Below are 142,423 nucleotides of genomic sequence, written 5' to 3'. Positions count from 1 at the left end.
AAGGCAAGGTCAGTACAGGTGCATCAAAGCTGGGACCGAGAGACTGAAAAACAGCTTCTATCTCAAGGCCATCAGACTGTTAAACAGCCACCACTAACATTGAGTGGCTGCTGCCAACACACTGACTCAACTCCAGCCACTTTAATAATGGGAAGTGATGGGAAATGTAAAATATATCACTAGCCACTTTAAACAATGCTACCTAATATGTTTTCATACCCTACATTATTCATCTCATATGTATACGTATATACTGTCCTCTAGATCATCTACTGCATCTTTATGTAATACATGTATCACTAGCCACTAACTATGCCACTTTGTTTACATACTCACCTCATGTATATACTGTACTCGACACCATCTACTGTATCTTGCCTATGCCGCTCTGTACCATCACTCATTCATATATCTTTATGTACATATTCTTTATCCCCTTACACTTGTGTGTACAAGACAGTAGTTTTGGAATTGTTAGTTAGATTACTTGTTGGTTATTACTGCATTGTCGGAACTAGAAGTACAAGCATTTCGCTACACTCGCATTAACATCTGCTTACCATGTGTATGTGACAAATAAAATTTGATTTGATTTGAGATCACCCTTGGAGGTACCTTTTTCTATATTTTGTGTCCTTCTCTAGTCCCTTGCCTTCTCATAGTCCCCTAGACACCTCTGTTGATTTCATTTTTCCCTTTGCAAAGAATAGAATATCTGCAAACTGTTGCTGGTTGTCAGACTGTACCTGTTGAAGTGGGCTCAAGATATACTGATGAGGAATGGTCACAGATGCTCCTTTATGGTCAATTAATTCATCGATCGCTATATTGTTAAAGTAAGTACTTCCTCATGAAAAATATTACCCCAAGAATAAGCCAAGGATATATGCTTTTCACTCAATGCCTATTCCCGCTCTCTCTCACATTAGGACGCATCAAGTTTGGGAAATCTTGCTCAGCACCAGCTATTTGATCAGGTTGGTCATTGCCCTGTCCTGTTTTTTTTTTACATAACACATTTGGGTGAGGATGTCAGTGTTGATATATACTGAACAAAAATATAAACACAACATGTAACGCAATGGTTTCATGAGCTGAAATAAAAGATCCCAGAAATGTTTCACATGCACAAAGAACATATTTCTCTCAAATGTTGTGCAGCAATTTGTTTACATCCCTCTTAGTTATACTTTGCCAATATAATCCATCCACTTGACAGATGTGGCATATCAAGAAGCTTATTAAACAGCATAATCATTACTCAGGTGCACCTTGTGCTGGGGACAAAGGGTCACTCTAAAATGTGCAGGTTTGTCACACAACACAATGCCGCCGATGTTTCAAGTTTTGAGGAAACATGCAACTGGCATGCTGAATGCAGGCATGTCCACCAGAGCTGTTGCCAGATAATTTAATGTTCATTTCTGTACCATTAGCCGCCTCCAACGTTGTTTTAGACTTTGTGATACCGGCCACCAGGACGGACAGCTGATGAAACTGAAGACTGTTTCTGTCTGGAATAAAGCCCTTTAGTGGGAAAAACTGGTTAGCTGGGCCTTGCTCCCCACCCATGGATGCGCCCCTGCCAGTCATGTGAAATCCATAGATTTAGGGCCTAATGAATTTTTAAATGTACTGATTTCCTTCCTTATATGATCTGTAACTTAGTGAAATTGTTGCGGTTATTTTTGTTCACTATAGGACTAAAATACAAATGTATATTTTACTGGAAATGTAGGATACAGGCTTCTATAATGCTTGCCTCCATTTTTGTATTGTACAAATGACATTTAAAGCATACAAGTTTTTCAGTTACAAAAACACTTTTGTTCAATGTACTCTTCTCCAAGGTCCCCGAGCTTAAAGATGACATCCGTATCCCTGACTACTGTTGTCTTGGTGATGAAGATGACATCACAATCAATGCTTGGTTTGGGCCAGGAGGTACAGTGTCCCCCCCCCTTCATCAAGATCCTCAACACAACTTCCTGGCTCAGGTGAGTCTATCACATCCAGCGAGTAGGATCAGACTCAAAGCAATTTGGACCCTGCCAGAGATATGTGCGATACTGTATTTTGGCAATCATAATTTGTTGACTGCATGGTCCCCTATTTTGTAACACGTGGTTGGGAGAAAGTGCATTCGACTGTATTCCCCTGACACCGAGAAACTCTACCCTCACCAATTGCAGCTCCTACACAACACTAGGTCAGGTTAAAATTCCATTTGAAATCTCTCCATGCACCAGGTCTATGAGCTTAAACAATCTAGCATATACATGATCTACCTAAATTGTTAGTGCTGCATACTTTGAATGGGAGAAATTAGTCAAGTGTTTGCCATTTAAACACAAAGCTTTCTTTAATGCAGGTGGAGGTGGAAAGTCCAGACGTGGTGCGATTCCCAGAGTTTGTGAAGGCTCCCTACCTAGAGTGTGTGTTGCAGCCTGGGGAGGTCTTATTCATCCCAGTCAAGCACTGGCATTACGTGCGTTCTTTGGAGCTCAGCTTTTCTGTGAGCTTCTGGTGGTCATGACCCATGATGAGGGATCCAGATTCAGGTTGTTTTTAGTCAGAATTTTGGTTATTGCAGTGGTCTTGTAAAATGCAAGTCCTGTGCGCACATATGTTGTGTCTTATGTCTGAATGTTATTTTCTTAAACAATCATTAACATGTCTGTCCTTTCATTGCTTCAGCCCTCTCAGCCTCATCCACCAAATGGCTTTAAAACACCTTATTCTATAAACAAATTCATGGTTAAATGACAATGGTAATTCAAAAAGGAATACGGTTGGAAACAAGTCTCAATTTACATAGTTCACAACGGTGATTCATATTGAAGAATTATGGAAACTTTGCTGAACTCAATTAACTTGAGTAGAGGAAAATAGCCTATCACTATGGCTAAATTACATAATTAAAAGTATCCCACCACGTATCCATGACAAAGGAAAGACAGTTGTGTTCAATCTATCAACACTTGAATGTGATTATGGCACACATTGAATTCCAAGCTACCTGCATGATTGGCGCTTGCTTCTACTCATTACTAAATTAAAAGAAGGAGCAGTTAGTATATGCTCATTTCCTACTGCATATAAAATATGGAGTTGTTACCCATTTAATTTAATAGGGTATGCTTTTTCAAATTAGCATATTTAATTGTTCCCAAATTATTCCTGCAGATACTCAAAGATGAGGTAATGTCCATAATGTATTCAAATAAGGCAGTACTATTCTAATTTAACATCCTAATGAACCACAGGCACAAATTATGTACACACAGCTTTCCATTTAAACTGCCTGAAAGAATGATTGAAGTAGTTGCCACACTTCCCAGAATTGCTCCCCTAGAAAGTAACTTAATAAAATTGAGATAATTAAGTTAAGAGTGGAGCTCACGGGAGACCATTGACAATTCAATGAAAGTTAGATTCTTTCAGGAGAACATCTAACATTTGATATAATAAAAATGTTTTAATCAACATTCAAACTGAAATTGAGTTCTCTTTACATTTGAATGAAGGCAAAACATTGCACTGAAAGTTCTGACAGCTATACATACATCCGTGAGGTTATGACCTCCTGGTCCTCCGGGTCTGAGCTGTAGACCGAGGAGTGGGGGTGGGGGCCGTGTTCTCTTTGGCTGCTGACTGAGTCTCGCTCTGAGAGGACGGAGGTCTATACACATCTATAGAGAAGGGAAAATGAAATGATATGAATGACTAGATAAGATGGGTAAATATGTTTTTTCTTCGTCTGAGTCGAAACAGATGAAAGTGATATGTATACACAGACCATTATACAAACTATGGTAGATTGTATAGACTATCATGGTACCACTTGTGTTGCAATTCTTTGATCAGCGCAACATTATTACCTGGGATCTCATGTGGCCAGAAGTCCTCACAGGCAGGGCATCGTGGATCAGTCCTTCCTTTGAAGTATCTGGCGACACAAGGGGTGTGGATTTTGATGCCACATGTAGGATTTTCACACATCTGGCACTGAGAGGTAAAAAGACCAGATTATTACAAAAATGAAGCATGAAACCAAATGCATTGCCTAGAAAGCCAGGCTATATCAGTGGTGTCAATCCCATTTAAATTCAGGTAACATATTTTGAGTAGCAACTACACCATTCATGAGAAGCATATCCAACAAAACAGACAGACATGCAACATTAGACATGCAACATTAAACATTCTACCTTCTAGCAAGTTTGAACAGAGAAAAGTGAGTTTGGGAATTTGACAAAAAGCAGATGTTACACCAATTTGGATTTGACATGGGGTCCAATTTAGCTAGCAGGAGGAATACATTAGATACAACTTCAATTTAAATTGCAGCAAATAAGTTGCATCACTTTACCTGCAAGGCCACATTGTGACAGATATGGCAGACCTTGACCTGGTCTTGATACAACATCCGAATATATTGCTCCATCTCCATTATACATCGAGTGGAGAGAGAGTAGTCTCCATTTTTCTGAAGAAAAGACAAACACAGATTGCAAGTCAATCAGTGGCTCAAGAAGCAATAACTGCATGCATAGAATGTGTCTTCAGAGACAGCACCTCATTCAGCCACTTATCCTGAACAAGCCTGTTCAGTACATGTTCCGTTTCTCTTTTCTTTAGCTTCTTTGTCTGGAGGCTGTCGGCACAGTTAAGAATGTCCGTGGAAGAGGCGGTTCCATTGTCAGAGTCCACAATTAGGTCCATCTAAAGAACAGATACAAAAATAAGAACATGCCAGTTATTACAGAGATATTCAAATTTTATTTCATTCTTAAGTCTTATAGTCAGTCATTTACAATTGACTAAAAACAGCATACTCACTGTTTTTCGAAATAATTCCAACTCGTTGTCTGCATAATCAGTTGACATCCTAGTCACATCAGTTTCAGCCATGTTCACCTGGACAGGAGAAGATGTCAACAGGGAAAATAAGAGCAGTTCATGATGGTAGTAGTAAAAGAGCTTTGTGAATGAATTTGATTAGTGTCACTGACCAAAGCATGGTACTGAAGACCATCCTCCTCAGACATCCCTTTTCTGATCTGCATGAACATGGGCTGCAGCTGGGCATTGATAACCTCGATGAATTCATCGAGTTTATCATGAGCATAGTGTGCTGTATAAAAAGGGGTACATGTGAGTGGCCCTCAACAAAAACATTTTTGGCCAGTTTCTCAGTCCTAGATTAAGCTTATTCCTGGACTTAAACGCACTTACAATAGAGAATCTCTATTGTGTCTAGAAAACTGGACCTTTGAGTTTAAGGGTTTACCATACAGAAAATTAACAGTAGAGGACTGGGGGCAAAATAGTACGCAGCTATGCTGTTCTTACCACCGTGTGTCTCACAGCAATGCCGGTGGAGAGCCCTTGCCTTGGCACCATCAATGATCCCATTGACCATCATGGTTTGCAGGAACCTTTTATGGCTTTCTCCCAGTGGTCGAGACATGGTGCAAGGAAAGCCCTAGAAAACATTCAACAACGATTTTGGATAAGTAGTATTTGAGGGTGTGAGATTCCATTGGACCCCACACAATGGGGTTGACCAATAATTGCTAGTGCTTGGGCACACATCGACAAGCCAAGTTGCCTCTTTGCATTACAGGCTGACGTTAGCTCACAGATGAAAGTGGTTAGCTACACTGAACAAAAATATAAACGCAACATGCAAAGTGTTGGTCCCATGTTTCATGAGCTGAAATTACATTTCCCAGAAATGTTCCATACGCACAAAGCTTATTTCTCTCAAATGTTGTGCCGAAACTTGTTTACATCCCTGTTAGTGAGCATTTCTCCTTTGCCAAGGCAATCCAACTGACAAGTGTGACATCAAGAAGCGGATTAAACAGCATGATCATTACACAGGTGCACCTTGTGCGGGGGACAATAATATACCGTTCTAAAATATGTTGTTTGTTACAACACAATGCCACAGATGTCTCAAGTTCTGAGGGAGCATGCAATTGGGATCCTGACTGCCGGAATGTCCACCTGAGCTTTTGCCAGAGAATGTAAATGTTAATTTGTGTACCATAAGCCACTTCCAACATCGTTTTAGAGAATTTGGCATTACGGCCAACCGGCCTTACAACTGCAGACCACGTGTACGGCATCGTGTGGGCGAGCTGTCAACGTTATGAACAGAGTGCTCCATTGTGGGTTATGGTATGCAAGGGCATAAGCTACTGACAACAAACACAATTGCATTTTTATCAATGGCAATTTGAATGCACAGAGATACAGTGATGAAATCCTTAGGCCCATTATCATGCCATTCATCCATTGCCTCATGTTTCATCGTGATAACACACAGCCACATGTCGCAAGAATCTGTATTTCTGGAAGCTGGAAATGTCCCAGTTCATCCATGGCCTGCATACTCACCAGACATGTCACCTGTTGAGCATGTTTGGGATGCTCAGGATCGACATCTACAACAGCGTGTTCCAGTTCCCGCCAATATCCAACAACTTCGCACAGCCATTGAAGAGTGGGACAACTTTCAAATCAAATCAAATTTTATTTGTCACATACACATGGTTAGCAGATGTTAATGCGAGTGTAGCGAAATGCTTGTGCTTCTAGTTCCGACAATGCAGTAATAACGAACAAGTAATCGAACTAACAATTCCAAAAAACTACTGTCTTATACACAGTGTAAGGGGATAAAGAGTATGTACATAAGGATATATGAATGAGTGATGGTACAGAGCAGCATAGGCAAGATACAGTAGATGGTATCGAGTACAGTATATACATATGAGATGAGTATGTAAACAAAGTGGCATAGTTAAAGTGGCTAGTGATACATGTATTACATAAGGATGCAGTCGATGATATAGAGTACAGTATATACGTATGCATATGAGATGAATAATGTAGGGTAAGGTAGCATTGTTTAAAGTGGCTAGTGATACATTTACATAATTTCCCATCAATTCCCATTATTAAAGTGGCTGGAGTTGAGTCAGTGTCAGTGTGTTGGCAGCAGCCACTCAATGTTAGTGGTGGCTGTTTAACAGTCTGATGGCCTTGAGATAGAAGCTGTTTTTCAGTCTCTCGGTCCCCTCTGATGCACCTGTACTGACCTCCCTTCTGGATGATAGCGGGGTGAGAACAGACAGTGGCTCGGGTGGTTGATGTCCTTGATGATCTTTATGGCCTTCCTGTAACATCGGGTGGTGTAGGTGTCCTGGAGGGCAGGTAGTTTGCCCCCGGTGATGCGTTGTGCAGACCTCACTACCCTCTGGAGAGCCTTATGGTTGTGGGCGGAGCAGTTGCCGTACCAGGCGGTGATACAGCCCGCCAGGATGCTCTCGATTGTGCATCTGTAGAAGTTTGTGAGTGCTTTTGGTGACAAGCCGAATTTCTTCAGCCTCCTGAGGTTGAAGAGGCGCTGCTGCGCCTTCTTCACGATGCTGTCTGTGTGAGTGGACCAATTCAGTTAGTCTGTGATGTGTATGCCGAGGAACTTAAAACTTGCTACCCTCTCCACTACTGTTCCATCGATGTGGATAGGGGGGTGTTCCCTCTGCTGTTTCCTGAAGTCCACAATCATCTCCTTAGTTTTGTTGACGTTGAGTGTGAGGTTATTTTCCTGACACCACACTCAGAGGGCCCTCACCTCCTCCCTGTAGGCCGTCTCGTCGTTGTTGGTAATCAAGCCTACCACTGTTGTGTCGTCCGCAAACTTGATGATTGAGTTGGAGGCGTGCGTGGCCACGCAGTCGTGGGTGAACAGGGAGTACAGGAGAGGGCTCAGAACGCACCCTTGTGGGGCCCCAGTGTTGAGGATCAGCGGGGTGGAGATGTTGTTGCCTACCCTCACCACCTGGGGGCGGCCCGTCAGGAAGTCCAGTACCCAGTTGCACAGGGCGGGGTCGAGACCCAGGGTCTCGAGCTTGATGACGAGCTTGGAGGGTACTATGGTGTTGAATGCCGAGCTGTAGTCGATGAACAGCATTCTCACATAGGTATTCCTCTTGTCCAGATGGGTTAGGGCAGTGTGCAGTGTGGTTGAGATTGCATCGTCTGTGGACCTATTTGGGCGGTAAGCAAATTGGAGTGGGTCTAGGGTGTCAGGTAGGGTGGAGGTTATATGATCCTTGACTAGTCTCTCAAAGCACTACGGGGCAGTAGTTGTTTAGCTCAGTTACCTTAGCTTTCTTGGGAACAGGAACAATGGTGGCCCTCTTGAAGCATGTGGGAACAGCAGACTGGTTTAGGGATTGATTGAATATGTCCGTAAACACACCGGCCAGCTGGTCTGCGCATGCTCTGAGGGCGCGGCTGGGGATGCCGTCTGGGCCTGCAGCCTTGCGAGGGTTAACACGTTTAAATGTCTTACTCACCTCGGCTGCAGTGAAGGAGAGTCCACATGTTTTCGTTGCAGGCCGTGTCAAGTGGCACTGTATTGTCCTCAAAGCGGGCAAAAAAGTTATTTAGTCTGCCTGGGAGCAAGACATCCTGGTCCGTGACTGGGCTGGATTTCTTCTTGTAGTCCGTGATTGACTGTAGACCCTGCCACATACCTCGTGTCTGAGCCGTTGAATTGAGATTCTACTTTGTCTCTGTACTGACGCTTAGCTTGTTTGATAGCCTTGCGGAGGGAATAGCTGCACTGTTTGTGTTCGGTCATGTTACCAGTCACCTTGCCCTGATTAAAAGCAGTGGTTCGCGCTTTCAGTTTCACGCGAATGCTGCCATCAATCCACAGTTTCTGGTTAGGGAATGTTTTAATCGTTGCTATGGGAACGACATCTTCAACGCACGTTCTAATGAACTCGCACACCGAATCAGCGTATTCGTCAATATTGTTATCTGACGCAATACGAAACATATCCCAGTCCACGTGATGGAAGCAGTCTTGGAGTGTGGAGTCAGCTTGGTCGGACCAGCGTTGGACAGACCTCAGCGTGGGAGCCTCTTGTTTTAGTTTCTGTCTGTAGGCAGGGATCAACAAAATGATGATGGTGTACTGTTGCTTCATGGGTTGTATGTGTGTGCTTACTGTGACTATCACCCTGATATTGGCTACTAGGTAGCTACTTCCCATGCCGTTGCCAGACAGTAGTGCTTGTTAAGCAGGAGCGAAGGGCACTGTGTCCCGGTGTTGTTGCCGTTCATGCCCTTCCTATTGAGTAGTAGACTATGTATGTATCAAGGTGACATCTAGATGGTTATCAATATTAGTTATTTCTTATGTAGGCTGCTATCAAATATGTGTAACTAAAACAAAATATTTCATCTGTGTTGTTTACAGTGGGAGGAAATTAAGAATAGTGGGCAGAACAAGCAAGGAGGTGGGCAAAGCCAAGTACAAGCTAGTGAGATCCTATTGGCTTGTTGTAGCATGTATTAGCATATTTCTGTTAGGGAATGCATCCTCTGGGAAGGGTCTTTGTGCACAAACTCAATTCGACCTTGCACGCCTAAAAACACACTTATCTTTTACTTTGGCAAAGCGCCAACTCTATACAACTTAATGCACTGTATTCGTAACAGATTTTTGTTTTGGGAACAGGAAAATGTATTGAGATCAAATGTATCATCGATGAGAACATTTGCAGAATGTCGGAACAGTTTCACCTTGTTCCATCCTCTCCCACTACCTGCGTTTGGACTTCCTCACTACCATATGTGGTGGTGAGAAAACATTCTAAATGGATGCTTCAGCTTTATAGCCACTGTAACATGTCTGGGTTGCTATCTTACATGAAATAAAAAATGCCCACGTTATCTACCGCCGGCGACAAAACCGTGATACCCAGTAGGAAGCAGGCACGCCTATACAACGCCACGCAAAGCGGTCTTGAATGGCAACAAATCTGCCCAATTAGCCCATTCACGTTCCATAAACCCACTCCGTTTGACACACCCACTCGCCCAGTTGTCATATTGGGCGGCAGCTACCCATACTTGAGCAGGAAACACTCTTTTCATGCCACTTCAATAACAATGTGACTTTTTTTTTAGCAGGTTAGGAGACTGAGGTTAAGGTTAGGAAAAGAGTTCGGAAAAATGCTCTCCTAATCTGCTATGAAAATCACTTTGTATCAAAGTGGGCAGAAAAGATTGTGTCCCACACTTGAACGATGCTGTCCGATGTATAGTTGAAGTCGGAAGTTTACATACACTTAGGTTGGAGTCATTAAAACTCATTTTTCAACCACTCCACACATTTCTTGTTAAACAAACTATAGTTTTGGCATGACAAGTAATTTTTCCAACAATTGCTTACAGACATATTATTTCAGTTAAAATTCACTGTATCACAATTCCAGTGGGTCAGAAGTTTACATACACTAAGTTGACTGTGCCTTTAAACAGCTTGGAAAATTCCAGAAAATGATGTCATGACTTTAAAAGCTTCTGATAGGCTAATTGACATAATTTGAGTCAATTGGAGGTGTGTGTACCTGTGGATGTATTTCAAGGGCTACCTACAAACACAGTGCCTCTTTACTTGACATCATGGGAAAATTAAAAGAAATCAGCCAAGTACTCAAAAAAAAATGTAGAACTCCACAAGTCTGGCTCATTCTTGGGAGCAATTTCCAAATGCCTGAAGGTACCACGTTCATCTGTACAAACAATAGTACGCAAGTATAAACACCATGGGATCACACAGCCGTCATACCGCTCAGGAAGGAGATGCGTTCTGTCTCCTAGAGGTGAACGTACTTTGGTCTGAAAAGTACAAATCAATCCCAGAACAACAGCAAAGGACCTTGTGAAGATGCTGGAGGAAACAGATACAAAAGTATCTATATCCACAGTAAAACATGTCCTATATCGACATAACCTGAAAGGTCACTCAGCAAGGAAGAATCCACTGCTCCAAAACTGCCACAAATAAGCCAGACTACATTTTGCAATTGCACATGGGGACAAAGATCGTACTTCTTGCAGAAATGTCCTCTGGTCTGATGAAACAAAAATAGAACTGTTTGGCCATAATGACCATTGTTATGTTTGGGTGAAAAGGGGAGAGGCTTGCAACCAGAAGAACACCATCCCAACTGTGAAGCACGGGGGTGGCAGCATCATGTTGTGGGGATGCTTTGCTGCAGGAGGGACTGGTGCACGTCACAAAATAGATGGCATCATGAGGCAAGAAAAATGTGGATATATTGAAATAACATCTCAGGACATCATCAGAATGTTAAAGCTTGGTCGCAAATGGGTCTTCCAAATGGACAATGACCCCAAGCATACTTCCAAAGTTGTGGCAAAATGGCTTAAGGACAACAAAGTCAAGCTATTGGAGTGGCCATCACAAAGCCCTGACCCCAATCCAATAGAAAATGTGTGGGCAGAACTGGAAAAGCGTGTGCGAGCAAGGAGGCCTACAAACCTGACTCAGTTGTACCAGCTCTGTCAGGTGGAATGGGCCAAAATTCACCCAACTTATTGTGGGAAGCTTGTGAAAGGCTACCTGAAACGTTTGACCCAAGTTAAACAATTTAAAGGCAATGCTACTGGATACTAATTGAGTGTATGTAAACTTATGACCCACTGGGAATGTGATGAAAGAAATAAAAGCTGAAATAAATCATTCTCTACTACTACGCTGACATTTCACATTCTTAAAATAAAGTGGTGATCCTAACTGACCTAAGACAGGACATTTTACTAGGATTAAATGTCAGGAATTGCAAAAAAAAATAGTTTAAATGTATTTGGCCAAGGTGTATGTAAACTTCCGACATCAACTGTATACAAAGACATTAAACCCTGGGCCGTTTCTTTACCGTATTTCACACTGCGTATTCATATACTGCATTCTTCACATTGCTCATTCTAATATTTTTTAGATTAACTAGGCAAGTCAGTTAAGAACAAATTCTTATTTACAATGATGGCCTAACCCGGCCAAACACTAACACGGACGACGCTAGGCCAATTGTGCGCCACCCTATGGGACTTCCAATCACGGCCGGATGTGATACAGCCTGGAATCGAACCAGTAGTGACGCATCTAGCACAGATGCAGTGCCTTAGACTGCTGTGCCACTCGGGAGCCCATAATATACTGTATCTACAACTGTACATTGCATTTTGTTTGCGACACTGGATTCTCGACATAGCTCACTGTAATATATCTAATGCTGTACGTTACATATCATTATTTAGATATATATTTGGGGTTTATATACAGTGCCTTCAGAAAGTATTCAGACCCCTTGACTTTTTCCACTTTGTTAGGTTACAGCCTTATTACAAAAATAGATTAAATAGTCCCCCCCCAAATCTACACACAATACCCCATAATGACAAAGCATAAACAGGTTTAGAAATTTTGGCTAATTTATTTTTAAAAATAAAACTGAAATCACATTTACATAAGTATTCAGACCCTTTTCTCAGTACTTTGTTGAAACAACTTTGGCAGCGATTACAGCATCAAATCAAATTGTATTTGTCACATGCACCGAATACAACATGTATGACGCTTGGCATTCAGGCCAAAGAGTTCAATCTTGGTTTCATCAGCCCAGGGAATCTTGTTTCTCATGGTCTGAGTGTCTTTAGGTGCCTTTTGGCGAACTCCAAGCAGGCTGTGGTGTGCCTTTTACTGAGGAGTGGCTTCCATCTGGCCATACGATAAGGCCTGATTGGTGAAGTGCTGCAGAGATTGTTGTCCTTCTGGAAGGTTCTCCCATCTCCACAGAGGAACTCTAGCGCTCTCGCAGAGTGGCCATCGGTTTCTTGGTCACCTCCCTGACCAAGGCCCTTCTCCCCCGATTGCTCAAAAACATCTCAAGGATGATCAAAGGAAACAGGATGCACCTACGCTCAATTTCACATCTCATAGCAAAGGGTCTGAATATTTGTTTTTTTATTTTTAATACATTTGCTCAAATTCCTAAAAACCTGTTTTTGATTTGTATTTATTGTCGATTGCTGAGGATTTGTATTTATTTAATCCATTTTAGAATAAGGCTGTAAAGTAACAAAATGTGGAAAAAGTCAAGGGGTCTGAATACTTTCCGAAGGCACTGAATGCATAGATTGCATATTGATTACGAAGACCACAATAACATGCGCACCTATATCCATGACAAACCCTGGATAAGATGCTTGGGATAAGCTGATTTTAGATGGGATACTATGGCATGTAAACATCTTATCCCGTTTACTGTTGTTTTTTGCAGCTCAGTTTTGCATATCATGGGTGTTGTGTATGGGGTCAATTTCACGCCATATGTATTGAATTCAAAATAAAATAAATTGTGAACATGAAAAATAAAGTTGAGAATATAAACATATTTTTGAGGACGGGTGAAATAATGGATGTTGAAATCAAAAACCAAACAATTGAAAGCAAAATGTATAGAATTGTAGAGCCAGTGACACATCAAATCATTGATTGGGTTAAGACGAACCGTCACTCCAAAGCTAGCGGACCAACTAGCGCCCTTCATGGAAAAATAATGCCAAAACTCGCAATTGAAAAGACTGGCAGTGAAAGCAAAGAAACAGACATTGAAAGCAAAGGTACGAGTAGCTTAACAAAAAGGTAGTACATGCAGGCAAGAGTGTAGGCAAAATGTTTTCAATAGGATTGGTTGCTGGGAAATTTTAAAAGATTTTTGCATTCGTTTTCAAATTTAAAAAAATATCATTTGTCAGAGTTTTGCTCTCGCGTTAAAATTATTTGCTTACAAGTTTTGGGGTTTTGCGTTTGACATCTTATTTTTGTTTAGAATTCTATACATTTTGCTTTCAAATTGTTTGGTTTTTGATTTCAACATCCATTATTTCACCCATCCTCAAAAACATATTTACATTCTCTACTTTATTTTTCATGTTCATGATTTATTTCATTTTGAATTCAATACATATGGCGTGAAATTGACCCCATAGTTTTGTGACGTTTTCATCTGATTGTCAAACAAATCACTTCAAAAAGCACCCTACCTGCACAGTTCCATCCACCATAATAATTCCATTTAGCTGACACATTGAAATACTGTCTGCTTGCATAACAATGTCAAAGAAATCACATTACACATGCATTGCTATTTTCTCAAGAGATGCTTCAAGAAATAAATAATTTGTCCACTCCTGTTCCCTAGACAAAATAAAAATGTTTTTCCATCTTAAGAAATTCATAATTCTACCTGAGTTATATTATATTAAGCTCTAGTACATGTGAGAGGTTGTAGGCATACAGTCAGTCTCCATATCAGTTACAATTCCATTTAATCCTTATGAATTTAAAGGAGGAATATTCATGGTTACAGGGATACTCTTGAGCGGGAGATCAAAGGTGCATGTAAAGAGCTTATCCAGAATAATACTGGGATATGAGCTACTATCCGGAATAGTGTGTGCATATAAACGTGGTTATATTGGGGTTGTTAGTAGGCATGCGCGATATATCGGTGAACATATTTCGGAATCGGCCGATATTAGCTAAAAATGCCAACATAGGTATCGGCCCGATGTCTTGTTCAACACCGATGTTAAAAAACGATGTCAAAGCTACCGTGCATACCTACAGTGCCTTGCGAAAGTATTCGGCCCCCTTGAACTTTGCGACCTTTTGCCACATTTCAGGCTTCAAACATAAAGATATAAAACTGTATTTTTTTGTGAAGAATCAACAACAAGTGGGACACAATCATGAAGTGGAACGACATTTATTGGATATTTCAAACTTTTTTAACAAATCAAAAACTGAAAAATTGGGCGTGCAAAATGATTCAGCCCCTTTACTTTCAGTGCAGCAAACTCTCTCCAGAAGTTCAGTGAGGATCTCTGAATGATCCAATGTTGACCTAAATGACTAATGATGATAAATGCAATCCACCTAATCAAGTCTCCGTATAAATGCACCTGCACTGTGATAGTCTCAGAGGTCCGTTAAAAGCGCAGAGAGCATCATGAAGAACAAGGAACACACCAGGCAGGTCCGAGATACTGTTGTGAAGAAGTTTAAAGCCGGATTTGGATACAAAAAGATTTCCCAAGCTTTAAACATCCCAAGGAGCACTGTGCAAGCGATAATATTGAAATGGAAGGAGTATCAGACCACTGCAAATCTACCAAGACCTGGCCGTCCCTCTAAACTTTCAGCTCATACAAGGAGAAGACTGATCAGAGATGCAGCCAAGAGGCCCATGATCACTCTGGATGAACTGCAGAGATCTACAGCTGAGGTGGGAGACTCTGTCCATAGGACAACAATCAGTCGTATATTGCACAAATCTGGCCTTTATGGAAGAGTGGCAAGAAGAAACCATTTCTTAAAGATATCCATAAAAAGTGTTGTTTAAAGTTTGCCACAAGCCACCTGGGAGACACACCAAACATGTGGAAGAAGGTGCTCTGGTCAGATGAAACCAAAATTGAACTTTTTGGCAACAATGCAAAACGTTATGTTTGGAGTAAAAGCAACACAGCGCATCACCCTGAACACACCATCCCCACTGTCAAACATGGTGGCAGCATCATGGTTTGGGCCTGCTTTTCTTCAGCAGGGACAGGGAAGATGGTTAAAATTGATGGGAAGATGGATGGAGCCAAATACAGGACCATTCTGGAAGAAATTGCGTCGAATTGACGCAATTCTAACAGTACATGACGTAATGACGCCAACTAAAATTTTGCACTACACGTACAACACAGCATTCCTAACCTAGCCCACAATGTCTGTTGTGTGGATCAAGCAGTCAGTTGAAATAGTAAAAACATTGCAGCGAGACGACTCAAAGGCGAAATCCATTAATTCCAAGATAATGGAATTCATTGCCCTTGACAATCAATCGCTCTCTGTCGTGGGTGATGTTGACATTTGCGACTGGTCGAGCACCAGTACACACTACCAAGTGCGCTATTTTTCAGATGTTGCCCTCCCGGAGTTACACAATAATAGTATCACTGCTATTAGCTTCACAACATACAGACTATGGAATGTCGTTTGGGTCTTTGCGTGTCAAAGAAAAGACACAGTAGCACTGTCAAAGCTGTACAAAAAAGTCTGCAATCAAGCAAACACCGGCCACGAACGATGTGTTTACAATACCGCGTTGGTAATAAAGCATAATTTGTTTGACCGAAACCTCTGGTGTAGCTAGCTTTAGCTTGGTACTTAGCTAGCACCAATACAACCAGCCTGAAAACAATGACCAGTAGAAACTGCAGTCATTTTCATTATTCTTAGCAATGATTTGGGAATCCTTTTAAGTAATAGCTAGGTTACCACTTGTTGTTTGCCTATTGAAATTGAACCTCAGTTCATGAAAATAAATAGCTAGCCAGCTTCTTAACACTGTTGCCCATAGCTAACGTTATAAGCAGCCAGCTAGCTTCATCTGGCTAGTGAGGCTCCACCGGACCAGGTTGTGTGTTGTGAAGCTATCCATAATAAGGATTGGGCACAATAGTGGAATTTGAAGTATGACTTCAAAATAAAAGTATGTCAATGACAGTGATGCAAAATAATAAAAAGTATAATTATGCCATACTTTTATTTTGAAAGCCAACCGCAAAATCCACTATTGTGGCTAATCCTTATTGTGGTCGGAACTAGAAGCACAAGCATTTCGCTACACTCGCATTAACATCTGCTAACCATGTGTATGTGACAAATACATTCGATTTGGATCATTAGTTGTTAGCCAACTGTCTGGAGATGTTCTGAAATTAGTGATTTCTTGTTTTTCATTATTTGTGTAAAGTTAGTGGTTTGACATTTTTGCTTGATGGTTAGGCGCTAGTAACACAAGCATTTCGCTGCATCCACGATAACATCTGCTACTGTGTAAGGCAACGCGACCAATAAACTTTGATTTGGCTAGTCAGTTATTGTTAGGCAACCAACAGTAACAACATGTCAGCAAATGTTCCGGACAAAATAGACCAGCACAGCGTATAGCAAAAACAATATATGTAATACAAGACATATATTAAACTTCAAACAACAGCATCCCCACTCACCAGGCAAGTCAGTCGTTGCTCTGTTTTGTTAATGATGGTTCCTTTTACTTCTGTCAAAAGTTAGCTAGCTAGCCTTTGTTTACGCGGGTTGTACCTGAGACATGCACGGGTCTACCTCTTCCCTTTTAGTTACGTTTACGGTGTTTCTGGAAAACCTTCTTGAAGCCAAAGGTGCTACCGCCCCCTAGCAGACTGGTAGACCAAAAGCGTCTCGAGCAAAAAGGCAAACATAGTACAGTAGCTATGGTTTAGATTGGAAACTATATGGCTCGGTGTACCATGTCTTAATCTGAAACCGGACTTCCCGGCAATAGATCAAGTTGCAAACAGATTGCAATATTATTAAGATGTCATTGATGGAATTCGAAGTTGGTAATCAACCATAAAACAACAATAAAGCGTACGTGCGTGCGACATGGTCATACAAGGAAGGGGGCGAACTTCCCATGAAAGGTGTGTCCTATTGGATTTGTAATTTCCAGTAAGCAATTCGTAGTTGTCAAAACAGCAGTTCTTTCTGTTTGTGTAAAGTGACAAATGACTGTTACCACTGTAGATCGTATGAAGACTAGATACTGTTTTATAGATTCATTGTTTTTTCTTTGTTCTTTTAAAGGAATGAGTACTTCCTCAAAATTATAATATATCATTGTGTAGGTGAGTGACTTTCGATTTGCTATATCTCTATGTAATCAAGGGAATCTAGTGGGAAAGTTGGGTCTATAAACAAAAGCAACAACTGCAGACCCACAAAAACCGTATTACTGAATTAATAGTCACTTCTTCACATTTAGCCTACATGTAGCCTATTTTAATGTGCAGGAATTTAAACACTAATATGAAACATTTTCTCTTTCTGATTTCAGATTTAATTATACTGTGTGGTTTACTCTAAAGTATTCAGCAAAAATGTTTCTATTGATTATTATATTCACAAACTTTGGGACTTTGATAGCTGATGATGGTAAGCAGTCTTTTGTATATAGCCTATAAACATGTAAGTAGATTTAACCACAGTATTTTTGCCTGATCGTGGTTAACATTTGACAAGCTTTTTGTTTGTTAATTACTTGTAGCAATGAGTGACGGAAATCTTCAATGCTTCAACGATTATGACAAAAGTATGGTTTGTCATTTTACGACTGACAAGTCTAAGTGTGCTGAATACAACATGACATTGAAATTATTGGGCGCACAAAATATGTAAGTTTATGATTGTAAGTTTTTCTATTGTCGATGTTAATCTCACCAAGAAGTCCTATTTAATTTAAAATCTGCATTAATATTCAACTTATTTCTCAGAGGCCAGAATGATTGTACTTTCAAGGAAAAGGAGAGGTCCAATGATGTTTTCAAATGTGGATGCTCTATTGATCCAATGGTCCTTATTATTGGGGAGGAGTTTAATGCAACACTTTGGAATTCTGGGAAGCGTCTAAATTCCAAAATCCTCTGTATCAAATGCAGCAGTGAGTTGCATCTACATATGCAGATTGCTATTTAAAAATGAATTACTGTTATAAAGAATATTGCATGAAATGAAACCATTCTTTAATTGATTGATATGTCAAACCATCCCTGTCATTGCCCTATACAGTAAAACCCAAAACCCCCACCGTCCAAAAGGTGAAACCAACAGAAAATGGGAATTTCCTGGTCAAATGGAAGACAAACTACCCTGATGATGCACCGTTTTCTAAGGACTTGATTGCCGAATTGAGCTACAGAAAGAAAGGAGAAACAGATGAGGTAAAGGAGGGTGATATACAGCATTCCCCCGTTCGCTGTCACATCACAATGACAACATTCCCTCTAGCCCTTTCCTTTGTTCCGACAGGTGTCCAAAAATTACTCAACAACTTCCCATGAATTACTTGGCAGAGACTTGGAGCCAAACACCATTTATGCTCTGAAGGTCAGAACCTATACTGACAGGAGCGGCCATTTCAGTGACTGGAGTGAAGAGTTGGAATTCACCAACCGTAAGTGACTGAATTAGATTTATCATAAATGGGTTTTCAAACCTTAATTTCACTTTCACCTTGTAGCTCATTGTATATTCTTCTCTGCTCCACAGCTGCATCATCTCGGAAAGTACTCCAGATTGTCATTGTTTTCAGTTGCATTGCTGTTATCATCATCACAAGTGCTTTATTTTGGTGCAGTGTTAGGTAAGTTGTCCTGACATGTCTGTAGGTGACAGTATGTCTGTTTCCACAAACATTTGTTATCATACAGCTTCATATTGGCCCTATAGGCTTTCAAATCGTTCTATTTCCCCCCTCTGCAGACTCAAAACCAAGTGGTGGGATAATATTCCTAAATGTTCAAACCCAGACCTTTTGTACATGGTTCCAGGAGTGCCTAAGGTGAGGCTCTATCTCCAATTATAAACTGTGTGGTTTGAGCCCTGAATGCTGATTGTCTGAAAGCCATAGTATGTCAGACCGTATACCATGGATATGACACATTTTTAAAAAACTATTTTAGAATAGTTAGATTCGTAACTAGTTTAGAATAGCAATAAAGCACCTCAGCGGTTTGTGCTATATGGCCAATATACCACAGCTAGGGGCTTTGTCCAGGCACTCTGCATTGCGTTGTGCAGAAGAACAGCCCTTAGCCGTGGTATATTGGCCGTTTATTTATTTATTAAGCCTTGGCAATTTATTTATTTATTAAGCCTTATTGCTTAAATAGTCTATGTTTAAATAAACTGTAAGCCTTCATTACTTTCATACTGTAATTCCTTCCATTTGTGTATTTGCATTTAGTGATGTTTGTTCTCCACCACAGGTATTGTCTCCTCCCAAAATACCTTTATCCTCCATCTATGTTGATTCTTCAAAAATGGACACTGAAGGAAAAACATGGTGAGCTTATAGATGCACTATAAACATAGCAAACTGAAAAGGTGTCTTCGGGTTCAGTCCTATTCGCGTGGGCAGTCAAGTCCTTGCAATGAAAATAAGCTTTAATTCACTGAAAGTTGCCCGCTTGTCTTTTCTCTACAGGACAAACCCCTTGATAGTAGATGGGAGCAGTGGAAGAGGTAGTGGCTCAGAGCTTGACTCATCATCTTCCCTGGGTTATGCCCACACATGTTCCATGAGCCCGGAGCCTAGTAATGTGCAGATCATTAGCCATCTTCAAGAGGCCCTGAGCAAAGTCTTTCCCAGCCTTGTTCCTTTGGACGGGAATCCTCAGTCATTGCTTTTAGCCCCTCCTATGACAGATGATGGTACACAAATGAACTGCCCTGAGCCAAATAGAGACATTGGTGTGTGTTCATCTGACTACAATCCTCTTCATTTCATGAGTGAGTCTGGAGGCTCCTGTGGGTCGTCTCGTTACAACAATATTACCTACTCCCCCTCAGTGCCCCTCAACTCCATTCAAGAGTTAACAACAAGCAAGACATCCTCATTTCCTAAGCAGCCTCTGCTCTTTTGTAACTCCTCCTACCATTCTGGTGAGGCTGAAGTGTTGAAAAATGCCCATTCACAGCTGTTTCTTGGTACTGATCAACAAGACCTTAACTTGTCCACTAACTGTGCACCCCTCTTGCAAACCGAGTTTTCATATCACCCGTGTGATGGCGCCAGTGATGATTCAGAGACTACCACTTCAGCAGAGGACACCAGTCTGATCTATGGCTCTAATGACAGCAATGTGTCCGAACCTCACAATGTTATCAGTGTCGTTGATGGATATCAGAGCTTCAGTGAGGCGGTCGGTAAGGACAATAAGAGAGGAACTGATGCCTTCATGGATGTGCCACTGCCACTTAAGGGTTTCCAGGATGTGGACAGTAGCGAGCCACTGATTTACGATGTGAATCCATGTTACCACAGCCTGCCTGACCCTGGATGCTGCCTTCCCCCGAGTGACGTCGATTATCAGACTTTACAGAGCCTGGGACAAAATAGCCCAGATCAGTGGGTTTCAGACAAAATGCTGAACAAGTGTTTGGAGACTGAGATCCCTCAAAGCTCCATGAGGAACATGCCTCTAAATGTCATATCCAACTCACAGGAAGGACAATGTCCGATACCTGGAAATCCCTTTCTTACTGCTTTCTGTTCAGACCAAGCCATGCAAATAGACAATGACAGCTCCTATCATTGTGTGTGATTCTACGGTAGACACTTTTGCACTTTACAATTTCTTTTATTTTGGGGACTTGAGCTCATATATATGTTTTTTTCTATATTATACAAACAGTTTGAATACCATTCGGCCATGAAAATGCTGTAGCCTCAAGTCCAGAAATGTTCCACATTTTGGATGTACAGCTTCTGTAAATAAACATGTGTGTGTGGGGAAACTGCAACAGTTAATTGTTGAAGAGATATAACATGTCTTGTCTTTGCCTCATCTGTCTGAAGCATGTTGTTCATCATCTGGGATGTAAAAAAATAAGGATGTGTACTTCAGTTGAAATACTGAGCAATAACATCTTGATTAAACATCAAGGTCGTCAAACTAGTCTCCAGCCTCTGAAAGTGACTTCTCTTCGAATGGCTTCCCAAAATAGTCAAATATTCAGACAGTTTCATTGCATCTGATGTTTGATAGGCTAAATAGTGTTACCAGTACAAGCCTCATGCAAACATTGAGGTTGAATTTCTGATGAAAAAAGTGGTAGGCCTACTTCCTTATTCTGCGCTGTTCCTTTAAACAGGCACATTGCAGCTTCCTTGGAAATACACGTCCAGAAAGTAGAGCCAGCCTCTGATGTCATAGATGTGTTGGGAATCAGGTTAATCAACAAAAAAATATTTGTTTAGGGTTATTTTCTGAGGATGAAGTTCATGTTTGAAGTGTTTATTGTAGAAAACATAAACACTTTTTTCCCTTCAAAGCTCTTCGCTTAACTGGTGAAGCTTGAATAAAGATTACCTGACTAGTGACACAGATAGCGATGGTTTATCATGCAGACTATTGAGAGGCGTTTGCCACAGTTTAACCATCAATAATAGTATATGATTGGAATGACTGAGGCATTCAGCATAATTTCTTTCATGGTATTGTGGCAATTTTGTGACAGGCTGTTTTTGAACAAAGGCCAAGATAGAAGTGTGGAGACACCTGAGGGGATGGTGAAAGGCCATTTTCACAGAGCCACAGGTCTGCTATGCCAACTTGTCATGCTTATATTTAGCAAGCATGCAGGAATGCATGGTGGCATTCACAGCTATGTCATACTTCGAATGCTTTGGACAGGCAATGCAAGTGATGGAAATTCATTTTCGCGGACTTCATTGCAAAATTGAATTTTGTTGAGGACTAAAAGGCAGCTCAAAGGTTGTCTTGAAAATGTGAATTTATTGAGTTATTCTGTCATTGGCACCACTTTCTGTCATTGCCATTTAATACCACAAATACCTATGTACTTCTCTGTGTTGCAGGCAAGTTAAGCTTCGGTCCAGTTAGTGTTAGAAATACCAGGGAGGTGCTTGTAGATTCCAATAGGTGAGGTACATTTCAGGACTTATACCACACATTCTTCTTAATGTTTGTATGCAAAGCATCAAGTTGCACAATTGACTAGAAAATAGCACAAAGGAAGATCACTTTAGGATTCTGATTATAATGCAATCAATACTCAATTACCTGTGAAGTACTGTGGGATCTATGGTGCCCTCACTGGTCCAGTGCTTCTCTAAGGTCGTCATCCACCTCTATGATTTATGGGCCCTGCTCTTGAACCTTGCTTGGAAAACAAATGAACTGCAGTGATGTCACATCTTCCTGCCAGTGATCAACATTAAAATGTCCTTTTTAGAGGGAGAAAATATACATCACTTTTATGGAGTACTAACAATGAAATAACTTTTATCCGGTTCTTTTTAGCTTTCTATCTAAATTGTTGCAAGTGTAATAAAATGTTGGACATAGATGCATTTGAAGGTGAGCATTTGTAATGGAAAATATTTTAGGTTGAAAGTCTGCATCACCTTTAATATGTACCCAGTGGTGTAAAGTACTTAAGTAAAAATACTTTAAAGTACTACTTATGTTGTTTTTTGAGGTATCAGTAGTTTACTATTTATATTTTTGTCCAACTTTTACTCCACTACATTCCTAAAGAAAATATTGTATTTTCTACTCCATACATTTTCCATGACACCCAAAAGTACTCATTACATTTTGAATGCTTAGCAGGACAGGAAAATTGTCACGCGCTTGAAGAGAAAATCCCTGGTCATCCCTACTGCATCTGATCTGGCGGACTCACTAAACACAAATGCTTTGTTTGTAAATGATGTCTGAGTGTTGGAGTGTGCCCCTGGCTAACCGTACATTTAAAAAGCAAGAAAATCGTGCTGTCTGGTTTGCCTAATATAACGAATTTGAAATGGTTATACTTTTATTTTTGATACCTAAATACATTTTAGAAATTGCATTTACTTTTGATACTTAAGTATATTTAAAACCAAAATACTTTCTACTTTTACTCAAGTAGGATTTTACTGGGTGACTCACTTGAGTCATTTTATATTAAGGAATCTTTACTTTTACTCAAGTATGACAATTCGGTACTTTTTCCCACCAATGTATGTATCACACATTTTATATAACGTGCAGTACCAGAAAGAACTTGCAATCGAAAACAGCACACGCAATCTATTGCCATGGTGGGAAAAAAGAGAAGTGCATTGTCATGAGGATGCAAATATCTCTGCTTGGACTGAGTTAACATATCCGTTTCCTGTATATAAGAAAAGGAGAACCGCAACAGTATAGGTGCAACCTGACAGTCTTTAGAAAGGAATAGTTGAAATAGGAGTTTAATTAGAGTGCTTTTTATTGTATGATCAACGTTAATGTTTCCTTCATTCTGATCTAAATTGATGCCTACAGTTGTATTTTAGCACCATCTCCTGAGCATAATGTGTATTGCATGTTTGTTGTCCCACACAATAACCTCTGATTTTGAATGTGCAATCTAGAACTTCAATTCCCAGTTAAAATGAGTGTTGCACTTGCCCAGTGACGTCTACCAACACTTTGGGAGACACTAACCGAAGAAGCACAAGTTAGCGCACCTGTTGGTTTAAATGTTTAAAAATCAGATTGTGTTTGTACCTTCTCGTTGCCACAGAGGACACATACAGCAAATAAGTTACTTTAACCATTTTTTTTAAAATAGAAATTTAGAAAAATAGAAATTTGCTTAATTTAACAGATACAAGCAACCAAAACATTAACAGGCTTTAGTATGCATGGCTGACAAGATTTTGAAGTGTAAAATGTCGAATATAAAAACAATTGAAGTAAAAGGATACCATAAATGTTAATGCATATAGATGCATTTTTTTAACTACTCTACTACATGCTATGGGCACTGAAAATAAGTTGTACAATAATTGTATTATTACAAGGCAATATTTTTTTTTTTTTAAATCACTGGATAAGCTCTTGTAAGCTTTGGCATGGTGGATGTTGAGAATTGTCATAGACAAAATTGTTCAAATTTAGTCTATCTATACACATTTCAACACAGCATAAAATTTTCCGGTATACATCAATACCGTTAGTTATAATTAGTGTGTTGTGCAAGATAAGTTAAAGCTAAGACATTGAAGGTGCAAAGTATCTTTCCTGTTAAAAAACCTAGAAATGTAAGTCTGAAATACATGACTGTGCCAGTGTTGAAATGATGGGTCCTAATACTCTTGTTGTAGGTCTACAGAGAAGTTCTGTATTCTTTCCACCATGAAGAAGCAGAGTGTTCCAGTGAAACCCAGGATGACCATAATGAGCAGTTGCCATGAATAATGTGTCCCTGAAAAAAGGTGGGGTCAAATTCAAAAGTAACAGTCAGTATCTGGTGTGGCCACCAGCTGCATTAAGTTATGAAAATCAAATCAAATGTATTTGTCACATACACATGGTTAGCAGATGTTAATGCGAGTGTAGCGAAATGCTTGTGCTTCTAGTTCCGACCATGCAGTAATATCTAACAAGTAATATAACCTAACAATTTCACAACAACTACCTTATACACACAAGTGTAAAGGAATGAATACGAATATGTACATAAAAATACATGAATGAGTGATGCCCGAACGGCATAGGCAAGATGCAGGTTTTGGTCGCGGGCCGTGTCAGTGGCACTGTGTTGTCCTCAAAGCGAGCAAAAAAGTTGCTTAGTCTGTCTAGGAGCAAGGCATCGTGGTCCACGACGGGGCTGTTTTTTTGTTGTTTTTTTACCTCCTTCTCTCCCCAATTTCGTGGTATCCAATTGTTAGTAATTACTATCTTGTCTTATTGCTACAACTCCCGTACGGGCTCGGGAGAGACGAAGATCGAAAGCCATGCGTCCTCCAAAACACAACCCAACCAAGCCGCACTGCTTCTTAACACAGCATGCCTCCAACCCGGAAGCCAGCCGCACCAATGTGTTGGAGGAAACACCTGGCTACCTTGGTTAGCGCGCACTGCGCCACCTGGGACGCCTGGTTTTTATTTTGTAGTCCGTGATTGACTGTAGACCCTGCCACATACCTCTCCTGTCTGAGCCGTTGAATTGCGACTCCACTTTGGAGTCTGCTTTAGTTTCTGTTTATAGGCTGGGAGCAACAGAATGGAGTCGTGGTCAGCTTTTCCAAAGAGAGGGTGGGGGAGGGCCTTATATGCGTCACGGAAGTTGGAATAACAGTGATCTAGTGTTTTGGCAGCCCTAGTCAGCACAATCGATATGCTGATAAAATTTGGGAGCCTTGTTTTCTGATTAGCCTTGTTAAAATCCCCAGCTACAATAAATGCAGCCTCAGGATATGTCATTTCCAGTTTACAAAGAGTCCAATGAAGTTCTTTCAGGGCCGTCGATGTGTCTGCTTGAGGGGGATATATACAACTGTGATTATGATCGAAGAGAAATCTCTTGGTAGATAATGCGGTCGGCATTTGATTGTGTGGAATTCTTAGTCAAGTGAAAAAAAGGACTTGAGTTCCTGTATGTCGTTATGATCACACCACGTCTCGTTAATCATAAGGCATACACTCCTGCCCTTCTTCTTACCAGAGAGATGCTTGTTTCTGTCGGCGCGATGCGTGAAGAAACCAGGTGGCTGTACCGACTCAGATAGAGTGTCTTGAGTGAGCCATGTTTCCGTGAAACAAAGAACATTCCAGTCTCTCTCTGGAATGCTACCCTTGCTCGGATTTCGTCTACCTTGTTGTCAAGAGACTGGACATTGGCGAGTAGTATGCTCGGGAGCGGTGCGTGATGTGCCCGTCTACGGAGGCTGACCAGAAGACCGCTCCATCTGCCCCTTCTACGGTGCCGTTATTTTGGGTTGCCGGCTGGGATCCGATCCAATGTCCTGGGTGGTAGGCCAAACACAAGGATCCGCTTCGGGAAAGTCGTATTCCTGTTCGTAATGTTGCTGAGTTAACTTTGCTATTATATCCAATAGTTCCTCCCGACTGTATTTAATAAAACCTACGATTTTCTGGGGTAACATCATAAGAAATAACACATAAAAAAACAAAATTCTGCATAGTTTCCTAGGAACGCGAAGCGAGGCGGCCATCTCCTCCTCATGGACTGCACCAGATTTGCCAGTTCTTGCTGTGAGATGATACCCCACTCTTCCACCACGGCACCTGCAAGGTCCCGGACATTTCTGTGAGCAATGGCTCTAGCCCTCACCCTCCGATCCAACAGGTCACAGACATGCTCAATGGGATTGAGATCCGGGCTCTTCACTGGCCATAGCAGAAACTGGCATTTCTGTCTTGCAGGTAATCACACACAGAATAAGCAGTATGGCTGGTGGCATTGTCATGCTGGAGGGTCATGTCAGGATGAGCCTGCAGGAAGGATACCACATGAGGGAGGAGAATGTCTTCCCTGTAACGCACAGCGTTGCGATTGCCTGCAATGACAACAAGCTCAGTCCGATGATGCTGTGACACACCGCCCCAGACCATGACAGACCCTCCATCTCCAAATCGATCCCGCTCCAGAGTACAGGCCTCGGTGTAACGCTCATTCCTTCGACGATAAACGCGAATCCAACCATCATCCATGGGTAGACAAAACCGCGACTCGTCAGTGAAGAGCACTTTTTACCATTCTTGTCTGGTCCAGCGACGGTGGGTTTGTGCCCATAGGCAACGTTGTTGCTGGTGATGTATGGTGAGGACCTGCCTTACAACAGGCCTACAAGCCCTCAGTCCGGCCTCTCTCAGCCTATTGCGGACAGTCTGAGCACTGATGGAGGGATTATGCGTTCCTGGTGTAACTCGGGCAGTTGTTGTTGTCATCCTGTGCCTTTCCCGCAGGTGTGATGTTCGGATGTACCGATCCTGTGCAGCTATTGTTACACGTGGTCTGCCACTGCGAAGATGATCAGCTGTCCATCCTGTCTCCCTGTAGCGCTGTCTTAGGCATCTCACAGTACGGACATTGCAATTTATTTACCTGGCCACATCTGCAGTCCTCATGCCTCCTTGCAGCATGTCTAAAGCACGTTCACGCAGATGAGCAGGGACCATGGGCATCTTTCTTTTGGTGTTTTTGACAGTCAGTAGAAAGACCTCTTTAGTGTCCTAAGTTTTCATAACTGTGACCTTAATTACCTACCGTCTGACGGCTGTTAGTGTCTTAACAACTGCTCCACAGGTGCATGTTCATTAATTCAAATCAAATCAAATCACATTTATTTGTCACATACACATGGTTAGCAGAGGTTAATGCGAGTGTAGCGAAATGCTTGTGCTTCTAGTTCCGACAATGCAGTAATAACCAACGAGTAATCTAACCTAACAATTCCACAACTACTACCTTATACACACAAGTGTAAAGGGATAAAGAATATTAACATAAAGATATATGAATGAGTGATGGTACAGAACGGCATAGGCAAGATGCAGTAGATGGTATCGAGTACAGTATATACGTATGAGATGAGTAATGTAGGGTATGTAAACAAAGTGGCATAGTTTAAAGTGGCTAGTGATACATATATTACATAAATATGCAGTAGATGATATAGAGTACAGTATATACATATACATATGAGATGAGTAATGTAAACATTATATTAAGTAGCATTGTTTAAAGTGGCTAGTGATATATTTTATATCAATTTCCATCAATTCCCATTATTAATGTGGCTGGAGTTGAGTCAGTGTGTTGGCAGCAGCCACTCAATGTTAGTGGTGGCTGTTTAACAGTCTGATGGCCTTGAGATAGAAGCTGTTTTTCAGTCTCCAGGTCCCTGCTTTGATGCACCTGTACTGACCTTGCCTTCTGGATGATAGCGGGGTGAACAGGCAGTGGCTCAGGTGGTTGTTGTCCTTGATGATCTTTATGGCCTTCCTGTGACATCGGGTGGTGTAGGTGTCCTGGAGGGCAGGTAGTTTGCCCCCGGTGATGCATTGTGCAGACCTCACTACCCTCTGGAGAGCCTTACGGTTGTGAGCGGAGCAGTTGCCGTACCAGGCGGTGATACAACCCGACAGGATGCTCTCGATTGTGCATCTGTAGAAGTTTGTGAGTGCTTTTGGTGACAAGCCAAATTTCTTCAGCCTCCTGAGGTTGAAGAGGCGCTGCTGCGCCTTCTTCACAACGCTGTCTGTGTGGGTGGACCAATTCAGTTTGTCCGTGATGTGTACGCAGAGGAACTTAAAACTTAATACCCTCTCCACTACGGTCCCATCGATGTGGATAGGGGGGGTCCTTCCTCTGCTCTTTCCTGAAGTCCACAATCATCTCTTTTGTTTTGTTGACGTTGAGTGTGAGGTTATATTCCTGACACCACACTCCGAGGGCCCTCACCTCCTCCCTGTAGGCCGTCTCATCATTGTTGGTAATCAAGCCTACCACTGTAGTGTCGTCTGCAAACTTGATGATTGAGTTGGAGGCGTGCATGGCCATGCAGTCGTGGGTGAACAGGGAATACAGGAGAGGGCTCAGAACGCACCCTTGTGGAGCCCCAGTGTTGAGGATCAGCGAGGTGGAGATGTTGTTACCTATCCTCACCACCTGGGGGCAGCCCGTTAGGAAGTCCAGTACCCAGTTGCACAGGGCAAAGTCGAGACCCAGGGTCTCGAGCTTGATGACGAGTTTGAAGGGTACTATGGTGTTAAATGCTGAGCTGTAGTCGATGAACAGCATTCTCACATAGGTATTCCTCTTGTCCAGATGGGTTAGGGCAGTGTGCAGTGTGGATGAGATTGCATCGTCTGTGGACCTATTTGGGCGGTAAGCAAATTGGAGTGGGTCTAGGGTGTCAGGTAGGGTGGAGGTTATATGATCCTTGACTAGTCTCTCAAAGCACTACGGGGCGGTAGTCGTTTAGCTCAGTTACCTTAGCTTTCTTGGGAACAGGGACAATGGTGACCCTCTTGAAGCATGTGGGAACAGCAGACTGGGATAAGGATTGATTGAATATGTCCGTAAACACACCAGCCAGCTGGTATGCGTATGCTCTGAGGACGCGGCTGGGGATGCTGTCTGGGCCTGCAGCCTTGCGAGGGTTAACACGTTTAAATGTTTTACTCACATCGGCTGCAGTGAAGGAGAGTCCGCAGGTTTTGGTTGCGGGCCATGTCAGTGGCACTGTATTGTCCTCAAAGCGGCCAAAAAAGTTATTTATTCTGCCTGGGAGCAAGACATCCTGGTCCGTGACGGGGCTGGTTTTCTTTTTGTAATCCGTGATTGACTGTAGACCCTGCCACATACCTCTTGTGTCTGAGCCGTTGAATTGTGACTCTACTTTGTCTCTATACTGACGCTTAGCTTGTTTGATTGCCTTGCGGAGGGAATAGCTACACTGTTTGTATTCGGTCATGTTTCCGGTCACCTTGCCCTGGTTAAAAGCAGTTGTTCGAGCTTCATGCGAATGCTGCCATCAATCCATGGTTTCTGGTTTGGGAATGTTTTAATCGTTGCTATGGGAACGACATTGTCAATGCACTTTCTAATGAACTCGCTCACCAAATCAGCATATTCGTCAATGTTGTTGTTGGAAGCAATGCAGAACATATCCCAGTCCACGTGATCGAAGCAGTCTTGAGCGTGGAATCAGATTAGTCGAACCAGCGTTGAACAGACCTGAGCGCGGGAGCTTCTTGTTTTAGTTTCTGTCTGTAGGCAGGGAGCAACAAAATGGAGTTGTGGTCAGCTTTGTTTATGGTTCCGTGAACAAGCAAGGGAAACATTGTTTAAACCCTTTACAATGAAGATCTGTGAAGTTATTTGCATTTTTACAAATTATCTTTGAAAGATAAGGTCCTGAAAAAGGGAAGTTTCTTTTTTACATGATTCCATGTTTATTTCATAGTTGTGATGCCTTCACTATTATTCTACAATGTCGAAAATAGTCTAAATTTAAAAAATGTAAATCTTGAATGAGTAGGTGTTCTAAACCTTTTCAACGGTAGTGTACGACCATCCCCAGGAAGACGACCATCCCCAGGAAGACCACAGATGTCCGTCTGAAGCGGTTATTCTTACATACTAGTCCAAAGACTCCTCCACCTGACAAATCACATCAGATTACTGTCAAACTAGTTCCTTGTTGGATTGTAACAGCAACATAAGAGTGATGGGTACAAGTTACACTGGGCAACACAAACCTACCAACTATCTCTCCAATCCCCAACACGATTCCAGAGATCCCAATCAAGCCTTTAGCTGCCGCTCCAAACTCTGTTGTTGCCCCGATACATGTCCCATATACACCACTGTAGAAAGATAGCTCCAGACCTATGATGACAACACACTGGTAAAAACACTATTCCTCTGAGGGAAATGTCTGGACTTTTGGTTGTGCAGTACAATCTACTTACCACTGTATGCCATGCAACAGCTCAGAAGCAATATGGTTTTGGTTTTGAGCAGTTGTAGGATTGTCTCTGAAGAGAAGGAAACACACAAGGAATTGCTTTAGATGACTAACAGGATAGTAAAACAGTGAAACAACATAAGCAAGGTAACCGATGTGCCCTTTAACCCAAAGGAATAGATCAATGATTGATTGTATAATAACAAATGTGCCTGTGAAGCTACATTAACTTACTCAATTCTAACTTTGCATCTTGTACTGCCGCTCTTTGCTTATACCTGCCAAACATTAGGATGGAAAATTATCGAATTAGCAAGACAAACAATATTTATTTTCAATACTGTGATATTCGAATTCATAGCAGAATGAATAACCATCATTTAAAACAGAGACACCAAACGCAGTGCCATAGATTCCCATTGAAATAAGGGTACAGTGAGAGAGTACTGTCAGTCAATTAGGAAACTAACTTCATGCGAGATGAGAGCAAAGGCTGGCCTTCCTCCTCATTGAGCATCTCCTCCTCTGGTGGAAGAGTCTTTCTCAGAGCCAGGAAGCTGAGTGTTCCCAGCACTGAGGTAACCAGCAGACTTTTAGAATTATTATGAATAAATGAATAAACAATATCCCCATTTCAAATAGAACTGTAACTAAGTAAACTTATACTCTGTTTTATTATATCTGATTAACAATATGAGTTCATAAAATGGGATTGTGTGACACAGACTCAGAGTAATTAAAGTTAATGAACACCATTCCAACTAGGAAGAAAGAAGTGGACTGTGTAAACAGATAAGGTCGTTAACCTATGGTTGAACCGACGAAACTGAGCTCTGGGGTTTTTAGATAAGACAGTGAGTGCATTCCTAGGTTTTCTGTTAATTAGAACTGTCAGCTAAGTGGTGATCGATAATGTTGAGGGGTCAAAAGTTACCTGGGAGTGTGTTAGTAAGTTAGAATGAACTTTTCACCTCACTTTGTCCCTGTCGAGAGGAGGGGTTTCTGTTAAGCAATGAAATGATGTCACGTTTTGTGTATAAACTGTTGCTCGTGGTGAAGTGGCAGCGCGCTCCGAGAATCAATTCTGTTACCTATTATTGAAATGGCTGGTCTCCGTCTATTTTATGCAAACAAGAATCTTACAAATTCTCAAAAAATAGATTAAGGGTTTTCAATTAATGAAAACACATTGGCATAATTAAATTACAGTAACACAGACCTATAAAGATAGTCTTTCTGCTCCTATCTGAGAGGGACATCAAGAACAAAGGAAACAGTGTCAAACAGAGAACACACACCATTACTAAGTAGGGCAACAATATTGGAAGGACGTATGAGTCATATCCTTAATGAAAACAAAGATGCAATTGCAAGTTTTCATTAATGTTAGCTCTATTTTCCCATTGGATGATCTTCACATGCACATACCTGATATTTCTATCCTTCCATTCCACTCAAAATATATGTAAAGATTGTGTCATGCCCAGACCTAAAAGAGCCTTTTTTTGTCTCTATTTTGGTTTGGTCAGGGTGTGATTTGGGTGCGCATTCTATGTTCTGTATTCTATGTTCTTTAGTTCTTTGTTTTGGTATGGTTCTCAATCAGGGACAGCTGTCTTTAGTTGTCTCTGATTGGGAATCATACTTAGGCGGCCCCTTTGTTATTTTTGGGAAGTTGACTTTGTCAGTGGCACTATAGCCCTCTTAAGCCTCACGATTGTGTTGTTGGCGACATTAGAAATAAAGTAATGTACTCTGCGCTTTAGTCCACTTATTCCTTCCAGGAAGATGGCCTTGACAGATTGCCAAATAACATGCTGAAAATGAAAACAATGTGTTACAATTACACCTTCTGCTCTAGGTCACCAAATAATGGAAATTACTGCCATTATTATGTAGCCTACCATTAATATATACTATTAATATACCTGCACTGTAAAAGGGCCCAAAACATCCCTGTGTTCCTATTGATGGTAGAAGCATCGGAGTTCTCCACAAGGAAGTGTCCTTGAGCTGTCCAAAGCACTGATGAAAGGGATACAAAGAGTAAGTGAGAGAGGCTGATTAGGAACTGCAGATGTAATGAATAGAGATGGTTGCAATTTGATGACATTTGAATAGATCAAAATGCATTTTCGGGGGAACTATTCAGGGAAAATGTGTCTATTTTATTTGGCACAAACTAACATTATCAAACAATTTGGTTCATCTGCTCTAAGAATTCTCATTTAGCTCTCCCGTTTGTAAAATGTTTGCTTTGCTTGCGATCAGAGATAATGAACATAACCCCGGCATTTCCCTTTTATGTAAATCATTAACAAGCTCCATTTCAGACATCATAACCATGGTAACCTTTGTCCAAAGCTCAGCAACTGACAAGACAGACTCTATACTCTTTACCATGCATGCAGGTCATTTACAAATCATTATTCCGACAACAAAAAAATGGGTACAACTCAAATTACAAATGTGTTAGGAATGAATGGCATGCATAAGAGAATAGCAGACTCCAGATGCATGTAGAGAATTTTGGATTGGATTAGGCATATGCACAAAGAGGTGAAATATACACTACGTGATCAGAAGGACTACTCGTCGAACATTTCATTCTAAAATCATGGGCATTAATATGGAGTCGGTCCTTCCTTTGCTGCTATAACAGCCTCCACTCTTCTGGGAAGGCTCTCCACTAGATGTTGGGACATTGCTGCGGGGACTTGCTTCCATTCAGCCACAAGAGTGAGGTTGGGTGCAGTTAGGCCTGGCTCACAGTCAGCATTCCAATTCATCCCAAAGGTGTTCATTGCGGTTGAGGGCTCTGTGCAGGCCAGTCAAGTTCCTCCACACCGATCTCAACAAACCATTTCTGTATGGACCTCGCTTTGTGCACCGGGGCATTGTCATGCTGAAATAGGAAAGTGCTTTCCCCAAACTGCTGCCACAAAATTGGAGGCACAGAATTGTCTAGAATGTCATTGTATGATGTAGCGTTAAGATTTCTCTTCAAGTAAAGGGTCTAGCCAGAAACATGAAAAACAGCCCCAGACCATTATTCCTCCTCCAACAAACTTTACACTATGCATTTGGGCAGGTAGTGTTCTCCCGGGATCCGCCAAATCCAGATTAGTCCGTCAGACTGCCAGATGGTGGCGTGTGATTAATCACTCCAGAGAACTCGTTTCCACTGCTCCAGAGTCCAATGGCAGCGAGCTTTACACCACTCCAGCCGACACTTGGCATTGCATATGGTGATCTTAGGCTTGTGTGCAGCTGCTTGGCCATGGAAACCCATTTCATGAAGCTCCCAAATCTCAGTTCTTGTGCTGATTTTGCTACCAGAGTTTGGAACTCGGTAGTGAGTGTTGCAAGCAAGGACAGAATATTTTTTATGGACTATGTGCTTCAGCACTCGGCGGTCACGTACTGTGAGCTTGTGTGTCCTACCACTTCACGGCTCAGCAGTTGTTTCTCCTCAGCAGTTGCCGGGATAGAGCCTACAGCTACAGGCCCCATAGAGTTACCGGGATAGAGCTAACAGCTACAGGCTCCATAGAGTTTCCAGGATAGAGCCTACAGCTACAGGCCCCATAGAGTTGCCGGGATAGAGCTAACAGCTACAGGCCCCATAGAGTTTCCAGGATAGAGCCTACAGCTACAGGCCCCATAGAGTTGCCAGGATAGAGCTTACAGCTACAGGCCCCATAGAGTTGCCAGGATAGAGCTGTATGTTCTGTTTGCCAGTGTGTCCAAAATCCTTGATGGAGTGTCTTGTCCTTTCAATATTGTTAACATGTTTATCATTATGATTGACTCAATCGCTGTGCTTTTGAAACAACAGGACTTTGGCACATATATAGATCAAGGTCGTCTCAGCAGGTGTGTTGAAGTTCAGCTTGAGGATACAGGGGGAGGGGGAGGCTCTCTAACACACTTCTTTTCTACAATCTAATCTTTTCTACATCACTACATTAGAGCTTTTACTCTACTAATATTAGATTGTTTGATTTTCTTGTCATCTGGTGCCCTTTCCACCATAATGAGACCCCCCTCTCATTTAGCATGTCTATTCAATAGACCTATGAAACTATCCTCCTGGCCTCCTCACACACACACACAATCCTTCACAGATCATCTAACTGCATTCCCATCGCCAGTCTCAGGCAGCTGGCCCATTTCCATCTAATAGTCAGACTAATCGCCAAGGGAGGAATTACCACTAAATTAAGGACTAAACAAATGTTCTAGTTTATTGAAGGCTGTAAATGGATGAGCCAAGCTGAGGCTATCCTCCCTATTGTGTTGTCAATATTTGTTGAATTTTGTGCTGCTCCATACCACTTAAAATAGACTTTATGGGCATTGATCGAGGGAGTTTGATGAAATAGCATATTCTGTAGCATGTCCTCTCTTGCTTCCCTACTGGTCCTTAAGGAAGGGGTGAGGCCGACGACATCACATCTGACCATCAAACCAACTCTTTGAATGCCCTGCTCCCTGAAGTTTGTCTAAAAAAACATTGGTTTTCTCATTGTTTTTACCCTTTAGTGTGTGTACTTTACTGTATACTATCTCACTTTTCAACAGAAAAAGTTCAAAATTCGCTGGAGGACATCTTTAAGCATGGGTCTGTTGACTACACTCTCTGATGTTAATTGGAAAATAATAGCAGTGGGGTAGAGGGGAATTGATCTAATCTGCATCATATTTTTCTGTGTTGTCTTATCATGTACTTTGTACTTGAAGCATTTATGCACATCATTAGATCAAAACAATATTGTGTATTTGTCTCACACTTCCCTTGTGAATAGAGTATGACATCAACATGTATCTAATCTGCAGATCTTTAGCCATCACAAACAATGAAGACATGAACCACACAAAGTTCTATTCATTTCACTTTTTGAAATTGTATAGTAATTTCCGGGTGCAGTAAAGTAAAGCATGTATTGAATAAACACTGACAATGGTTCTATTTTAGTAGTCATATAACCTGGGCACAGGAGGTTGGTGGCAACTCAATTGGGGAGGACATGGTCGTGGTAATGGCTGGAGCGGAAGAGGTGTAATGGTATCAAATACATGGTTTCCATGTGTCTGATGCCATTTCATTCGCTCCATTCCAGACATTATTATGGCTTGGGCAATGCCATGACTGGCGTTTCCCCTAAACCAGTCACCAATGCAATGTTGGGCTATTCATTTCCTAAACAGTCTGGTAAAACCAGACAATGTATAATCAATTATCTAACAAAAATGTTTACAGTGTTAAACTATTTTCAATTTGCTTCAGTCCACTGAGCATGCTACAGTTTGTGCAGGTTATCCAGCCAAATCAAGCCTGGCTGCAACAGTCCAAATAAAATCATTGATAGATTGATCTTGTGAGGCTAGAGCTCTGGGAGGTCGTGAGCAGGTGTGACTGGGTAAGAAAGCGACGGGTTGCCTGGGTTTACACAGTGTGGGTGTTACGGATACAAGTATCCTGTGTGTGTATCCTGTGTGTGTTTCTTTTCTCTCCTTCTCCCCTCACAGGTGAAAATCATCACTCCCCAATCAGTCACCAATCATCAATCAGAAGACACACCTCCTCCTGTTTCCTACCCAATCACCATTCCTTTCCCTTTGTTTAAAAACCCTGTCAGTTGTTTGCTGTAGAGCTCAATCTCTCTGAAAATGCCATGTCTGTTTCACTCTCTCTGTTTCACTCTCTCTGTTTCACTCTCTCTGTTTCACTCTCTCTGTTTCACTCTCTCTGTTTCACTCTCTCTGTTTCACTCTCTCTGTTTCACTCTCTCTGTTTCACTCTCTCTGTTTCACTCTCTCTGTTTCACTCTCTCTGTTTCACTCTCTCTGTTTCACTCTCTCTGTTTCACTCTCTCTGTTTCACTCTCTCTGTTTCGTGTATTGACCTCTCTTTTGTTTGAGCACCTCCATAGCACTTTGTCATCACCTGTGAGTATTGTTTTTGGTTATGGTGTTTGTTTGCTGGTGGGAAAAGGGGGAACCAAGACAAGTCGCCCATGGGCATACACTACCCATAGGTAAACTTAGTTAAATACACTAGTTAGAACTGGGTGGACCACCCACTGTATTTTTGGTTAGCTGTTGTTAAAGTAGGCTAGTCTAGCTTAGGGGTGTTTTTGAATACTTATTGTTTCTTTCCTTGGGTCCAGCTCAGCCCCTTTTCCTGCTCCCCCATTACCGTGTGTTTATTAATAAACCCTGAGTTTGACGGTTGATTTCAGTTGCCCTAGTTATTTCGTTCTCACTTTTACTTTGTCACTATTAGAATTTGTATGAGTTATGTTACGGGTCTCATTATCATCCCCCCCCTAGACTGTTGGGCCAAAAGGTATTTGTAACCGTGGGTGTACTGTGGCAAGATGTCACCAACAGGACATTTCTTTCATGAAGTTCAGTTTTTGTAAAGGGAAAACCTTCAATTTTTCACTGTCATCCATGCTATTATTTGCAAACTATGACACTTGAAATTAAGGATTATTCATTTACAATTATATTACTATTGCATGGAATTAAATGGCATGTCAAATAATTCCATATGAAATCCCATGCATGGATGCTCCTTGTCTTCAGAAATGACTTTGTCAAAAAAGCAACCAAATAACTAGGGCTTTACAATGATGGTGAAAGTTTGATTAAGTGCGTTAAAACCTTCCTAGAAGTAATGGGTTGAAGGAGGGACGTGTCAGAATGCTGCATTTTGGCACTTTAGCAAGCCTTTATTCATATTAAATGTAATTTAACATGCTTTTAAAATGATGTATTGGTCCATGATTTCTACTTAAAATATCGAAGGGACACAGAAGGCACTCTTTTTGTTGAATGACCCTACTTTTTAAAAACGTAATTTTCGTTCCTATGTAGAATATAAGGCTTCCACAAGAGCTTATCTGCCTTTTATGGGGATGGTTTTCCATGACATTCCAGTCTTTCATCTCCTTCTCCACAGGTCAGTGTCGGGTATCTTTTGCTTCAGAATAAGAATGATTTCAACCTACAGTTGAATTCAGAAGTTTACATACACCTTAGCCAAATACATTTAAACTCAGTTTGTCAAGACTTCCACCAAAGGTGGTTCCTCTCCCTGTTCTGGCGGTGCTCAGCAGTCGGGGTCGCCGGCCTACTAGCAATCACCATCCATGTTTCCTTTTCCGTTGGTTTTGTCTTCGGTTCATTCACACCAGGTTTTCATTCGCTTTCATTTCTGTGTGTGTATTTACCCCTGTTTCCCCGCTTAGGTTTGTGCGGGATTATTTTCTTGTTGCTTGTGGAGGCTTTCCTCAGTGTATTTCGCGTGTGGTTCTTATAGTAAGGTGCGTGTGTTTTTACGCCTTAAGGGAGTACTGTTAGTTCCCATTGTCTTGGGGGTTTTGGACTTGCCCTTATTAAAATATACGCTACTGACATCTCTGCTCTCCTGCTTTTGACTCCTTACCTACATTCAGTGCGTAATGCAACACAGATTTTCACAATTCCTGACATTGAATCCCAGTAAAAATCCCTGTCTTAGGTCAGTTAGGATCACCACTTTATTTTAAGAATGTGAAATGTCAGAATAATAGTAGAGTGATTTCTTTCAGATTTTATTTATTTCATCACATTCCCAGTGGGTCAGAAGTTATCATGTATTCAATTAGTGTTTGGTAGCATTGCCTTGGGTCAAATGTTTCCGGTAGCCTTCCACAAGCTTCCCACAATACATTTTTAGCCCATTCCTCCTGACAAAGCTGGTGTAACAGTCAGGTTTGTAGGCCTCCTTGTCCGCACACGCTTTTTCAACTCTGCCCACAAATGTTCTATATGATTGAGGTCAGGGCTTTGTGATGGCCACTCCAATGTCTTGACTTTGATGTCCTTAAGCCATTTTGCCACAACTTTGGAAGTATGCTTGGGGTCATTGTCCATTTGGAAGACTCATTTGAAACCAAGCTATAACTTCCTGATGTCTTTAGATGTTGCTTCAATATAGCCACATAATTTTCTTTCTTCAGATGCCAAGTATTTTGTGAAGTGCACCAGTCCCTCCTGTAGCAAAGCACCCACACAACGTGATGCTGCCACCCCTGTGCTTCACGGTTGGGATGGTGTTATTTGCTTGCAAACCTCCCCCTTTTTCCTCCTAACAAAATGATGGTTGTTATGGCCAAACAGTTCTATTTTTGTTTCATCAGACCAGAGGACATTTCTCGAAAAAGTACAATCTTTGTCCCCATCTGCAGTTGCAATCCGTAGTCTGGCTTTTTTATGGCGGTTTTGGTGGTGGCTTCTTCCTTGCTGAGTGGCCTTTCAGGTTATGTCTATAGGGCTCATTTTACTGTGGATATAGACTTTTGTACCTGTTCCTCCATCTTCACAAGGTCCTTTGCTGTTATTCTGGCATTGATTTCCACTTTTCGGCACCAAAGTACGTTCATTTTTAGGAGACAGAACATGTCTCCTTCCTGGGCGGTATGACGGCTGCGTGGTCCTATGGTGTTAATACTTGCGCACTATTGTTTGTACAGATGAACGTGGTACCTTCAGGCGTTTGGAAAATGCTCCCAAGGATGAACCAGACCTGTGGAGGTCTACAATTTCTATTCTGAGGTCTTGGCTGATTTATTTAGATTTTCCCATGATATCAAGCAAAGAGGCGCAGAGTTTGAAGGTAGGCCTTGAAATACATCCACAGGTACACCTCCTAACCGACTTGCCGAAACTATAGTTTGTTAACAAGAAATTCGTGCAGCGGTTGAAACACTTAGGTTGGAGTCAATAAAACTAGTGTATGTAAACTTCCAACTTTAACTGTACATCATATAGTAATCAATGAAATTGCCTAAATATTCAGTTTTAATACTCATTAAATAGTCAGATATGCTGATGCTGTTGGATGGGGTGACACGATAAAGAATCAAGATTACTTCTGACCTGTCACTAGTCCTGCTGCTGCCAAACGGTGCTATTATTCCTTGCGTCTTTTGGCATTTACCTACGGCCACTCTCCGATGGGCGTAAAAATGTTTCCGCGATTAGTGATGTACAGATCATCTGTTTGTTCACCCGCAATTGCTAATAACACACCTGCAACTGCCTGACTATGTGATAAAGTGAATCTGACGCCTGCACCCGAACCCAACACGCAAATATCGAAAATGCTTTGAAGCTTAGTTAGATTTTAGAACGATTTTTTTTTTGACAAGGGGGTGTGTGGGTAAACAGTGGTGTAAAGTGCTACTTCGTTTTTTACAGTATCTATACTTTACTTTGCAGTTTACTTATCCACTATATTCCTAAAGAAATGTACTTTTTACTCCATACATTTTCCCTTACACCCAAAAATACTTGTTACATTTTGACAGGAAAATGGTCCAATTCACGCACTTTTCAAGAGAACATCCCTACTGCCTGGCGGATTCACCAAACACAAATGCTTTGTAAATTAATGTCTGAGTGTTGGAATGTGCCCCTGGCTCTCTGTAAATAAAAAAAATATTCTTACTTTTGCAATTCCATGTACTTTTGATAATAGAGAATATTTAAAACCAAACACTTAGACTTGAACTAGTATTTTACTGGATGACTTTCACTTGAGTCATTCTCTATTGAATCTTTACTTTTATTCAAGTATGACATATTACTACCTTTTTCACCACTGGGGATAAATATATATACACAGTTCCAGTCAACATTTTGGACACCTACTCATTCAAGGGGTTTTCTTTATTTTGACTCTTTTCTACATTGTAGAATAATAGACATCAACTATGAAATAACACATGGACTCATGTAGTAACCAAAAAACCTTGTCACAACTGATTGGCTCAAATGCATTAAGAAGGAAAGAAATTCCACAAATGTTTAACAAGGCGAATCTGTTAATTGAAAAGATCTTATGTAGCTGGTTGAGAGAATGCCAAGTGTGCAAAACTGTCAAGGCAAAGGGTGGCTACTTTGAATCTCAAATAAAATATATATTTTGATTAGTTTAACACTCAGTCACTAGATGTGTTTCATAGTTTGTCTTCACTGTTCAATGTAGAAAATAGTAAAAAATAAAGGCATTAAATGAGAATCCCTTGACTGTCAACTTTTGACTGGTACTGTATTTTTAGGTAGTTTATACTGAAAAAAAAACATATGCAACATGTAAAGTAATGGTGGTATGTTACATGAGCTGAAATAAAAGATCCCAGAAATTGTCCATATATACAAAATACTTTTTGTGCGCAAATGTGTTTACATCCCTGTTAGTGAGCAATTCTCCTTTGCCAAGATAATCCATCCACCTGGCGGGTGTGGCATATAAAGAAGCTGATTAAATGGCATGATCATTACACAGGTGCACTTTGTGCTGGGGACAGTAAAATGCTATTCTAATGTGTAGTTTTGTCACACAACACAATGTTACAGATGTCTGAAGTTGAGGGAGCATGCAATTGCCATGCTGACTGCAGGAATTTCCCCTGGAGCTGTTGCCAGAGAATTGTGTTAATTTCTCCATAAAATGCCTCCAACGTCAAATTAGATACGTTGTTTTAGAAGATTTGGCGGTACATCCAGTTGGCCTCACAACCGCAGACCACAACATTTTGGTAGGCCATTTGTTAATAAACTTGTCTCTAATTAAATGCAGCTTCTCTTCTGTCATTACTTGTTGCCCTAGAAGACAAAATAAACCCTCGATAGAATGAAAAAGGGGGCATCTTATAAGAACATCTAGCAACCCAAAGGCATTGAATTAGAATTTCATCAACGCGAACATCTAGCAACCCAATGGTTTAGAGTTTCAATCTCATCACAGACAACTTTGCAACTACTTACTACTTTTTAGCTACTTTGCAATTACTTAGCATGTTAGCTAACCCTTCCCCTAATGCAAACATCCAGAAACTCAAAGGTTGCGAGTTCGAATCTCATCACTGACAACTTTAGCATTTTAGCAACTTTGCAACAAATTACTACTTTTTAGCTACTTTCAAATTTGTAACATAATTGTAATTCTTAAGAGGAAAACATATCATACGAAATGGATAACAGACTTCCACAAAATTATACATACAATACAAAACGTTACATGTCATACTAATTGGAGAATTGTCAGATTTACGTACAGAATGATATGACATCTGAGACAAGGTTGCTTGTGACTGGAATTTGTATAGTGCCTCACAATCATCACACAACATTGTTCTGGCACGCCCTTCTCTTTATTTTCAACTCCATTTTGTAGCATTTCTCTTATTGAATTAAACTCCGACATTTTCCTTTTTGCCTCATTGGATGGACGTTAACTATTTGTGCCCAAGTTCCCAAAAGCATTTGGCAATTGCTGTGTATTTGGCGATTGCCTGCAGTTACGCCCTAAAACTTGAGCTTAAGCACTAATGCCAGATAAAATAAAGGAGAAAAAAATGAAGGCCCTAGACATGAATTGCACAAGAATGATGCATAAAAATATCCATAAATGTGTTTTTTTTTCTCTATTCAACGCGCATCACCACCAGGGATACGGTCAAATATATTTAAGCAATAAGGCACGAGGTCGTATATGGCCAATATACCATGACTAAGGGCTGTTCTTAAGCACGTTCTTAGCCGTGGTATATTGACCAAATACCACGAAACCCAGAGGTGCCTTATTGCTATTATAAACTGGTTACCAACGTAATTGAAGCAGTAAAAATAAATGTTTTGTCATACCCGTGGTATACGATCTGATATAGCACAGTTGTCAGCCACTCAGCATTCAGGGCTCGAACCACCCAGTTTATAATTATTACTATTATTATTATTATTATTATATTATTACTATTAATAATTATAACTAACCAGTGTTCTATCGGTAATGCGAGAATCTGAGGTAAATTACAGTATAGTATTTTCAACCTAAATTTTGTTTCCCCGTAAAAACGAATGAGGGGACACCTCGCTCAGTCTTTTTTTTAGATATTTTCTAAACCTGCTAAATTTGGTTAGCCAATAGAAAATTACACAATACATAAAGAATAACAGCGCCATTTTTGCGGCTGCAAGGCTACTATGTCACAAGCCGCTCCTGGAGCTAGACGTCAGCACAGCTGGAGGCTAGATCAAACTGTCCACTCTTCAGACTGGAGAAAGGGGAGCTGGCAGGATAGATGCATTTCGCATAATAACGTTGTTTTTTTTACGAAAACTGTGCTACGTGCAAAATAATGTGATATTACTGTTTGCATGATCGAACCCTATCATCACGTCGACAAGGAACATAAATAATGTATTCGTTTTCTACACGGAGCTATTTTATTGCAACACCAGCGTCTACATATGTCAATAACGGTAGCTAAACGTGTTTCGTGAATTATCTAAATTATTAGAGCGTTTACTATTTATTTGTCCACATGTTATAATATCATTGTCGGGGTATTAAATATAACACGTGCCCAGTGATGATACGTTTGTTTGTGGAAGAGCCATACAGTATTTCATTAGATATCTGATCCACTCCAACAATATTTGGGGATAGGGGTCTTTGTTTCTTGCTCTTACCGGACTCGAGGTTCAGGGGTCTCGCTCCCTGAATCTCTGTCTCTTCATATTTAACTCATTTACATCATGTCACACGTGAGGAAGGATATGGAAAATGGTGGTTTTAATAGAAGTCTTGTGTATTCATTAGAGTTAACAGGTAGCAAAGGTTTTGCAGGTAGACAGCCCCCAGCTAGCTAAGTGTATGGTTATAATATTAGTGGTTTTCAGACCAGATTGATTGTGCACTGTACCTTTTTGATTGGGTCTAACAATTGTCTCTATTCCACAGCACTAGCCTATGGCAGAACTGTGGTCAGCTATCTCTGCTGCTTTGCCTGTGAATTTCCACTTGACTTCAGTGAAAAAGTTGAGCACAGTGTGGTGGATGTGCTGAAACGTTGCAGGCAGCAGCTGTACACCGGGAGCGGTCAATGGAGGCAAAACGCTCAGATCATCTTGGCCTTTTCCTGGGAGAAGCTCAACACAGGAACATGGCGTGATGTGGACAAGGAATGGAGGTGTTTGTATTCATATGGCTGCCTGTTCAAAGTAGCTGCCTTATGCCGTGATGATGCCTCATCAGCTACAGTGCAGGAGGCCATACGGACATGTGACTTGGGCCTGCTCATGGGGGCAGCAATCATGGACAATATTTTACAAAGCTTTGTAAGGATCCTGCAAAATGATATCGGGAAAAGGCACTCCAATGAGGAGAATCCCAGTGAAGGAGTTAGTGCCCAGGTGGATTTCATATCTTATACTGTGTATGTTGTGGCCTGTTGCTTTCTAACCAGTCAATGTGAGCCTGTGTCATATCCCTTTTGTTCTTTCTCATAATTTTCTTAAAGGCTAGTAGGCTATTTTATTTTGCTTTGCATATTGCTTGTTCTTCAAGTCAAATTGTTAGCACAAACTATGTTAAATTCTCTTCTCAACAGAAAATGAAGGTTGACTGTGTGTCAGTGCCCGTTGTCAAGCAGGCTCTGGCAGTACCAAGGATACACTGTCCATCATTGGAGAGTTTCAAGAAAGATTACTTGGATCCCCAAAAGCCAGTCATATTAGAGGGTATCATAGATCACTGGCCAGCCTTCAAAAATCACCCTTGGAGGTACCTTTTTTCTTTATTTTGTGTCCTTCTCTAGTCCCTTGCCCTTGCCTTCTCATAGTCCCCTAGACACCTCTGTTGATTTTGTTTTTTTCCCTTTGCAAAGCATAGAATACCTGCAAACTGTTGCTGGTTGTCGGACTGTACCTGTTGAAGTGGGCTCAAGATATACCGATGAGGAATGGTCACAGACGCTGCTTACGGTCAATGAATTCATCGATCGCTATATTGTTGTGAAAGTAAGTACTTCCTCATGAGAAATATTACTCCAAGAATTAGCCAAGGATAGATGCTCTTCACTCAATGCCTATTCCCGCTCTCTCTCACACTTTAGGACGCATCAAGTTTGGGATATCTTGCTCAGCACCAGCTATTTGATCAGGTTGGTCATTGCACTGTCCTGTTTTTTTACATAACACATTTGGGTGAGGATGTCAGGGTTGATATATACTGAACAAAAATATAAACACAACACGTAAAGCGATGGTTTCATGAGCTGAAATGCAATATCCCAGAAATGTTTCACATGCACAAAGAACAAATTTCTCTCAAATGTTGTGCAGCAATTTGTTTACATCCCTCTTAGTGATGATTATTTATACTTTGCCAAGATAATCCATCCACCTGACAGATGTGGCATATCAAGAAGCTGATTAACAGCATAATCATTACACAGGTGCACCTTGTGCTGGGGACAAAGGGTCACTCTAAAATGTGCAGTTTTGTCACACAGCACAATGCCACAGATGTCTCAAGTTTTAAGGGAACATGCATTTCGCATGCCTGAATGCAGGTATGTCCACCAGAGCTGTTACCAGAGGATTTAATGTTAATTTCTGTACCATTAGCCGCCTCCAACGTTGTTTTAGGCTTTGTGATACCGGCCACCAGGACAGCTGATGAAAACTCATTCTGGTTAGCTGGGCCTTGCTCCCCACCCATGGATGCGCCCCTGCCAGTCATGTGAAATCCATAGATTAGGGCCGAATGAATTTTTCAATTGACTGATTTCCTTATATGATCTGTAACTTAGTAAAATCGTTGAAATTGTTGCGGTTATTTTTGTTCACTATAAGACTAAAATACAACAAATGTATATTTTACTGGAAATGTAGGATACAGGCTTCTATAATGCTTGCCTCCATTTTTGTATTGTACAAATGACATTTAAAGCATCCAAGTTTTTCATTTACAAAAACACTATTTTGTTCAATGTACTCTTCTCCAAGGTCCCCGAGCTTAAAGACGACATCTGTATCCCTGACTACTGTTGTCTTGGTGAGGGAGATGAAGATGACATCACAATCAATGCTTGGTTTGGGCCAGGAGGTACAGTGTCCCCCCCCTGCATCAAGATCCTCAACAGAACTTCCTGGCTCAGGTGAGTCTATCACATCCAGTGAGTAGGATCAGACTCACAGCAATTTGGACCCTGCCAGAGATGTGATCCTGTATTTTGGCAATCATAATTTGGTGACTGCATGGTCCCATATTTTGTAACAGGTGGTTGGGAGAAAGTACATTCGTCTGTATTCCCCTGAGGACACCGAGAAACTCTACCCTCACCAATTACAGCTCCTACACAACACTAGTCAGGTTAAAATTCAATTTTAAATCTCTTCATGCACCAGGTCTATGATCTTAAAAACAATCTAGCATATAAATGATCTACCTAAATTGTTAGTGCTGCATACTTTGAATGGGAGATATTAGTCAAGTGTTTGCCATTTAAACACAAAGCTTTCTTTAATGCAGGTGGAGGTGGAAAGTCCAGACGTGGTGCGATTCCCAGAGTTTGTGAAGGCTCCCTACCTAGAGTGTGTGTTGCAGCCTGGGGAGGTCTTGTTCATCCCAGTCAAGCACTGGCATTACGTGCGTTCTTTGGAGCTCAGCTTTTCTGTGAGCTTCTGGTGGTCATGACCCACGATGAGGGATCCAGATTCAGGTTGTTTTTAGTCAGAATTTTGGTTATTGCAGTGGTCTTGTAAAATGCAAGTCCTGTGCGCACATATGTTGTGTCTTATGTCTGAATGTTATTTTCTTAAACAATCATTAACATGTCTGTCCTTTCATTGCTTCAGCCCTCTCAGCCTCACCCACCAAATGGCTTTAAAAACACCTTATTCTATAAACAAATTCATGGTTAAATGACAATGGTAATTCAAAAAGGAATAAGGTTGGAAACAAGTCTCAATTTACATAGTTCACAACTTACAACAGTGATTCATGTTGAAGAATTATGGAAACTTTGCTGAACTCAATTAACTTGAGTAGAGGAAAATAGCCTATCACTATGGCTAAATTACATAATTAAAAGTATCCCACCACGTATCCATGACAAAGGAAAGACAGTTGTGTTCGATCTATCAACACTTGAATGTGATTATGGCACACATTGAATTCCAAGCTACCTGCATGATTGGCGCTTGCTTCTACTCATTACTAAATTAAAAGAAGGAGCAGTTAGTATATGCTCATTTCCTACTGCATATAAAATATGGAGTTGTTACCCATTTAATTTAATAGGGTATGCTTTTTCAAATTAGCATATGTAATTGTTCCCAAATTATTCCTGCAGATACTCAAAGATGTGGTAATGTCCATAATTTATTCAAATAAGGCAGTACTATTCTAATTTAACAACCTAATGAACCACAGGCACAAATTATGGACAAACAGCTTTCCATTTAAACTGCCTGAAAGAATGATTGAAGTAGTTGCCACACTTCCCAGAATTGCTCCCCTAGAAAGTAACTTAATAAAATCAAGATAATCAAGTTAAGAGTGGAGCTCACGGGAGACCATTGACGATTCAATGAAAGTTATTTGAGCGTGTGAGATTCCATTGGACCCCACATAATGTGGTTGACCAATAATTGCTAGTGCTTGGGCACACACATCGACAAGCCAATTTGCCTCTTTGCATTATAAGCTGACGTTAGCTCATAGATGAAAGTGGTTAGCTACACTGAACAAAAATATAAACGCAACATGCAAAGGGTTTGTACCATGTTTCATGAGCTGAAATTACATTTCCCAGAAATGTTCCATACGCACAAAGCTTATTTCTCTCAAATGTTGTGCTGAAACTTGTTTACATCCCTGTTAGTGAGCATTTCTCCTTTGCCAAGGCAATCCAACTGACAAGTGTGACATATCAAGAAGCGGATTAAACAGCATGATCATTACACAGGTGCACCTTGTGCGGGGGACAATAAAATACCATTCTAAAATATGTTGCTTTGTCACAACACAATGCCACAGATGTCTCAAGTTCTGAGGGAGTGTGCAATTGGGATCCTGACTGCCAGAATATCCATCTGAGCTTTTGCCAGAGAATGTAAATGTTAATTTATGTACCATAAGACACTTCCAATGTCGTTTTGGAGAACTTGGCAGTGCGTCCAAACGGCCTGACAACTGCAGACCACGTGTACGGCATCGTGTGGGCGAGCTGTCAACGTTGTGAACAGAGTGCTCCACGGTGGGTTATGGTATGCGCAGGCATAAGCTACTGACAACAAACACAATTGCATTTTATCGATGGCAATTTGAATGCACAGAGATACAGTGATGAGATCCTGAGGACCATTGCTGTGCCATTCATCCATTGCCTAATGTTTCAGCATGATAATGCACGGCCCCATGTCGCAAGGATCTGTACACAGTTCCTGGAAGCTGGAAATGTCCCAGTTCTTCCATGGGCTGCATACTCACCAGACATGTCACCTGTTGAACTTGTTTTGGACGCTCTGCATCGACATCTACAACAGTGTGTTCCAGTTCCCGCCAATATCCAACAACTTCGCACAGCCATTGAAGAGTGGGACAACATTCCACAGGCCACAATCAACAGCCCTTGCTTTCAATTGTTTAGTTTTTGATTTCAACATCCATTATTTCACCCATCCTTGAAAATATGTTTACATTCTCTACTTTATTTTTCATGTTCATGATTTATTTAATTTTGAATTGAATACATATGGCGTGAAATTGACCCCATAGTTTGGTGACGTCTGATTGTCAAACAAATCACTTCAAAAAGCACACTACCTGCGCAGTTCCATCCACCATAATAATTAATTTAGCTGACACATTGAAATACTGTCTGCTTGCATAACAATGTAAAATATATCACATTACACATGCATTGCTATTTTCTCACGAGATGCTTAAAGAAATAAATCATTTCTCCACACCTGTTCCCGAGACAATAAAAATGTGTTTTACAATTTTAAGAAATTCATAATTCTGCCTGAGTTATATTATATTTCCAATAAAGATTGGAAAGCAGCTGCGGTCATCCCCCTCTTCAAAGGGGGGGGACACTTTTGACCCAAACTGCTACAGACTTATATCTATCCTACCATGCCTTTCTAAGGTCTTCGAAAGCCAAGTCAACACACAGATTACCGACCATTTCGAATCTCACCATACCGTCTCTGCTATGCAATCTGGTTTCAGAGCTGGTCATGGGTGCACATCAGCCACGCTCAAGGTCCTAAACGATATCTTAACCGCCATCGATAAGAAACATTACTGTGCAGCCGTATTCATTGATCTGGCCAAGGCTTTCGACTCTGTCAATCACCACATCCTCATCGGCAGACTCGACAGCCTTGGTTTCTCAAATGATTGCGTCGCCTGGTTCACCAACTACTTCTCTGATAGAGTTCAGTGTGTCAAATCGGAGGGTCTGCTGTCCGGACCTCTGGCAGTCTCTATGGGGGTGCCACAGGGTTCAATTCTTGGACCGACTCTCTTCTCTGTATACATCAATGAGGTCGCTCTTGCTGCTGGTGAGTCTCTGATCCACCTCTACGCAGACGACACCATTCTGTATACTTCCGGCCCTTCTTTGGACACTGTGTTAACAACCCTCCAGGCAAGCTTCAATGCCATACAACTCTCCTTCCGTGGCCTCCAATTGCTCTTAAATACAAGTAAAACTAAATGCATGCTCTTCAACCGATCGCTACCTGCACCTACCCGCCTGTCCAACATCACTACTCTGGACGGCTCTGACTTAGAATATGTGGACAACTACAAATACTTAGGTGTCTGGTTAGACTGTAAACTCTCCTTCCAGACCCATATCAAACATCTCCAATCCAAAGTTAAATCTAGAATTGGCTTCCTATTTCGCAACAAAGCATCCTTCACTCATGCTGCCAAACATACCCTTGTAAAACTGACCATCCTACCAATCCTCGACTTTGGCGATGTCATTTACAAAATAGCCTCCAATACCCTACTCAACAAATTGGATGCAGTCTATCACAGTGCAATCCGTTTTGTCACCAAAGCCCCATATACTACCCACCATTGCGACCTGTACGCTCTCGTTGGCTGGCCCTCGCTTCATACTCGTCGCCAAACCCACTGGCTCCATGTCATCTACAAGACCCTGCTAGGTAAAGTCCCCCCTTATCTCAGCTCGCTGGTCACCATAGCATCTCCCACCTGTAGCACACGCTCCAGCAGGTATATCTCTCTAGTCACCCCCAAAACCAATTCTTTCTTTGGCCGCCTCTCCTTCCAGTTCTCTGCTGCCAATGACTGGAACGAACTACAAAAATCTCTGAAACTGGAAACACTTATCTCCCTCACTAGCTTTAAGCACCAATTATCAGAGCAGCTCACAGATTACTGCACCTGTACATAGCCCACCTATAATTTAGCCCAAACAACTACCTCTTTCCCAACTGTATTTAATTTATTTATTTATTTTGCTCCTTTGCACCCCATTATTTTTATTTCTACTTTGCACATTCTTCCATTGCAAAACTACCATTCCAGTGTTTTACTTGCTATATTGTATTTACTTTGCCACCATGGCCTTTTTTTGCCTTTACCTCCCTTCTCACCTCATTTGCTCACATTGTATATAGACTTGTTTATACTGTATTATTGACTGTATGTTTGTTTTACTCCATGTGTAACTCTGTGTCGTTGTATCTGTCGAACTGCTTTGCTTTATCTTGGCCAGGTCGCACTTGTAAATGAGAACTTGTTCTCAACTTGCCTACCTGGTTAAATAAAGGTAAAATAAATAAAATAAAATAAAAATATTAAGCTATAGTACATGTGAGAGGTTGTAGGCATACAGTCAGTGTCCATATCAGTTACTATTCCATTTAATCCTTATGAATTTAAAGGAGGAATATTCATGGTTACACGGATACTTTTGATCGGGATATCAAAGGTGCATGTAAAGAGCTTATAAACATGTGCGCATATAAACATGGTTATATTGGGGTTGTTAGTAGGCATGCACAATATATCAGTGAACATATCGGAATCGGCCGATATTAGCTAAAAATGCCAACATAGGTATCGGCCCGAAGTCTTGTTCAACGCCGATGTTAAAAAACGATGTCAAAGCTACCGTGCCTACCTATATAACGTAGGTACATGACATAATGATGCCACCTAAAATTTTGCGCTACACGTTCAACACAACATTCCTAACCTAGCCCACAATGTCTGCTGTGTGGATCAAGCAGTCATTTGAAAGAGTAAAAACATTGCAGCGTGACGACTCAAAGGCGAAATCCATTAAATTCAAGATAATGGAATTCATTGCCCTTGACAATCAACCGTTCTCTGTCGTGGGTGATGTTGGCTTTTGCCGACTGGTCGAGCACCGGTACACACTACCACGTGCGCTATTTTTCAGATGTTGCCCTCCCGGAGTTACACAATAATAGTATCACTGCTATTAGCTTCACAACATACAGACTATGGAATGCCGTTTGGGTCTTTGCGTGTCAAAAAAGGCACAGTAGCACTGTCAAATCTGTACAAAAAAGTCTGCAAACAAGCAAACACCGGCCACAAACGATGTGTTTACAATACCGTGTTGGTAATAAAGCATTGTTTGTTCGACCGAAACTTCTGGGGTAGCTAGCTTTACCTTGGTACCTAGCTAGCACCAATACAACCAGCCTGAAAACAATGACCAGTAGAAACTGCAGTCATTTTCATTATTCTTTGCAATGTTTTGGGAATCCTTGTAAGTTATAGCTAGGTTACCACTTGTTGTTCGCCTATTGAAATTGAACTTCAGTTCATGAAAATAAATAGCTAGCCAGCTACTTAATTAACCCTGTTGCCCAAAGGTAACGTTGTAAGCAGCCAGCTAGTTTCAATTCTGGCTAGTGAGGCTTGACTGGACCGGGTTATGTGTTGTGAAGCTATCCATAATAAGGATTAGGCACAATAGTGGAATTTGAAGTTTGCCATCAAAATAAATGTTGTTTTTTTCACAGAAAATGCAGATATCATCACTAGCCACAAATGTGGATATCATAGAATTACATACAATTTTGAAGTACACTTCCTTAACTTTGTTTGGTATACAATATTTGTAAGGCCTTAACCATGCATTTTTCCAGACAATGTCAGGAATAAGCATGTTCCAGAAAAACTTTCCTCTCTGTAAGTTGGTTTTGTGAATAAAGAATTTGTCTTATATATTTATTACAACAAGATCTCTGAAGTAAGCCCACGCCTTCCAATCTGAGTTCTGGATACACTTTGTGATCATTACCAAAGCTATGATGAGTTTTCATTAGTGTAGTTAGACAACCGGGAACGGCTTTGATCACAGAAATAAACTCTCTGAAAGGTATTGGAAACTCTTTCAATGTTATAAATTGTTCATATGTGAGAATATTACCCTTGTTGTTGAAAACATCAAGAACAAAGTCAATATTCCTTTCATGCTAGCTGAGGTAGAACAATTACTTATTCCTTACAGTTATGTCTGAATTATTCCACAAAAGAGCTTTATGTGGGGAAACTTTCAGCTCATACAAGGAGAAGACTGATCAGAGATGCAGCCAAGAGGCCCATGATCACTCTGGATGAACTGCAGAGATCTACAGCTGAGGTGGGAGACTCTGTCCATAGGACAACAATCAGTCGTATATTGCACAAATCTGGCCTTTATGGAAGAGTGGCAAGAAGAAAGCCATTTCTTAAAGATATCCATAAAAAGTGTCGTTTAAAGTTTGCCACAAGCCACCTGGGAGACACACCAAACATGTGGAAGAAGGTGCTCTGGTCAGATGAAACCAAAATTGAACTTTTTGGCAACAATGCAAAATGTTATGTTTGGCGTAAAAGCAACACAGCTCATCACCCTGAACACACCACCCCCACTGTCAAACATGGTGGTGGCAGCATCATGGTTTGGGCCTGCTTTTCTTCAGCAGGGACAAGGAAGATGGTTAAAATTGATGGGAAGATGGATGGAGCCAAATACAGGACCATTCTGGAAGAAAACCTGATGGAGTCTGCAAAAGACCTGAGACTGGGACGGAGATTTGTCTTCCAACAAGACAATGATCCAAAACATAAAGCTAAATCTACAATGGAATGGTTCAAAAATAAACATATCCAGGTGTTAGAATGGCCAAGTCAAAGTCCAGACCTGAATCCAATCGAGAATCTGTGGAAAGAACTGAAAACTGCTGTTCACAAATGCTCTCCATCCAACCTCACTGAGCTCGAGCTGTTTTGCAAGGAGGAATGGGAAAAAATGTCAGTCTCTCGATGTGCAGAACTGATAGAGACATACCCCAAGCGACTTACAGCTGTAATCGCAGCAAAAGGTGGCGCTACAAAGTATTAACTTAAGGGGGCTGAATAATTTTGCACGCCCAATTTTTCAGTTTTTGATTTGTTAAAAAAGTTTGAAATATCCAATAAATGTCGTTCCACTTCATGATTGTGTCCCACTTGTTGTTGATTCTTCACAAAAAAATATAGTTTTATATCTTTGTTTGAAGCCTGAAATGTGGCAAAAGGTCGCAAAGTTCAAGGGGGCCGAATACTTTCGCAAGGCACTGTATATACATATACATATGAGATGAATAATGTAGGGTATGTAAACATTATATTAGGTAGCATTGTTTAAAGTTGCTAGTGATATATTTTACATCATTTCCCATCAATTCCCATTATTAAAGTGGATGGAGTTGAGTCAGTGTGTTGGCAGCAGCCACTCAATGTTAGTGGTGGCTGTTTAACAGTCTGATGGCCTTGAGATAGAAGCTGTTTTTCAGTCTCTCGGTCCCAGCTTTGATGCACCTGTACTGACCTCGCCTTCTGGATGATAGCGGGGTGAACAGGCAGTGGCTCGGGTGGTTGTTGTCCTTGATGATCTTTATGGCCTTCCTGTGACATCGGGTGGTGTAGGTGTCCTGGAGAGCAGGTAGTTTGCCCCCGGTGATGCATTGTGCAGACCTCACTACCCTCTGGAGAGCCTTACGGTTGTGGGCGGAGCAGTTGCCGTACCAGGCGGTGATACAGCCCGACAGGATGCTCTCGATTGTGCATCTGTTGAAGTTTGTGAGTGCTTTTGGTGACAAGCCGAATTTCTTCAGCCTCCTGAGGTTGAAGAGGCGCTGCTGCGCCTTCTTCACGATGCTGTCTGTGTGGGTGGACCAATTCAGTTTGTCTGTGATGTGTACGCCGAGGAACTTAAAACTTACTACCCTCTCCACTACTGTTCCATCAATGTGGATAGGGGGGTGTTCCCTCTGCTGTTTCCTGAAGTCCACAATCATCTCCTTAGTTTTGTTGACGTTGAGTGTGAGGTTATTTTCCTGACACCACACTCCGAGGGCCCTCACCTCCCTGTAGGCCGTCTCGTCGTTGTTGGTAATCAAGCCTACCACTGTTGTGTCGTCCGCAAACTTGATGATTGAGTTGGAGGCGTGCGTGGCCACGCAGTCGTGGGTGAACAGGGAGTACAGGAGAGGGCTCAGAATGCACCCTTGTGGGGCCCCAGTGTTGAGGTTCAGCGGGGTGGAAATGTTGTTGCCTACCCTCACCACCTGGGGGCGGCCCGTCAGGAAGTCCAGTACCCAGTTGCACAGGGCGGGGTCGAGACCCAGGGTCTCGAGCTTGATGACGAGCTTGGAGGGCACTATGGTGTTAAATGCCGAGCTGTAGTCGATGAACAGCATTCTCACATAGGTATTCCTCTTGTCCAGATGGGTTAGGGCAGTGTGCAGTGTGGTTGAGATTGCATCGTCTGTGGACCTATTTGGGCGGTAAGCAAATTGGAGTGGGTCTAGGGTGTCAGGTAGGGTGGAGGTGATATGGTCCTTGACTAGTCTCTCAAAGCAGAATATTTAATATTTCTTTATCATCAGAGTCAAATAAAGATGAGATTTCACATTTAGAAACATTCCGTTTTAATCCTGATGCAATAGAAAATGCAGTTATAGCATTAAGGGCATGGGCGACCTGGTCTTTGTCTCTTAAGAAAGGATAGTATCATCAGCCAGTTGGCAAATTTTTATTTCTTTGTTTAAAAAAAAAGTTAAGCCATACAAATTTGCATTATTCAGAACATCTAGAGATAGAAGTTCCAACACCAAAATTAATAAAAATTGTGAAATTGGGCATCCCTGTCGTACACTTCTGTTGATACTGAATCTTTTTGAAGTATTAAGTTTTATAACTATTTATATATTTTGTAAAACATGCTAATTACTTTGATAAAATGTTCACCAAATCCAAAAAGTTTGAGACCTCAAGAGAAATTAATGTTCATTTGTGTCAAAGGCTTTACAGAAGTCAGAAAATAAGACAAGAGTCAATTGCATCTGAATAATCTATAAGGTCCAAGACTAAATGAATGTTAGAGCTTATGTGACTGTCCTTCATAAATCCTGTCTGAGTCTCATTTATAATGGTATCTATTCCTTTCTTTAATCTTTTGGCATAAACCAAAAATATATAATAAAGTAATTGGTCTCCAATTGTCAATGAGAAAAGGGTCTTTATCGGGCTTTGGAATCAATGCAATAAGGCCCTGTTTCAAAGTGGAGACCATTTCCCCACTTTTAATGCAATCTTGAAACATAAAAAAATGGGTCTTCTAGTAACTCCCAAAACTGTCTATAGAATTCAACTAACAGGCCGTCAGGACCAGGTGATTTCCCTTTCTTCATTGAATTCAGAGCCTCTCTAATTCTTCAATTGACACAGGTGAATTGCAAACTGAGTGGAAATCATCCTCAATTACAGGGACATAATTCTGAATGTGGAAAATGTAGCTTTCACAGCCATCTTCCTGAAATTGAGAGCTGTAAAGGTTTTCAGAAAAGGAATTGACAAATTATGATATTGTAATGGGATCTTTGCATAAAACATCGTTAATTTTGAGTGCAGTTATACATTTCCTTTTGTAGTTTCTCTTTTCAAGTGCAAAAAAGTAACTAGTGTTTCTTTCCCCCTCTTCAATCCATTTTGCTCTTGACCTTACAAAGGAACCCTTTGCCAGATCTGTGTAAAGCTGTTCTAATTCTAGTTGTAAAGACTTGAATACAGACTCCTCTTCTTCAGATATATTATCTTTCTTTAGAAAACTGTCAAGCTTGCTCATCATCTCTTTTTCTCTAAGGTTCTTTAATTGCATCAGCTCTTGCTGGCCTGCTGTTGCATGTGCACGAGCTGAGCGCCTGCTGCTGACTCACTCACAACGCACTTTTGCAGCCAGGCACATGTGTTGTGACAGAGAAAATCGTTTTTGTGTCATTTAGAGAGCAAATGCGTGCATTTTAGCATTTTAGTCACTTTTTCAAAAGTTGCTAAAAGTTCAAAATACATTTTTGAAAGTAGCTAAATTTGTTGCCAGGGTAGTCTGAAAAGTTGCTAAATCTAGCAACAAAATTGCTAAATTAGCATCACGGCTTCTAATTCTGTCAAAAGTGTAGAAGATAAATAGAACGCAGTTTAGTTTTACCTTATTTGCCCTATTACCACAAGCTGAGCTGTTATAACACGTTACACCCTCCTTCACACATACTCAAGGTCAACACACACAGCCACTGGAATATCCTGTTCTCTACATAACAGTGAGCGGCCTAACCGCTGAGTCTGATACACTATCTCGTGACAAACACCAGCTGCAGAGGCACCCCCAACCCTGAGAAAGAGGAACACACACGCACACACCTAATCTCCTTTTTAGCTGAACATTGTGGGACCAAGAACACGCACGACGAGACTCTATGATGACGGATGGTCCAACTGAGCCAATACAAGAAGACTACACTCCAGCCTGAACCAATCCGAAGACCCGATCTTCTAGAATCAACCTACTTTCTGTTCTGTATATAATACATGTGCACACTGTTAGCGGGGCTTCTTTCTGGAGGTTCCTTATGAGCTGAAGGAACGGGCCCGTATACGTTGTACCAGATATCTTTACTCTGAATAAACTGTTGCTTGTCATACAATTTACCACCTTGTCTGAATCGATCCTTGACCGACTCACCCGTCTACATATCCCATTATCAACAAAAGTTAGGCGGGTTGTACGTGAGACTTGCACGCAGTGTTGCCAACTAATTTTCAAGGGAAGTTGCTAGAGGCAGATCGATTTGTTGCTAAAAGTTGCTAAATGACGTTGTGATGATATTGCGTGATGACGTCATTGCGTAATAACGTAACATACACAATAACGTTACTGAAATTAACTGGCCGTCTCGGCGAAAAATATGATTTGACATTAATTTTGTTAATTTAGATTTGTTTGTTTATTATCATATATTTTTATTTATAAAAGTAATATAAACACAACACATTTTATATGACATCACATATTTTTATTTTTAAACACAACACATTGAATTATTGAACAATTACACATTATTGAACAATTACATTTGATTTATTTTCTTTTTAACAAGTAAACCTACACATTCTGAACAAATATAGTTTTAAGCAGTGTATTGGTAGTTAGTTAACATGCTACCTAACTGATCAACAATTATAGGTACAAGCTAATAACATGGTATATATGCTATCTTAATGAACAAGCGACTTAACTCAAATAATGATTTGTGCGCTAGGCATCTCTCTCCAGGTTGCTGTGCTGCTTGGCTGGCTAGCTGCTCAATGGTTTCCTCCAGATATTGCCACTGTTCTCACACACCCTGCAGTACACACTGCCACCATCAGCTGTGTGCCTTCGCCAGTTCCAGAAAGTCCACTCCTTGCATACGTAGTGTAAATATGATGAATCATAGATTGGCAAGCAAACCCTCTTCATTTTCACTATCCAACTGCATTGTCACAGAGCTGGAACCAGCAGTAGAAGATGGAGTGGCCTTAAAGCTGTACGCTGCTGTGGTGCCAAACTGTTGCAGAACTTCACTTGGTAGTTTATGCTGGTAACAGGTATCACCAGCCAGCTTCAGTCCATACCGCACCAGGAGTATGGAGTTGAGAGTGTGCAGTGACATTCTATTTCTTAACTTTGACTTGACCACACTCATTTGGCTGAACAGCCGTTCAACCTCCGCATTTGAGTGTAGCAAGGAGAGGGCAGCGAGTGTAGCTTTGCACAGTTCTTCAAATGGATTTGACCCGGGAGAGTCCGTGTAGTTATTGACTTCACTCCAAAACTCAACTGTATTTTCAGTTGAGTCCCACCAAAACAGATGGATGTTTCTCCATTGGGAAACAATTTTATAAATTCTTTGGGGCTGGTATCCCAGTAGCTCAGCTACTTTAATCATTTCAATGGTGCCTTTATTGTGCTTTAGCATTTCCTTAACACTGAACAAGGCCATGTTTCACAAGGCTTCAAGGTTGTCTGGGAGCCTTGCTTGCAGCTCCTTGCTTAAAGCAACAATGTAGTTGATGCACTGTCTCCGAATGACCTTTTTGTCCTCTGGCGCAAGACTTAGTTGGTACACCGTGCTCTCGAAAAGGTACCCAAGGTATGGTGATGGACTGAGATGTCCATCAATGGCATCCTTCAGGACATCAATTTTTACCATAGGGTTGACTACTCTGCAGCAAATTGATGTTAAGAGGTGTACCAGATTGTCCAAAAGCTTGACGGGATCTGTTTGCTCTCCCTCAAATGACTTCACTGCAACTTGTACGTCATTAATTACAAGAATGTCAGGTAGACAGACATAATTGGTCTTGTCCATGTACATGGAGTGGAGCACATCCGCCATGTAGCAATGTTCACTGGCCTTGGTCAACTCAAAGTGGAGTTTCAGTTCTTCCCACTGGCTCAATATACAAGTTACCAGAGGCTCAATCGATAGCCAACATGTGGCACACACTGCTTTGTACGATTTCTGGCCACAATTAATGGTGGCATACACTGCTTTGTACGCCTTGCACCGTTTTGGGGAAATCGAAAAGCAGTTGTAGGTTTCCCTGATTATGTACTCAACATTCCTAGGGATGGTTTCTTTGGATGCTGCACTGACAGCCAATTGTAAAGAATGGCACACACAGAGGATGAATACCAAATTGGGCAATGCACATTCTTCCTTTAAAATCTTGCGCACCCTGTTGTGCACCTCAGTCATCACAGACGCATTATCAGTGCCGATACCCTGAAGATTCTCTTTTTTAAGGTTACACTTATCAAGAAACTAAACTACCGCCTTTGCTATTGATCTGGCATCGCCAGATCTTTTTTAGCATTGAAATACAGAATCACCACACCCAGGTATTTCGAGACACTGACATCAGTGGACTGAACTTCTCATCCCCCACATCTGATGTTACTCTTTTGAGAAAATAAGGAGCCAGTACTCCCCTAATCATTTCTGTGCACTTGGTGCAGTGCATTTGGAAGTTTGTTGCTGCCACAGAATCTTAAAAGGCAGCTTTGCAAGCCATACCTAAATGGAACAATGCTCCGCAATGGCCATTGCCATAGTAGCTTCTGCGCTTTTGCAGTTATCCACTTTCTTAACCAACTGTGGTAATGTAGACTGCGTTGTGGGGTTGTACGGTTTTGATTTATTTATATGCTTTGCTGTAAAAACAACATTTTTTTGATGTCATACATTTTTGCAAGCATATCTCATTTGCAGTATGCACAGTATGCCCAAAAATCATCCCCAATTACTGGCTTCAGCCACCCTTTAAATTCAGGTACAGACTCCCACTCTTTTCTGTACTTCTGGCTGTACAATTTTGATTGAGACATGTTGATTGATGTAAGTTCTGTTCAACGCAAACTACTGCTGCTGCAGTCAGCCAAAAATGATTTGCAATTTACTGAAATTGCTGCTGTCCTGCTGTTGTGCACGAGCTGAGCGCCTGCTGCTGACGTTACTCACAATGCACTTTTGGCACGTGTGTTGTGACAGAGAAAAATGTTTTTTTGTGTGTCATTTAGAGGGAAAATGCATTTTAGCGTTTGAGGCACGTTTCAAAAGTTTCTAAAAGTTCAAAATACATTTTTAAAAGTAGCTAAATTTGTTGCTAGGTGCTGTTTGAAAACAAAGTTGCCAGGGTACTCTGAAAACTTTCTAAATTGGCATCACTGCTTGCACGGGTCTACCTCTTCCCTTGTAGTTACGTTTACGATGTTTCTGGAAAACCATCTTGAAGCCAAGGTGCTACCGCCCCCAAGCGGACTGGTAGACCAAAAGCGTCTCAAGCAAAAAGGCAAACATAGTACAGTAGCTATGGTTTAGCTTGGAAACTATGTGGCTCGGTGTTCCATGTCTTTATCTGAAACCGGACTTCCCGGCAATAGATCAAGTTGCAAACAGATTGCAATATTATTAAGATGTCATTGATGGAATTCGAAGTTGGTAATCAACCATAAAACAAAAATAAAGCGTACGTGCGTGCGACATGGTCATACAAGGAATGGGGGCGAACTTCCCATGAAAGGTGTGTCCTATTGGATTTGTAATTTCCAGTAAGCAATTCGTCGTTGTCAAAACAGCAGTTCTTTCTATTTGTGTAAAGTGACAAATGACTGTTACCACTGTAGATCGTATGAAGACTATATACTGTTTTATAGATTCATTGTTTTTTCTTTGTTCTTTTAAAGGAATGAGTACTTCCTCAAAATTATAATATATCATTGTGTGGGTGAGTGACTTTCGTTTTGCTATATCTCTATGTAATCAAGGGAATCTAGTGGGAAAGTTGGGTCTATAAACAAAAGCAACAACTGCAGACCCACAAAAACCGTATTACTGACTTAATAGTCACTTACTTCTTCACATGTAGTCTATTTTAATGTGCAGGAATTTAAACACTAACATGAAACATTTTCTCTTTCCGATTTCAGATTGAATTATACTGTGTGGTTTACTCTAAAGTATTCAGCAACAATGTTTCTATTGATTATTATATTCACAAACTTTGGGACTTTGATAGCTGATGATGGTAAGCAGTCTTTTGTATATAGCCTATAAACATGTAAGTAGATTTAACCTCAGTATTTTTGCCTGATCATGATTAACATTTGACAAGCTTTTTGTTTGTTAATTACTTGTAGCAATGAGTGACAGAAATCTTCAATGCTTCAACGATTATGACAAAAGTATGGTTTGTCATTTTACAACTGACAAGTCTAAGTGTGCTGAATACAACATGACATTGGAATTATTGGGCTCGCAAAATATGTAAGTTTATGATTGTTTAAGTTTTTCTATTGTCAATGTTAATCTCACCAAGAAGTCCTATTTAATTTAAAATCTGCATTATTATTCAATTTATTTCTCAGAGGCCAGAATGATTGTACTTTCAAGGAAAAGGAGAGGTCCAATGATGTTTTCAAATGTGGATGCTCTATTGATCCAATGGTCCTTATTATTGGGGAGGAGTTTAATGCAACACTTTGGAATTCTGGGAAGCGTCTAAATTCCAAAATCCTCTGTATCAAATGCAGCAGTGAGTTGCATCTACATATGCAGATTGCTATTTGAAAATTAATTACTGTTATAAAGAATATTGCATGAAATTAAACCATTCTTTAATTGATTGATATGCCAAACCATCCCTGTCATTGTCCTATACAGTAAAACCCAAAACCCCCACCATCCAAAAGGTGAAACCAACAGAAAATGGGAATTTCCTGGTCAAATGGAAGACAAACTACTCTGATGATGCACCGTTTTCTAAGGACTTGATTGCCGAATTGAGCTACAGAAAGAAAGGAGAAACAGATGAGGTAAAGGAGGGTGATATACAGCATTCCCCCGTTCGCTGTCACATCACAATGACAACATTCCCTCTAGCCCTTTCCTTTGTTCCGACAGGTGTCCAAAAATGACTCAACATCTCCCCATGAATTACTTGGCAGAGACTTGGAGCCAAACACCATTTATGCTCTGAAGGTCAGAACCTATACTGACATGAGCGGCCGTTTCAGTGACTGGAGTGAAGAGTTGGAATTCACCAACCGTAAGTGAATAAATTAGATTTATCATCCATGGGTTTTCAAACCTTAATTTCACTTTCACCTTGTAGCTCATTGTATATTCTTCTCTGCTCCACAGCTGCATCATCTCAGAAAGTACTCCAGATTGTCATTGTTTTCAGTTGCATTGCTGTTATCATCATCACAAGTGCTTTATTTTGGTGCAGTGTTAGGTAAGTTGTCCTGACATGTCTGTAGGTGACAGTATGTCTGTTTCCACAAACATTTGTTATCATACAGCTTCATATTGGCCCTATAGGCTTTCAAATCGTTCTATTTCCCCCCTCTGCAGACTCAAAACCAAGTTGTGGGATAATATTCCTAAATGTTCAAACCCAGACCTTTTGTATATGGTTCCAGGAGTGCCTAAGGTGAGGCTCCATCTCCAATTATAAACTGTGTGGTTTGAGCCCTGAATTCTGATTGTCTGAATGCCGTGGTATATCAGACCGTATACCATGGGTATGACAATAAATAAATAAACTATTTTAGAATAGTTACATTCGTAACTAGTTTAGAATAGCAATAAGGCATGCACCTCAGTGGTTTGAGCTATATTGCCAATATACCACAGCTACGGGCTTTGTCCAGGCACTCCGCGTTGCGTTGTGCAGAACAGAACAGCCCTTAGCCGTGGTATATTGGCCATTTACCAAACCTCCTCAGGCCTTATTGCTTAAATATTCTACGTTTAAATAAACTGTAAACCTTCATTACTTTCATACTGTAATTCCTTCCATTTGTGTATTTGCATTTAGTGATGTTTGTTCTCCACCACAGGTATTGTCTCCTCCCAAAATACCTTTATCCTCCATCTATGTTGATTCTTCAAAAATGGACACTGAAGGAAAAACATGGTGAGCTTATAGATGCACTATAAACATAGCAAACTGAAAAGGTGTCTTCGGGTTCAGTCCTATTCGCGTGGGCAGTCAAGTCCTTGCAATGAAAATAAGCTTTAATCCACTGAAAGTTGCCCGCTTGTCTTTTCCCTACAGGACAAACCCCTCGATAGTAGATGGGAGCAGTGGAAGAGGTAGTGGCTCAGAGCTTGACTCATCATCTTCCCTGGGTTATGCCCACACATGTTCCATGAGCCCGGAGCCTAGTAATGTGCAGATCATTAGCCATCTTCAAGAGGCCCTGAGCAAAGTCTTTCCCAGCCTTGTTCCTTTGGACGGGAATCCTCAATCATTGCTTTTAGCCCCTCCTATGACAGATGATGGTACACAAATGAATTGCCCTGAGCCAAATACAGACATTGGTGTGTGTTCATCTGACTACAATCCTCTTCATTTCATGAGTGAGTCTAGAGGCTCTTGTGGGTCGTCTTGTTACAACAATATTACCTACTCCCCCTCAGTGCCCCTCAACTCCATTCAAGAGTTAACAACAAGCAAGACATCCTCATTTCCTAAGCAGCCTCTGCTCTTTTGTAACTCCTCCTACCATTCTGGTGAGGCTGAAGTGTTGAAAAATGCCCATTCACAGCTGTTTCTTGGTAGTGGTCAACAAGACCTTAACTTGTCCACTAACTGTGCACCCCTCTTGCAAACCGACTTTTCATATCACCTGTGTGATGGCACCAGTGATGATTCAGAGACTACCACTTCAGCAGAGGACACCAGTCTGATCTATGGCTCTAATGACAGCAATGTGTCCGAACCTCACAATGTTATCAGTGTCGTTGATGGATATCAGAGCTTCAGTGAGGCGGTCGGTAAGGACAATAAGAGAGGAACTGATGCCTTCATGGATGTGCCACTGCCACTTAAGGGTTTCCAGGATGTGGACAGTAGCGAGCCACTGATTTACGATGTGAATCCATGTTACCACAGCCTGCCTGACCCTGGATGCTGCCTTCCCCGAGTGACGTCGATTATCAGACTTTACAGAGCCTGGGACAAAATAGCCCAGATCAGTGGGTTTCAGACAAACTGCTGAACAAGTGTTTGGAGACTGAGATCCCTCAAAGCTCCATGAGGAACATGCCTCTAAATGTCATATCCAACTCACAGGAAGGACAATGTCCGATACCTGGAAATCCCTTTCTTACTGCTTTCTGTTCAGACCAAGCCATGCAAATAGACAATGACAGCTCCTATCATTGTGTGTGATTCTACGGTAGACACTTTTGCACTTCTCTTTACAATTTCTTTTATTTTGGGGACTTGAGCTCATATATATATGTTTTTTATATATTATACAAACAGTTTGAATACCATTCGGCCATGAAAATGCTGTAGCCTCAAGTCCAGAAATGTTCCACATTTTGGATGTACAGCTTCTGTAAATAAACATGTGTGTGTGGGGAAACTGCAACAGTTAATTGTTGAAGAGATATAACATGTCTTGTCTTTCCCTCATCTGTCTGAAGCATGTTGTTCATCATCTGGGATGTAAAGTAAATAAGGATGTGTACTTCAGTTGAAATACTGAGCAATAACATCTTGATTAAACATCAAGGTCGTCAAACTAGTCTCCAGCCTCTGAAAGTGACTTCTCTTCGAATGGCTTCCCAAAATAGTCAAATATTCAGACAGTTTCATTGCATCTGATGTTTGATAGGCTAAATAGTGTTACCAGTACAAGCCTCATGCAAACATTGAGGTTGAATTTCTGATGAAAAAAGTGGTAGGCCTACGTCCTTATCCTGCGCTGTTCCTTTAAACAGGCACATTGCAGCTTCCGTGGAAATACACGCCCAGAAAGTAGAGCCAGCCTCTGATGTCATAGATGTGTTGCGAATCAGGTTCAACAAAAAAATTGTCTTTGTTTAGGGTTATTTTCTGAGGATGAAGTTCATGTTTTGTAGTGTTTATTGTAGAAAACAGACTTTTCCCTTCAAAGCACTTTCAAATCAAATTTTATTGGTCACATACATGGTTAGCAGATGTTAATGCGAGTGTAGCGAAATGCTTGTGCTTCTAGTTCCGACCATGCAGTAATATCTAACAAGTAATATAACAATTTCACAACAACAAAGGAATGAATAAGAATATGTACATGTAAATATATGGAAGAGCGATGGCCGAACGGCATAGGCAAGATGCAGTAGATGGTATAGAGTACCGTATATACATATGAGATGAGTAATGTAGGGTATGTAAACATTATATAAAGTGGCATTGTTTAAAGTGACTAGTGATACATTTATTACATCCCATTTTTTATTATTAAAGTGGCTAGAGATTTCAGTCAGTATGTTGGCAGCAGCTACTCAATGTTAGTAATGGCTGTTTTACAGTCTGATGGCCTTGAGATAGAAGCTGTTTTTCAGTTCGGTCCCAGCTTTGATGCACCTGTACTGACCTCACCTTCTGGATGATAGCGGGGTGAACAGGCAGTGGCTCGGGTGGTTGTTGATGCGTTGTGCAGACCTCACTACCCTCTGGAGAGCCTTACTGTTGTGGGCGGAGCAGTTGCCGTACCAGGCGATAATACAGCCTGACGGGATGCTCTTGATTGTGCATCTGTAAAAGTTTGAGTGTTTTTGGTGACAAGCCAAATTTCTTCAGCCTCCCGAGGTTGAAGAGGTGCTGTTGCGCCTTCTTCACCATGCTGTCTGTGTGGGTGGACCATTTCAGTTTGTCCGTGATGTGTACGCCGAGGAACTTCGAACCTTCTACCTTCCAGACTCATATCAAACATCTCCAATCAAAAATCAAATCTAGAATCGGCTTTCTATTTCGCAACAAAGCCTCCTTCACTCACGCCGCCAAACTTACCCTCGTAAAACTGACTGTCCTACCGATCCTTGACTTCGGCGATGTCATCTACAAAATAGCTTCCAATACTCTACTCAGCAAACTGGATGCAGTTTATCACAGTGCCATCCGTTTTGTTACTAAAGCACCTTATACCACCCACCACTGCGACCTGTAAGCTCTAGTCGGCTGGCCCTCGCTACATATTCGTCGCCAGACCCACTGGCTCCAGCCCATCTACAAGTCCATGCTAGGCAAAGCTCTGCCTTATCTCAGTTCACTGGTCACGATGGCAACACCCACCCGTAGCACGCGCTCCAGCAGGTGTATCTCACTGATCATCCCTAAAGCCAACACCGCATTTGGCCGCCTTTCCTTCCAGTTCTCTGCTGCCTGTGACTGGAACAAATTGCAAAAATCGTTGAAGTTGGAGACTTTTATCTCCCTCACCAACTTTAAACATCTGCTATCTGAGCAGCTAACCGATCGCTGCAGCTGTACATAGTCCATCGGTAAATAGCCCACCCAATTTACCCTACCTCATCCCCATACTGTTTTTATTTATTTAGTTTTCTGCTCTTTTGCACACCAGTATCTCTACCTGCACATGACCATCTGATCATTTATCACTCCAGTGTTAATCTGCTAAATTGTAATTATTCGCCTACCTCCTCATGCCTTTTGCACATAATGTAAATAGACTCTTTTTTAATGTATTTTTTTCCTACTGCGTTATTGACTTATTGTTTACTCCATGTGTAACTCTGTGTTGTTGTCTGTTCACACTGCTATGCTTTATCTTGGCCAGGTCGCAGTTGTAAATGATAACTTGTTCTCAACTAGCCTACCTGGTTAAATAAAGGTGAAATTTAAACAGAAAAAAATAAAAATACTGTCCCGTTGATGTGGATAGGGGATGCTCCCTCTGCTGTTTCCTGAAGTCCACGATCATCTCCTTTGTTTTGTTGACGTTGAGTGTGAGGTTATTTTCCTGACACTACACTCCGAGGGCCCTCACCTCCTCCCTGTAGGCCGTCTCGTTGTTGTTGGTAATAAACCTACTACTGTAGTGTCGTCTACAAACTTGATGATTGAGTTGGAGGCGTGCATGGCCACGCAGTCATGGGTGAACAGGGAGTACAGGAGAGGGCTGAGAACATACCCTTGTGGGGCCCCAGTGTTGAGGATCAAATCAAATTTATTTATATAGCCCTTCGTACATCAGCTGATATCTCAAAGTGCTGTACAGAAACCCAGCCTAAAACCCCAAACAGCAAGTAATGCAGGTGTAGAAGCACGGTGGCTAGGAAAAACTCCCTAGAAAGGCCAAAACCTAGGATGAAACCTAGAGAGGAACCAGGCTGTGAGGGGTGGCCAGTCCTCTTCTGGCTGTGCCGGGTGGAGATTATAACAGAACATGTCCAAGATGTTCAAATGTTCATAAATGAACCGGCCAGGCAGAGACAGCAAGGGCGGTTCGTTGCTCCAGAGCCTTTCCGTTCACCTTCACACTCCTGGGCCAGACTACACTCAATCATATGACCCACTGAAGAGATGAGTCTTCAGTAAAGACTTAAAGGTTGAGACCGAGTTTGCGTCTCTCACATGGATAGGCAGACCATTCCATAAAAATGGAGCTCTATAGGAGAAAGCCCTGCCTCCAGCTGTTTGCTTAGAAATTCTAGGGACAATTAGGAGGCCTGCGTCTTGTGACCGTAGCATACGTGTAGATATGTACGGCAGGACCAAATCAGAGAGATAGGTAGGAGCAAGTCCATGTAATGCTTTGTAGGTTAGCAGTAAAACCTTGAAATCAGCCCTCGCCTTGACAGGAAGCCAGCGTAGGGAGGCTGGCACTGGAGTAATATGATTTTTTTTTTTTTTTTAAATGTGGTTCTAGTCAGGATTCTAGCAGCCGTATTTAGAATTTAGATTGGAAAGCAGCTGCGGTCATCCCCTTCTTCAAAGGGGGACACTCTTGACCCAAACTGCTACAGACCTATATCTATCCTAAGGTCTTCGAAAGCCAAGTCAACAAACAGATTACCAACCATTTTGAATCTCAACATACCCTTTCTGCTATGCAATCTGGTTTAAGAGCTGGTCATGGGTGCACCTCAGCCACGCTCAAGGTCCTAAACGATATCTTAACCGCCATCGATAAGAAACATTACTGTGCAGCCGTATTCATTGATCTGGCCAAGGCTTTCGACTCTGTCAATCACCACATCCTCAATGGCAGACTCGATAGCCTTGGTTTCTCAAATGATTGCCTCGCCTGGTTCACCAACTAGTTCTCTGATAGAGTTCAGTGTGTCAAATCGGAGGGTCTGTTGTCCGGACCTCTGGCAGTCTCTATGGGGTGCCACAGGGTTAAATTATTGGACCAACTCTCTTCTCTGTATACATCAATGATGTCGCTCTTGCTGCTGGTGAGTCTCTGATCCACCTCTACGCAGACGACACCATTTTATATACTTCTGGCTCTTCTTTGGACACTGTGTTAACAACCCTCCAGGCAAGCTTCAATGCCTGTCACGCCCTGACCTGAGTATTCTTTGTTTTCTTTATACATTTTGGTTAGGTCAGGGTGTGACGAGGGTGGTATGTGTGTTTTTGTCTCATCTAGGGTTTTTGTATGTCTAGGTGTGTGCCTAGTCTAGGCATATTGTAGGTCTATGGTGGCCTGGATTGGTTCCCAATCAGAGGCAGCTGTTTATCGTTGTCTCTGATTGGGGAACCCATTTAGGTTGCTATTTTCCAGTTTGGGTTCGTGGGTTACTGTCTATGTGATGTTGCATGTTAGCACTCAGTTTCAATAGCGGTCACGTTCGTTTTGTTATTTTGTTTAGTGTACTTCGTGTTTTTCGTCATTCATTAAAAGTATGTATTCACACCACGCTGCTTTGGTCTCCTCACTACGACGATCGTGACAATGCCATACAACTCTCCTTCCGTGGCCTCCAATTGCTCTTAATTACAAGTAAAACTAAATGCATGCCCTTCAACCGATCGCTGCCTGCACCTGCCCGCCTGTCCAACATCACTACTCTGGACGGCTCTGACTTAGAATACGTGGACAACTACAAATACCTAGATGTCTGGTTAGACTGTAAACTCTCCTTCCAGACACACATCAAACATTTCCAACCAAAGTTAAATCTAGAATTGGCTTCCTATTTCGCAACAAAGCATCCTTCACTCATGCTGCCAAACATACCCTTTTAAAACTGACCATCCTACCAATCCTCGACTTCGGCGATGTCATTTACAAAATTGCCTCCAATACCCTACTCAACAAATTGGATGCAGTCTATCACAGTGCCATCCGTTTTGTCACCAAAGCCCCATATACTACCCACCATTGCGACCTGTACGCTCTCGTTGGCTGGCCCTCGCTTCATACTCGTCGCCAAACCCACTGGCTCCATGTCATCTACAAGACCCTGCTAGGTAAAGTCCCCCCTTATCTCAGCTCGCTGGTCACCATAGCATCACCCACCTGTAGCACACGCTCCAGCAGGTATATCTCTCTGGTCACCCCCAAAACCAATTCTTTCTTTGGCCGCCTCTCCTTCCAGTTCTCTGCTGCCAATGACTGGAAAGAACTACAAAAATCTCTGAAACTGGAAACACTTATCTCCCTCACTAGCTTTAAGCACCAGCTGTCAGAGCAGCTCACAGATTACTGCACCTGTACATTGCCCATCTATAATTTAGCCCAAACAACTACCTCTTTCCCTACTGTATTTATTTTATTTATTTAGCTCCTTTGCACCCCCTTATTTTATTTCTACTTTGCACATTCTTCCACTGCAAATCTACCATTCCAGTGTTTTACTTGCTATATTGTATTTACTTTGCCACCATGCCCATTTTTTGCCTTTACCTCCCTTATCTCACCTCATTTGCTCACATACAGTGCCTTGCGAAAGTATTCGGCCCCCTTGAACTTTGCGACCTTTTGCCACATTTCAGGCTTCAAACATAAAGATATAAAACTGTATTTATTTGTGAAGAATCAACAACAAGTGGGACACAATCATGAAGTGGAACAACATTTATTGGATATTTCAAACTTTTTAACAAATCAAAAACTGAAAAATTGGGCGTGCAAAATTATTCAGCCCCCTTAAGTTAATACTTTGTAGCGCTACCTTTTGCTGCGATTACAGCTGTAAGTCGCTTGGGGTATGTCTCTATCAGTTTTGCACATCGAGAGACTGAAATGTTTTCCCATTCCTCCTTGCAAAACAGCTCGAGCTCAGTGAGGTTGGATGGAGAGCATTTGTGAACAGCAGTTTTCAGTTCTTTCCACAGATTCTCAATTGGATTCAGGTCTGGACTTTGACTTGGCCATTCTAACACCTGAATATGTTTATTTTTGAACCATTCCATTGTAGATTTTGCTTTATGTTTTGGATCATTGTCTTGTTGGAAGACAAATCTCCGTCCCAGTCTCAGGTCTTTTGCAGACTCCATCAGGTTTTCTTCCAGAATGGTCCTGTATTTGGCTCCATCCATCTTCCCATCAATTTTAACCATCTTCCCTGTCCCTGCTGAAGAAAAGCAGGCCCAAACCATGATGCTGCCACCACCATGTTTGACAGTGGGGATGGTGTGTTCAGGGTGATGCGCTGTGTTGCTTTTACGCCAAACATAACGTTTTGCATTGTTGCCAAAAAGTTCAATTTTGGTTTCATCTGACCAGAGCACCTTCTTCCACATGTTTGGTGTGTCTCCCAGGTGGCTTGTGGCAAACTTTAAACAACACTTTTTATGGATATCTTTAAGAAATGGCTTTCTTCTTGCCACTCTTCCATAAAGGCCAGATTTGTGCAATATACGACTGATTGTTGTCCTATGGACAGAGTCTCCCACCTCAGCTGTAGATCTCTGCAGTTCATCCAGAGTGATCATGGGCCTCTTGGCTGCATCTCTGATCAGTCTTCTCCTTGTATGAGCTGAAAGTTTAGAGGGACGGCCAGGTCTTGGTAGATTTGCAGTGGTCTGATACTCCTTCCATTTCAATATTATCGCTTGCACAGTGCTCCTTGGGATGTTTAAAGCTTGGGAAATCTTTTTGTATCCAAATCCGGCTTTAAACTTCTTCACAACAGTATCTCGGACCTGCCTGATGTGTTCCTTGTTCTTCATGATGCTCTCTGCGCTTTTAACGGACCTCTGAGACTATCACAGTGCAGGTGCATTTATACGGAGACTTGATTACACACAGGTGGATTGTATTTATCATCATTAGTCATTTAGGTCAACATTGGATCATTCAGAGATCCTCACTGAACTTCTGGAGAGAGTTTGCTGCACTGAAAGTAAAGGGGCTGAATAATTTTGCACGCCCAATTTTTCAGTTTTTGATTTGTTAAAAAAGTTTTAAATATCCAATAAATGTCGTTCCACTTCATGATTGTGTCCCACTTGTTGTTGATTCTTCACAAAAAAATACAGTTTTATATCTTTATGTTTGAAGCCTGAAATGTGGCAAAAGTTCGCAAAGTTCAAGGGGGCCGAATACTTTCGCAAGGCACTGTATATAGACTTGTTTCTACTGTATTATTGACTGTATGTTTGTTTTACTCCATGTGTAACTCTGTGTTGTTGTATGTGTCGAACTGCTTTGCTTTATCTTGGCCAGGTCGCAATTGTAAATGAGAACTTGTTCTCAACTTGCCTACATGGTTAAATAAAGGTGAAATAAATAAAATAAATAAATAAAATTGAGCACTAACTGAAGTTAATTTAGTGCCTTATCCAGGCAGCCAGAAAGTAGAGCATTGCAGTAGTTTAACCTAGAAATAACAAAAGCATGGATACATTTTTCTGCATCATTTTTGGACAGAAAGTTTCTGATTTTTGCAATGTTACGTAGATGGAAAAAAGCTGTCCTTGAAACAGTCTTGATATGTTCTTCAAAAGAGAGATCAGAGTCCAGAGTAACGCCGAGGTCCTTCACAGTTTTATTTGAGACGACTGTACAACCATTAAGATTAATTGTCAGATTCAACAGAAGATCTCTGGATCAGCGGGGTGGAGATGTTGGAGATGTTGTTTCCTCAGTCATTTAGCTCAGTTACCTTAGCTGTCTTGGGAACAGGAACAATGGTGGCCCTCTTGAAGCATGTGGGAACAGCAGACTGGGATAGGGATTGATTGAATATGTCCTAAACACACCAGCCAGCTGGTCTGCGCATGCTCTGAGGACGCGGCTAGGGATGCCGTCTGGGCAGCCTTGCAAGGGTTAACACGTTTAAATGTTTCTCCTCACGTTGGCTGCGGTTAAAGAGAGCCCGCAGGTTTTGGTAGCGGGCCCTGTCAGTGGCACTGTGTTGTCCTCAAAGCGAGCAAAGAAGTTGTTTAGTTCGTCTGGGAGTAAGACGTCGATTTCTGCGACGGGGATGGTTTTCTTTTTGTAATCCGTGATTGACTGTAGACCCTGCCACATACATCTCGTGTCTGAGCCGTTGAATTGCGACTCTACTTTTTCTCTATACTGATGCTTAGCTTGTTTGATTGCCTTGCGGAGGGAATATCTACACTGTATTTATTCGGTCATGTTTCCGGTCGCCTTGCCCTGATTAAAAGCAGTGGTTCGCGCTTTCAGTTTTGAGCTAATGCTGCCATCAATCGATGGTTTCTGGTTGGGGAAGGATTTAATATTCGGCGTGGGTACAACATCCCAGATGCACTTGCTAATAAACTCGCTCACCGAATCAGCGTATACATCAATGTTGTTGTTCGACGCTATCCGGAACATATCCCAGTCCATGTGATCGAAGCAAATCTTGAAGCGTGGAATCAGATTGGTTGGACCAGCGTTGAACAGACCTGAGCACGGGCGTATGACAGTAGTTTTTTTTGGAATTGTTAGTTAGATTACTTGCTCGTTATTACTGCATTGTCGGAACTAGAAGCACAAGCATTTCGCTACACTCGCATTAACATCTGCTAACCATGTGTATGTGACAAATAAAATTTGATTTGATTTGATTTGATTCCTGTTTTAGTTTCTTTCTATAGGCTGGGAGCAACACAATGGAGTGGTGGTCAGATTGGCCGAAAGGAGGGTGAGGGAGGGCTTTGTATGCGTTGCGGAAATTAGAGTAACAATGATCCAGGATTTTGCTGGCCCGGGTCGCACATTCGATATGCTGGTACAATTTAGGGAGCCTTGTTTTCAGATTAGCCTTGTTAAAATCCCCAGCTACAATAAATGCAGCCTCAGGATATATGTGGTTTCCAGTTTACATAGAGTCCAATGAAGTTCTTTCAGGGCCATTGAGGTGTCTGCTTGGGGGGTATATACACGACTGTGATTATTGTCGAAGAGAATTCTCTTGGTAGATAATGCGGTCGGCATTTGATTGTGAAGAATTCCAGGTCAGGTGAATAAAAGGACTTGAGTTCCTGTATGTTGTTATGATCACACCACGTCTCGTTAATCATAAGGCATACACCCCCTTCTTCTTCTTACCAGAGAGATGTTTGTTTCTGTTGGTGCAATGCGTGAAGAAACCAGGTGGCTGTACTGACTCTGATAACGTATCCCGAGTGAGCCATGTTTCGTGAAACAAAGAATGTTACAGTCTCTGATGTCTCTCTGGTAGGCAACCCGTGCTCGGATTTCGTCTACCTTGTTGTCAAGTGACTGGACATTGGCAAGTAGTACACTCGGGAGCGGTGGGCGATGTGCCCGTCTACGGATCCTGGCTCCGTCTGCCCCTTCTGCGGCGCCTTTGTTTTGGGTCGCCTGTTGGGATCCAATCCAGTGTCCTGGGTGGTGGACCAAACAGAGGATATGCTTCGGAAAAGTAGTATTTCTGGTCATAATGTTGGTAAGTTGACGTTGCTCTTATATCCAATAGTATCTCCCAGCTGTATGTAATAAGACTTAAGATTTCCTGGGGTAACAGTGTAAGAAATAATACATAAAAAAACAAAATACTGCATAGTTTCCTAAGAACATGGCCGCCTCGCTTCATCACTGTGGGCGCTGGTGAAGCTTGAATAAAGATTTACCTGACTAGTGACACACAGAGCGATGGTTTACCATGCAGAAAATTGTGAGGCGTGTGCCACACTTTAACTATCAATAATAGCATACCGTTGGAATGACTGAGGCATTCAGCATAATTTCTTTCACGGTATTGTGGTGGTTTTATGACTGGCTGGTTTTGAACAAATGCCAAGATAGAAGTGTGGAGACACCGGAGGGGATTGTGAAAGGCCATTTTCACAGCTACGTCATACTTCGAATGCTTTGGACAGGAAATGCAAGTGATGGAAATGACTTTTCACAGGCTTGAAAAATTGAATTTTGTTGAGGATTAAAAGGCAGCTCAAAGGTTGTCTTGAAAATGTGAATTTATTGAGTTATTCTGTCATTGGCACCACTTTCTGTTATTGCCATTTAATACCACAAATACCTATGTACTTCTCTGTGTTGCAGGCACGTTAAGCTTAGGTCCAGTTAGTGTTAGAAATACCAGGGAGGTGCTTGTAGATTCCAATAGGTAATGTACATTTCAGGACTTATACCACACATTCTTCTTTATGTTTGTATGCAAAGGATCAAGTTGCACAATTGACAAAATAATAGCACAAAGAATGAACACTTTAGGATTCTGATTATAATGCAATCAATACTCAATTACCTGTGAAGTACTGTGGGATCTATGGTGCCCTCACTGGTCCAGTGCTTCTCTAAGGTCGTCATCCACCTCTATGATTTATGGGCCCTGCTCTTGAACCTTGCTTGGAAAACAAATTAACTGCAGTGATGTCACATCTTCCTGCCAGTGATCAACATTAAAATGTCATTTTTAGAGGGAGAAAATATACATGACTTTTATGGAGTACTAACAATGAAATAACTTTTATCCGGTTCTTTTTAGCTTTCTATCTAAATTGTTGCAAGTGTAATAAAATGTTGGACATCGATGCATTTGAAGGTGAGCATTTGTAATGGAAAATATTTTAGGCTGAAAGTCTGCATCACCTTTAATATGTACCCAGTGGTGTAAAGTTCTTAAGTAAAAATACTTTAAAGTACTACTTAAGTAGTTTTTTGAGGTATCTGTAGTTTACTATTTATATTTTTGTCAACTTTTACTCCACTACATTCCTAAAGAAAATATTGTATTTTCTACTCCATACATTTTCCCTGACACCCAAAAGTTACATTTTGAATGCTTAGCAGGACAGGAACATTGTCTAATTCACGCGCTTAAAGAGAAAATACCTGGTCATCCCTACTGCATCTGATCTGGCGGACTCACTAAACACAAATACTTTGTTTGTAAATGATGTCTGAGTTGTGGAGTGTGCCCCTGGCTAACTGTAAATGTAAAAAGCAAGAAAATCGTGCCGTCTGGTTTGCATAATATAAGGAATTTGAAATGGTTATACTTATTTTATTTTTTTGATACCTAAATACATTTTACAAATTACAATTTACTTTTGATACTTAAGTATATTTAAAACCAAAATTCCATTTTCCACTTTTACTCAAGTAGGATTTTACTGGGTGACTTTCACTTGAGTCATTTTATATTAAGGAATCTTTACTTTTACTCAATTATTTGACTCAATTCGGTACTTTTTCCACCAATGTATGTATCACACATTTTATATAACGTGCAGTACCAGAAAGAACTTGCAATCGAAAACAGCACACGCAATTTATTGCCATGGTGGGAAAAAAGAGAAGGGCATTATCATGAGGATGCAAATATCTCTGCTTGGACTGAGTTAACATATAATTTTCCTGCATATAAGAAAAGGAGAACCGCAACAGTATAGGTGCAACCTGGCAGTCTTTAGAAAGGAATAGTTGAAATAGGAGTTTAATTAGAGTGCTTTTTATTGTATGATCAACGTTAATGTTTCCTTCATTCTGATCTAAATTGATGCCTACAGTTGTATTTTAGCACCATCTCCTGAGCATAATGTGTATTGCACGTTGTTGTCCCACACAATAACCTCTGATAATGATTGTGCAATGTAGAACTTCAATTCCCAGTAAAAATGAAAGTGTTGCACTTGCCCAGTGACGTCTACCAACACTTTGGGAGACACAAACCGAAGAAGCACAAGTAAGCGCAGCTGTTGGTTTAAATGTTTAAACATCAGATTGTGTTTGTACCTTCTCGTTGACTCATACAAATAGGTTAATTTAACCAATTTTGTTTTTTCAAAGTCTTTATAAACAGATACAAGCAACCAAAACATTAACAGGCACTTAGTATGCATGACTGACAACATTTTGAAGTGTAAAATGTAAAATATAATAAAATGGAAGTAAAAGGATACCATAAATGTTAATGCATATAGATGTATTTTTTTTAAACTACTCTACTACATGCTATGGGCACTGAAAATATGTTGTACAGTAATTGTATTATTACAAGGCACTATATATATATATATGTTTTTTTAATCACTGGATAAGCTCTTGTAAGCTTTGGCATGGTGGATGTTGAGAATTGTCATTGACTAAATTTGAACAATTTTGTCTATCTATACACATTTCAACACAGCATTAAATTTAGAGGTATACATCAATATCGTTTCCCATACATACTATAGCTAGCGTGTTTTCGTCACTAATAACATATTTTCTGAAACAGTAAGTTCATTATATAAGCCTCAATATTAACATTTCTTCTAAAAATAATTCCATCACGTTATGAAATGTATGATGTATTATAACACTACCATAGAATTTGCAACAATGAGACTATCTTAAATAACAACCCTGAGAGCAATGCATAAAGACAGCCAATACATCAGGTGAGTGGTTACGTCTTATATTACACATACACAATCCTATTGGAAAAGTTTTTTTTTTTAAATTACATTTACTCATGTTATAATTAGTGTATTATGCAAGATAAGTTAAAGCTAAGATATTGAAGGTGCAAAGTATCTTTCCTGTTAAAAAAACAAGAAATGTAAGTCATTTGACTGTGCCCGTGTTGAAATGATGGGTCCTAATACTCTTGTTGTAGGTCTACAGAGAAGTTCTGTATTCTTTCCACCATGAAGAAGCAGAGTGTTCCAGTGAAACCCAGGATGACCATAATGAGCAGTTGCCATGTCAACAGCAAGTAGCCACTGTAGAAGAAGGCAACTGCTGCAAAAATGGACTGGCAAAGGAAAGAAGAAAACAAAAACTTGTTGAAAGTAATACAAAAGAGTTGACTTTGTGTTACTACTCTGTCATAGTAATGTATGAATTGTGTCTTAGATTGTGAATTCTTACAGAATACTAATGTAATAAACTAATTGGTACCTACAGCTATAAAATAACAATAACGCATGTTTGAGTGGCTAAATAGACCGACACAAGAAGGCCTTCAATCGTCCTTCACTCTAGTTATTCTTACAGTATAACAACACGAGGGATACACTACCGGTCAAACATTTTAGAACACCTACTCATGCAAAAGGGGTTTTCTTTATTTGTACTATTTTCTACATTGTAGAATAATAGTGAAGACATCAAAACTATGAAATAACACATATGGAATGTGTGTAACCAAAAAAGTGTTAAACAAATCAAAATATATTTTATATTTGACATTCTTCATTCTTCAAATAGCCACCCTTTCCCTGGTGACAGCTTGGCACACTCTTGGCATTCTCTCAACCAGCTGGAATGCTTTTCCAACAGTCTTGAAGGGGTTCTCACATATGCTGAGCACTTGTTGGCTGCTTTTCCTTCACTCTGCGGGTTGACTCATCCCAAACCATCTCAATTGGGTTGAGGTCGGGGGATTGTGCAGGTCAGGTCATCTGATGTGGCACTTTATCACTCTCCTTCTTGGTAGAATAGCACTTACACAGCCTGGAGGTGTGTTGGGTCATTGTCCTGTTGAAAAACCAATGATAGTTGGACTAAGCGCAAACCAGATGGAATGGTGTACCGCTGCAGAATGCTGTGGTAGGCATGCTGGTTAAATAATAAATCACAGACAGTGTAACCAGCAAAGCACCCCCACACCATAACACCTCCACCTCCATGCTTTACGATGGGAAACACTCATGCGGAGATCATCTGTTCACCCACACCGCGTCTCACAAAGACACGGCTGTTGGAACCAAAAATCTCCAATTTGGACCAGACCAAAGGACAAATTCTCACTGGTCTAATGTCCATTGCTCATGTTTCTTGGCCCAAGCAAGTCTCTTCTTATTCTTGGTGTCCTTTAGTGTCCTTTCTTCGCAGTAATTCGACCATGAAGGCCTGATTCACAGTCTCCTCCGAACTGTTGATGTTGAGGTGTCTGTTACTTGAACTCAGAAGCATTTATTTGAGCTGCAATTTCTGAGGCTGGTAACTCTAATGAACTTATCCTCTGCAGCAGAGGTAACTCTGGCTCTTAAGTTCCTGTGGCGGTCCTCATGAGAGCCAGTTTCATCATAGTGCTTGATGGTTGTTGCAACTGCAGTTGAAGCAACTTTCAAAGTTCTTGAAATGTTCCATAATGACTGACCTTCATGTCTTAAAGTAATGATGGACAGTAGTTTCTCTTTTGAGCTGTTCCTGCCATAATATGGACATGGTCTTTTACCTAATAGAGCTATCTTCTGTATACCCCCCTACCTTGTGTTGTGACAACTGATTGGCTCAAACACATTAAGAAGGAAAGAAATTCCACAAATTAACATTTAAGAAGGCAAACCTGTTATTTGAAATGCATTCCAGGTGACTACCTCATGAAGCTAGTTGAGAGAATGCCAAGTGTGTGCAAAGCTGTCATCAATGCAAAGGGTGGCTATTTGAATATATGTTGATTTGTTTCACACTTTTTTGGTTACTAAAAAAGTTACTAAACTCTCACTGTCAACTGTGTTAATTTTCAGCAAACTTAACATGTGTAAGAACATAACAAAATTCAACAACTGAGACATAAACTTAACAAGTTCCACAGACATGTGACTAACAGAAATGGAATAATGTGTCCCTGAACAAAGGTGGGGTCAAAATCAAAAGTAACAGTCAGTATCTGGTGTGGCAACCAGCTGCATTAGGCACTGTAATGCATCTCATCCTCATGGACTGCACCAGATTTGCCAGTTCTTGCTGTGAGATGTTACCCCACTCTTCCACCAAGGCACCTGTAAGTTCCCTGGACATTTCTGGGGGGAATGGCCCTAGCCTTCAACCTCCGATCTAACAGGTCCCAGACATGCTCAATAGGATTGAGATCCGGGCTCTTCACTGGCCATGGCAGAAACTGACATTCCTGTCTTGCAGGAAATCACGCATAGAATGAGCAGTATGGTTGGTGGCATTGTCATGCTGGAGGGTCATGTCAGGAGGAGCCTGCAGGAAGGGTACCAGATGAGGGAGGAGGATGTCTTCCCTGTAACACACAGCGTTGAGATTGCCTGCAATGACAACAGGCTCAGTCCGATGATGCTGTGACACACCGCCCCAGACCATGATGGACCCTCCATCTCCAAATTGATCTCGCTCCAGAGTACAGGCCTCAGTGTAACGCTTATTCCTTCGACGATAAACACGAATCCGACCCCTGGTGAGACAAAACCGCGACTCGTCAGTTAAGAGCACTTTTTGCCAGTCTTGTCTGGTCCAGCGATGGTGGGTTTGTGCCCTTAGGCGACGTTGTTGCTGGTGATGTCTGGTGAGGACCTGCCTTACAACAGGCCTACAAGCCCTCAGTCCGGCCTCTTTCAGCCTATTGCGAACAGTCTGAGCACTGATGGAGGGATTATGCGTTCCTGGTGTAACTCGGGCAGTTGTTGTCATCCTGTGCCTGTCCCGCAGGTGTGATGTTCGGATGTACCTATCCTGTGCAGGTGTTGTTACACGTGGTCTGCCACTGCGAGGATGATCAGCTGTCCATTCTGTCTCCCTGTAGTGCTGTCTTAGGCATCTCACAGTACGGACATTGCAATTTATTTACCCGGCCACATTTGCAGTCCTCATGCCTCCTTGCAACATGCCTAAAGCACGTTCACGCAGATGAGCAGGGACCATGGGCATCTTTCTTTTTGTGTTTTTCAGAGTTAGTAGAAAGGCCTCTTTAGTGTCCTAAGTTTTCATAAGTGTGACCTTAATTACCTACCGTCTGACGGCTGTTAGTGTCTTAACAACTGCTCCACGGGTGCATGTTCATTAATTGTTTATAGTTCATTGAACAAGCATGGGAAACAGTGTTTAAACCCTTTACAATGAAGATCTGTGAAGTATTTGCATTTTTACGAATTATCTTTGAAAGATAGGGTCCTGAAAAAGGGATGTTTCTTTTTTGCTGAGTTTACATGATTCCATATGTATTATTTCATAGTTGAGATTCCTTCTCTATTATTCTACTAATAGAAAATAGTCTCTATTATTCTAATGTAGAAGATAGTCACACAAAAAAAAAACTTGAATGAGTAGGTGTTCTAAAACTTTTGACCGGTAGTGTACATCGGCCTACGCATACCTAAACAGCCATAATCAACTATACAGCAATGAACTACACCCAGCGCACCACAGTATCAGTTGCTGGTACATATGTTTTAGTAAACGATCAGCTGTATCATGCTCTCTCGGGGGTTACCTGGATGAATTTGAAGATGGCAAAAGCAGGCGCGCTTTGCTCAGCATAAACACGCCCCAAGATGCTGTACAGTTGAGTGTTGAAACAGCTGTCACCGAGTCCAAGCAGGAAACTACAGAGCAATGCGATAGAGATACTAGGAAAGATAGGAGATAGGAGACGCTCAACTGTGAGGGGGTTACAACAGGTCATTTTCAACTGACATGATTTCTGATTAATATAAAAACAATATACAGCCCTGCTTTTATTGTTTTGTTTATATTAAAGAAATACCTTGGTGTCAGATATGGCTTGTTCAGTGTGCTAGTTTTTAAAACCACAGGGGCATCATCTGGGATGTTGAGGTAGATCAAGTAGAAGGCGACAAAATGGACGACCATCCCCAGGAAGACCACAGATGTCCGTCTGAAGCGGTTATTCTTACATACTAGTCCAAAGACTCCTCCACCTGACAAATCACATCAGATTACTGTCAAACTAGTTCCTTGTTGGATTGTAACAGCAACATAAGAGTGATGGGTAAAAGTTACACTGGGCAACACAAACCTACCAACTATCTCTCCAATCCCCAACACGATTCCAGAGATCCCAATCAAGCCTTTAGCTGCCGCTCCAAACTCTGTTGTTGCCCCGATACATGTCCCATATACACCACTGTAGAAAGATAGCTCCAGACCTATGATGACAACACACTGGTAAAAACACTATTCCTCTGAAGGAAATGTCTGGACTTTTGGTTGTGCAGTACAATCTACTTACCACTGTATGCCATGCAACAGCTCAGAAGCAATATGGTTTTGGTTTTGAGCAGTTGTAGGATTGTCTCTGAAGAGAAGGAAACACACAAGGAATTGCTTTAGATGACTAACAGGATAGTAAAACAGTGAAACAACATAAGCAAGGTAACCGATGTGCCCTTTAACCCAAAGGAATACATCAATGATTGATTGTATAATAACAAATGTGCCTGTGAAGCTACATTGACTTACTGAATTCTGACTTTGCATCTTGTACTGCAGAGTTGGCTCTTTGCTTATACCTGCCAAACATTAAGATGGAAAATGATCAAATTAGCAAGACAAATACATTATTTATTTTCAATACTGTGATATTCAAATTCATAGCAGAATGAATAACCATCATTTAAAACAGAGACACCAAACGCAGTGCCATAGATTCCCATTGAAATAAGGGTACAGTGAGAGAGTACTGTCAATTAATTAGGAAACTAACATCATGCGAGATGAGAGCAAAGGCTGGCCTTCTTCCTCATTGAGCATCTCCTCCTCTGGTGGAAGAGTCTTTCTCAGAGCCAGGAAGCTGAGTGTTCCCAGCACTGAGGTAACCAGCAGACCAATAAAGATAGTCTTTCTGCTCCTATCTGAGAGGGACATCAAGAACAAACGAAACAGTGTCAAACAGAGAACACACATTATTACTAAGTAGGGCAACAATATTGGAAGGACGTATGAGTCATATCCTTAATGAAAACAAAGATGCAATTGCAAGTTTTCATTAATGTTAGCTCTCTTTTCTCCATATTTTCCCATTGGATGATCTTCACATGCACATACCTGATATTTCCATCCTTCCATTCCAATCAAAATAAATGTAAAGATTGCCAAATAACATGCTGAAAAAGAAAACAATGTGTTACAATTACACCTTCTGCTCTAGGTCACCAAATAATGGAAATTACTGCCATTATTATGTAGCCTACCATTAATATATACTATTAATATACCTGCACTGTAAAAGGGCCCAAAACATCCCTGTGTTCCTATTGATGGTGGAAGCATCGGAGTTCTCCACAAGGAAGTGTCCTTGAGCTGTCCAAAGCACTGATGAAAGGGATACAAAGAGTAAGTGAGAGAGGCTGATTGGGAACTGCAGATGTAATGAATAGAGATGGTTGCTATTTGATGACATTTGAATTGATCAAAATGCATTAGCGGGGAACTATTCAGGAAAAATGTGTCTATTTTATTTGGCACAAACTAACATTATCAAACAATTTGGTTCATCTGCTCTAAGAATTCTCATTTAGCTCTCCCGTTTGTAAAATGTTTGCTTTGCTTGCGATCAGAGATAATGAACATAACCCCGGCATTTCCCTTTTATGTAAATCATTAACAAGCTCCATTTCAGACATCATAACCATGGTAACCTTTGTCCAAAGCTCAGCAACTGACAAGACAGACTCTATACTCTTTACCATGCATGCAGGTCATGTCTCCTTGTTGATTTGATCTGCCGTACCCATATTGATAACAGTTTATAATACTGTGTATTTACTATGGCATTTGATCTACTTACAAATCATTATTCCGACAGCAAAAAAATGGGTACAACTCAGTTTACAAATGTGTTAGGAATGAATGGCATGCATAAGAGAATAGCAGACTCCAGATGCATGTAGAGAATTTTGGATTGGATTAGGCATATGCACAGAGGTGAAATATACACTACATGACCAAATGTATGTGGACACCTACTCGTTGAACATTTCATTCCAAAATCACGGGCATTAAAAGGGAGTTGGTTCTTCCTTTGCTGCTATAACAGCCTCCACTCTTCTGGGAAGGCTCTCCACTAGATGTTGGGACATTGCTGCGGGGACTTGCTTCCATTCAGCCACAAGAGTGAGGTTTGGCGCAATTAGGCCTGGCTCACAGTCAGCATTCCAATTCATCCCAAAGGTGTTCATTGCAGTTTAGGTCAGGGCTCTGTGCAGGCCAGTCAAGTTCTTCCACACCGATCTCAACAAACCATTTCTGTATGGACCTCGCTTTGTGCACTGGGGAATTGTCATGCTGAAATAGGAAAGTGCCTTCCCCAAACTGTTGCCACAAAGTTGGAGGCACAGAAATGTAATTGTATGATGTAGCGTCAAGATTTCTCTTCAAGTAAAGGGTCTATAGTCAGAAACATGAAAAACAGCCCCAGACCATTATTCCTCCTCCACCAAACTGCCGGTAGTGCATCCGCCAAACCCAGATTCGTCCGTCAGACTGTCATATGGTGACGTATGATTAATCACTCCAGAGAACTTGTTTCCACTGCTCCAGAGTCCAATGGCAGCCAGCTTTACACCACTCCAGCCGACACTTGGCATTGCACATGGTGATCTTAGGCTTGTGTGCAGCTGCTCGGCCATGGAAACCCATTTCATGAAGCTCCCGACGAACAGTTATTGTGCTGATGTTGCTACCAGGTAGTGAGTGTTGCAAGCAAGGACAGATTATTTTTATGCACTACGTGCTTCATCACTTGGCAGCCACGTTCTGTGAGCTTGTGTGTCCTACCACTTCACGGCTCAGCAGTTGTTTCTCCTAGACGTTTCCACTTCACAATAACAACACTTACAGTTGACCGGGGCAGCTTTAGCAGGGCAGAAATTTGACAAACTAACTTGTTGGAAAAGTGGAATCCTATGACGGTGCCATGTTGAAAGTCACTGAGCTCTTCAGTAAGATGATTCTATTGCCAATGTTTCGCTATGGAGACTGCATGGCTGTGTGCTCGATTTTATACACCTGTCAGCAACGGGTGTGGCTGAAATAGATAGATCTACTAATTTGAAGGGGTGTCCACATACAGTCCTTTGTAATATAGTGTATATGACTTTATACCAAACTGTCATGTAAATCATGACAGTTCAATGTAATTTGTGCTAACATGAAATGATGTGAAGGATTCTGTAGATTCTGTAGTAATGTTAACCAGATAGCAGAGGGAACAAAGGAGAGATCCCATGAAACCGGACTTACTGGCTGCTCCTATGCCGATTAGTACTGAGGTGAAGTAAAAGGACCATGTTGATGGGGTGATGAATACAGCTACGTAACCACTATGGAAAAGAATGGAACCATAACAAACAACAGCACGTGACCTTGTTATAACTAGACAACTACTTCAGACAGAAATATCAACCAACTACTGACCTGCAAATAGAAAATGAATGTGTGTGTGTGTGGGGGGGGATTCTTGATACTCACCTGTAAAGAATTCCACTGAAAAACATTGTAAACTGTGGTCCAATTATTGCAACAACAGTTGGAGCTAACAAATTTGAAAATGAAAAAATTCCATAGATGATTCCAAGGCTGTTGTACAAGGACAGAAAGAAAACAGCACAGAGAAAAAAGTTTAGTGTCTGGTATAAGGGTCAATGATTCTGAAAGATGCACATTATCTCCCCCACTCATTTTGCTGAGATAATGTGGTTTTCCAATGTGTTGCCTATGGTAACACCATCCAACTCACCTGTGATAACCACTTCCAGTGAAGGTATCATTGTCCAGGCTTTTAACTATGGTTTGCTTTAAAATAGAGGAGAAATGGGATATTAATGTGAATCATATGAACATAGAAAATATGTTCTCAAATATTGCTGCCACCACTACCTATGTGCCCTGTGGAGATTGATGTTTACATGTATTCATTTGAGTAATTCCTTTGGCATGACAATCTATTGACTGATGAAGAAATTGGAAACACAAGATGCGCCTGACCCAGGACTCCTCCAACAATGCACCACTGACAAGGCTGCTGAGGACATCATGTGAGCTGGAAGATGCACAAGAAAATAAACTGATGCAATTTATCATGGGGTAAAAGTTCTTAAACGTGAGAGTCAAAGTCAATGGACTTGAAAAAAGCAAAGCATCACTGCAAAATGACAACAATTTAAATCAATTTTTATTGGTCGCATTCACATATTTAGCAGATGTTATTGTGGGTGTTGCGAAATGCTTGCGTTAATAACTCCAGCAGTGAAGTAATACCTAACATTTCACACAGATCTAAAAGTAACAGAATGGAATTAAGAAATATATAAATATTGATGTACCATGAATGATAAACAATTATAACATGTCTAATGTAACCACTTAAGATATAAAACAGCTACCAAATTTAGATAGCAGTTATCAATGGGTAACTGTCCATTGTCTCAAGTGAAATGGACTATTTAGCAAACAAAACAACTGATCAGTCAATATATTACAAACATGTCAAATGACAACATATATTATATTTCTGATTAATTCGAGTATGTAGCCTACATGACAGGTAATTTGAAGGGGAGAGGTCAAACAGCTGTCAATTTCAGATAAATTAGCTAGTTAGGAAGTTGCTGGTATCTGAAATATCATTGGGTAGGTGTGAATTTTCTCCAGTGATATTGACTCAAGCAAACAAAACAAATTACCAGTCAATATAGTTTGCCTAGGCAACGACTTCAGTTTAGGTCACACAGGTGAAAGTGTGTTCTTTGACTTACTTCAATGTTTCCACAGGTGGTGAAAGCAGTGAAAATGAACAGAAATCCTAGTCCCAGAATGACAACGTTGTAAATCCTGAGATCTGCCATGATTATATTATTCTTGCACCACCTTTTAGTAGATGTCCCAGATCGCTACACAGCACTCAATGCAATGAGATAAGATTATTCCAACAGTTACACTTCTTGCGTCGACCAGACATTTCTGAGATGGCTAAGCAAATACAAAAAGCCTAGAATCTAACTAGAGACACCCACGCCGTTGTTGGACAAACACTTTTCGGCTACTCTTCTTCAAAAATCCATATGGTAACTTTTCTTCTTCACGCTCTCTCTGTCAATAAATTATCAGCACGAGCCAATTCAGCATAACCCTACCATTAGCACATTTGGTAGATTGTTGTAGTTAGTAGGCTATGTATCTAATAGCTAGCTAGCGAAGTTTCTCGTGATCGCAACCAAGCATTGTGTCGTTGTTGTGGGGGGGACAACTGCTAAATGACTTTCATTAGAAACCAAGCAAACAGTTGAGATTTATGAAACGCTTTTACAGACAATGGAAGCCCCGTAGGACCAATACACTTCAGCGCGTCCGTTTCCCAGCAGTCTCACTTCATATTGTACACAATCATCATGGCGACCCAGGATGGTAGGTATTGAAAAAAATATAATGCTATGCTTGCCACAAATCTATGCGGTGCAATTTATCAAATTTCAAATCATTAATTTAGGCATTTAATCGTATTTATGGTGTTGGTGCAAATTGAACATGTCAATTGGATTTGAAATCCTATTTTCTTCATAATCCAAGGTTCGCCCGGTTATCCTGGTCACCGGCTAGCTGCTAGCCAACCATATTTAGCTAAATATCGTTCGCTCTTTCGATTTTGTTACATAGCCAAAATAACTAGAGCTACTGTTACATAAGTTGTAATTTGATTCTAGGAACCTAGGACAAGTGTAATAGTTGTAGCTATAGCTACAAAATAACATAGCGATCAGCCTTAGCTTATAAATGCCTAATATAGCTATGTTAACTAGCTAGCCAACTCTATCTGACTGCAAATGTAGCTTGGATGTATCAGCTAACTTAGCTAGCATGACTAGGTAGTTAGCAAGTTAGCGCTATTTGCAAATAAGCTACAGTAATTCGCTAACAGCCACGTGAGATGTCAGATTTAGCTAACGTAGCTAAACGACCCACAGAATACCAAATAGGTCAACCAGCCAGTTGCTTGCTGCTGCTTTGTCATAACAAACGAGCTGCATGAAGCCATACTTGCTAGTTATTACTTGGCTGAGAAGACCTAATGTGACAAACTATTCCCAAACATTGAGTGTTGACATAGCTGTGCCTGGCTGATAATTCTTGTGGAGTTGAGAATTCTCAGCTAAACGATGCCTTTCACAATCCTTTCATAGGAAATGAAGAAGTCGTCATGGAAACTGAAGCCACGTTGAAAGAGCCACAACCACTGTGTGAAAATGTTGGCGAAGGAAATGCTGAAGTATCGGAAACTGTGTCTCGGACAGATAATGCTGGGGAAAGCTCTTCAACTCAGGACCCCACTGTCAGCAATGGAGATGACAGTGATGAAGGAAAGGAGATGGTGGATCTAAAGATTATTTGGAACAAGAATAAGTATGATCTCAAGATTCCTTTAGATGGAACTGGAGCTAAACTGAAAGAGCGAATCCATTCACTCACTGGTAAGTAGTTGTTTAGACTTGCGTACTAACTACTTGGATATGTATAACAGTCACAGTGTTGATTAATGTCTCTCAACCACTCTCTATTTTTCTCTCTCTCTCTATGTTAATAGGTCTTCCACCTGCTATGCAGAAAGTGATGTACAAGGGACTCCTACCAGAAGATAAGACGCTACGTGAAATTAAAGTTACAAATGGTGCAAAAATAATGGTGGTTGGATCTACAATAAATGATGTACTAGCTGTAAATACTCCAAAAGAGGTTATTCAGCAGGAAGTTAAAGCTGAAGAAAACAAAAAGGAACCTTTGTGTCGGCAAAAAGTAGGACTTTTCAACGTCTTTTGAGTTCCATATTTGTAAATAAACAACTTCTTTGCCCAAGGTATGGTCACAGGTTAGGATGTTTTTTATTCAACTGTGAACTTATAATAATGTATTGAATTTCAGCAACACAGAAAGGTGTTGGACAAAGGCAAACCAGAGGACATAATGCCATCTGTTAAAGGAACAAAGGTGAGTATTTTCAACAAAACCCGAATGATGGTTGGGAAATTATGCTTTTAATGGTTGTTTTACACTGAGTATACCAAGCATTAGGAACACCTTCTTAATATTGTTGCAGCCCCCCATCCCTTGCCCCCAGAACAGCCTCAATTCTTTGGGGCATGGACTCTACAAGGTGTCTGGCCCATGTTGACTCCAATGATTCCCACAGTTGTGTCAAGTTGGCTAGATGTCCTTTGGGTAGTGGAATATTCTTGATACACATGGGAAACTGAGTGAAAAACCCAGCAGCGTTGCAGTTCTTTACACAAACCGGTGTGCCTGGCACCTACTACCATACCCCATTCAAAGGCACTTAAATATTTTGTCTTCCCTATTCACCCTCTGAATGGCACACATACACAATCCATTTCTCAATTGTCTCAAGGCATAAAAATCCCTCTAACCTGTCTCCTCCCTTTCATCTACACTGAATGAAGTGGATTTAACAAGTGACATCATTAAGGGATCATAGCTTTCACATGGATTCACCTGGTCAGTCTGTGTCGTGGGAAAAAGCAGGTATTCCTAATGTTTTGTATACTCTGTGTATATTACCCTGTTTTATATATTTTTCTCACAGATATTTCCACTGGAACACTGTATCAATTCAGGAGCTTGGAGATGGGTCGTTGTGAATTGCTTTCTTGTTCTTCCACTAATGACCAGCAAGTGATCTCTCATTTGTTACACAGGAACGCTTACCAACAGTGCCTTTAGCCGGAATGTACAACAAATCTGGTGGAAAAGTTCGTCTCACCTTCAAACTGGAACAAGATCAACTGTGGATTGGAACTAAGGGTGAGATGACACCCTGGTTTAGTTGGAATGTGTATAAGGAAAAAGTGTTATGGCACTCACCCTTATCTGTGTACATTCTCCTACAGAGAGGACAGAGAAAATCCCAATGGGCTCCATCAAACATGTGGTGACTGAACCCATTGAAGGCCATGAGGATTATCACATGATGGTAACACGTTTCCTTACTACCAACTGCACAAGCCAGATTGACAGTTGATGTAATGTATGTTTTTTTCCATAAACACATACATTACTTTGTATTTTGTCAAAAGTAGCTATCTTACTGTCATTTATGGTGCAATTCATTTTCTCTCATTCACTTTCCTAGGCGTTTCAGTTGGGTCCAACAGAAGCCTCTCAGTATTGGGTCTACTGGGTGCCAATTCAGTTTGTTGATGCAATCAAAGACACAGTCCTTGGAAAGTGGCAGTATTTCTAATGTGCCTCTATTACTGACAGTGGAAAAACTGTGATCTAGAACAGAAACATATGAAAATGGGGATCCGGAGACAACAAGGAGTCCTAAGGAACTTAACATTGAAGCATATTAGAGAAGCAAACTGAAGGATGCCAATGGACTAATCATATTATTTGGGTTTTCAAGTGCACTATGAGGCATCATCATATTCCTCAGCCCAGTTCATCATAAAAAATTGAGCAAACCCAAAGGAAAACAATAAAACTAAATGTACAGAGATTGCTGATGCATTTTTCAGTTATTCTTAAAGTAATAAAATGTATTTAAGGAAAAAAGAAAAAAGCTGGACTAGTATGTGGTAGCCTATGTTTATTTATTCTATGGATCAACACAAGCAAACTTGCCAAAGTTGAATACAGTTTCTAAAGGTCTCAAGATATTGGTTTACTTGTAGTCATGATAAATGTTCATGTTAACATAAATGATTTAAACATCTAATGGAACTTAAGAAGATTCCCTCAGCAGAAGTAGATCACTATATAACTTAAAGTAGTAAGAAACTTACTCATGTAAGTTTTGCAATTTACAATCATCATTTATAGTTGAGGGGGAATTTCTGTTGATTATTTAAAAAGAAGAGTGGGTGTTGTGGAATAATCTCACAGATGATTCAGAATATGTTTCTATTCAGCATCAGGCCAGACATTGAGCATTACTGCAATTCAGTGTCATGCTATCATGAGACCTCTGTCACATGCAAAGGGAATTAGTATAATCACATGGTTTAGATCAGGGATGGGCAACTGATGGGGGCCACAAAAAATCTGAACTCATCATGAGGGGCCGCAGTTGCTCGTGATTCCCCTCCCCCATCACCACATTAGCAGCCTCCCTCTTGACAGCAGATATTACACATTTTGCCATGGGGTATAGAGAAAATGTTGCTGTTTTAAAGCAAGTTTGCTGCAATTCTACACATTCTGTCATATTTCAGAGACAAGATCTTGCAATTATATAACACATTTTAATATAATTCTACAAATTTTGCAATGGGGCAAAGAGGAAAACTTGCTGTTTTACAGCTAATTTCCTGTAATTCTACACATTTTGCCATAGGGTGGACAGAGAAATGTTTTTAAAATTATAACTGAGTGAGACTGACTAACAAAATCAATGGGGTCCTCCCGGACAGTAAATCGACCATGATTACTACGTTCAGATAATGTAGCTGGCCACTAGACTAATTTACCAATCTAAACATTTTTAGAAATGGGCTATGTGAGGGACTATCAGTGACTGACATAGCAAGAGAAAAACTGCTAATGCTCAACCAAATTTTGAAATTGCACCTTAAGTGTATTCTACCATTCTAGCTTGCAACAGCAACTTGAGACACCTACTGAGTTAAAAATAAATACATTTGATCCGAGGGCCCATCCCTGGTTTAGATGCACTATGCTGTTCCTACAGGAGAGGGCCACAATGTCACACTTTTACATTTCTTGTTGATAGCAATATCATCTGCCTTGGGTATAATTTTTCAGAAATGCAAAGGCCTTAATGTATTTATATACAGATAAGAACCAGTAACTGCAACATTCAAATACATCATTTAATTTAAAGTATTTCATAAATATACAAACACTGAAAAGCATATGAAGTCCAAGTTTCCTTTGCATTTGCCAATGTCCATTCAAATTTCCAAAGCCTAAAAATGTATTTTTTTTTTAAATCTGCAAAAAATATATAGACACTTTAAAAGCAAATAACGGAAATAGGTTGTTTGGGACTGACGTTGTAGTGATATTAACTGGTTATACCTTTGCCAGTAATAAGGTCATCAACTGAGCAGATACTGAACTAAATGTAAATTAAGCAACCAGCTTATAAGAGCATATCAGTGTTGTCTGGCAATAAAAAACCATATCATATTGCAACCATCTCTTGGAGTTGTCAGAGAACCATCAATTTAAACATTGTAATTGACATACTTACAATTGTGAATGTTATAATGATAATATTACAATGGTTACAGTGGTTATAATAATACTTCTGTTTCCAGACTATGAATAATAAGTCATTTTTATTGACATCGACATGGCTAGAGAAAGACCTTTAACCCTGGTGGCTCCAAGTTTCCAGTAAAGATCATCACCCTTTGGTATACTCTAGTAATTTTAGTGACGTTTTGCTGGCCTCTCAATGGGTTATTATTCAAATCAAAATCACATTTATTTATATAGCCCTTTTTACATCAGCTGATAGCTCAAAGTGCTGTACTGAAACCCAGCCTAAAACCTCAAACAGCATGTAATGCAGGAGTAGAAGTACGGTGGCTAGGAAAAACACCCGCAAGTGGTTCCTGAGGACCCCCCAACCCTTCCTCCTGCAAGCCTCCAGAGAGTTCCTGTCCTGTCTTAGCACCAAGAACTTCACTTGTGGGACCTACCAGATTTTGTATGTGAAAACATACGTTTTATTTCCATGTGGTTGACTATTTGCCCTCACTTGATCTAGTACTTCAATGTGGTGTCTTTGCCTTCGCAGAGTGGAAGCTCTAGGTCATCAACCAGCTAACACTAACCCTGCTAACTCAGCTATGGACAGACAAAGACAGCTTTTGATCTACACTGATTTCATTGAGCTTAATGACACTAAAGGTACATTTAAATAATTCTGTAATATCAAGGATACCTGAAAATGTAATTTTACTAAGCATGGCGAAGACAAAGGAATTTTAATCAGTTAGTATAGAAAGACTACTATATTTCTCCAACCTTTGAAAATATTTTTTATTATTTCAGACCCCAACTGTGTCAATCACTCAAACAACAGCGCTGACTGGCTTAAAAAGTACTTTGGGCTGTTTGTTGGTTTTGCGCCCCTAGAAGAACTCAAACGACTGCATGGAAACTTCTCAGTGGTTGGTACTAGTTCATGATTTTGACCTTTTGAACTTACGGATTCATCCAATAGTCATTTGTAACCAGTTTGAATCCATTTTCTTATTCCACTGTGTAGATGGATGTCCTGCCTATGCTGAGCCCCAGGCAGCTGGGGGAGGTGGCCTCTACCCCTGGTCAGCTCAGAAACCTTGGAGATGTCCACATGATACTGATTCATGTGATCCCAGAGATCTGGACGAGTTCTTTGACATCGTTTCTCCAGCTGTTGAGGTATGGATGATTGATGTCCATGGTCAATTCTTATACCACTGCCTTATTTCCTATATACCTTTGCTTAGTACAATCACCACATGTGTTTCTGTCCTTCAGGGTCTTCACCTTCCGGTGGATGTGCGTCAGGTGCTGCTCCAGCAGGTGTTTGACAATGCCAACCTATCAGATCCCTCCATCAAAGACCCTGAGGTGCTGGTGTGGTTGGGCCAGAGACTCCGCCCACTTTTACCAAATCTAACAGAGGAGCATGTGGCCCCCCTCTTCAACATCATCAGACACAGACACTGCAACACCAGCCAAGAAACGTAAGATCAGCCCAGTGTATTATAGAAACACTAATCATTTCTAATAATGTGATGCATGTTTACAACTGACCTTCGTGTACAGTACATTACTGCTCTTAGTTGTGCTTGACAATGCATATCAATGGGTGCTCTTTCTGGTTTCTGTCATCTACAGAGTGGCATTGCTGAACTCTATCCTACCATCACTGTCCAACGGCACACAGGCTGCTGTCCAGCATCAAATAATCATCCCTCTCAGAGGTATTCACCTAGTCATCATCTCCAGTGGTGTGAAGTACTAAGTAAAAATACTTGAAAGTACTACTTAAGTTGTTTTTTTGGGGTAACTGTACTCTACTTTTACTTCACTATATTTCTAAGGAAAATTATGTACTTTTTTATGTCATCATATCATGCAAAACTCATCATACCAGCTGTATGTTTGCCTGCTTGAACGGCAATAGCTCAGATGCACATGAAACATGAAATGACCCCAGGAATGAATAAACAAAGTTCAAGAGATGCAGAAAAATGATCTAACATTTAAAATGGGTGAATCTTTCCAGACAGCTGGGTGATATAACAACATATTACAATCGTAGCAAGTAGATCTTTCCTCAACAAAGTACGAGTTACCAGTAACAGTAGTAGTATCTCACTTTACTTCTCATGATCCTTCTCTCTATAATTCTCCCTAAATACATGATAATATAGAATAATGGGTTTTATATACCATGGTCTGAGGGCTGCAGTTTTGGGCTTAATGCTGGACCAAATGAGGAACAAATGAATTTACCTTATCTCATTGTTCGCAGAATCAACTCCACTACGTTGCTATAGGAACAACAGCTTCTTCGTGTTCCTGAGACAATCTTTCCCCAACTTTACATTCCCAAAGTTGACCAACTTCCTCTCCCTTATTCCACCACAGCGGGAATCTGAGGTACAGTACATTGAACTTGTTTCAGCTGCACTTCAACTTTTGGAAAGTGTGTTCTGGCCTCGAGTCACTGTGTATCCTATGCTATCTGTTTTTCCAGCTGCTCAACACCATGCATCCCTCAGAGCTCAGCACCATCCTCAGGAAGATTGTGCAGACTAATCTCTGCACAATCTTCCGAAACTACAAAAAACAAAATAACTCCAGAGTTCTGGAAACCATAAGGACACACACACTGCTGATTGTGGTCACCATTTTCATTTGATTTGATTTGATTTGACCATTTTCAAGCACTCACTGAGTATCCCTTTCTTAGGATTTACTGAAAGAAAAAACTCTGACTGTAAGCTACCACACTGGAAATACCTTACATTTGCTGATGCTATTACACAGATATATCTACATCATTTAAAGAGAATAAAAGGAAGAAAAGGTTGATGACTGTCTGCTGTGGTTTGGTTTTGACAGTGTGTATCTACTGGGATCCAAGCTCACTTTCAATGGCTCAGCCATAACTCAAGATGATGCGTACAGCACCATAAAGACCTACCTCAACACAGGAAGTGAGTGTTTTAGTACTAACTACTGATTACTCCAGTTTACATTATACATATATTTATCATTGCACTTTACACATTGCATGAATGGATATTTTTCAACATAAGGTCTGTTACCAAAGAATATGCATAAATTCTGCTTTATGGCAGATATTCCTCAAGGATGTATGCCTTTTATTAAAGCGGCATACAACGGCATCATATATGATTTCTCACATCAAACACATATTTATTGATTTCTGACTTGTAGGTTCAGCAGCACCCAAGTGTTATAGTCCCTCTGACCCAAATCTCAACTCCACCGCCTGGTTCCTTAACTACATTGGTGTGTTCATCACCTTTGTGACCATTGAAGACTTCAACACATTTGGCTCAGAGTCAACGGTAAGCCCATCCACATGCCTGTTTGATGAAGGGGCATCATATACTACCAAAAATGTATAACCAAAGGTTTATCTTTTTGTTTGTTTTTTTACAGCTAAAACTATTTGCCGTGAACCCAGTCAACATTGAGTTGTTCAATTTCGCTGGAGCTCCTCAAAATCTGACTAAACGCTTTACTGAGCTTATCTTCCTGCAGAACTCCAACTTCCTCCCACTGCAGTGAGTTTTGAACAGTAACCACTAAAATAATTAGTTTTATGTTACTAACTTACTTTATTTCTTGCATTTATGTCAAGGGTATGATAACAGACAACAGTCTACATTGAATCTGAATGACGCTATGGGGAAGTTGGGCATGGCATTCTAATCCAAGATAGTGTTACTCTGTGTTTTATTTCATATTTTTGTTTTATTCCCATATCTTTAGGCTTCCACCACACTTACAATGTTTTGTCACAGCTTCAGCTTACTCTAAGCTCAATGAGTCAGCGAGTGTGGTTGTCCGGGGCAACCTGAACCAATCCTGTACTAACGTGGACTCAGGGGTGAGCACCATCAGGATCAGTATGAGCCATTATTTCCATGTGATCATAATCCATTGATTGGTTAAGTGATACTGTTACCTAATCTTCGCTGATGTCATTTACTTCCAGATTACTTCCGCACTGGCATTCGTCTGGGATCCAAGTCCGGGATCAATCACGGCCCTGGGCCCGCAGGTCACAAGTCTGACCACTAGACAGATCACTAAAGCCCCGCCCAGTGTGATTTTACAATCCCTGAGTACTCTGAGCAGTGTTTTTGGATGGAACTTGGGACAGTCCTTGTCCATCATACAGATTCTCATCACCCAAAACTTCCAGTTGATTCACTTCTTAATAGGTTTATTGCTTGTGGCCTATAGGTTGTGAGCATCATTCACAACCATGCTTCATGCTTTAAACCATTCCATCCTCTCTACTGCCAATGTAGAGGATATTTCATAATTTAATGTTCTCTTTCTTCAGATAAACAATACTGACAGTCTAATAAACCTGGGCTCTTTAGTGGGAGGTCTTCCAACCCAAACACTCACCACAATACCCGAGCAGCAGGTTCTGACAACATCTGCCTACCCAACATTTGTTACCAACATGCTGACTGCTCCAACAATTGTGCAGCAGATCTATGTTAATAAGGTATGTACTTACAGTAGCTAGACTAACTGATGTGAAGTAGGCGTTATGAATTTCCCTCCCAATATTTCTACATGCCTCATTTAAATGTGTTCTGAAAAAATCTAGGGTAATCAATCATAATAACAGTATTAATTTTAAAATGCTGACATGTTTTTGTATGACTTATTCAGATCATCACAGTCAACATGAAACCAACGGAACTGATAGTCAATGTCCCAGATGAAATGGCAACTGACATTCCCAGCAATCTACTGAATTTCCCAACAACGGGAAATCAAACTCACTGCTCTGAACATCAACAAGAAAAAATGGAAACCTCAGCAGGTATTGAGGGGATTGTAGTATTCAAAAGCTGTGTAGACCTTCAAAATGTACACGATTATACAGTGGTGAACATGTGTATTATACATCTATAAATGTGTCTGCACCTCTGTTTCTCTCTGTTTCATTTATTGGCTGTGCTGTTCTTTGATACAGTAGCAAATGGATTGGATGAGCCTCATGAGTAAGTGTAACAGTGTTTAGAGAATTTTGGTCCTGACCAATAGCTGAGCAGAAATCATACATGTATCATTTTCACATGGGGATACATTTTTATTATGTACTTGAACAAAAATTGGTTATGATAACATTTATAGTTCCTGTATTAACTCGAATGAATGTACTGCATTGATTTCTTTGTAGCCTTTCTGAGTACGTGCTTCAAGGATTCATTTGCTCTCTTGTCCAGACTTTCACCAAAACAAGAATTAAACCTCTCATCAGAGCTTGCAGACGTAGGGCCGGTCGAAGAAAGGTGGTTCTCAAGGAGACACCGGTGAATATTAAAAATACAACTTTTTCTACATAAACTAAAGGGCCCTACTCAATCAAAACCGGTAGCCAGGCCTCCAGAGTACATTGTTAATGTGCCTGTACGAAGTATAACTGTTTTAATTATTTTTCATGGCTACATGAATCCAAGCATGTATTCTCTCAGCACAAGAATGACAATAGTTATATATACATATTGAATATGTTTCTCTGTTTTCAAGGAGCTTATTTTACAGACATATGAGAAAGTAACATTTTGTTTTAAAACTAACTTGCATGTGGAACAACATCAAAGGTGAAAGTCCTCAAGATTTTGACAACTATCCATCAGATATGTTGCTGTATTACAGGTAAGTTGGTCATGTCACTGACATTGTAAAATACATTGTAAATGAAGGTAACTAATGTTAGATGAACTATTTACTGTTATTTTTTTACGCTGACATAACCAAATGAAAATGCCTTATAAATGAACCATAAAGACAATGTAAACTGTTTGTATCTTTCTCCAGCTACACCAACATGCAACAGACCGACTGCAGATCCTACTTCATTGAAACAGGACGAGCAGACTTCTCCGCCCTGTCCAGCACGTTGGATGGAAGAAAGGTTGATCTACTGAACAATGCCAAAAAGTGCCTGGTGAGTTATGTATTCAAGATGAAAGACACAAGTTTCTGGCTGAATGTTTAAAAGCAGTGATAATGACGACATTTGATTTATTCCAGAACATCAAAGGGACACAGCTCAGTCGAGATAATGTCGAGGTCCTGGGCAACATGGCATGTGCTCTGGATGAGGACTACATTCAGAGCGCTGACTCTTACATCCTGGAGAAACTAAAGAACTGCAATGACTTCTCCGATCAGCAGATTACAGCTATGGAGACTGTTATCTGCAGTGGCAACACCACATATGGGTATGTCACATTGCTGATATCGGAGCTGTGCTGATTTGTATTCGTGTAGATACACAAAAAAAATAAAAAATGAATGCATTTTTTCTTAATCAGTCTGTCGTTATTCTTATCTGTTCAGAAACCCAAGCACATGGACTGAAAAAACTAGAGCAGCTTGACATTCTTCCACTGTACTTGACAGAGAACTTCTGGAAACACATAAGCACGGTATACTATACATGAAAATTGCATAGCACTTTGACACTATGTTGTATTCAAATCAAATTGTATTTGTAACATGCGTCGAATATCAAATCAATTAATCACATTTATTTGTATGTTTTTATTTTCGGCTGATGTCACAAGGTGCTGTACAGAAACCCAGCCTAAAACCCCAAACAGCAAGCAATGCAGGTGTAGAAGCATGGTGGCTAGGAAAAACTCTCTAGAATACAACAGGTGTAGACCTTACCGTGAAATGCTTACTTACTTAGTAAATGCATGTCCAGACTCCCTTGGCAACATTACTCAAGTGACCATAAGAAATAACGCATTCCCCTTTTGGGTATGACACTACCATGTTCAACCACTGTCTGAGCGCCCAAGTATTAATGGACAATCTGGCCAGCCTGACTGAGAAGGTAGATGACGATGACATGCAAAAGTTAATTTTGGAGAAGCTACGCCAGGTATAGAACTTTACTGACACAAAACAGGAAATCACAACAGATTTCAAACTCACAGGTTGCCAAGAGGTGGTCATTCAGTAACAGCTCTTTATGGTGTGGTCTTGTCCACTAGGCGTACCCCAAAGGCCTCTCAGACCAGCCGGTTCAGGTGCTTGGGTCAGTGTCTCGCGTGGCTTCCATGGAGCAGATTAACAAGTGGAACATCACTACAGTGGACACACTAGCAGCACTGATGGACAATGGCAATGGAGAATGGGACTCCGACAAATTAGGGATATTTATCTTTACACCAACAATGTCTTTAAATGGTGTTAAAAAAACAACATGATGAACATTTTGCTTCTAAAAGGTGTGCATTTGGTAGATTTGAATGAGTTGGCTTTTTGATTTAAATGTATATTTCATCTTCCTTTCTCAATTTCAGGCCAAAGTTATTGTCACCAAGTTCTTAAGTGCTGGCAATTCGCTTGGAGCCTCTGAATTGAATTCAATTGGAGGGCCTAACCTGTGCGCACTGGACCTCAGTGTGTTGCAAGGCATCAGAAATGACAGTCTCTGGTAAGATCATCGACAGATCTTGCTGTGTGAGAGAGACACCTTGTGGTCGAGTCACTCCAGTTCACATTTATCTTTGTTGTGCTCTTGCAGTGGTTAACCTCAACAGAGTATCCAGGCCTAAACGCCCCTTAAAATGTTGGACCATTTTCATATGCTTTTTTTGTTTGAGTGTTCATAGTTAGTGTTTTTCTTGTGCCTTCTGAACACAACAGAGATGCAGATGCTCTGGAAATCACTAGCTGTTCCTCAGCACATAAGAAGGTCTTCTTTGCAGTAGCTGAGATCGCCTTTCCTATCAACTTCATCCAAACCTGCGCCACTGCAGATCAGCTAACATCCTACCAGACATACCTGGGTAAGATTTCCCTTTTCTGCATACATACAGAAAGACGATGGTTTGTTTCTTGGATATCCTGTAATAAATGTGATTTAAAAGATTTAGTTCACTCGGTTGTGACATTAGAGAACACTTGTGCCACCCCCGTCCTCATTCTCACCATGTTCGTAACCCTTTTTTAGGAGGTGCCATTATCACCTACATACGGAGTCTGTCTAGGGTGAATATTAGCATGGACATCAACACTTTTATTTGTTTGGATTCAGCTGCTGTCCAGGTATGTGCACATTCCCGTAACCATACCATTCATCAATAACCTGTGATGGCAGTGACTTATATTCATTCTCATCTATTTTCTGTAATTCTCTGCCTCTAAATAGGCTCGTAGTGTGAGTGAAGTGTCTGGACTCCTCGGCTCCAACCTAAATTTACTGAAAACCTTTGAGAATACCACTGTAATGCAGAACTGGGTGTCAAAGCAGTTACAGTTTGAGCTTGACAAGCTGGGTATCAGTCTGACCGGAGGAAGGGTGGAATCAAACACCACCCCCATGACAACAAATACTGCCACCACCATCAAAAATACAACTTCCAGTAAGGTGTCAAATGTTACATTCATGGTTAGCATGCTTCGCATGCGCTAAATCCATTTTAAAATGTGATTCCATTAGAAAGTTTACAAATCATTTGGTTTCAAAGAGGGACATTAGTTATCTGTGATGTACCATAAACATAATTATATTTATAATGTATAGGAATGTGTTTGGGAACAGAAAGTAACAGTAATGACAGAAGACATGCAAATCTTAACCTTGTTATTCTGTTCTCTCTCTCCTTATCTTTTAGGCCAGAGCAGAGGCACATATCCAGCTCCTCTGCTTTTCCTGTTTGGTCTCTTGTTCATTGCAGTGCAAATGTAGATTCTAATATTGCAAGAGAAGCATTATAATTTAGACCAGGTTGCATAATTATCATATCACGTCTTAATATTACATCTATTTTTGTAATCTATTTTTAAAGAAGACATTAAAGCTGACATTATATTTGACAGCCAAATGAGTGCAGTATGCAATAAATATCCCATATAATATATAGTGTTTTATGAACTCCATTGCTCCAATTGTATTTTCTATTGGTTAATCATTCATATTAATGTAACTACTGTAGGTTATTTATCAACTACTACATTTAAATATATATATAATTTTTTGTTTATTTAATTTTGTATGTTGGGAATGGGAAAGAAATACAGATTAATATGAGGGTGTTCTGTTGTGGGTTTTACTAAGAAGGGCCACTTTAATCTGCCAGAAATGCTTTTCTCAAAGAAAGGGGGAAAGATGTGACTTTTCAATTAAAATGAAAAAGCGTCCAATTTGATTTTCTAGTTTTATATTTGCTCGTCAATGTTATTATTATTTACGGAACATGGTTTTACTTTGTTCAGTTGAAGGTTCACAATAGTGATAGGCCTAAGAAACTGCATGGGTCAATCAGGATCAAAGAAATCAAATGGGTACGACAAAAACGTGTGTTCCCTATGCCCATCATCAGCAAATGAAAATACCAGAGAAAAAGAGGCCCAACTCGGCGGAAAATCTTTCTCCCTGCAGCAGGTGGCGTTTTTTCGTTGTTTCGCCCACCATGCAAGGAGGTTTGTATGGAGGCCAATGAGATGGTCGAATTTGTTCAACAACAAAAAATAATGGCTTGTTTTCTACGTGAGGTTTATTTGGTCGAATATAACTTTCTTAAATTATTAGGAGTGTACTGATATAAGTAGGACAGGTGACATCCCGTCAACTTTGAGAAGAAAAAAAAAACACTTTATATAGGAGTTATCTCGAGATAGCTATGCTTATTCCTTGTATGAGGCTAGTAGCAGTCTCTCCAATGAATACAGGAGGTTTACGTCAACAATCCTCGTGGAAATGTATCCACCAATCCAAAGAAAGGATAGGCGGGAGCTAGACAGCCCTCTGTGTCGCTTCGTGAAAAACGACTCCCATTGTCATGTATAATTAAGCAATCATGCACGAATATGTGTGGTATAATTAGAGCAGTAGAACTAAATGTTTTGTCATATCAGTGGTATACATTCTGCTATACCATGGCTTTCAGCCAATCAGAATTCATGGCTCAAACCACCCAGTTTATAATCTTTGATAATACCCAGTGTTAGCACCACGTGTGCTTTTATTTTGAAATGTTCAAATATTTTATTGTATTTTTATTATTAACGACAAATCGATTTAACAAGTACATGGGGGAACACAAGTCTATATATAAACAATACCCAAAAGACAAATGTTGAAATCAACATCCCGGAAATTGGTCACAATTACGTCAAAGGTCACACGAAATATTTTTTTGAACTAATTCGTTTGAAAGGTTTCACTCGCATATGGCATGGACTCAGGACAAATTTCAGGCGAAAAGAAGAAAAGTCCTCCTATCAAAGTTCTTTCCAGCCAACTCCGAGAGGGAAAAGATAGCCGATTGAATGGCAAGCTCGAATTTAATATAAAAAGACTGGGGCAATTGAAAAATACTGCACTTGTAGTCTCTGTGGTTTGGATGCAAGGGACAATACTGGAAGTTAGGTCCGATCACAACACGGTTCTTCTTTTGGATGAGACAGGGACATTCGTTGTCAATGGCGTCAACAACATTCCCAAGGGCAACCCATGCCTACTTCAGGGTGAGATACACTTTTATTTTCCTTCTAGCTGCAGCTAAAATATGTACAACATTTGACAAAAGCTTTGATTTGTTACCCCCTGATTTTACACAGGTAACTATGTCATGGTGATGGGGATGATCCAGGCCCTCTCTCCAGAACCTGTCCTTCGCGCGGTAAAGATGGCAGACCTTTCTGAACGTGCTGCGATTCACAGAAAAATGTGGAAGTTGGAGGTGGAAGACCTTCAGCAAACACTCACGTAGAAAGAAGCATAAGCAGTATGTTGATATCAATGCCTGTTTGTTTTCATTTATTTTTATCAAAATGTAAATATTGCTACTGGTTTTGAGCGGTTTCTGGCCTGCCAGATATTTCATTGCCAAAGGTAATGGATCATAGCCTAGAAGTACGTGCCCGTTTATGATAGAAAGTGCATTATATGCATATATTATAGCCTAACACTGTTTATGATAGGCTATAATTAAGCAATAAGGCACGAGGGGGTCTGGTATATGGTCAATATACCATGGCTAAGGACTGTTTTGTCATACGCTTAGTATACTGTCAGCCAATCAGCATTCAGTGCTCGAACCACCCAGTTTATAATATATGCATATAATACACTAAACATGTCAGAAGTGCTGGAGGAGGGTTATGATTGGAAAAAAACTAGTCCGGGCAAGAAAGCACAAACTCAAACAAAAGACAAAGAATTTAAATTAAAGAATGAACAATGATCTCATTTGGTGGTAAAAGTATCTATTTTATGTGTGCTTATGTCATGCACAAACATTGAAAAAGTGCCATTAAGTGAATTCTACAGAAGCACACAATTGTATGTGATGAATGAAAATAAATGGGGCCTATACAATCAATGACACCCTTGTAAAACCATGGACTTGGGAATGCTCCAAGGTGCCTGGATTTCAATCAAAACATCCTGAAATAAGACTTCTTCCGCAGCATAACCACTCATTCATTCAACCTAAAGGCATTTAGGCCTAAGACAACAGATCTATATATATCTCTCTCTTGAAAAAAAAAAAGCAATTACGCACCATAAAAGTATTTAACAATTGAAAATGAATCTTGATATGTAATAACCCTCCCTGTCTGTTAGGTTTATGTACTCTTGTTTGTATATTTCTGGGTTGTTTTTGTATTTGTTGTGTTCATAATAAAAATACTTTTACAGTAGCTCGAGCCATCTTCCATGAAGAAGCAGCCTGTATGTATCACGTGATATTTTGGCGTCTGGAGCATCTACCAGTATTTGCATGACACATAACATTGAGCTAGGACTGATATGAGACCAAGGTAACACAGCAAATCTATGAGCTATAACTATTTCACTTTTCAACATTGTGTCCATAGACAAACATTAAGTGATATATATATATTTTAGATGTACATGTTGTCAATGAATATAATATAGCTACTACTGTTGCTTTAAAATAGAGATTGACAGCATAAATAACATTTGTTTCGATTTTTATATTGTGCATCACATGGTCTCATTTCCTGCACTGAAACAGGGGCCTTGAAGTTCAGTTCTTTCGTGAGTAGCTACTAGTGTATTTAATACACTGCATTAGCATTTTTTTAGAATGAAATCGGTTCCTTTAGGAAGGGCCATGGCTTTTATATGTTGATACAGGCAGGGATGTTGCTGCATAGCACATTGATGAAGACACACGATCACGTCGTCTGTCTTAATGGAATTGTAAGGAATCTCACCTAGTGCGTCTTAATTCTCCTTCCGACCCGATGTATCATGCATGTACATACATAAATGTGTATTACTGAGCAATGATTCGACGTGCACAGTTGAAACATGCGTTAGCATTGATGGCATAAAAGCGTTCCGTTCATAGTTCATTATTGCATACGCTGTTATGCAGAATATGGCGTATAGATAATATATGATTACCTACCACAGGGTGCTAGGCTATCAACTAAATTTTGTATCAATACATTATTTCAAGCCGTTTGCTTCTTTGGTGGATTTGGAGGTTAGATTCTGTGTTGAGTCCTATTACATAGGTCTATGGTTGAGTCAGCAGATATCTGCCCGAAAATTAATTAAACAGATTCAGGATGTGCAGATACAAGCACTGACCACGGGGTTTATTTGGTTCTTTTTTGTTAGTTAAATATTCAACATTATTTGCTTTTTGTGACCCCCAGGTCTCCCAAGCCGTACCATAAGACACCAAAATCAGCAAGGGATCACACCACGCTGTCCTTGTCAAGTACCCTGTTCTGTCACAATGCTCTGAGTCACCTTCCCGTTGCAACATGTACATCACAGACCACAGCCCAACTACTGGGGTGGTGACAATCGTAGTGATCCTCATTGCTGTTGCTGCCCTCAGTGTTCTCATCTGCGGATGTTGGTGCTACCTGCTCCTGCAGCGGATTGGCCAGTCTGAAGATGAGGAGAGTATTGTAGGAGAGGGCGAGACCAAGGAGCCCTTCCTGATGGTACAGTACTCCACCAGGGGCCCTCACGCCGAGCACAAAACCAAGCTCGCCCACAACGGCACTGAGAATCACACTTAACTGAGTCATTAAGAAACTGTGTCATCACCTAATATTAACCAAGAGGATCACCTCATTCACATTTCCTGCTGATCATCATCTTTCATCGTGCCATTGAAGGATGATAAACAGACTGCAGCTCAATGTCTTATGAGGAAATGTGATATTTTTGTTTCTCATTCCATTGTGTGGATCTCAGGATGTGAGGTTGAGAACAGTTCATTGTTAGGTTTCTTAAGTATACATATTTTGAACTCAAAAATGTACATCTGATCGATGTTGATAGTTTTTGTTAACTCAGCAATCCACTACTGAATTGTGACGGTAGACAGCGCTCTGAACAAATGAGTGGGCAAAACCTTCTTCAGAGCTTGTTGGAAGAATGTATGACAAATTGATGACAAAACAATTTACTTAATTTCAAGTTGCTCAAATTATTTTAAATTTGCTTAATTTGTTTGTTTGTTTTGCATAGTTGAACTTGGTTTTATTTACCTTCAGTATTCAAATGTGAGTTAATAGCCATTTTAATAATTTGCTAAATGCCAGATTTGCCCGAAGATAAAAAGTGTGATTCACTCCCTAGTTTATGTCTGTTTGTCACTGCTACTTACTAAATCATCTATTTTCTCCTGTGGTTGCACAGATAACCACTGAAATAAAACCAGTCATTGAAAGGGCAATTCTTCTTTGATAAACCATCACATTTCACAAGCACAAGGTCCCGGGTCTGAGTTTTAGTGAGGTTCGCACTCTAAAATACTATTTGGAGAACAGCAAAAATTTGGCCATGATTACTACACATTTAGATAGCTGGCTAGATTAATTTAACAATCTAAAAAATGTTTTTGCCATGGGCTAATTGAGTGACAGTCAGAGAGCGACTTAAAAGAAGAGGGAAACTGCTGATTCACAACCAAGTTCGAAATTGCACCTTGTGTATTTTACTATTCTAACTCTCAACAGTAAGTTGAAACCCCAACTGTTCCTAAAAAAATGATAGATTATTATATATTTTTTTTAATGTTGGCAAGGTCCGTACCTAGGTGTCCTCATTTGTAGCTACAACACTGAGTAGCTGCTACAACTGACATGGGTTGAGGAGTCCTGCCAAGAAGCTACCAAGAGCCAATTACATATTTTCTATATTCAGTTGCAACATAGGAAATCCTGATGGCCAGATTCTATGGTAGCTGAGTAGGTTGATATTTGATGAAACAATGTTATATAAAGTATTATGAAATGTAAATAACATTGTGAAGACTATTGTTCTCTTTGTCATTTGATGTACCATTGTATCATTTCTTGACTTGCTAAATAAAGGTTCAATTAAAAAAATACAAATCCACTTTAAATGTTATATCAGTCCATAGGCCTTGTGATTCCTTTAGATTCATTCCTTACAGGTGTATGTATTATATTGGTCCATAGGCCTTGTGATTCCTTTAGATCCATTCCTTACAGGTGTATGTATTGTTGATAGTTGTTCTTATTGCTGTTTAAACAATGGTGAAATATCATAATAATGTGACAATTTGTAGATTTTTATAGGATTACACAAATGGTAATAGTATTGGTTCCAATAAGTTTTGCTGACAAAATTGAGATGACCCCACTTCTGTCTTGAGAGTTCAGCAGCTTGTGAAATACAGTATACATTTAAAAGTACTACTAAAAGTATGACCACCTGCATAAGTAATATGCAGTATGCATAGACTTAATTGGAAGGCTCAATGCCTACAGTGTCATACCAGTGCAGAGAGATGATTCATCATCTCCCATATAGCCTGAAGGCAGTTAGAGTTAGGACCTACCCAAAACACAGGGCGCATTCCTCAGCCCAGGCATTGCTGACATGCCAGATCCTACAACGCCTGAATAGGTATTTTACATTTCAGCTAACAACATCATATGTTACAGCAATCTGTCAGTCGACGACACAGTCAATGAAGTGGCACGAAACCTTTGGTTGATGCATGCAACGTCTGAGCAGGGGACCTGCCTACTACAGTGCCTATAGAAAGTCTACACTCCATTGAACTTTTTTCAAATGTTGATTTAATTGTAATTTGTCATTAATCTACATGAAGTAATCCATAATGCCAGTGAAAATACAATTCTACACATTTTTTACTAAATTAAATAACTAAAATATAGTAATTGCATAAGTATTCACCCCCTTTGTTTAGGCAAGCCTAAATTAGTTCAAAGTAAAATGTGGCTTAACAAATCACATAACTTGTGTGTGAAATTACAGGGTTTGACATGATTTCTGAATGACTACCCCTTCCTCTGTCCCCGATACAAACATCTGTAAGGTCCCTCAGACAAGTATTGAATTTCAAGCACAGATTCAAGGACAAAGACCAGGGAGCAAAAAAAGCCTCATAAAGAAGGGCAGTGATTGGTAGATGGGTAACAATAACAAATCAGACATTTAGTACATATCTTTAAGCATGATCAAGTTAACAATTATACTGTGGATGATGTACTAAACCACCCAGACACATCGAATATGCAGTTGTCCTTCTGAACTGAGCTGCAGGACAGGAATGAAACTGCTTAAGGATGTCACCATGAGGCCATTGGTGATTTTAAAAAAGCTACAGCATTCTGGTCTCAGACTAGACGTTACATAGTAAATGTAAATCTAGGACACTCAAATTAGTATGATATGTTATGTTTGGCATAGTTACATAAGATAGGTTACTTAAGGCGAACACGAAAGGAGTGTGGTTGTGTACTGCGAACGTCTAGCAACGAAAATGTTGCGTGTTCGAATCTCATAACGGACCATTTTAACTAATTAGCATCTTTGCAACTACCTATTACTTTGCAATTACTTAGTATGTTATCTAACCCTTCCCCTGACCTTAACTCTTTTAGCTAACCTTAACCCTTTAACCTAACCCCTAGTTAGTTTTGCAAATTCGTAACATATTATGCATTTTGCAAATTCATAAAATATATTGACAATTTGCAAATGGTAAAATATCATATCAATTGTAAATCGTAACATGTCATACTAAATTATTTTTCAGGATGAAAAAAAAACAGGGTGGAGCTAAGCACAGGCAAAATCCTAGAAGGAAACCTGCTTTAGTCTGCTTTACACCAGACACTGGGAGAGGAATTCACCTTTCAGCAGGACAATAACCTACAACACAAACCCAGATCTACACTGGAGTTGCTTACCAAGAAGACAGTGAATGTACCCGAGTGGCCAAGTTACAGTTGTGACTAAAATCTGCTGAATAATCAATGGCAAGACTTGAAAATGTCTGTCTGGCCATGATCCCCAACACCTTGACAGAGCTTGAAGAACTTTAAAAAGAATAATGGGCAAATATTGCACAATACAGATGTGCAAAGCTCTTATGAGACTTTACCAAGAAGACTCGAAGCTGTAATTGCTGCCGAAGGTGTTTGTAAAAATGTATTGACTAAGGGTGGTGAATACTTATCTAATAAAGGTGTTTTTTATTTTTCATTCATCTTAAAAAAATATATATATATATATATATATATGTTTTGCAAATTCACAACCTATTGTATGAATTGAAATTTGTAACATATCATATGAAATTAAGTTTTTCAGAATGAAACGAAAGTGATGGAGCTAAGGACAGGTAAAAACCTAAGAGTGAAACTTGCTTCAGTCTGCTTTACACCAGACACTGGGAGGGGAATTCAAAGAATTCAAGAATAATAAAAAGAATAATGGGCAAATATTGCACAATACAGGTGTGCAAAGCTCTTATTAGACTTCACCAAGAATACACAAAGCTGTAATCGCTGCCAAAGGTGTTGGTAAAATGTATTGACTAAGGGTGGTGAATATTTACAGTGAATTTGGAAAGTATTCAGTCCCTTTGACTTTTTCCATTTTGTTACGTTACAGCCTTATTCTAAAATGTATTAAATAAAACATTTCTCATCAATACCCCATGATGACACAGTGAAAACAGGTTTGTAGAAATGTTTAACCAATTTATTACAAATAAAAAACAGAAATACCTTATTTACATAAGTATTCAGACACTTTGCTGTGAGACTTGAAATTGAGCTCAGGTGCATTCTGTTTCTATTGATCATCCTTGAGATGTTTCCACAACTTGATTGGAGTCTACCTGTGCTAAATTCAATTGATTGGACATGATTTGGGAAGGCACACACCTGTCTATTTAAGGTCCCACAGTTGAAAGTGCATGTCAGATATTTTCTGTCTGTATTGAATAGTTTATCATCTGGTAAATCTAATAGGAGTGACTTACTATTGGAGGTGTTAATGTTATTATGGAGAATTGAGAGAATTGGTGTATTTGTGAGATTCTACTGGGTCCCAGCACATTCCCATTCAGGTGTGGAAGGGGATGAAATTGTAGACCAATTAGCTAAAAGAGCTTTGAAACGAGATATAATTGATATTAATGTGCCACTGGGTAGAGAGGCCAAATGTAAGATCAGAGCCATTTTGATAGATGTGTGTCAGAAGAGATGGGACTCTGAGCACAAGGGCCAGCATTTATATGCCCTCCAAAGAAAGGTCGGTGGACCAAGATTCAAAGGTCAGATTAGGAAGGAAGGTGGTGTTTGCTCAATTGCGCTCGTCATTACATCTGGTTGGCAAACATGTGAATGGTTGGTATCTGGAGTGTATGGTCGATGAAACAGTGGCGGTTAAATTGTTGTTCAATTGTTGTAAGTATGTTGAAGAGAGGGAAAGATTGAAGTGTAGGGTCATTGAGGTTGAACAGGGTTGGAAGAGATTATGGGGATAGGGGAGGGTCTATTAGAAGTTAGTAGGTCTATTTTTTATTTTTTGAAAGTACTGAGTTAAACATTTTTTTATTATTTCACCTTTATTTAACCAGGTAGGCCAATAGAGAACAAGTTCTCATTTACAACTGCGACCTGGTCCAGATAAAGCAAAGCAGTGCGACACAAACAACAACACAGAGTTACACATGGAATAAACAAACGTACAGTCAATAACACAATAGAAAAGTCTATTTACAGTGTGTGCAAATGAGGTAATATTAGGGAGGTAAGGCAATAAACAGGTTGTAGTGGCGAAGTAATTACAGTTGAGCAATTAAACACTGGAGTGATAGATGTGCAGAAGATGAACGTGCAAGTAGAGATACTGGGGTGCAAAAATGTAATTAAAATAAATAACAATATGGGCATGAGGTAGTTGGGTGGCCTATTTACAGATGGGCTATGTACAGGTGCAATGATCTGTAAGCTGCTCTGACAACTGATGCTTAAAGTTAGTGAGGGAGATATGAGTCTCCAGCTTCAGTGATTTTTGCAATTCATTCCAGTCATTAGCAGCAGAGAACTGGAAGAATGCGGATTTGGCTTTGGGGGTGACCAGTGAAATATACCTTCTGGAGCACGTGCTACGGGTGGGTGCTGCTATGGTGACCAGTGAGCTGAGATAAGGCGGGGCATTACCTAGCAAAGACTTATAGATGACCTGGAGCCAGTGGGTTTGGCGACGAATATGAAGCGAGGACCAGCCAACAAGAGCATACAGGTCGCAGTGGCGGGTAGTATATGGGGCTTTGGTGACAAAACGGATGGCACCGTGATAGACTGCATCCAATTTGCTGAGTAGAGTGTTGGAGGCTGTTTTGTAAATGACATCACCGAAGTCAAGGATCGGTAGGATAGTCAGTATTACGAGGGTATGTTTGGCAACATAAGTGAAGGATGCTTTGTTTTTCGAAGTAGGAAACCGATTCTAGATTTAATTTTGGATTGAAGATGCTTAATGTAAGTCTGGAAGGAGAGTTTACAGTCTACCAATTGTTATTTATCACATGCGCCGAATACGACAGTGACCTTACAGTGAAATGCTTACTTACAAGCCCTTAACCAACAATGCAGTTTTAAGAAAATACCTAAAAAAAAAAGTAAGAGATAATAATAACAAATGATTAAAGAGCAGCAGTAAATAACAATAGCAGTGCTATATACAGGTGGTACCGGTACAGAGTCAATGTGCGGGGGCACCGGTGTTGAGGTAATATGTACATAAGGGTAGAGTTATTAAAGTGACTATACATAGATAATAACAGAGAGTAGCAGCAGCGTTCCAGAGGGGAAGCAAGGTAGGACGATTTAGAAATGTTGCAAATGGTGATTGACCACACTCCAGCACAGAAGGTGGGGCATGCACCTTTAACATTGTTTTACTGACTGCCATTATATCATTAGAAGAAGAAGTGCATATCAGATCAAAAAACAAAAATATTTCTGCAGCATTGAAGGTCCCCAAGAACATAGTGGCTGCCATCATTCTTAAATGGAAGAAATTTGGAACCACATAGACACTTCCTATAGCTGGCCGCCTGGCCAAACTGAGCAGTCAGGAGAGAAGGGTCTTGGTCAGGGAGGTGACCAAGAACTCGATGGTCACTCTGACAGAGCTCCAGAGTTCCTCTGTGGAAATGGGAGAACCTTCCAGAAGGACAACCATCTTTGCAGCACTCCACCAATCAGGCCTTTATGGTAGAGTGGCCAGACAGAAGCTATTCCTCAGTAAAAGGCACGACAGCCCGCTTGGCGCAAAGTACAAAGAGATCCTCAATGAAAACCTACTCCAGAGCGCTCAGGACCTCAGACTGGGGCGAAGGTTCACCTTCCAACAGAACATCGACCTTAAGCACACAGACAAGACAACACAGGAGTGGCTTCGGGACAAGTCTCTGAATGTCCTTCAGTGGCCCAGCCAGAGCCCGGACTCCAACCCGATCGAACATCTCTGGAGACCTGAAAATTGCTGTCCAGTGACACTCCCCATCCAACCTGACAGAGAAGAATGGGAGAAACTTCCCAAATACAGGTGTGCCAAGCTTGTAGCGTCATACCCAAGAAGACTCGAGGCTGTAATCGCTGCCAAAGGTGCTTCAACAAAGTACTGAGTAAAGGGTCTGAATTCTTATGTAAATGTGATATTTCTAATTTTTTTTTAAATAAAATATTTAATACTTTTTAGAATAAGGCTGAAACGTTAAAAAATTTGGAAATAGTCAAGGGGTCTGAATACCTTCCGAATGCACTGTATCTAAAATGTGCACTACCGTTCAAAAGTTTGGGGACACTTAAAAATGTCCTTGTTTGATCAGAAAAACAGTGTAGACATTGTTATTGTTGTAAATGACTATTGTAGCTGGAAACGGAAGATTTTTTATAGAATATCTACATAGGCGTACAGAGGCCCATTATCAGCAACCATCGCTCCTGTGTTCCAATGGCACATTGTATTAGCTAATCCAAGTTTATCATTTTAAAAGGCTAGTTATCACTAGAAAACCCTTTTGCAATTATGTTAGCACAGCTTAAAACTGTTGTCCTGATTAAAGAAGCAATAAAACTGGCCTTCTTTAGACTAGTTGAGTACCTGGAGCATCAGCATTTGTGGGTTTGATTACAGGCTGAAAATGGCCAGAAACAAAGTCCTTTCTTCTGAAACTCGTCAGTCTATTCTTGTTCTGAGAAATTAAAGGTTATTCCATGCGAGAAATTGCCAAGAAACTGAAGATCTCGTACAACGCTGTGTACCACTCCCTTCACAGAACTGCGCAAACTGGCTCTAACCAGAATAGAAAGAGTGGGAGGCACCGGTGCACAACTGAGAGAGGACAAGTACATTAGAGTGTCTAGTTTGAGAAACAGATGCCTCACATGTCCTCAACTGGCAGCTTAATTAAATAGTACCCGCAAAACACCTGTCTCAACTTCAACAGTGAAGAGGCGACTCTGGGATGCTGGCCTTCTAGACCTGTTGGATCGGAGGTAGAGGGCTAGGGCCATTCCCCCTAGAAATGTTTGGGAACTTGCAGGTGCCTTGGTGGAAGAGTGGGGTAACATCTCACAGCAAGAACTGGCAAATTTGGTGCAGTCCATGAGGAGGAGATGCACTGCAGTACTTAATGCAGCTGGTGGCCACACCAGATACTGACTGTTACTTTTGATTTGCCCCCCCCCCCCCTTTGTTCAGACTAACATTATTCCATTTCTGTTAGTCACATGTCTGTAGAACTTGTTCAGTTTATGTCTCAGTTGTTTAATCTTTTTATGTTCATACATGTTAAGTTTGCTGAAAATATACACAGTTAGCATGGAGAGGAGGTTTCTTTTTTTTGAGTTCATATCCTACCAACGGGACATTAAAAACGGTAATATCTTATGTTGCACCGAGTCGTGGCTGAACGACGACATTAAGAACATACAACTGGTGGGTTAAACAATATCGGCAAGACAGAACAGCAACCTCTGGTAAGACACAGGGTGGGTGCCTATGCATTTATGTAAACAACAGCTGGAGCACAATATCTAAGGAAGTCTCAAAGTTTTCCCTCCCGAGGTAGAGTATCTCATGATAAACTGTAGACCACAATATCTACTTAGAGTTTTAATCTGTATTTTTCGTAGCTGTCTACATACCACCACAGAGCGAAGTTAAAACTAAAACCACACTCAATGAGCTGTATTCCGCCATAGGCAAACAGGAAAACACTCATCCAGTGGTTGCGCTCCTGGTGGCTGGTGACATTACTGCAGGGAAACTTAAATCAGTTTTAACAAATTTCTATCAGCATGTGAAATGTGCAACCAGAGGGGAAAAAAAATCTGGACCATCTTTACTCCACACACAGAGACGCGTACAAAGCTCTTCCTTGCCCTCCATTTGGCAAATCTGACCATAACTCTATCCTCCTGATTACTTCTTACAAGCAAAAATGAAAGCAGGAAGCACCTGTGACTCGGTCTAAGAAAAAGTAGTCAGATGAAGCAGGTGCTGAACTACAGGACTGTTTTGCTAGCACAGACTGGAATATGTTCCGGGATTCTTCCGATAGCATTGAGGAGAACACCACATCAGTCACAGGCTTTATCAATAAGTGCATCGAGGACGTCATCCCCACAGTGACTGTACGTACATACCCCAACCAGAAGCCATGGATTACAGGCAACATTCGCAACGAGCTAAAGGGTAGAGCTGCCACTTTCAAGGAGCAGGACTCTAACCCGGAAGCTTATAAGAAATCCCGTTATGCCCTCCGACGGACCATCAAACAGGTAAAGCGTCAATACAGGACTAAGATCGAATTGTACTACACCGGTTCTGACGCTCGTTGGATGTGGAAGAGCTTGCAAACTACTACAGACTACAAAGGGAAGCATAACTGAGAGCTGCCCAGTGACAGGACCCTACCAGACGAGCTAAATAACTTCTATGCGCACTTCGAGGCAAGTAACATTGAAACATGCATGAGAGCATCAGCTGGTACTGATGACTGTGTGACTAAGCTCTCCGCAGCCGATGTAAGACCTTTAAACAGGTCAACATTCACAAGGCCGCTGGGCCTGATGGATTACCAGGACGTGTACTCCGAGCATGCACTAACTAACTGGCAAGTGTCTTCACTGACATTTTCAACCTCTGAGTCTGTAATACCAACATGTTTCAAGCAGACCACCATAGTCCCTGTGCCCAATAACACGAAGGTAACCTGCCTAAATGACTACTGACCCGTAGCACTTTGTAGCCATGAAAGGCTGGTTATGGCTCACAACACCATTATCCCAGAAACCCTAGACCCACTTCAATTTGCATACCGCATCAACAGATCCAAAGATGATGCAATCTCTATTACACTCCACACTGCCCTTTCCCACCTGGACAAAAGGAACACCTATGTGAGAATGCTATTCATTGACTACACCTCAGCATTCAACACCATAGTGACCTCAAAGCTCATCACCTCCCTCTGCAACTGGATCCTAGACTTCCTGACGGGCCACCTCCAGGTGGTAAGGGTAGGTATCAACACATCCACCACGCTGATCCTCAACACAGGTACGTGCTCAGTCCCCTCCTATACTCCCTGTTCACTCATGACTGTACGGCCAGGCACAACTCCAACGCCATCATTAAGTTTGCTGATGACACAACAGTGGTAGGCCTGATCACCGACAACGATGAGACAGCCTATAGGGAGGTCGTCAGAGACCTGACCGTGTGGTGCACCCCCCTCCTACACTGTTGCTACTTTCTGTTATCTATGCATAGACACTGTAATAACCCTACCTGCATGTACATAAATACCTCGATACCGTTGCCCCCGCACATTGACTCTGAACTGGTACCCCGTATATACAGCCCCGCTATTGTTATTTACTGCTGCTCTTCAATTATTTATTTTTCTTTTCTCTTACTTTTTTTGTAGGTATTTTCTTAAAACTGCATTGTTGGTTAAGGGCTTGTAAGTAAAGCATTTCACTGTAAGGTCACTGTCGTATTCGGCGCTTGTGAGAACTAAAATTTGATTTGATTTAATGTTCAATTAGCGTTTTAAACTGAAACTCGGATTAGCTGACAATGTGCCATTGGAACACAGGAGTGATGGTTGCCGATAATGGGCCTCTGTACACCTATGTAGATATTCCATTAAAAATCAGCTACAAAAGTCACTCACAACATTAACAATGTCTACACTGTATTTCTGATCAATTTGATGCTATTTTAAATGGACACTTTTTTTTGCTTTTCTTTCAAAAACAACATTTCTAATTGACCCCAAACTTTTGAACGGAAGTGTATATTTGTTTTTTATTTTTCATTAATCTGTAAATGTTAGAATTTCTCCTCCGCATTATTTTATGTAGAGCATAGGCAAAAAACAAATCCATTTTCAACCCACTTTGTAATACAATAAATTTGAAGAAATCCAAGGAGGGTGTAGAGACTTTCTATAGGCACTGTATATTACATGGGTCGCATTCCCCTGCTCAGACATGGCATGTGTCAACCAATGGTATTGACTGACAGGTTGCTACAACATGACCAAAATTATGTGGACACCTGCTTGTCGAACATCTCATTCCAAAATCATGGGCTTTAATATGGAGTTGGTCCCCCCTTTGCTGCTATAACAGCCTCCTCTCTTCTGTGAAGGCTGTCCACTAGATGTTGGAACATTGCTGCGGGGACTTGCTTCCATTCAGCCACAAGTGTATTCATGAGGTCGGGCATTGATGTTAGGCCTGACTCGCAGTCGGCGTTCACAATTCATTCCAAAGGTGTTGATGGGATTGAGATCAGGGCTCTGTGCAGGTCAGTCAAGTTCTTTCACACCAATCTCGACAAACCATGGATATTGCTTTGTGCATGAGGGCAATGTCATGCTGAAACAGAGAAGGGCCTTCCCCAAACTGTTGCCACAAAGTTGGAAGCAAAGAATTGCCTAGAATGTCACTGTATGCTGTAGCATTAATATTTTCCCTCACTGGAACTAAGGAGCCTAACCTGAACCATGAAAACAGCCACAGACCATTATTCCTCCACCAAGCTTTACAGTTAGCACTATGTTTTCGGGCAGGGAGTGTTCTCCTGGGATCCGCTGAGCCCAGATTTGTCAGTCGGACTCTTAGGTGGTGACGCATGATTAATCACTCCAGAGAACAAGTTTCCACTGCTCCAGCGTCCAATGGCGGTGAGCTTTACACCACTCCTTCTGACGCTTGGCATCGTGCGTTGTGATCTTAGGCTTGTGTGCGGCTGCTCGGCCATGGAAACCCATTTCATGAAGCTCCTGACGAACAGTTCTTGTGCTGACATTGCTTCCAGAGGCCGTTTGGAACTTGGTAGTTAGTGTTGCAAGATAGATGATGCGCATAGACGTGCTATGCGCTTCAGCACTCGTTGATCCTGTTCTGTGAGCTAGTGTGGCCTACTACTTTGCGGCTGAGCCATTGTTGCTCCTAGACGTTTCCACTTCACAATAACAGCACTTACAGTTGACTGGGGCAGCTCTAGCAGGACAGATATTTGACTGACTTGTTGGAAAGGTGGCATCCTATGACAGTGCCACGTTGAAAGTCACTGAGCTCTTCAGTAAGACTGCCAATGTTTACCTATGTAGATACTATGGCTTTGTGCTTGATTTTACACACCTGTCAGCTACGGGTGTGGCTGAAATAGTCAAATACACAAATTTGAAGGGGTGTCCATACTTCTGTATATATCGTGTGTGGTTAGCTGGTACGTAAAATACCTATCCAGGCGTTGTAAGATCTGGCCGGTGTCAGCAACGCCTGGGCAGAGGAATGGCCCATTTTGTGTTTAGCTGACACCTATTCAGGAGTTGTAAGATCTGGCATGCATCTGCAATGTCGTCAGGCAGGAACTCGACTATTGTCATTCCACAAACCATTGTATCCAGCCTACCACATGCAACCACTGATTAAACTTTGCATAATGTCTTCCATTTTAGACTTCATGACAACTAAGCACTTTGCATAGAATGTCAACCTACATTTTTTAGGCTGCTATCCTAATGAACAAGTACAAAATCAATACTTGCAACAAGAAATCAAGATTTTATTTTGGTTGGTTGGCATATTCCAAAACCAACAGGCATAAATGCAACAAATTATGGAAATAATGAAAAAGACCTACGTGAACATAATTTTTGAAAGGATGCACAATTCCATTTCAAAACATTCCAATCTTCAGACTTCTGAATCGTATAAAACAAAAAGGAACCTTTCTTAAAAACTCAAATACAAGCCTTTTTTATGTGACCTTTCGACATAAGAGCTGTTCTGATGGTGTCTACCCCTGCTTTGGCTTCTCTGAGCAGGACATCAATCCATTTTATGACAAGCGATCTTTGTGACGCGTCAATGATTGCTACGTTACGTAAAAGGCAATGGTGCATCTCTTTATCTGTGATAAAAGGAACACCGCTATGATCATTTGGAGCACATGGCCAACTGTGTACTTCCCATTAAAATCAAGCTGTGATCTGCATCTCTCCTCTTAATGGTACAGACTAGAGCCTCCCAAAGGCTTACCTGAACCTGTACCTCTTTTACTTAACACTGCAAAATATATTGCATCCCAACATAATCATTGTCATCAAATCATTACTTTATGTCTTTAAGAAGAAAACTATATTTGCCAAAGTCATTGTCATTTGGGGCTATAAGATGGTCTTTTCTCGCTTTGGCCAGTTTCATCAAAAGGAACTCCCTGCGCTCCGTCCATTCCCTTAGTTCCTCGTTTCCATGAGCAAGTTTACACAACTCCTCCTCTGTGCAAGTGCCTTTAAGGTATCTGTGGAAATGGATGCAGTATCAGAAATGTCAGTCACCAATAACACCATTTCCAATAATCAAATTAGGCACCAGTGACCTAAATAAACATTGAATTAGCATAGAAACCTTACCTCTCGCAAACTCTGAAGGTGCCAGTGGGGAAGCGATACTGCCAGCAGTTCTGATCATCTTCAGAGTTAAACACTTTCTCTCTGTGTTTTTCTGAGGTGATGTGCTGCTGCCACTGCCTGTCACTGTTGCAGTTCTTACCACAAAGCCAACAGTGGTTGCCAGTCTAGCATAACAGATATCATCAAGATGATATTAGCATGTTGAAGGTTTGTGGTCACTTACAGCATGTTGAAGGTCATATAACCATCTGGGTGTGGTTAAAACAGAGATTGCTTACCATCTCCTCAGCATAGTCTGTGGGCATGTGGATCTGCTTCCCGTTCTCCTTGATGGAGCTGTTGGAGGCCTCCTCGCTCCAGCCAGGCTTCTGAGACTGCAGCCAGTGCTCATACAGCTGCTCCATGTCAGGAACTAAATGGACACACACAGTTTAGTATCTGATTAAGTTTGTATTAGTCATCATAATATATTTACTGTACATCACATAGGCATGAACTGCTGTACAAAAACTACGGTCCATCTGTAACAAACTCACTGTTGTTCTCTTTCATGTATGTCCACAGGTCCCTTTCCTCTGTGCTGTGTGCAAATGTGCAGTTTCCGATGTACTGGCACTTTTTGCCAGTGGACACGTGCATACAAATCTGTAAGTAAAACACACAAACGAAACATGAGCACTTTACACGAGGACAAAACATGATTCCCTCTGGGAGATTCCCATACGAGTCAGCTGAGTATGTGGTCAGACCAGTTGCTCTGGGAGCATTTTCAGCCCTCCTATGCCTACCTCAAACTGAGATGGGATGGGCTTCTTTGTTGGGAGAGGGCGGATTGTTGTCCACTTCTTGCGTTCGATGGAACTCACCAGCACCACTCGTTTGTCTTTTGACCACCTGCAACACAGGTCAGATGAAATTCACTATGCTGACCAGGCTCATTATTCAAATTGTCCTGAAATGGTTTCAGGGGAAAGAACTACTCACGAATGCCTGGCTTTGGCAGTGCAGTACTTCTTGTTCTTGTCTGCCTCACTAACTTGGCCGTTTCTCCAACACTGCCCACACACAAACTGCATCTTCAGATTTGGGGGTCCAAACCTCTTCAGTGGTGTGGTGAATTGCTGGAATGACACAAAATAAATGGTTTGTGTTAAGTCATGTGGAAAATCTGCAGTCAAATGAACATTAGAAATAAATTTAGGAAATAAAGCATGTTCTGAATATAGTGTTGTGTACAATGACTGTTTACCAGGGATCCTTGGGTGCCTGCCTCCATGTTCCAAAACCTATTGGCCTCATGGACTATATTTTCAGGAGTGATGCCTATATGATCATAAACAGATTGCAAAGAGTTAAGAGGGATGTTCCTTAAAATACTTTTTCGGCTGTATGTAATAACACAAAAAAAACATTCTGGGCTAATAATGTAAGGAATAACACACAAACTAAATACTACAAAGTTGCTTAGGAGCTAGAAGCAGAGGTGCCATGTCTGTCGGCACCTCTTACAATTGGGAAAAGTAATCTTGTTGAATTACCAATAACATTCTTTGATTAGATGCTATTTGAAGGCACCTTTAATAGGTGGTAAGAGCTTACCTAGCTGGTGCTGCATCATCCACACCTTCAGCTCGATCAGGCTGTGGGCATAGAAGCACTCGTCTTCCCGCACGCAGCCGTAGCGCACCTCATGCCGACAGATGTCCATCTGGTTCTGCGGACTGTACGGACGGATTTTGGAGTAGCGCACAGTGTTCTCCCTCAGAATGTGGACCAGGCACCTGAAAGCACAACAACTCATCAAGTTCACAACCCCACTGTGCAGGGCATAGAATCATGTTGCAATATACACTAGTGGGCTTAATTACTAAAGGAACCAGAGCGGTCAGCCACAAACCATCACTTACAAGGTAGACCGCTGCTTAATTCACTTAAAAAACCTCTGCATCTGTCTCAGCATGTGTAAACAAGTGAAATGGCTTACTTCTGATCTTCAAAGGCATGTTTTGTCACGGGGTGAGAGCAAAGAGATGGGTTGTCCTTATTGGTTTTGCTGATTATTCTGGGTTTGTGATCAAAACACACCTGGAGATCAGATACGATACATTAGAGGGATGGACAACTCTTACAAGACACTGTACACAGAGTAGAGGTTTTAATAAAGGGCACAGCTCCTACTCATAAAACTGACGCTTATACCAGAGGCAGTAATATGACAAGTCAACGTTAGTGTTGTATCAGGGTAATTCCACGGTAACAGAATGATGATAAAAAGAAAAATGTAATTCTGTTACCAAACTTTGTATCTTCAAGTAAATGTTTCATTAGATTTTTTTATCAGTGGAAAATTGTTAAAAGATGTATTAATGCATAGATTTGTATGGTTTAACTTTGTAATCATTGGTTTTTGTTTGGCATACTTTTAAAACAGAAAAATAAAATTGTAGTCTCAGCATCATTGTTCCGTGGAATTCTATTGCTCGTGAGAAGAATGAGGACACAGGATGTGGTTACAGTCAGGTTACATCAGGGGAACTTCAAGTCAAAAGTTCTCTCTATAACACAGTGGTGCTCCACTCCAGTCAGATGTCCTCAGTCCTGCTGGTTTTCATTTCTCCCTGACACTTAAATTGATTGTCTAGAGTCCACACACACACTATTACTCTGGGCTGATGAAAAGGCAAAACCAAGCATCCACTGCAGCACTCAAGAACCAGAGTTGTGTACCTTTGCTGCTCTAACACAACAATGGCAATGCAATAAGACAGACTCAGCAACTTATCAATGAAGACACCCCATTCCAGGAGGAACACGTCACAATTATATATATATTTTTACATTAAAAAGCCCAACTTACTCCGCAGAGGAACATGAATATCCCGTGATGCTCCTGTAGGATCTTCGGGACAGTCAGATTGATCTTACTGGTGGGCCCAAATGGATCAAAGAGAAAGTCTCTGCAGATGAAGCCTTTGCGCTCCAGGGACCAAACATCAATCTCCTCTTGGCAGTAGGCAAATGTGCAGTGACCAGGGTACCTGCACCCCTCTCCAATGGCGACATCTACAAGATCATCGTTTTAGTTAATACATCTCCATAGGCAGCTGAACACTGGCACAGACGGACCATGAAGCACATTGGAGTAGTAGTATTAGAGTAGTAGTAGTAGTAGTAGTATTATTATAGTAGTAGTATTTTCAAGGCTTACCTTTGCAGATGTAGTATGGCCCAACATACTGGGATTTTGTCGGTCTGGGTCTGATCAGCTTCCATGACTTGTCTGGTTGATTTTTTATCCTTCCAAGTAATATGTCCTTCTTGCATTTGTGCTCTTCGGTATAGAGTGTGAAATCCAACACTCCAAGCCCTAGTGATAGGATATCAACATGAGCTTTCACATACAATAATTATCATGTCCCATACCCATTTATCAACCCAGTTTCATACTCTTAGATGTTGCACAATAAGCAAAACAGACAATCATATACACTGAACAAAAATATAAAAACGCAACATGTAAAGTGTTGGTCCCATGTTTCATGAGCTGAAATAAACCCCTGCCCAGTCATGTGCAATCCATAGATTAGGGCCTAAATAATTTATTACAATTGACTGATTTCCTTATATGAACTGTAACTCAGTAAAATCTTTGAAATTGTTGCATGTTGCGTTTATATTACATAAAGCATGTTCTTACCAGTTTTGACATAGCAGTTTGAGCATGCCTGTTTGAATTCATGAGTATCAGCCAGGGGATTTTTGGCCAGATCCACAACAGCAGGGAGGGGGGTTACATCCGGCATCCCCAGGGCCATTCCCATTGGCTTATCATGGTCGGTCAACTGGAGGGGGAACAAATATCATGATTTATTTTAAAAAAATAGACAAGAAAAACGAAACATATAAAACACAAGGTACTGTTGTGAAAATATCAGTGGGACATGAAGACTAGACTAGCTAGACTCACCTGCATGAATGGATGCTGACTATATCCTAGATTTTTTTTTTTTTTTTTTTGGGGGAGAAAAATACAGAGACAACATAAACGAAACGTTTATGAAAAGTAAATAACAAAAAAATCACATTTCAGTTGATTGTTTTGTCAAAATCCAAATTTGTTAGCAATCGAGATTTCACTATTCAATAAGTTATTTACATTTTAGTCATTTAGCAGACGCTCTTATCCAGAGCAATTAAGTTTAAGAGCCTTGACCTAGGGCATAGGGACAGATTTTCGAACCAGCTTACTGGTTACTGGCTCTCAAGCACTAGGCTACGTGCCGCCCCAGATATAAGACATAATAACAAATGTTCAACACATTCGAGAGGTATTACCGTTAAACTGGCTGTATGCAACTCCTTGCATACCTGTCTGAGGCTCTGACATGGAGAGACTGTCCAGTGAGTCCAATGGAGAGGAGACCCCGAAGGTGTCCAGACCTAAAGAGTACCCGCTGGCTTGTGGCTTGTGGTAGGGAGGAGGCAGAGTCACTGTGCACTGTGATGTCACATGCATAAAAGGGTTCATGTGAGATGGCATAAGGAAAGGACTAGACATGGAATTTGAGGGGGCACTGGTTGGAAAAGGGATAGGGCCCTTCATGGTGGGAATGACCTAGAAAGAGAACAATACACTCTATATTAGATATTGTTTTAACATGACAGTGAAAAGGCCAAATTTAAAACAAAAACAGATTTTTTTAAACTAAAATTGAATGTGCAAAAAAAAAAAGAGAAGATTTTTTTATTCCTACATTAGCAGCAATCTCCCATGAACGTACCATGGGAGATTCTGTGTGGCCGGGGCCAGCTTGGTCCAGCAGATCATCCAGGTCATCTCCAATAATTTCCGCATCGAAGTCCGGGTGAGACTTTTGCATTGGCAAATGATAAGACTGGGTAGGGCTGGCTCTGGCACCATTGACCAACGTATGCATAGGCATAGGCTTGGAAATGGGCACAGGCAGGGGCACCGGAACATGATTGGGCTCTGGGGTGTGAACCTCAACAGGCGATACTGAAGGGATGATGCTGACAGGGGGGGATTCAGCTTCTAGTCTCTCATTCCGAGGGGGGTGCACCTTCATTGCTGCCAATGGGTCATGGCATGGTGGGGCTGGTTCTGGACCGTCAGTTTCCTGAGGGGGCTGATTCACTTCTACAACACAGGTGGGAATTTGGAAAGTGCAAACATTAGTTTTAGCAACAAGACCTTCCACATTTAAAAAGGTCCAATGCAGCCGTTTTTCTCTCATTCAAATCATTTCTGGGAAACAACTAAGTAACTTACTGTGATTGTTTTCAATTCAAATGAGTTAAACAATTTAAAAATGACTTATTCACAAAGAGCAATTTCTCAAGTAAGATATTTTGCTAAGACTGTCTGAGTGGGGAGTGGAAATGGAAAAAGAAAGCTGTTATTGGCAGAGGTTTGGATCTCTCTCTCTTATGGACATGTTGGTTGTTTATCAACAAAACTGACGCATGCGCAACTATGGGGCAAAACAGACAGGGTTGGCTTATTTTGTCACGAAATGTTAATTGAAAAGAAATACATTTGCACAATAAGCAATTGTTGTCTCAAATACACTGAACAAATATATAACATGCAACATGTAAAGTGTTGGTCCCATGTTTCATGAGCGGAAATAAAAAAATCCCAGAAATGTTCCATATGCACAAAAAGTTTCTCACAAATTTGTTTACATCCTTGTTAATGAGCATTTCTCCTTTGCCAAGATAATCCATCCGACAGATGTGGCATATCAAGAAGCTGATTAAACAACATGATCATTACACAGGCGCACCTTGTGCTGGGGACAAAAGGCCACGTTGTGTCACATCACAATGCCACAGATGTCTCAAGTTGAGGGAGTGTGCAATTGGCATGCCGACTGCATTAATGTTCACGGGGGGTAACTCCGTAAAATCTTTGAAATTGTTGTACGATGCGTTTTGTTTGCCATATCAGCATAGGCATGAGTCAAAACAAGACATGGTATCAATAACAATATACAACGAGTTGAAGCGAGCTTACTACAATTCCACACATGGCAGCTTCTTGTCAGTTGTTACTATCCATCTGACTGTTCAGAATCATAATGCACGCCTTCCAGCCACGTCAATGCGGTGCATCACTTACGTGATGTCAGCCAACCCATCTATTGGTCTATTAACTAATTTAGCAAGGTAGGCCAAAATTCCATCCCACCAAAAAAGCCTGAAATTTCAGGCGGTCTTTTCAAACAGCTCTTACACTAAAAGGGCATTATAATGTACATCATTTCACAGTATTATTCCAACCTCATAGTAGAAATATACACTGAGTAAACCAAACATTAGGAACACCTTCCTAATATTGAGTTGCGCACCCCCCCTTCTGTCCTTAGAACAGCCTCAATTCGTCGGGCAATGGACTCTACAAGGTGTCGAAAGCATTCCACAGGGATGCTGGCCCATGTTGACTCCAAGGCTTCCCACAGTTGTGTCAAGTTGGCTGGATGTCCTTTGGGTGGTGGACCATTCTTGATACACAGGAAACTATTGAGCGTGAAAGACCCAGCAGCGTTGCAGTTCTTCACACAAACCGGTGAGCCTGGCACCTACTACCATACCTTGTTCAAAAGGTCTTAAATATTTTGTCTTTCCCATTCACCCTCTGAATGGAACACATTCACAATCCATGTCTCGATCGTCTCAAGGCTTAAAAACAATGGCGGCTGCTGAGGGGAGGACGGCTCATCATAATGGCTGGAACGGCGCTAATGGAATGGCATCAAACACATGGTTTCTACCATTCCACTCATTCCACTCCAACCATTACCACAACCCAATTAAGGTGCCACCAACCTCCTGTGGTTAAATTCTTCTTTAACCTGTCTCCTCCCCTTCATCTACACTGATTGAAGTGGATTTAACAAGTGACATCAATAAGGGATCATAACTTTCACCTGGATTTACCTGGTCAGTCTGTCATGTAACGAGCAGGTGTTCTTAATATTTTATATACTCAGTGTATTCAAAACACAGGAAAACCACATTTGACTGCACTGGGCCTTTAAGTAAATTACTCAACTAAATCACAGAATCTCTTACCAATTTCTATATCTTCCACAGATGTAGATCCATGACACTGAAACAAATAAAAAAGAATGCTCTTAACATCTTTACTTGCTGGTACACCATGTTCATTTGGTGCAAGTAATCTGTATTGTGTGCAGATTCACACAAAGAAATGGAATTCCCTTTACCTTGTCATTGGATGCACCTGAATAGCTCGATCCAGGCAAAACATTTAAGGCAGGCTGTTGAAAGAAATGTCTCAAGGTTAGATACTAAGCCACATACTGAAGTAGCCTATGTGCCACAATTCATACTGAACACAGTACACTCTCACCTTACTCCTGACATAGGCTTTACGGATTTTCAATCCCAACATTTTGGCCAGGTCCTGAGTCAATCCTATGACATTGGGATCCTGAAAAAACAATCACATATTGACATTAAGGATTATGAACTTAAGACAATAAAAGGAACAATCTACAAAACCTTACCACATGGTATATTTCCTCTGCGGTCTCACCTGAGGCACTGCAAGGGAGCACTTCGCTACAGTCTCATAGGCCTCTTTATGCCTGCCCATCTCTTTCAAGGCTCTGGCTTTCCTATAAAGAGCTCTATGGTTTCCCTCATTCAATTGAAGAGCTTTCTCACAGTCTACTAGTGCTTCATCATGCAGACCCTGAAATAAAATTCCCAAATTATACCACTATTTGAACAAAAAAATAGAGAAATAATACATCATTCATAAATGTAAGACAAAACACACCACTTTCTTAACCCTGACTTACCGGTACAACGTTTAAGTAAGCAGCAGCTCGATTGGCATACAGCTTTTCCAACGTTCCAGTAGGTACACTGATGTCTTCCGAATCTGCATATTCTGCTATGCTCAAGGCCTCAGTGTACATTTCTATAGATCGCATCCATTCCCCTTCATTGAACACGTCATTTCCTTCACCAAACAGATTCTTCACAAGGTCCTGAATGAACACCTGAAAAAACAAATTCAACTTCTAAATAAAAAAACAAATTCAACTTCTAAATAAATACTAAAATATGAGGTGCATTCTGAGCTTCATATGTCACGAATGTAGGTGCTGCCATTTGGCTTGATTGCATAATCACCTCATATCGTTCCTGAGTTCCAGGATAGGGCAGAGTTGACCTAGAAACAAACAAGTTCAAACTTAGATCTCCTTCCGTTGACACTGAAAACATGAGCATATTCAAGTGTTACACCATTCAAGGGCATCATGGAGTAATCTTTTCCCAAATAATACAATTTCAATATTACTCACATTAAGGCACAAGATCCAGAAATTGCTAAACAACATCTGACTTGTTGTACAGTTCCAGGCAGTTACCACTATGCAAACACTTAGGCTGTCTCCTGCGAAAATTAATTGTAATTCTCTTCCCCCAAGACCATCCATTGGTGGCTGACAACAGCTCTGTAGCCTGATTTCCCTATGCGCTCAACCAATCTGCATTCCCTGGGTACACGGACTTGAACAGGGGAGTCCTGATCATACTCACTGGATGAACTGCAGCCCATTCTGAATATCCTGCCAGCGACTGCTTCGGTCCTGACACAGGATTGACATGTTCACCTGTTTCTTTAGGTCCTGGTCTCTGTCAACACAATATGTCATTAAAAAAAAGTTAGTTACCTTTCTAGTTAACATGTTTTAGGCCTACTCTGAGTATAATTGTATTATTGTCAAAACCGTTTTTGTCGTAGGCCTTGCATACCGTAAGAATACGTCCAAACATACATTTTCATTAAGTTACTCACCTCATTAACTACTCAAATAAAGACGAAACCATTCACATCATGAATTTGTATAACGTTAAACAGTTGAAAAGTACTTTTCAGGCTTCACGTGCTACTGATTCAACAAAGCATACGACAGCCTCGAAAACCCCATTGGCTTTAAAATTCGTCATGCCTTGAACTTCCTGTCTGTCGTCTTCACAAGCTAGTTAGTTAAAAGTAATCGGTCAATATTTCGAGAAGATAAAAATCTAACTAGCTAAAGTGAGTCTGCTTACGACTGACAACGAGTCTGGATATACACATCTACAGTACAGTAGTTGGGAGAGTTGATCCTGGACGAACGTTATAAAGTGTACATTATCACAAGTTAGCCCCATAACGTCAGAGGAAATGTTCGATACCCACTGACATATGTAGCTAGCTAGTTAGCGTCTAGGTCGAACAAATACCTCAACCTAGGTAGGCTAGCTTAACTAAATTAGACTAACCGATCTGGCACGAGAAAGATATTGACATTCTAAACACAAACAGTATGCAATGTGATTGCTAGATAGCCATGGCTATACAGTTTACAGTTACATGCTTGTCAAAGATAACGTACACTAGTGGAGTATCTGTACATTTTTCTACAGTAACGTTAGCTAGCTTCCTAGCAAGCTAGTTATCAATATGTCGGGCGGGAGATGCAAGAGAGCTAGCTACAGTACAAGACTGTTAGCGGTGTAGCTAACAGCTAGATAGCAAACTAGCTAGTTAGCCATCTTGCAAATAATGACATTTAAAATATGCTCACCCTTAAGGAATATTTAGATGTAAAAAAAAAGTCCACATCTAAATGAGTACAGCTTAAGATGTATGACTTGTTCCCTGGCCAGCATCAGTGACTTCTTGAGTGTTGGGGACACGAATCATGATGTGGCCTGGTCTCTGGCATGACGTTTTTTTTAATGTTTGCTAGATTCCATTCTTATTCGAGGAAACAGGGCCCCCTGTTGACCACAAACTGTGTTCTGACTTTTTTACTTTAATAAACTATAAAATTAAAGTACTATGTACATGATGAGATCTTGAAATGTCAACAAATAAATATAATTCAAATGAATTATTAATGGGAATATAGCATGGTTATACAACCTTTTGACACTGTTGACTTGCTGGGCCTTTATGAACATGTTTTCTGTGAGGAATTGCATGCAATAAGGCTGTTGACATGATAAAACAATGACCACAGACATTAATTTATTGATCAATTAGACCTACTTCTAGTATTCTACATGGCATTAGTCCTTAACTGAAGTCCTTGGTCTTCCAGAATCTGAACAAAAGTCAACTGAAGTCCTTGGATTTTGAGAATCTGAACAAAAGTCATTGAGCAATTGGCTTTAAGTAATACTACATTATGGACTGGGGTGATTCTAACGGAGAGGGAACTCAAACCAAGTTCAGATCAGTGTTCAAGGATTAGTTTACAGCAGATTATTCCGGGAGGAGGGAATGATGCTCAGGAGATTATTCAAACCAGACTCTAAAAAAAAACTCCCCACTGCACTGAATGCCTATGTCCACCAGAGTGTAAATAAGCAGCAGTGCATGCAGACTCCCTCTTGCACACCATGCCTGCGCTTTATCGGATACTTCTACTGCTCTCTGGTAAATTGCTGCTTGAATTTCTTTACCTTTTTAACACATTTTGCAGGGAATGATTAAGAGGGATTGAGAGGGAGTGAAGTAATGTTAAAGGACAATGTTATGAGTGCCTTCAGGGATCTAACATGAAAGGAATTTAGATCTGTTATAGCCTGATGATTCAACTCCTTAATTTCACACAACAATACAACTGTATCATCTTGAAATGGTTGAATCTTTTATTTCCATAATCTTGTGATCTTTATATAGAGCTCATTTTATGGTTGAATTTTTACTTTAATGCATGTTTAATGATTTAACAAATCAGTACCAATGTCAATTGTCATGTCTTGTATGTTGACAACTAATATGCACATTACAAATTCATGTTAATTTGATCTGGGAAAAGAGGTTATAGAACTAGACCATAGTATAAGAGTGTAAAGGGAATTTCCAGCTGAACAAAAAGGAGAGCAGTCCCATAAAAAGTGTGAAGTTGTTTTGTATTGTGGGAAAGGGGTTTCAAAAGCTATGGTTGTCTAAAAATATCAGTGTCAGAGAAATTATAATCAATCATAAACACATTTGGTTTAATACATGTTGCAAAAAGGAGACACCCCAGCATAGAAGGATAGAAAACATTAAACGGGCCTTCTCTGAGAAGGTACTTATATATTAATCAGACCTTATGAAACGTTCTCTAAACATCAGCCTGAGAGGCTTGTACGAAGTCAAAACAAAAGACAGTGACTTTGCCAGCTGCTACAGAATCACTGAGTTCATAATGTCAATGTGTCCTCAGTCCTTGCACATTCAGTAGCTCTGGCGTCAATCACTATCAAACGATATGAGAACAATCCATAACATTCAGTGACAAGTCTAGTGACCATCAACCCGTACACGAATGAGTGTCACAGATAGAACACTGGAAATCATGTGTCTGACAGAAAGGGAAAACAGAAACATTTTCTAAGTGTTGTGTTTATTACTTTTAAATGAATATGAACTTTATTCGTCTTAAATATTCCCCATTACAAAGTGCATCTTTCTTGGAAAATGTGAGGGACTTCTCCAGGTTTGCAATTGCAATATTAGGTCGTCACATAAATAGACTTGTAATAATACAGCATGTCCATTCCGACACTTTGAACACTTAGACATTCAGAATAATCTTCATATGAGAGACTAATCACCGAGCTACACTTCTCAATATTCACTTGATGACAGGACATATGACTAAAGAGATAGTATGAAGCAAATGGCACATACTAAGCAAGGGGCTGCTACATACAGACAAGTATATGTAAGTGCACATTTTGAACAAGATGTGTGTATATGTGATTGGTGTACATGTGATGCGCTGAGTTTCATGTTCTTCTTCTTCTGTTGTTGTTGTTGTTGTTGCAGTGGTAATAGCCTCTATGGCACTGCAGAGCCCCCCACGGACTAAGAGAGGGCTACTGGAGCTGGCAGGAGTCATCAAGTGCAGCACAGGCAGATCAGCCCTGGCTTATATGATGTATGGCTGCTACTGTGGACTGGGGGGTCAAGGCTGGCCCAGGGATAAAGCAGACTGGTGAGGCAGTTGTAATGATGTGTTATAAACATGTTATAAATATATATTTTTTTTTGGGGGGGGGGAGTGCCATTTCATAACAAACTCTGATCATTTAAAGTACCACTGAATGAAAAACCCCTCCATTTACTTTTCAGTCTGGTAGGCCACAATAACAACCTGCATTATGCAATGCAGTTCAAACTGCAAAGTGTATCATTTTGGGTTTTCTTTTGAGGTTTTGCCCTCCTGTCAATTGGATATTTGGAAATAGACATACACAACCAGCGCTCCCACACCCAAAATCCTAACCATAACTTCCTTCTGTCCTCTAATCACAGACATGAACTCCCACAAAACCGTTAAACTACAGAACCTCCAGCCTCCAAATCTCTCATAGGCCTGCCTACTAACAATAGTTGAGCCCATCCTCTTTCATTTCCTTTTGTTTTAAATAGAGCTGCTGTTGGTCCAAGCTACAATAATATGGAAAAATGCCCAGTCTCTGCCTTTTCAGTTAATAGGACTGTATTACTTATGTAGTGCATTAATGAGACAGCAAATAGTTCTTATAATGCCCTATTTTAAGTGTTACAGTAGTGTATTTTTTCCTTCATTAAGGTGCTGTCACAAACATGACTGCTGCTACGGAGATGCAGAAATTGCTGGTTGCCAAACCAAGACAAGAAAGTATCAATGGACATGTGAAGACAGGACTGCAGAATGTGGTATGCCATCTCAGTTTTATGCACATGAATGAGACATAATGATTAAATCAAGCTGAATAAGTCTATCCCTCCCCTTACAGAGGTGTGGTCATTTAGAGAAAGAAAATACTACATGCTATGACTTTGTCATTGTTTTGCTGTTGAAAATGAATGGGTCTTTTCAGTGCATGGAAAATAACAGATGTGTGATCAACAAACATCTGAGAAGTTTACAAACACTGCAGACATTATAGGGGACAGGAGTGCTAGGAGGGAATGGGCACGAAAGGAATCATTTCTCACCCACATTTTCAGGTATTTTAAGCTCCCGACCATAATTGCTAATCGCAAAAGCACATAGGACAAGCAACACAGTTCAGGATGTTTACGGTGTTTATTTGAGCATCAGACATTTTCTAACATTTCTAAACCTCAGAGTGTTTCCTTCACATCCTCCGCAGACCACTCCTTTCACATCAGCTGTCATTTAAGGAAACTACTCACCCACTTAACCCTCTTTTCATTCCAGATGATCTCAAGGACAAATGTGAGAAGATTCTCTGCAAATGTGACAGGGAGGCAGCCAAATGCTTGAGAAAGGCACCTTTCATCCGGAAATATGCTATGTGGCCAGACTTTCTCTGTGGGTGTACACTGCCAACATGTAATATGTACTGATTCAATAAATGTACACTTGTTGATTTTTACATTTGCTGTGTGTCTATTTATGTTGTTAGAATATCAGAAGGATCTCCTTCACAACATTATAATGACATGTAACAGCAGTAATACTTCAGGGCATTTTGTGTTGGTATCTCCTTTTTTGAAAAGGAAAAACATGCTTAAACCACTATCACAGTGTGACTACGTCATTAGATAAACAAACTGTGCGATGAGGCTCTCCAAATTGAGTATAATGACCAGAAATTACAAGCACAGGTAACAAACTAGTGTACAAAACAGAGAGAGCTCAGTAGTGGTTGCATAACATCCAAGGGTTTATTCTTAGGGGGTGGAATGTTGCAGCCAAGGTGAGATCAGGTAGCCTAAGTCCTTACAATAGTGTACTTATACCTGGGTGTGTTGTGCCTTACCTTATACTCCCTGAGGTTCTGCCGAGGTCTCTTTTTCACTGCTCTAATCCTCTCTAACTGACCCAGCATGATATTTCACCTCTTAAAAAGGATTCTAAAAGCATCCTGAGGTTTTCACCTGATTGACGTTTTCAACTTAATGTTTACTTTGCTGGAGCTCAGTAGCCGTAAAGTATGATGTACAGCACGTGACCAACAGATGGCAATGTTGATTGTTAACTGCAAAGCTAAGATGCATGTTCATGTTACAGTTTACAGCAACGATGCAAACACGTTCATACACTATTAGTAGCACTAGTAGTACTATTTAGGGTATTTCAATTACTTACAAGAACACTTGATTTTTTATTTTATTTTTTTATTTCACCTTTATTTAACCAGGTAGGCTAGTTGAGAACAAGTTCTCATTTACAACTGCGACCTGGCCAAGATAAAGCATAGCAGTGTGAGCAGACAACACAGAGTTACACATGGAATAAACAAATTAACAAGTCAATAACACAGTAGAAAACAAAGGGGGAGTCTATATACAATGTGTGCAAAAGGCATGAGGAGGTAGGCGAATAATTACAATTTTGCAGATTAACACTGGAGTGATATATGATCAGATGGTCATGTACAGGTAGAGATATTGGTGTGCAAAAGAGCAGAAAAGTAAATAAATAAAAACAGTATGGGGATGAGGTAGGTGAAAATGGGTGGGCTATTTACCAATAGACTATGTACAGCTGCAGCGATCGGTTAGCTGCTCAGATAGCTGATGTTTGAAGTTGGTGAGGGAGATAAAAGTCTCCAACTTCAGCGATTTTTGCAATTCGTTCCAGTCACAGGCAGCAGAGTACTGGAACGAAAGGCGGCCAAATGAGGTGTTGGCTTTAGGGATGATCAGTGAGATACACCTGCTGGAGCGCGTGCTACGGATGGGTGTTGCCATCGTGACCAGTGAACTGAGATAAGGCGGAGCTTTACCTAGCATGGACTTGTAGATGACCTGGAGCCAGTGGGTCTGGCGACGAATATGTAGCGAGGGCCAGCCGACTAGAGCATACAAGTCGCAGTGGTGGGTGGTATAAGGTGCTTTAGTGACAAAACGGATGGCACTGTGATATACTGCATCCAGTTTGCTGAGTAGAGTGTTGGAAGCCATTTTGTAGATGACATCGCCAAAGTCGAGGATTGGTAGGATAGTCAGTTTTACTAGGGTAAGCTTGGCGGCGTGAGTGAAGGAGGCTTTGTTGCGGAATAGAAAGCCGACTCTTGATTTGATTTTTGATTGGAGGTGTTTGATATGAGTCTGGAAGGAGAGTTTGCAGTCTAGCCAGACACCTAGGTACTTATAGATGTCCACATATTCAAGGTCGGAACCATCCAGGGTGGTGATGCTAGTCGGGCATGCGGGTGCAGGCAGCGATCGGTTGAAAAGCATGCATTTGGTTTTACTAGCGTTTAAGAGGAGTTGGAGGCCACGGAAGGAGTGTTGTATGGCAGTGTTGATCTTTTTTATTTGAAAATACAAGTAGTTGAATATTGCAATGTACTTGGAAATACACTTTATTTCATGTATTTGAAAATGCTTAAATACACAGACAAGTATATTTTCGAATACAAATATTAAAATACTCCTTGCATTTGTCCCCAGGTCCATTTGGTCCTAGGGGTATTTGAAATAACTGAGGATGGCTATTTATATAATTATTCAAAAATACTTTCAAATACTTAAAATTAAAGTAGCTGATCTGGCAAAATTATTTGAAAATACTCAAATACACAGAAATATGCATGTATTAAACCCAGGTCTCCTCCGAGGTAGATCAATTTCTTGTCTACGTTTGTGGCAGGTGACATATGACCAGCATAGGGAATGTCAAATTTGAGGCAACTGAAGTCTGACTTATACTTTATTTGGGTATGTTTTGTCCTGCGACGCTGCATCAGAAATGAATTCCTAACTTCCAATGATTAAGCTGTTTGGAATGTTTTAGTATTTCTGTTTTTGGGCATGGCTCTTTGAAATGATTAACGACAACAATAGCCTTAACTTTCATTAGAAACCCAATCTCCTGTAATAAGCTGGAGATATCATACAGATGCTATGACTATAAGTAGTCTGTATGGAAGTCCTGTTTAAGTCTAATCTACAGCGGTATGTGTTCGTATTCTGGGACTGTTGGGCATTCTCCTTCAGCAGTGCAGAAATAGCTCCACAGATGCTCATGAAAGGAATCTGGCTCCCCCTATGGGCACAGGAAACACAGGCTGCTAGAAGAAGGCCCTCCTCCTTCAATACAGTCATTGGTATGATGCTTTTTCTCACGTCACTCCCACATGGCTCAACAGTGAGTTCCTTACAGAGATGGCCTCAGTTTCCAGACCTGAGTTTAAGGACACAAGGTTAGGAAGTAAATCTGTTTGTGTGTTAATGGTGTGGTGGTGGAGGATGTTCCCCCAATCTGAATCGTTTCCTTGTTTTGTAATCTGCTGTAGGTAGTGTCAGCGAGTACTCAGCACCAGCAGGTGGTGTCATAAACATAGTTAACTAGACCCGAGACTAGATGGAGAAGGGACAAGACAGCACAGATGTTTATTGTGTCTGAATCATAGTTCAATTAAATTGCTAAGAAATAAATAGTTGTACTTTAGTTTGGCTGAACATTGTCTACTGTTGTACCTCATGTAATGCACAAGGACCCAAAATTAATTCAAATAGTTTTCCAATAAGTGTGAGCAGTAGGGGTCAAGAGATAATTATTATGTCTGACTCCAATTTTGAACCCAAACTATATTGCTCATAAATTCCTTCCCACTTATATAACCCGATGATGATCGCTGTTGCTATATACTGTATGACACTACCGACCAGTAAACTCAGAAGTACAACAGTCTTCATCATGTGAACTAATGTAAACAACCATATTAGTGTAATCTGTTTACTTCAGTAAGTGCATCCACTTTTCACAGGTCACAGTGAAGTAGCTAAGCCTGCGTGTCCAATTTTCTAGCTCACACTGGACACTCCCCATACGGAAAAAAATAACATTTGAAATATATTTTTTAGATACATTATGTGAAATATTTGAAATTGGCCCCCCAAAATATTTCACATATAATACGGAATGTATAAATATAATGTGTATAGAAACATTTGCTTCACAATATATGTTAAATGCATCAGAAAATGTATTTCATGTATTTCAAAATACATTCTGACATACATTAAAGAGTGTATTTATTGATGTACTTAATATATTTATTTATGTATTTGGAAATGTTTTGTAAAATATATTCCAACATGCATTTAAATGTATTTGTAAGAAATACATTCTTAAATTAAAATGTATGGCAAACGTAAAAAAATTGGCAAATCATATTGTAACCAAATGGTGAGCGTCTTAACAATGAAACTTCAGTAGGCTCTTTAGTATCACATGCACTTTTGTCAGTGTCATTAAGACTGTAGAACTAGCCCTGTACAAGCTTAACCTTTCTTCTTCTTTGGTATTATGGCGGTCAGCAAACAAATGTTATAGGTGCATGCCGCCACCAACTGTATCGGCTCTAAATAAGCCTACTATTCTGTAGTATAAATTCATTACGCATTGTGAAAACATTGCCCTGTCAACTAACCCCACACCCATTAAAACCTCATCACTATTCCACTACTTTGGCCTTATCTGATCCTACACCAAGCCAACAGCCTAGAAGGACAGGACACTATCATTCAAAACACCTTGTAACTCTTTTGCAGTAAAATCTTGTACACCCAAGTACTTCTCTGCAGCTGCAACCACAACATCTATGTTCTGTGATTTCCATTTCATTCCTACGGTATAGGTGACAACGCCAAGAAAACTGCCTTACTGAAGCACGTTATTCCTATCACTCTCTATTGACCTCTGCCTACTCACAGGGATCCTCACCCTGGACCCATCTTCATCTACTACTCTCTTCACTGCTTCAGCATATGACACCTTCTGCACTACTCTGATCCTGGTAACCTAAACCTGCCTTTCTCTCAGCTGACACATCTGAGACAAAGCAATGTGTACCCCTACCATGGGTACCCCTACAGTTTACACACACAACTTTTTACAACAACACTAAACATTCCTCCTGCACACTTCTCACATCTAGGAATCTCCCTCATACTCACAGCTGCCACATGACCATAACTTGACTTTATCTGGTAAAAAACTCTGCATCAAAACTCAGTAGTACAGAGAGTGTCTTCTCTGTTTCACCACACTCTCATCGCACCAAACGGAGGGAGTCACAGACACCAGGAATCTTCAACTTCAGTTGTCCCTCCTCAACACTTAACGCCACTCCAGTTATCACTCCTTTCAACAGCGCCCTCCACGGGAGAGGAAAGCAAGTCACAGTTCTTGTCCTTCTGGATGGCAAAAAAGCAAAAAAATCAACATAATTCCACTTCGAGTCACTTTCACCGACCCAACATTCTCCAACCTCTTCTCCACTCAACCATATGGATTAGCCAGAAGGCAAGGACACATTCTCTCCAAAACTATCACTTCCACTTAGCAAAAAAATGATTTATCCTCATCGGACGAGGCTCAAACTTGGCGGTCTTCCCGACACCTGCCACCGCAGTTAATTCATCCTCAGTCTCGTCATGTTCAATTTCCTTCTCCAGCACACTATATTTACTCTTAAAATGTTCCAATCGAGTCCTTTTTTTCCCCCTACCCACCTCAATGGGTTCCCCTGACTCAATCCCCAAGTCCGACAACCATTCAGGTGTACCCACCATCTTGCGACTCCGCAGCAGCTCAACCTTTACAGAACGCAACTTAACACATAAACTGGCATGACAAACCATCTCATGGGAGACTACACTCCCAAAAGACAAGCCTCCAAGTCTTTTAATAGGCTGCCACCAATTATTGTACTTGACATATACCAAAAGCATACCAAAAGCACTAAGAAACATTTAAATGACTGCAGACATGATACATCATCGGTCATGTAGTGACCGTGTGTGACAAATAAACAAACAAACTTTGACAAATAAACAAACAAACTTAACGAGAGCATTGCAACCAACATCCAACTTAACGTGTACTGGGTAGCTTTTGCATTCAATTGGACCTCCCTGTTGCACACAACAAGCTTCCATTCCCCCTGTCATGGTGGATTGAACTAGTAATTACCAATGATTTATAGATACACTAGATGACTAATAGAGGCCACCGTGTCTCCATCTTGGCAATCCCCCACCATTGTAAAAAATATTGACGAGTGCATTGCAACCAACTTCCAACTGGCAGAACTTAATGTGTACTGGGTCGTTTGACGAAATTAGTGCCTTTTAAATACATTTCATATGCTAAGTTGAAATGATGCAGCAATATTGCATTTTAAAAGTCTGGTATATGAAATGAAGTGCCCTTTAATATTGGTCACATGGAGAATTCAATAAATCCGATTTTCAATATGAATAAAGACTTGTAAAGTGCAAATATTCAGCATTTTGACATATTCCCCTGTGCACCCTCTGTGACATCGAGTAATATTTTAACCCACCAACCCCAGAAAATACATAAACATGACATAATACAGAACGGTAATAGACTAATCAAATGTTGTTGGTCACATACATATGGTTAGCAGATGTTAATGTGAGGGTAGCAAAATGCTTGTGCTTCTAGTTCCGACCGTGCAGTAATATCTAAAAAGTAATCGAACAATTTTTACAACAACTACCTTATACACACAAGTGTAAAGGAAGGAATAAGAATATGTACATATAAATATATGGATGAGTGATGGCCGTGCGGCATAGGCAAGATGCAGTAGATGGTATAGAGTACAGTATATACATATGAGATGAGTAATGTAGGGTATGTAAACATTATATAAAGTGGCATTGTTTAAAGTGACTAGTGATACATTTATTACATCCCATTTTTTATAATTAAAGTGGCTAGAGATTGGAGTCAGTATGTTGACAGCAGCCACTCAATGTTAGTGATGGCTGTTTTAACAGTCTGATGGCCTTGAGATAGAAGCTGTTTTTCAGTTTCTCTGTCCCAGCTTTGATGCACCTGTTGACCGCGCCTTCTGGATGATAGTAGGGTGAACAGGCAGTGGCTCGGTTGGTTGTTGTCCTTGATGATCTTTTTGGCCTTCACTTCCCTCTGGAGAGCCTTATGGTTGTGGGCGGAGCAGCTGCCGTACCAGGCGGTTATACAGCAAGACAGGATTCTCTCGATTGTGCATCTGTAAAAGTTTGTGAATGACAAGCCAAATTTCTTCAGCCTCCTGAGGTTGAAGAGGCGCTGTTGCGCCTTCTTCACCACGCTGTCTGTGTGGGTGGACCATTTCAGTTTGTCTGTGATGTGTACGCCGAGGAACTTATAGCTTTCCACCTTCTACACTACTGTCCCATCGATATGGATAGGGGGGTGCTCCCTCTGCTGTTTCCTGAAGTCCACGATCATCTCCTTTGTTTTGTTGACATTGAGTGTGAGGTTATTTTCCTGACACAACACTCTGAGTGCCCTCACCTTCTCCCTGTAGGCTGTCTCGTCGTTGTTGGTAATCAAGCCTACCACTGTAGTGTCGTCTGCAAACTTGATGATTGCGTTGGAGGCGTGCATGGCCACACAGTCATGGGTGAAGAGGGAGTACAGGAGAGGGCTGAGAACACACCCATGTGGGGCCACAGTATTGAGGATCAGCGGAGTGTAGATGTTGTTTCCTACCATCACCACCTGGGGGCAGCCAGTCAGAAAGTACAGGACCCAGTTGCACAGGGTGGGGTCGAGACACAGGTTCTCGAGCTTAATGACAAGTTTGGAGGGTACTACGGTGTTAAATGCTGAGCTGTAATCGATAAACAGCATTCTTACGTAGGTATTCCTCTTGTCCAGATGGGTTAGGGCAGTGTGCAGTGTGATTGCAATTGCGTCGTCTGTGGACCTATTGGGGCGGTAAGCAAATTGGAGTGGGTCTAGGGTGTCAGGTAGAGTGTAGGGGATATGATCCTTAACTAGTTTCTCAAAGCACTTCATGACGGAAGTGAGTGCTACAGGGCGATAGTCGTTTAGCTCAGTTACCTTAGCTTTCTTGGGAACAGGAACAATGGTGGCCCTCTTGAAGCATGTGGGAACAGCAGACTGGGATAGGGATTGATTGAATATGTCCTAAACACACTAGCCAGCTGGTCTGCGCATGCTCTTAGGACATAGCTAGGGATGCCGTCTGGTCCGGCAGCCTTGCAAGGGTTAACACGTTTAAATGTTTTACACACCTCAGCTGCGGTGAAGGCGAGCCCGCAGGTTTTGGTAGTGGGCCGTGTCAGTGGCACTGTGTTGTTCTCAAAGCGAGTAAATAATTTTTTTAGTTTGTCTGGGAGCAAGATGTCGATTTCCACGACGGGGCTGATTTACTTTTTGTAATCCGTGATTGACTGTCGACCCTGCCACATTCATCTCATGTCTGAGTCGTTGAATTGTGACTCTACTTTATCGCTATACTGATGCTTAGCTTGTTTGATTGCCATGGGGAGGGAATAACTACACTGTTTGTATTCAGTCATGTTTCCGGTCGCTTTGCCATGATTAAAAGCAGTGGTTCGCACTTTCAGTTTTGCGTGAATGCTGTCATCAATCCACGGTTTCTGGTTGGGGAAGGTTTTAATAGTCACCGTGGGAACAACATCCCCGATGCACTTGCTAATAAACTCTCTCACCGAATCAGCGTATACATCGATGTTGTTGTCTGAGGTTATCAGCTCACACATGTTTTTTAAAATATTTTTTCACAAGTCAAATCATAGTTTAAAAGCAGGTGGACTGGTTCTACTCTTTTGAGCCATTTTATGTTTGTTTTTTATCGTGAAAAACTGAGCGGGTCGAGCATAACACGTCAACCTTTCTCTACTCATAGATAAATGGGCTAGAAATGTTTTAACCATTTTTGAGATTTTTTGCATTCAATTGGACCTCCCTGTTGCACAAAACAAGCTTCCATTCCCCTGTGACAATGGGGATTCATGGCTGCTTTAACTAGTAATTATCAATCATTTCTATTCAGTGCCTTCAGAAAGTATTCACACCCCTTGATTTTTTCCACATTTCGTTGTGTTACAGCCTTAATTTAAAATCAATTAAATGTCGTTTTATTTTGTCATTGGCCAACACACAGTACTCCATAATGTGGAATTATGTTTTCGGAATTTTTACAAATGAATTCAAGCTGAAGAGCTGAAATGTATTCAGACAAAAAGTATTCAATTCCTTTGTTATGGCAAGCCTAAATAAGTTCAGGAGTGAAAATATACTAAGTTGCATGGACTCACTCTGTGTACAATAAGAGTGTTTAATATGATTTTTGAAGGACTACCTCATCTCTGCACCCCACACATACAATCATCTGTAAGATCCCTCAGTCAAGCAGTGAATTTCAAACACAGATTCAACCACAAAGACCATTGACGTTTTCAAATGCCTCGCAAAGAAGGGCACCTATTGGTAGATGGGTGCAAAAAACAAAAAAACATTAAATATCCCGTTGAGCGTGGTGAAGTTATTAATTACACTTTGGTGGGTGTATCAGTAAACCCAGTCACTATACAAAGGTACAGGCATCCTTCCTAACTAAGGTTGCCGGAGAGGAAGGAAACCGCTCAGGGATTTCACCATGAGGCCAAAGGTGACATTAGAACAGTTACAGAGTTTAATGGCTGTGATAGGAGAAATCTGAGGATGGATCAACAGCATTGTAGTTACTCCACAATAATAACCTAATTGAAAGAGTGAAAAGAAGGAAGCCTGTACAAAAACTAAAAATATCCCAAAACATGCATCCTGTTTGAACAAGGCACAAAGGTAATACTGGAAAACTAACTTTTTGTCCCAAATACAGTGTTCTCATTTGGGCAAATCCAATACAACATTACTGAGTACCACTCTCCATATTTTCAAGCATAGTGGTGACTGCATCATGTTATGGGTATGCTTGTAATTGTTAAGGACAGGAATTTTTCAGGATATTTAAGTGCTAAGCACTGGCAAAATCCTAGAGGAAAACCTGCTTCAGTCTGCTTTCCACCAGACACTGCAAGATGAATTCACCTTTCAGCAGGACAATAACCTAAAACATAAGGCCAAATATACACTGTAGTTGCTTACCAAGATAGTGAATGTTCTGATGTTCTATTTTTCATTAACACAAAATTTAACACAAAATGCCAATTAAATATATTTTATCCTTTGTTACACAACAAAATGTGGAAAAAGTCAAGGGGTGTGAATACTTTTTGAAGGCACTGTATACACCAGGTGACTGATAGAGGGAGCTGTGTTGAAGCCACTGTGTCTCGATTTTGCAACTCCCCACCATTGTAGAAAATATTTTATAAACTATAGAAATGCATGTATCAAGGTCTACATTAAGGTTTACCGCATTTATTATATTACAGACAGCTTGATGCGTAGTTTTACAGTGTACTATGTGAGCTAAACATAAAAAGAAAAAATATATAAAAACATTCTCCTAAAAGTATAATTTACAGATGACTAAATACTTAAATACATGTTATTTTGTCCGAAATACTGTAGAATTATATTAATTAATATGGAGGACTGCTCCAACAAGCCAATATGGCTGACTGGTGGCTTCAAAGCCTCTCAATGGCCAATACATAGCATCAACAATCCAGGGTTTATATACACCATTGGTAACTACCAGTTGAAGGGCTGTTCAATTGGATTTTTCCCAGATGTGGTAAATTCCCACTTCCCACTTGGCTACGGACGCACCATAACACCGCTAACCATCTACTGCAGAGCTGTATAATATAACTCATTGGAAGCACAAGACATAGATCTACATTTTGACATATTGTGGAGCGTTGTAAAATGTATTTTTGTTTTGTTTAAATCATTTAAAACTAAAACTAAAACTATACAAAAGCAACTCAATTTTTAAATTATTTAATTAAGCTGAAGAGAGGCACTTACTATATATTTTTTGGTGGGAGATAGGAAAATATGTTTTTCATGAATTTGAACATGTGCTCTTTATGAAAGAATGTTATAATTCGGTGAAATCCTACATTTGTTTTTACTCACCATCACACTTTAAATGATATCACTGCCAACATTTTGGCTCGGTGGCCCCAAAAAATTATCTCCATTGATCATTATCAAATCAAATCAAATGTATTTATATAGCCCTTCGTACATCAGCTGATATCTCAAAGTGCTGTACAGAAACCCAGCCTAAAACCCCAAACAGCAAGCAATGCAGGTGTAGAAGCACGGGGGCTAGGAAATTATTATTATTATGTAAATAGTAAAGAGTAATTTAAGAAGCCGAATTAGGAACCACTATGGCATATTGTCAGGCATTACATGCATTTGAGCAAATATGCAAATGTGCTATATATATTAGAAATACGTACATTTCACGTGACATTAAATACATTAAAATGTATTTGTTTCCCGGTATGAGTCATCAAGTAAAGCCCCTTGCAGCCTGCAGACAGTGTGACCAGTGGTGAGTTGGCATGAAATGGGAGTGGATGCTTCTGCACAGTGGCCAGATAGGGCTTGAGGACTGGGAGAAACAAGTATCTAGGGCATGGCCCAAACAACACTCACTCAATTGTGTCCAGCCCTTCACTGGGTAATGGGCGATGGAAGTCATATGCTGTGGTTGTCACATGCCAAGGCAGGAGGAGAGAGGGTGCTTTTAATTCCTCATTTTCATGTTGGCCTGTTAACTTCCTTTTAGAAGCTCCTCACTTTCATTTGACTAAGAGGACATAATGTGGTGCGTCATTTACATAATTTAACTCCTCTATCCTTTTGCCTTGCAACCCAAATGTTGAATTCACTCTACTCCTACAATTTCTCCATTACATTACACAATATGTATATTCATATTACACACAATATGTCAAATACCATTATTAGCTATAAGATCTCTCTTACCTGTAATTCAAAGTGGCACTGGTTCGTAAGACATTTTACCAAGACAGGAGTAAGTATGAGGAACCACAGTAGCTAAAATCGACTAGATATTCTGAGAGAGGGCTGCTGCCATGTGGGTCTCCTGTTTTACCATTTCCCACCTCACAGGCCATGCCAAGAAAAGAGCCTCTGACTGCCAAGGAGTTCATTTCTTGGAGCGGAGCAGCCCTTTGTGGGATATGTGGTGTTGCATCACAACACCTATTGTCACATGACCGAAGACAGGCTGAATTGGAAAACATTTCTCATGTGCTTCAATGTTTTGAATATTACTGTACATGTTTGGCAGGCTCTGCTGTTTCTCATAAAAGTGAACACAACAAGGTTTCACCATCTTGAAAAGCTGTTTACATATGACATTTTTCAAATTGGCTAATACATGGTACTCTAATGTTCCCTATACCCATCATAAGGTTGCTAAAACCTAGCCTGTGAATGAAGGTTTTACAACACAGGGTGAGAGAAAAATGTTAGTAATCAAGGTGACTGGCAGTGAGTGACACATTGCACCCTCTTGCCTGCATCTAGGTGATCTAGGGTGTAATCATTAGTCCAACATTTGCGAACAAGAGTTTCAATTGGACACATTCAGGTATGTTTATCCCTGTTTGGTTCCGTTTGCTTCAGTTTAAGAAACGTTT

General features: G+C 40.7%; 10 protein-coding genes and 3 pseudogenes across 22 annotated transcripts; 9 read left to right on the top strand and 4 right to left on the bottom strand.

Moving 5' to 3' along the window:
* The window catches only part of LOC112225737, a 4,535-nt pseudogene extending 1,869 nt beyond the window's left edge, over positions 1-2,666 (top strand).
* Positions 2,667-3,463: 797 nt separating this feature from the next.
* Positions 3,464-17,114, bottom strand: nsmce1 (NSE1 homolog, SMC5-SMC6 complex component). The gene is made up of 8 exons (XM_024390252.2): positions 16,972-17,114; positions 5,356-5,488; positions 5,016-5,137; positions 4,843-4,920; positions 4,579-4,725; positions 4,373-4,489; positions 3,882-4,008; positions 3,464-3,692 (listed from the first exon to the last, which is right to left on the bottom strand). Exons 2-8 carry the CDS (start codon positions 5,471-5,473, stop codon positions 3,577-3,579), a joined length of 825 nt encoding a protein of 274 aa, XP_024246020.1. The 5' UTR covers positions 5,474-5,488; positions 16,972-17,114; the 3' UTR covers positions 3,464-3,576.
* A 131-nt stretch (positions 17,115-17,245) lies between these two features.
* LOC112226040 lies at positions 17,246-21,323 on the top strand. Of its 4 annotated transcripts, none has more exons than XM_024390240.2 (11): positions 17,259-17,424; positions 17,588-17,628; positions 17,838-17,935; positions 18,048-18,174; positions 18,274-18,440; positions 18,569-18,720; positions 18,809-18,953; positions 19,049-19,142; positions 19,262-19,340; positions 19,768-19,844; positions 19,986-21,323. In XM_024390240.2, exons 3-11 carry the CDS (start codon positions 17,881-17,883, stop codon positions 21,103-21,105), a joined length of 2,016 nt encoding a protein of 671 aa, XP_024246008.2. In that variant the 5' UTR covers positions 17,259-17,424; positions 17,588-17,628; positions 17,838-17,880; the 3' UTR covers positions 21,106-21,323. The 4 variants fall into 4 exon arrangements, with proteins under 4 accessions (XP_024246010.2, XP_024246008.2, XP_024246009.2 ...); XM_024390241.2 differs by lacking the exon at positions 17,259-17,424 and adding an exon at positions 17,435-17,452; XM_024390242.2 differs by lacking the exons at positions 17,588-17,628; positions 17,838-17,935 and having other exon boundaries at positions 17,246-17,424.
* An 8,719-nt stretch (positions 21,324-30,042) lies between these two features.
* Positions 30,043-31,083, bottom strand: LOC112226048 (UNC93-like protein MFSD11). The gene is made up of 5 exons (XM_042307502.1): positions 31,014-31,083; positions 30,784-30,849; positions 30,575-30,700; positions 30,362-30,472; positions 30,043-30,079 (listed from the first exon to the last, which is right to left on the bottom strand). The coding sequence occupies exons 1-4, from the start codon at positions 31,066-31,068 to the stop codon at positions 30,366-30,368; spliced, it is 354 nt and encodes a 117-aa protein (XP_042163436.1). The 5' UTR covers positions 31,069-31,083; the 3' UTR covers positions 30,043-30,079; positions 30,362-30,365.
* A 12,023-nt stretch (positions 31,084-43,106) lies between these two features.
* Positions 43,107-46,450, top strand: LOC112226047 (annotated as a pseudogene).
* Positions 46,451-60,103: 13,653 nt separating this feature from the next.
* Positions 60,104-64,099, top strand: LOC112226042 (annotated as a pseudogene).
* Positions 64,100-75,009: 10,910 nt separating this feature from the next.
* Positions 75,010-85,335, bottom strand: LOC112226043 (UNC93-like protein MFSD11). The gene is made up of 13 exons (XM_024390249.2): positions 85,204-85,335; positions 84,186-84,241; positions 83,918-84,025; positions 83,690-83,769; positions 81,664-81,760; positions 81,494-81,552; positions 81,153-81,300; positions 80,909-80,958; positions 80,679-80,744; positions 80,470-80,595; positions 80,193-80,367; positions 79,920-80,055; positions 75,010-76,490 (listed from the first exon to the last, which is right to left on the bottom strand). The coding sequence occupies exons 1-13, from the start codon at positions 85,291-85,293 to the stop codon at positions 76,335-76,337; spliced, it is 1,347 nt and encodes a 448-aa protein (XP_024246017.1). The 5' UTR covers positions 85,294-85,335; the 3' UTR covers positions 75,010-76,334.
* Positions 85,336-85,395: 60 nt separating this feature from the next.
* On the top strand, positions 85,396-88,955 carry ubfd1 (ubiquitin family domain containing 1). Of its 3 annotated transcripts, none has more exons than XM_024390250.2 (8): positions 85,396-85,512; positions 85,757-85,852; positions 86,626-86,913; positions 87,027-87,235; positions 87,362-87,427; positions 88,153-88,258; positions 88,345-88,427; positions 88,587-88,955. In XM_024390250.2, the coding sequence occupies exons 2-8, from the start codon at positions 85,837-85,839 to the stop codon at positions 88,695-88,697; spliced, it is 879 nt and encodes a 292-aa protein (XP_024246018.1). In that variant the 5' UTR covers positions 85,396-85,512; positions 85,757-85,836; the 3' UTR covers positions 88,698-88,955. The 3 variants fall into 3 exon arrangements, with proteins under 3 accessions (XP_024246018.1, XP_042163434.1, XP_024246019.1); XM_042307500.1 differs by having other exon boundaries at positions 88,345-88,481; positions 88,587-88,703; XM_024390251.2 differs by lacking the exon at positions 85,396-85,512 and having other exon boundaries at positions 85,835-85,856.
* A 2,320-nt stretch (positions 88,956-91,275) lies between these two features.
* LOC112226049 lies at positions 91,276-99,962 on the top strand. The gene is made up of 22 exons (XM_042307098.1): positions 91,276-91,336; positions 91,481-91,603; positions 91,698-91,852; positions 91,952-92,160; positions 93,548-93,642; positions 93,887-94,020; positions 94,115-94,239; positions 94,448-94,565; positions 94,674-94,739; positions 95,028-95,198; positions 95,369-95,522; positions 95,676-95,703; positions 95,929-96,015; positions 96,307-96,361; positions 96,524-96,653; positions 96,740-96,930; positions 97,049-97,137; positions 97,711-98,156; positions 98,369-98,511; positions 98,676-98,770; positions 98,874-99,087; positions 99,340-99,962. Exons 1-14 carry the CDS (start codon positions 91,276-91,278, stop codon positions 96,308-96,310), a joined length of 1,530 nt encoding a protein of 509 aa, XP_042163032.1. The 3' UTR covers positions 96,311-96,361; positions 96,524-96,653; positions 96,740-96,930; positions 97,049-97,137; positions 97,711-98,156; positions 98,369-98,511; positions 98,676-98,770; positions 98,874-99,087; positions 99,340-99,962.
* Positions 99,963-100,823: 861 nt separating this feature from the next.
* On the top strand, positions 100,824-102,373 carry rmi2 (RecQ mediated genome instability 2). The gene is made up of 2 exons (XM_024390237.2): positions 100,824-101,194; positions 101,288-102,373. Exons 1-2 carry the CDS (start codon positions 100,903-100,905, stop codon positions 101,437-101,439), a joined length of 444 nt encoding a protein of 147 aa, XP_024246005.1. The 5' UTR covers positions 100,824-100,902; the 3' UTR covers positions 101,440-102,373.
* Positions 101,318-104,295, top strand: LOC112226039 (stannin). Of its 4 annotated transcripts, none has more exons than XM_042307456.1 (2): positions 101,318-101,454; positions 103,364-104,295. In XM_042307456.1, the coding sequence occupies exon 2, from the start codon at positions 103,475-103,477 to the stop codon at positions 103,736-103,738; it is 264 nt and encodes an 87-aa protein (XP_042163390.1). In that variant the 5' UTR covers positions 101,318-101,454; positions 103,364-103,474; the 3' UTR covers positions 103,739-104,295. The 4 variants fall into 4 exon arrangements, with proteins under 4 accessions (XP_042163390.1, XP_042163392.1, XP_024246006.1 ...); XM_042307458.1 differs by lacking the exon at positions 101,318-101,454 and adding an exon at positions 102,409-102,493; XM_024390238.2 differs by lacking the exon at positions 101,318-101,454 and adding an exon at positions 102,543-102,734.
* Positions 104,296-116,092: 11,797 nt separating this feature from the next.
* On the bottom strand, positions 116,093-126,756 carry LOC112226037 (zinc finger CCCH domain-containing protein 7A). Of its 5 annotated transcripts, none has more exons than XM_042307353.1 (23): positions 126,597-126,756; positions 125,563-125,658; positions 125,152-125,191; positions 124,815-125,018; positions 124,547-124,705; positions 124,361-124,441; positions 124,215-124,268; positions 124,060-124,096; positions 121,719-122,122; positions 121,300-121,579; positions 120,932-120,957; positions 120,662-120,806; positions 120,173-120,331; positions 119,822-120,027; positions 118,949-119,049; positions 118,564-118,745; positions 118,214-118,287; positions 117,949-118,085; positions 117,753-117,858; positions 117,501-117,609; positions 117,243-117,376; positions 116,965-117,128; positions 116,093-116,852 (listed from the first exon to the last, which is right to left on the bottom strand). In XM_042307353.1, the coding sequence occupies exons 2-23, from the start codon at positions 125,628-125,630 to the stop codon at positions 116,663-116,665; spliced, it is 3,060 nt and encodes a 1,019-aa protein (XP_042163287.1). In that variant the 5' UTR covers positions 125,631-125,658; positions 126,597-126,756; the 3' UTR covers positions 116,093-116,662. The 5 variants fall into 5 exon arrangements, with proteins under 5 accessions (XP_042163287.1, XP_042163284.1, XP_042163286.1 ...); XM_042307350.1 differs by lacking the exon at positions 126,597-126,756 and adding an exon at positions 125,822-125,967; XM_042307352.1 differs by lacking the exon at positions 126,597-126,756 and adding an exon at positions 125,822-125,967 and having other exon boundaries at positions 121,333-121,579.
* A 592-nt stretch (positions 126,757-127,348) lies between these two features.
* LOC112225840 (phospholipase A2) lies at positions 127,349-130,398 on the top strand. Its single transcript, XM_024389942.2, has 4 exons — positions 127,349-127,453; positions 128,837-129,005; positions 129,606-129,712; positions 130,221-130,398. Exons 1-4 carry the CDS (start codon positions 127,417-127,419, stop codon positions 130,367-130,369), a joined length of 462 nt encoding a protein of 153 aa, XP_024245710.2. The 5' UTR covers positions 127,349-127,416; the 3' UTR covers positions 130,370-130,398.
* The last annotated feature ends 12,025 nt before the right edge of the window (positions 130,399-142,423 follow it).

This window comes from Oncorhynchus tshawytscha, linkage group LG27 (genome assembly GCF_018296145.1).
Source record: "Oncorhynchus tshawytscha isolate Ot180627B linkage group LG27, Otsh_v2.0, whole genome shotgun sequence".
Lineage (NCBI taxonomy): Eukaryota > Metazoa > Chordata > Actinopteri > Salmoniformes > Salmonidae > Oncorhynchus > Oncorhynchus tshawytscha.
This window is presented reverse-complemented; position numbering and strand designations above follow the sequence as displayed.

What these genes read in the sequence shown, in the direction of transcription:
- nsmce1 (XM_024390252.2), bottom strand. Translation starts at nt 5,473, where the DNA reads ATGTCTCGACCACTGGGAGAAAGCCATAAAAGGTTCCTGCAAACCATG. An exon ending in GTCTTCAGTACCATGCTTTG is followed by an intron (nt 4,921 to 5,015) that starts GTCAGTGACACT and finishes TCTCCTGTCCAG; the next exon opens with GTGAACATGGCTGAAACTGA. An exon ending in AGGATAAGTGGCTGAATGAG is followed by an intron (nt 4,490 to 4,578) that starts GTGCTGTCTCTG and finishes TCTTTTCTTCAG; the next exon opens with AAAAATGGAGACTACTCTCT.
- LOC112226040 (XM_024390240.2), top strand. Translation starts at nt 17,881, where the DNA reads ATGTTTCTATTGATTATTATATTCACAAACTTTGGGACTTTGATAGCT. An exon ending in TTATTGGGCGCACAAAATAT is followed by an intron (nt 18,175 to 18,273) that starts GTAAGTTTATGA and finishes CTTATTTCTCAG; the next exon opens with AGGCCAGAATGATTGTACTT. An exon ending in CCTCTGTATCAAATGCAGCA is followed by an intron (nt 18,441 to 18,568) that starts GTGAGTTGCATC and finishes TGCCCTATACAG; the next exon opens with TAAAACCCAAAACCCCCACC.
- LOC112226048 (XM_042307502.1), bottom strand. Translation starts at nt 31,068, where the DNA reads ATGTTTGGCAGGTATAAGCAAAGAGCGGCAGTACAAGATGCAAAGTTA. An exon ending in AGATGCAAAGTTAGAATTGA is followed by an intron (nt 30,850 to 31,013) that starts GTAAGTTAATGT and finishes CCTTCTCTTCAG; the next exon opens with AGACAATCCTACAACTGCTC. An exon ending in GGGGATTGGAGAGATAGTTG is followed by an intron (nt 30,473 to 30,574) that starts GTAGGTTTGTGT and finishes GTGATTTGTCAG; the next exon opens with GTGGAGGAGTCTTTGGACTA.
- LOC112226043 (XM_024390249.2), bottom strand. Translation starts at nt 85,293, where the DNA reads ATGGCAGATCTCAGGATTTACAACGTTGTCATTCTGGGACTAGGATTT. An exon ending in CCACCTGTGGAAACATTGAA is followed by an intron (nt 84,242 to 85,203) that starts GTAAGTCAAAGA and finishes TCTATTTTAAAG; the next exon opens with CAAACCATAGTTAAAAGCCT. An exon ending in TGGGCCCTTTTACAGTGCAG is followed by an intron (nt 81,553 to 81,663) that starts GTATATTAATAG and finishes TTTCTTTTTCAG; the next exon opens with CATGTTATTTGGCAATCTTT.
- ubfd1 (XM_024390250.2), top strand. An exon ending in AACCTTTGTGTCGGCAAAAA is followed by an intron (nt 87,236 to 87,361) that starts GTAGGACTTTTC and finishes ATTGAATTTCAG; the next exon opens with CAACACAGAAAGGTGTTGGA. An exon ending in ATGAGGATTATCACATGATG is followed by an intron (nt 88,428 to 88,586) that starts GTAACACGTTTC and finishes TCACTTTCCTAG; the next exon opens with GCGTTTCAGTTGGGTCCAAC.
- LOC112226049 (XM_042307098.1), top strand. Translation starts at nt 91,276, where the DNA reads ATGGACAGACAAAGACAGCTTTTGATCTACACTGATTTCATTGAGCTT. An exon ending in CATTTGGCTCAGAGTCAACG is followed by an intron (nt 94,021 to 94,114) that starts GTAAGCCCATCC and finishes GTTTTTTTACAG; the next exon opens with CTAAAACTATTTGCCGTGAA. An exon ending in GGATTGGATGAGCCTCATGA is followed by an intron (nt 95,704 to 95,928) that starts GTAAGTGTAACA and finishes TCTCTTGTCCAG; the next exon opens with ACTTTCACCAAAACAAGAAT.
- rmi2 (XM_024390237.2), top strand. Translation starts at nt 100,903, where the DNA reads ATGGACTCAGGACAAATTTCAGGCGAAAAGAAGAAAAGTCCTCCTATC. An exon ending in CAACCCATGCCTACTTCAGG is followed by an intron (nt 101,195 to 101,287) that starts GTGAGATACACT and finishes GATTTTACACAG; the next exon opens with GTAACTATGTCATGGTGATG.
- LOC112226039 (XM_042307456.1), top strand. Translation starts at nt 103,475, where the DNA reads ATGTACATCACAGACCACAGCCCAACTACTGGGGTGGTGACAATCGTA.
- LOC112226037 (XM_042307350.1), bottom strand. An exon ending in TGCATACAGCCAGTTTAACG is followed by an intron (nt 120,958 to 121,299) that starts GTAATACCTCTC and finishes AAAAAAATCTAG; the next exon opens with GATATAGTCAGCATCCATTC. An exon ending in ACCTTCAGAGTTTGCGAGAG is followed by an intron (nt 116,853 to 116,964) that starts GTAAGGTTTCTA and finishes CCATTTCCACAG; the next exon opens with ATACCTTAAAGGCACTTGCA.
- LOC112225840 (XM_024389942.2), top strand. Translation starts at nt 127,417, where the DNA reads ATGCCTGCGCTTTATCGGATACTTCTACTGCTCTCTG. An exon ending in GATACTTCTACTGCTCTCTG is followed by an intron (nt 127,454 to 128,836) that starts GTAAATTGCTGC and finishes TTGTTGTTGCAG; the next exon opens with TGGTAATAGCCTCTATGGCA. An exon ending in AGACAGGACTGCAGAATGTG is followed by an intron (nt 129,713 to 130,220) that starts GTATGCCATCTC and finishes TTTTCATTCCAG; the next exon opens with ATGATCTCAAGGACAAATGT.